The 102,285-nt window shown below is 47.8% G+C and overlaps 5 protein-coding genes across 11 annotated transcripts; 2 read left to right on the forward strand and 3 right to left on the reverse strand.

The window, feature by feature from the left end:
* Positions 1 to 2,834: 2,834 nt before the first annotated feature.
* Positions 2,835 to 5,975, forward strand: LOC118502866 (xaa-Pro aminopeptidase ApepP-like). The gene is made up of 4 exons (XM_036035577.1): positions 2,835 to 3,324; positions 3,855 to 3,990; positions 4,065 to 4,569; positions 4,646 to 5,975. The coding sequence occupies exons 1-4, from the start codon at positions 3,245 to 3,247 to the stop codon at positions 5,872 to 5,874; spliced, it is 1,950 nt and encodes a 649-aa protein (XP_035891470.1). The 5' UTR covers positions 2,835 to 3,244; the 3' UTR covers positions 5,875 to 5,975.
* A 524-nt stretch (positions 5,976 to 6,499) lies between these two features.
* LOC118502875 (BTB/POZ domain-containing protein 2-like) lies at positions 6,500 to 8,445 on the reverse strand. 2 transcript variants are annotated; one of them, XM_036035591.1, is made up of 3 exons: positions 8,245 to 8,445; positions 8,092 to 8,167; positions 6,500 to 8,018 (listed from the first exon to the last, which is right to left on the reverse strand). In XM_036035591.1, exon 3 carries the CDS (start codon positions 7,893 to 7,895, stop codon positions 6,738 to 6,740), a length of 1,158 nt encoding a protein of 385 aa, XP_035891484.1. In that variant the 5' UTR covers positions 7,896 to 8,018; positions 8,092 to 8,167; positions 8,245 to 8,445; the 3' UTR covers positions 6,500 to 6,737. The 2 variants fall into 2 exon arrangements, with proteins under 2 accessions (XP_035891484.1, XP_035891491.1); XM_036035598.1 differs by having other exon boundaries at positions 8,241 to 8,445.
* A 6,132-nt stretch (positions 8,446 to 14,577) lies between these two features.
* Positions 14,578 to 45,418, reverse strand: LOC118502944. 5 transcript variants are annotated; one of them, XM_036035725.1, is made up of 8 exons: positions 44,900 to 44,915; positions 44,598 to 44,685; positions 42,278 to 42,432; positions 33,604 to 33,746; positions 25,626 to 26,126; positions 25,423 to 25,552; positions 24,334 to 24,477; positions 14,578 to 16,723 (listed from the first exon to the last, which is right to left on the reverse strand). In XM_036035725.1, the coding sequence occupies exons 3-8, from the start codon at positions 42,333 to 42,335 to the stop codon at positions 16,362 to 16,364; spliced, it is 1,338 nt and encodes a 445-aa protein (XP_035891618.1). In that variant the 5' UTR covers positions 42,336 to 42,432; positions 44,598 to 44,685; positions 44,900 to 44,915; the 3' UTR covers positions 14,578 to 16,361. The 5 variants fall into 5 exon arrangements, with proteins under 5 accessions (XP_035891618.1, XP_035891610.1, XP_035891591.1 ...); XM_036035717.1 differs by having other exon boundaries at positions 44,598 to 45,418; XM_036035698.1 differs by having other exon boundaries at positions 42,278 to 42,920; positions 44,598 to 45,418.
* A 231-nt stretch (positions 45,419 to 45,649) lies between these two features.
* LOC118502915 (origin recognition complex subunit 2) lies at positions 45,650 to 70,379 on the reverse strand. 2 transcript variants are annotated; one of them, XM_036035653.1, is made up of 4 exons: positions 70,146 to 70,379; positions 47,866 to 47,962; positions 47,224 to 47,799; positions 45,650 to 47,163 (listed from the first exon to the last, which is right to left on the reverse strand). In XM_036035653.1, exons 3-4 carry the CDS (start codon positions 47,768 to 47,770, stop codon positions 45,806 to 45,808), a joined length of 1,905 nt encoding a protein of 634 aa, XP_035891546.1. In that variant the 5' UTR covers positions 47,771 to 47,799; positions 47,866 to 47,962; positions 70,146 to 70,379; the 3' UTR covers positions 45,650 to 45,805. The 2 variants fall into 2 exon arrangements, with proteins under 2 accessions (XP_035891546.1, XP_035891538.1); XM_036035645.1 differs by lacking the exons at positions 47,866 to 47,962; positions 70,146 to 70,379 and having other exon boundaries at positions 45,673 to 47,163; positions 47,224 to 47,820.
* Positions 70,380 to 70,506: 127 nt separating this feature from the next.
* LOC118502935 (proton-coupled amino acid transporter-like protein CG1139) lies at positions 70,507 to 73,965 on the forward strand. The gene is made up of 2 exons (XM_036035687.1): positions 70,507 to 72,619; positions 72,692 to 73,965. The coding sequence occupies exons 1-2, from the start codon at positions 71,583 to 71,585 to the stop codon at positions 73,119 to 73,121; spliced, it is 1,467 nt and encodes a 488-aa protein (XP_035891580.1). The 5' UTR covers positions 70,507 to 71,582; the 3' UTR covers positions 73,122 to 73,965.
* Positions 73,966 to 102,285: the final 28,320 nt, after the last annotated feature.

Genomic DNA, 102,285 nt, shown 5'->3' on the forward strand with positions numbered 1-102,285 from the left:
GTTGGCTACAGAGAAGATAGGATTACAATCGAAATAGACACAACATTTTCAGTTAAGATATCTGAAACAAAAATTAAAAATAAAGTCGAAATAAGGAGAGATAGAGAGAGAGAAAGAGAGTGATAGAGAAATATCCTGAACGATTACAAGAAAGGTCTTGGGCATGCAATCATCAACTTGAAGAATCGTACATCTTCCGCCTGTTATTTAATATCTATTTTTTTGTCGAATGTTTAGGGTAATAAAGACAGACTTTGCTTTTAAAAGCGTTTCTGTCTTTCTTTCTCACCGCACTCAATCACTTCTAATGCACTCGGACACATCTTACCACCACCGACTCACTAACACATGTGAACGATGATAACGACGGCGACGAGCGAAAACGAGCCGAAGCTGTAGGAATGTTAGAAAACGATGGCTAGAGCCCCAGATAGAAGTCACTACATGTGTGAGAGAAAAGGATACAGTCTAAGCTATGTTCTTGGGCGGCTTAGCTGAACAGCCGTCATTGGTATTGCATACATTTAGGCGCTTCAGAAAAATTATTTTCAAAATTGTATTCTAACGATTACGATTTTTTTTTGCATCACCTCTTGCATTAAACGGTAAGTGGAAACCAAATCGATACACAAACACATTCATCATTGACCGAGATAAAAAAAAACACAATTCTTACTAATTCTGCTGGAGTTGACTGTGTATGGGGGCGTTTTGCTCGGATGATGGGTTTGTAAGAGAGGTCCGTACCGCTCCCGACTACCCCATCAACTGACGATCGAACCGACCAGCGATCGTCGTTTAATAGTCGGAGCCAGTCCTGGACCGAGCTAGCTATTTGTGAGAGTGTTTTTTGCCAGTTTATGCGGCTGTGAGAGCTCCGCACAGCTCCCGACAGCCACGTAAACTGACGATCGAACCGAGCATCGATCGCCTTTTTATAGCCAGCTGACGCTTGTCAGCCTAAGAAATACTCACTAGACTTATTGCCGCCAACGGGAGCGGTCAGGGGACGGGGACAGCTCTTGGTACCGGGGAGACGGTCCTGTCTCTGTCTTCAAGCGACGTGGTTATGTGAGTGTGATTTGTATGGCACTTCTGTAAAATTGTGGTAGCTCTTCACAGCTTCAAGCAATCCGAAGAAGTGACGATCGTGCAAGGTGTCGGTCGTCCTACGTTTTTAGGTGCATGAGTTAAACTATAGAACCTTATATTGAATTATTAATTTGTTTTCATTGAAGTGGATAAAAAACATTTGGACAGATATTAAATGAAAAATAATCATGGAAAATTTCGAATTCAATTTTTTTATCTCGAAGTCTATGAAGTCATCGTTGCTTCAGAAAAAACAGAAAATTTGTGATACAAATGTTCTCGGACTCACGTTCATGCTCTGTCGTAAACTTGCTGGAGTCCATCGAAATGTGGAAGCATGGATGCAACTACAGCCTTTTACAGTGCAGCTTGCTACTAGTAGAGCTCGATAGCGTAGGTCATACTCTCTCTCTCATAGTCTGTCATGACCTTCAAACTAGACAGAGACTAGATTATACACGCTGATTGGGTCATAAAATAATGATAATAATGTCAGATGACTAATCCACAGAAGACGGAATTCGATATCCAGTGCTGCCAAGTGAAGACCAGCGTCGCTATTGCCTCGTCCACTGGATCTCGCTGAAATAGAAAAAGCCTTCTGATTCATAACCCCAACCTTTAGGGCTAGAAAGAGCTGGCAGGACAAAAACAAATCCGAACCACAAGAACCCCTTGGAGGTCTGTGCCACATAGAACCGCTCCGAAAAAGTGGACATGGAAGTCCCCACCAACAGTCAAGAATAGCTCACCGTACGACATTTGCGCGTCACCATGGAAGACGTTCGTAACGCATGTTGTGGATTTTCCTTCGTCCGCTCGATTGCGCCGTAGTCGTAGTGGACCTTCAAAATTTGACCTATACCTAATTATGCTACGTGGACGAGAATGTTCGCTTGACATGAGAAGTCAACGTGATATTGATGTTCGCCAAAAAAAGGGAATCGTTTTTCTTTCTCCTCCTCCGTACCTACATTCGGAACAGTACCACCAGAACGATGATGATCGATGTGATTCGTTTGTGGCTGCATTTCGTCAGCTTCCACAGGACCTCGCAATTCTTGCCTGCACCGTACCATCTGAGATAGGAATACTTAAGGCGTATTTCTTGTACACCGCATCTGTCGCATTTTAGCACCTTTTTGTCGGGAAATCGGTACAGTGGAAGCTATTTAACAACCCATTATTCAATTCCGCTACCGACATCCAGTTTCGTATTGGTGCAGAGTATGTACAAATGCTCTAGTTGGCGGTCTACTTACTCCCGGTTAGGCTGGTGTTTCGCTTCATTAGCATACAATCCCAATCACCAACATTGTGTTCCTTGCTGAGAGTGTGACACCCGTCAGGAGGTTTTGTTGGAATTCTTTTCAGGAGGGCTGTCTACATGTTCGTACATGTTTGACCGTTTGCGTGCTTCAAATCATCCACCTACCGAGGTAGTATACTTCCCGCTGGTAGTGTGAGTCCATTCTTGGGTCCTTTTTACCCGACGCTGACCTACTAACATTGGGGGTCTCACTAGATTGGTTGTGTGGTGTGGAACTTTACAGCACATAATCGATGCTAACGATACCAGGCACCAAGGGTGAAAGACCCCACTCTCCAGGTGCTCCAGGTGGTCCAAGCAGCTTCAAGGTTACAAACTCCCTCCACCAACCACCCCCCCACACACACACACACACTCATATCGACAGGATTACGGTGTTCGTGGTACTTTACGAGCGGTAGCGTAGGTTCCCTTCCCATCAATGCTACTTGGTCACTCGCTATCGCTTGGCAAAAAAAAAGAAGAGGGGCACCGAAGCAAAAACATAAAAGAACCTACAAAATGACCTCCATTAGCAGCGCGGACCGTCACTCACAATTACGACGACCGGCCCACCGACCGACGGACGGTGCTCGGCCACACTCGGGGGTTTCGATAAGTAGTTGAGTTTCACACGCGGTCCGGTACAAACACGCGCCCAGCAGAGTGTGATTTGTTGTTTTGGGCACGCCGTTCTTGGAAGTGAAAGTGACACAGTTACCTCTCCCCAATTTTGGCGCTAACACACCCCCCCCGGGAATCACAATCGATCTCAAAATAGCGGACAACGGCGAAACATCTTCAACCCGCACGATCAACCCGCAGGAGCCAAGGTGGCGCACCATGAAGCATTCGAAACGCTACCTGGTCGGCATATCGGCCCTGCTCGTGCTTGTCGTTGGCGGTGGTGTGGCACTCGGCAGGTGAGCTGGGAGGCTTGGGCACTGGAGTTTTGGTGTTGTGAGCAGAATTCCTAAACATTCGACTCCAAAAGCTGGCCAAAGACATCACGAACAGCTCGAAGAATTTATCTCCAGATTCGCCAGTTTGTCCATCGATCAGTGACGCTGGAAGCTGGTCATCGGTAGCTGAGATAAGCATGACTGATACCGCGACTATCGGAAGATTAGCGGAACGGTATTCAAAACGAAGCAGCGTGATGAAGTCTTGCCCTTACCGTCCGAAGCGGCGTATCGGTCGGCTCTTCACTGTCGTTAGATTGCTATTGTTTTGTGCGTACTTATCTGCTTAAATTGCTGTCACTTTATTGCCCTTACTTTGTGCAGCGAAGCAGATGGAAAAAACAGGGACGGAGTACGCGACCGTTGATAATGGTCAGCTCAAGTAGCAGTTCTGGCGTTGCGTTGAAGGCACCCCTATTTGGAGGGCGAGCAAAAAGGGCTGATGATTGTCTGGATTGATGCTAATTTCTTTTAACCCATCACCACCGAAGGGCACTGAACAAAGATGACGATCTCATGGAGGATACGACACCGAAGACGATGGATGTGATACTGACCGAGATACGGAGTCTGATGCAGGACTACTCGATCGAGGCGTACATCATACCGTCGGTCGATGCACACAATGTACGTGGTTTTGATACGCTGGCTGGCCGAAATTCACTCCTCCCTCACGGTTTGTTTCTTCGGTTTCGTTCCAGAGTGAGTACATCTCACTGCACGACCGCCGGTACCAGTACGTGACCAACTTTACCGGATCGGCCGGCACCGCCATCATTATGCTTGGGAAGGCCGCCTTCTGGACCGACTCGCGTTACCATCTGCAGGCGGAGAACGAGATCGATCCGAGCTACTGGACGCTGATGAAGGAAGGCCTCACCGGTGTACCGACGCGTGACGAGTGGCTGCTGAGCAATCTGTCACCGGGGGCTCAGGTCGGCACGGACCCGTTCCTGATTGCGTCGACCGAGTACGAGCGGTTGGGCAGTGTGCTCGCACAGCACGGCTATCGGCTCATAACGCTCGAGCGCAATCTGGTGGACATCGTGTGGAACAATCGGCCACCGCAAACGGCCGAAGATTTGCGACCGCTAGCGCTCACCTACACCGGACAGCGTGCGTCCGAGAAGGTGCAGGCCCTGCGCGTCATCCTGCAGGAGAACAGTGCGAACGCGATCGTTGTCAGTGCGCTGGACGAGATTGCTTGTAATGCCCGGGTGTAATGATTGGATCTCATGTGTCCTACTTACTAATCGCTTCGTTTTCCATCCGTCCACCGTAGGGTTGCTGAATCTGCGTGGATCGGACATTCGCTACAATCCGGTGTTCTTCGCGTACCTGATCGTGTCGCACGGCAATGTGCATCTGTTTACCAATCCGGATCGCATTAACGACACGATACGGGCACACTTCAGTGCGGAAGGAATCGTGGTCGATGTGCGCGATTATCGCGACATACTGGCCGGTGTGGAGGAGTACGTCCGGGGCGGCAATCGGATGATCGTGTCGACGGCCTGCAGCCAAGCACTGTACGCTGCCATCCCGACGGAACAGCGTATCCAACTTTACAGCGTGGTGGCGAAGATGAAGGCGGTTAAGAATGCGGTTGAGGCGGCCGGGATGCGCCGAGCACACATCCGCGACGGTGCCGCCGTTGTACGCTATCTGCATTGGCTGGAGCAAACGGTAGACGGTGGTAATGTGACGGAACTATCCGGTGCAGCCAAGTTACATCAGTTCCGCAGCGAGCAGGACATGTTTGTCGATCTAAGCTTTACGGCTATTAGCGCCTTCGGCCCGAACGGAGCGATCGTCCATTACAGCCCAACCGAGGAGACGGACCTACCGATCACACGGGACGGCATCTATCTGATTGACTCCGGTGGTCAGTATCTGGACGGTACGACGGACGTTACCCGCTCGGTACACCTCGGTGAACCGACCGACTTTCAGCGCGAATGCTTCACGCGCGTGCTCAAGGGTTTCCTCAGTCTCGGGTCAGCCGTCTTCCCGGTCCGCGCGTCCGGCACCGTGTTCGATGTGCTCGCGCGCAAAGCACTGTGGGACGTTGGGCTTGACTATGGTCACGGTACCGGGCACGGCATTGGTTCGTTTCTAGGCGTGCACGAGTATCCACCCTCGTTCGTGTCCAACAGTGCGTCACCGAGCAATCAGGGCGTGGTGGAGAACATGTTCTCGTCGAACGAGCCCGGCTACTATCAGGCCGGCCAGTTCGGTGTGCGCATCGAGGATATTGTGCAGGTGGTGAAAGCGTCCGTACCGTACGACTTTAACGGACGCGGTGCGCTTACCTTCTACACCAACACGCTCGTACCGATCCAGCAGAAGCTGATCGATCTGAAGCTACTGTCCGCGACCGAAATTGCGCAGCTGAACGCGTACCATCGGCGGGTGCTGGATGAGGTGGGCCCATTGCTGCTGCAGCAGGATGACCCGGATGCCTTCCAGTGGCTTACTGATGCCACGAAGGAAATAGTCGTCGTCAGTTGAACGCGATCTTGCTCCGCAACGCGCTCCCCGGAAGCCTTGTGTTCCTATCTATGGTTAGTATGCGTCAATAAAAAAAATGCTAAGCATCTTACTACTTCTTACATGAGCTCGTGGATGTTTTTCGTGTGTGAGCAATATTTTTCAGCGATGAGACCTGCGCGTTTTGCGCGTACCTAACATGCTACAGCTTACTATCTGTGGAACCCTGATCTCTCCGCCGACCGTTAGATCCGACACAGAGTTCATAAAAGACTGTTGAGACTTCAAATAGTGAGAGCATCATTTAGCTCATAGAGCACGTGCTTGAAGCGACTCTCCCAGTTGTCATTCCAATCATAACGGTCCAAAGATCTGGAAAAGAAGGTTTTGGAGACATTCTGTGTTTCAGAGGCGTAGCAACTCCTATGGCTTCAGAACTTGATAGCGTGTGAAGACGCTTAGCCGGGATCCTAGATGAACTCAGTGGGCCGTAATTTTTCCCTCGTTATACTATTAACGAAAGATTGTAACTGATGTCCCTCCATCTTCTCCAAATATGCCGTATGTGGAGCAAACCAAAATTATTCCGAGGCTGTAATGCTCAAAATGCAAGACGAATAACGAATAACTGAAGACTCACAAGCTCTTTTGGTCGAAAAATCCCACCCTTTGCCGGTGGGCCACATGAATCCATTTATATTCTCACGCAATACTTTATACGCCGCCTACACTATCGCCCATATTTGAGACACTGACTGCCGGAAGGAACATATAGGGTGAAGAGGTATAAAACAGAAAACAAAACAAAAACAAATAATCAAACCTACGGAACGTATTTCTGAATTATTCAAACACCCCGTAGCCTCTCTACATGCCGTTACCGCTTACTTCTTCTTCGGCTCCCGGCTACGTTCCTTACAGTACACGTGCGCTATCCCGATCGGTTTACGATCACCCGGCGGGTACAGGATGACGAGTCGGATTTTTTCATGATACGTACGCGGTTCGCGCAGTAACACCTGCTTGCACGGTGGCGACATGTTGATCGAGATTCGATAGTTTTTTCGCGGCGTCATAATCACCTCCTCGAAGAACAGATCCGCCACGTGTACCGTGCTGATGCACGGGTTCGGACACTCGAACACGTCCGAGCTAACCTCGCTATCCTCCTCGTAAATCTTCAACTCAACCGAGATGACGTTCGCCTTGGACGGTAGGTAAACGCCCAGCCCGTACAGTGATAGCGGCATGTCGGACATGACCGCCAGCTTGAGATCGTCGGCCGGTTCCACAAACACATCGTTCATGTTCTGCCCGAACACGATCAGCTTCAGACAGTTGTGGTACCGCTTGTTCAGCTTCACGATCATCCGCAGCTCCTGCGTGTCCTCGTCCCGGTTCGCCTCCTCCCAGATGTCGAGCGCACTGCTCAGCTGATCGTCCGTACAGTTGATCGCCCAGGACGAGAATATCTTAAACAGCGAGTCCCGGTGGATGGTCGCGAAATCGACGTGATTGAAATAGTACAGCGGATTGTTCCGGATCAGCTCCAGGCAGCATTCGTCCACCGCCTGGTACCCATAGTACCGGTTGATGCTAAAGATCGACAGTGCCGTCGTTTCCTCGACCTGATCCTTCAGGAAGCAGCCGAGCTGCTGATGCAAATCGGTCAGCATGTACCGTTGCGCGCAGTCGAAAATGTCCCGCAGATTGTCGAACGTGATGTCCACCTTTAGACAGTAGATGTAGCGCAGTATCACGAGAAACACGTCCGGATCGACGTCCTCCAGCGATACCTCGCTTCGGTTCGCCTCGACAAAGTTGCCGAAGAACATGACGTAAAAGTATTCGGAAGCCATCACCAGTAGCAGCTTGTGTGCGTAGATCCGTTTTTTGTCCGCACCCACGATGAACGTCACGTCCGAGCAAAACTCATTGTTGACCATACTTTCGAGCCGGGAGGAGATTGTGTCGTCCGTGCCATAGCTAAGATTGCGCCGGATGATGGTGGCGACCGTTCCCTCGGATTTCGTTGTCGCCATCGTGGAAGGCTCCGCGTTGTCTGTCCGGGCAGTCGCTAGCGAACCTTTAACCTTTGTCTGGGACGAACTTTTTCTAGCAATTAGCGACCCAGCAGGTCCTTCCAGCAGCTGTTAATTTGTTAACTAAAACAAAAACAACAACAAAACGTTTTGTTGAAGATGGAGCGTTAATCGGACACCCCCAACGCACACCTACCTACTGTTCGGGAAGCGATTTATTCGCTTCTCCTTTACCGGGTGGACACATTCCCATCAGCAGACTAAAACAAATGCTAAAACATGATCCAAACAAAGCCTTTTATTGCTCGTCCTTTTGCACATTTGGCTTCTGTGGGTACGGCTTACCTACCTTTACATTGATTAAACGCCTTAATAATAGAAGTTTGCCTTCTAAAGTACGATTTACAGTGCAACAATCTGCTTCCCGCATACGAATTTATCTAAAATACGACTCCTATTGCGATACTTTCTTCGCTGGCCAAGTTCCGATGTTGATACTTTTTCGTTCCGTGTGCCTTTTGCCCATACTGAAGAAGCACAGTTGTGTCTTGGCTGCGGCCGTACGAAAAAGCAGGACAAAACACAATGCATTTAATGCTGTCTCTTTCTGGCTTACGGTTATTTGGGTTTCTTTATCTAACGGGCAATACAAAACCCACACAGCATGACAGCTATCGCAAACGAACGGAGAGCGTTTACACCTCTATGGTTCAATGCTTCCGTTCAGCTCGGATTATTTTACATGCCCATTGCACACTGTGCAAGCACACAAATGTGAACAATTCATGCAGAAATTTAAAAAAATCAAAATGACAGTTAGAAAATACTTCGTTATTATTCCCAATCGGGTTTAATTTGCTTTTTGGATGATAATATAATTTCCTGAAGCATTTGAAGAATATTTTTAATTTATTCCTCATCTATTTGCTCTGTTTTTGACACATTTTCGCTTACTGAAATATATAAAAGTGCCGTGTTATGGTGTTTGACACCGAACCCTTCCGAAACGGTTGCATCGATTTGAGTGAAATTTACGGAATACGTTCCTTGAGTATGAAAAAAGATCTGTAAAATATCTCTATAAAAAAAATCTACCTTATTGTTCTTCCTTGACTCTGCTGCCTCAAAAAATAACAACAGCCTGCAATTTCTGGTTTCCGTGACTGGATTATACCCGAAGCTGGATGCTGGTCGGATCAGGAGACGGACCGGACAGTCCCAGATAAACCCAGGATCGCTGATCGTTGGAGAAGGCCAGACCCGAAGATACTCGAATACTCGGCAGAGGCCCAACCTAGTAACGAGCTCACGTTTTTACTGAGTATCTACTCATAACGTCAATACATGATAGATTTATCAAGCATACAATTATAGCATTCAGTCAATCTACTAATTCCAATATTAAACAAGAAGTTATCGTCTCGATAAATCAAGAACATGGCAACAGAAGCAACCGCACGATAACTTTCTGGTTGTATTGTTGTACAATGGATCACATTTGTCATCAGTGGATATACAAACAGCAGCCGTACACTGTCGCTTTGTTGCGAATCATTAATGTAAATATTCGAATATTTTATTAGCTCTTTACACTCATTCCATTACTTCACCATCTAGCACCAGGTGGTGTACTTCATCACTCAAAACTTTCTAACCGAACCGAAAAAACAATGTCATTACCGTCGCCTTTAAGGAGCATTGCGTTCTCATTTAACTGGTGTTACTGTACCTCATTGCTTTTGCTTAATCTGCTTTCAACATGTTGTTCAATAGATTTTAAAGAAGTTTATCTGGATTTTGTGGAAAAGCCCCGCCGACCGCAGCGCTCACCCGCCGTGAATGAAAGCGAATGGATGCAGTTGTGCAAAAGTTGTGCGTGGTTGTATAGATTCGAAAAAAACCGACACGATTGTTATACGATTGTGCTGTAGCTATTTTGGAAATATTTTCTAAACCCGGTCCTGGCACACTTAAATAAGTACCTGGGTCAGTAATTGACGGTGTGCGAAAAACGGCGCGAAAATGACGCAATTGAAGCGTGTCTGATTTTCATTAAGCGATCGAGAGAGAGAGAGAGAGCGAGAAAGAGAGTATGAGAGACTGGTACAGAGCATGAGAAAAGGGAGAGAAGGTTAACGAGAAATTATTCAAGAGTGTATCTTCAAGATTAATTAATTACTTAAAGAATTAGAAATATATCATAATCATTATTCAAAAGAAAATTAATTAATATTTTTTAGTAACAATTTTGGAATGATGAGAAGTGCAAAACGTGTTGCAGAGTAGATATAAGTGAACTTCAATGAAAGTCCACTGCTTGGAATGTGTTTCGAGAACACACCCCTGAAAGTATGCAATCTATCTCTATTGAATAATAATCCGTGAAACTGCATAATCGTGTTTCTTTGTCAAAAAACAAGAATCTCCATGCTTAAAAAATGAGCTATTATAAGAGGTAGATTGCTTACATTCTGCATTATGACAAATTCGTTTTTATAATGAACATGTAACCACACGTAGTATTGACGAAAAAAAAACGTTGCATAACTTTAGGGGTTAGCTTTCAGCTAGGTTAAAACAAGACGCAACACAAATGGGTAAAAAGAGAAAACAAAAGACACTCTTAACTAATCTAGTTGTTTGTTCCCATCGCGATAGATATGGTTGTACGGATCTCGTGCTGCTTTCTACCATTTCTTTATCACACACACACGCATTTGGACCTCTTCTAGGAACCGTCTCGCACATGCTTTTGTGGTAGTAATTGGTGCAAAAGTTTACCAACAGCACACGATGTGCTCCCGTAATGGCGGATCGGTAGACTATTAGTGTTGCGACGACATCTTACCTCACGTCGTTCCAGATTATCTCGCCACTTTCCATCAACCGTCGTGCCGCTACTAGAGACTAGATTCGCGCGAAGTTAGAAATGCAGACGTTACTCACTAAAGTTCGGCATTATTTGGTTTTTATTTTTTTGTTTTGTTTAAGGTGTATAAGTAAAGCTTTCAGGATCGGCATCCATTTTGTTTGTTCTTTAGAATAGATTCAAATGGTGAATTGAGTGAGTGGAGTAGAGTTGAGAGTGGGTGTGCACCGCCCATTAAACATTGCTAAAGGGCACACTAGCAAGTATATATGTGTATATATATATGTATAATTATGATACTAATCGATCGAAATATTTGTGTAGATAAAACATGTTGTTCGCAATAGGCGAAAGGTGTTGCATTCGGTTGCAGCGAACCGTCTGCCAAGCAAGACGATCGGTGTATAATCCGCGCCGTCACGCACAGCAAATCGCTTCATTGTGCGTTCGGTTCGTTATGGAGTTTTGGAATTTTCTGGAAGTTTCATTTTTAACTCTTTTGGGCCCACAGTGCTCGAATTAGGTCCTGTTCCAACGCGCCTGCTATCACCGTCACGTGCCTTAGCTCCCAGTGACACTACAGGGGTTGCCACAGCAGCCACACTAGCTAAGCAAGAGAGATGGGGAGGGTTAGAAAATCTCGCTTGTCTCTGACAAACCTGCGTAGAGTGAGGAAAATGAGGAAATTCGGAGCCCCGGAACAAACGTACCGCCAACCAAACCAAAGGTTTAGTTCGGGCAGGGGTTTTCCGGCAGTAACGTGAGTGGTGAGCGAAGAAAAAAACAAAGAACACAGTTAGTAGAACACAATTATTGCCTGTTTTTTTTTTGGGAGGTGGTTAACGAAGTTGGGGAGCAATCGGGAAAACGGGTGGCAAAAATGGGAGGAATAAGAGAAACAGGATGATGAAGCAAAAGTAAACGGGTAACAATGACCAACCGATGTGTTAGCAAAGTACGGAACGCTTGTGGGAAGAAAAGTAGTGCCAAAAAACGGACAAGAAGAAGAAAAAGTTGAAGAAGAAGAAGTAGAAAAATATTACTGGAATAAATCGGAGCCGATGAAAAAATTGGAGCAGAAGAAGAGCAAAAAGGCGAAAGAGAGAGAGAGAGAGAGAGAGAGAGAAAGAGAGAGAGAGAGAGAGATATCATATAAACTGGTATACTCGAGATATAAACAAACTGTGAGCTATATAATTCAAGAAACATGACCAAGGTTTTGGAAAGGTGATTATGGTGTTATTAGAAGGAAAAGAATTAAACCAAAACGCATGAATAGTTGTGAGCTGTAGTAGAATTGATTGAGCACTCAGGCTATCAGAGAGAGAGAGAGAAGATATTGTTAGTTGTAAGCTAAGTAACTGAGATGAAGCAGAACAGAAAACTGAAATCGTTAGAAGTCCTATTCAAGTACGTATGCGGTTCCCCCATTCATTCATTCCGTGGGGTTGTAGTGTGTGCTTGGTTGCGTATGTGGTTAGGTATGTGGATTAATCATGCTGCGAGATGTGACGAGAATATACGAGCACTGGAGCGCCGAGTGACGCCGATAAGCCTGTTGAGAAGGGAGAGCATACATCACCAAACGCCAACGCCTCCGAAGTCATCCTTTCACGGTTTCCGGACTCTGGATGCACTAAGCTCCAGCTAAGTAGACGGAGTTTCCGGCAGATGGCGCTTTAGTGGTACAAGTGAACAAACTTAGCCTACTAAAGTAGTGAACTAACCGAAGATGAGAACGAATGAAGGTAACGCGTACCGTACGGCTCAGCAAAGAGCAAAGAGTGGAAAGATAGGCGTAGTAGTAGTAAGCTACAGGTGGTTTGTTGCGATGCAGATATAAGTATATATTTTTAGGTTTTTGTTTTGCGCTAGTTCTATCAGTAGTATCATGCATTTGCTCTCTCTCAGTCTCGTCCCTTGTTGTTGTGGTTTTTTTTTCTCTTCCTTCTTCCGTTTCTTTGCCTTACAGAAAATCCGGGTTTCGTTCGCTCCCGTATTTTTAACATCCCTCCATTCTTCTCTCTCTTTTTCTGCGTGTATATCTCTCGCTCTCTCGTTTATAAGATCACTTGTTTTCCGTGGAGGAGTATGCGCCTTTTTGTGAAGTTAAGTTATCCAATGAACTAACAATTCCCTCGACAAAGAAAAACTAATGCCACAACAACTAAGCATTCAAACTGTATGTAGCGCCGGCACCAAGAATCGTGTGTCTGGAGAATCATCTGAAACGTAGTATTATACTGTATGTGTGTGTGTGAGTGTTTGTGTGCAATGGTGAGTTGCTCAGGCATTTTAGGATCATAGCACAGTGAGGCGCGCCCTATCTATCTTTCGCGTACAAAATCCAGATAATCGGTCTATTATAGTAGTAGTAGTAGTAGTAGTAATAGTAGTAGTAGTAGTGGTAGCTTTACTTTACAAGAGGACAGACAGTGTGCACCACTGTGTTTTTACCAAGACTGGGGCTAGTATTTGATAGTACCTGATATGGCTGGTATATACTGATGGCTAAGGATGACACAGTATATCTTTGGTTCCTTCTTTGGTTTACTTATTCGGCGTGACCACGCACGACTACATCCTACATCTTATCCTTGATCAATTCTCATCTTCATTCACTCTTGCCGTTTTTGTTTAGTTTTAATCCAGTAAACCTTGCATCACCGGTGACAGTAGGAATTAAAGTGTTTTGATAGTAGCAGCAGTTGTAGCGCAGTATTTCTAATCGATGGTTGAAGAGATGTTTGACAGCTGGTGCCTGTCGCGAACCTGGTTCCTTAAACAGGGCTTAACTGTAGCTGCATTTGCGAGCGTGTTTGTGTGTGGATGTGGATGTGTATTGGCGTTTCTGGCCAACTTGCTTGCAGAAAACTTCTAGCATTGCAAAGTCTTCAAGAGTCTTTTTTTTTCGCAAGAGCTGCAAGGCTGCTAACACTGTACAATTTCGAGCAATTAGCTCAAAAACCAATTGCAGGCGCAGGAAGCCAACTACAACGATGGCATTATACACTAACCAGCAATCAGGGGGACAGCAATGGAAACAGGATAAATCTTGGATAGTGACCATCCAGGATTCTGATGCACTGACACCAGTATCCCCAGCCCCAAGGCTTGCAGTATGGATAGCTCTCCATTGATTTTGACATGCGTGTCTGTCTAACGTCTGTTCGCGAACTGATGCTACGTATGCTTGACTGACTTTATACAACTAATTGCTCAACTCCTGAAATATATAAAAGTGCCGTGTTATGGTGTTTGACACCGAACCCTTCCGAAACGGTTGCATCGATTTGAGTGAAATTTACGGAATACGTTCCTTGAGTATGAAAAAAGATCTGTAAAATATCTCTATAAAAAAAATCTACCTTATTGTTCTTCCTTGACTCTGCTGCCTCAAAAAATAACAACAGCCTGCAATTTCTGGTTTCCGTGACTGGATTATACCCGAAGCTGGATGCTGGTCGGATCAGGAGACGGACCGGACAGTCCCAGATAAACCCAGGATCGCTGATCGTTGGAGAAGGCCAGACCCGAAGATACTCGAATACTCGGCAGAGGCCCAACCTAGTAACGAGCTCACGTTTTTACTGAGTATCTACTCATAACGTCAATACATGATAGATTTATCAAGCATACAATTATAGCATTCAGTCAATCTACTAATTCCAATATTAAACAAGAAGTTATCGTCTCGATAAATCAAGAACATGGCAACAGAAGCAACCGCACGATAACTTTCTGGTTGTATTGTTGTACAATGGATCACATTTGTCATCAGTGGATATACAAACAGCAGCCGTACACTGTCGCTTTGTTGCGAATCATTAATGTAAATATTCGAATATTTTATTAGCTCTTTACACTCATTCCATTACTTCACCATCTAGCACCAGGTGGTGTACTTCATCACTCAAAACTTTCTAACCGAACCGAAAAAACAATGTCATTACCGTCGCCTTTAAGGAGCATTGCGTTCTCATTTAACTGGTGTTACTGTACCTCATTGCTTTTGCTTAATCTGCTTTCAACATGTTGTTCAATAGATTTTAAAGAAGTTTATCTGGATTTTGTGGAAAAGCCCCGCCGACCGCAGCGCTCACCCGCCGTGAATGAAAGCGAATGGATGCAGTTGTGCAAAAGTTGTGCGTGGTTGTATAGATTCGAAAAAAACCGACACGATTGTTATACGATTGTGCTGTAGCTATTTTGGAAATATTTTCTAAACCCGGTCCTGGCACACTTAAATAAGTACCTGGGTCAGTAATTGACGGTGTGCGAAAAACGGCGCGAAAATGACGCAATTGAAGCGTGTCTGATTTTCATTAAGCGATCGAGAGAGAGAGAGAGAGCGAGAAAGAGAGTATGAGAGACTGGTACAGAGCATGAGAAAAGGGAGAGAAGGTTAACGAGAAATTATTCAAGAGTGTATCTTCAAGATTAATTAATTACTTAAAGAATTAGAAATATATCATAATCATTATTCAAAAGAAAATTAATTAATATTTTTTAGTAACAATTTTGGAATGATGAGAAGTGCAAAACGTGTTGCAGAGTAGATATAAGTGAACTTCAATGAAAGTCCACTGCTTGGAATGTGTTTCGAGAACACACCCCTGAAAGTATGCAATCTATCTCTATTGAATAATAATCCGTGAAACTGCATAATCGTGTTTCTTTGTCAAAAAACAAGAATCTCCATGCTTAAAAAATGAGCTATTATAAGAGGTAGATTGCTTACATTCTGCATTATGACAAATTCGTTTTTATAATGAACATGTAACCACACGTAGTATTGACGAAAAAAAAACGTTGCATAACTTTAGGGGTTAGCTTTCAGCTAGGTTAAAACAAGACGCAACACAAATGGGTAAAAAGAGAAAACAAAAGACACTCTTAACTAATCTAGTTGTTTGTTCCCATCGCGATAGATATGGTTGTACGGATCTCGTGCTGCTTTCTACCATTTCTTTATCACACACACACGCATTTGGACCTCTTCTAGGAACCGTCTCGCACATGCTTTTGTGGTAGTAATTGGTGCAAAAGTTTACCAACAGCACACGATGTGCTCCCGTAATGGCGGATCGGTAGACTATTAGTGTTGCGACGACATCTTACCTCACGTCGTTCCAGATTATCTCGCCACTTTCCATCAACCGTCGTGCCGCTACTAGAGACTAGATTCGCGCGAAGTTAGAAATGCAGACGTTACTCACTAAAGTTCGGCATTATTTGGTTTTTATTTTTTTGTTTTGTTTAAGGTGTATAAGTAAAGCTTTCAGGATCGGCATCCATTTTGTTTGTTCTTTAGAATAGATTCAAATGGTGAATTGAGTGAGTGGAGTAGAGTTGAGAGTGGGTGTGCACCGCCCATTAAACATTGCTAAAGGGCACACTAGCAAGTATATATGTGTATATATATATGTATAATTATGATACTAATCGATCGAAATATTTGTGTAGATAAAACATGTTGTTCGCAATAGGCGAAAGGTGTTGCATTCGGTTGCAGCGAACCGTCTGCCAAGCAAGACGATCGGTGTATAATCCGCGCCGTCACGCACAGCAAATCGCTTCATTGTGCGTTCGGTTCGTTATGGAGTTTTGGAATTTTCTGGAAGTTTCATTTTTAACTCTTTTGGGCCCACAGTGCTCGAATTAGGTCCTGTTCCAACGCGCCTGCTATCACCGTCACGTGCCTTAGCTCCCAGTGACACTACAGGGGTTGCCACAGCAGCCACACTAGCTAAGCAAGAGAGATGGGGAGGGTTAGAAAATCTCGCTTGTCTCTGACAAACCTGCGTAGAGTGAGGAAAATGAGGAAATTCGGAGCCCCGGAACAAACGTACCGCCAACCAAACCAAAGGTTTAGTTCGGGCAGGGGTTTTCCGGCAGTAACGTGAGTGGTGAGCGAAGAAAAAAACAAAGAACACAGTTAGTAGAACACAATTATTGCCTGTTTTTTTTTTTGGGAGGTGGTTAACGAAGTTGGGGAGCAATCGGGAAAACGGGTGGCAAAAATGGGAGGAATAAGAGAAACAGGATGATGAAGCAAAAGTAAACGGGTAACAATGACCAACCGATGTGTTAGCAAAGTACGGAACGCTTGTGGGAAGAAAAGTAGTGCCAAAAAACGGACAAGAAGAAGAAAAAGTTGAAGAAGAAGAAGTAGAAAAATATTACTGGAATAAATCGGAGCCGATGAAAAAATTGGAGCAGAAGAAGAGCAAAAAGGCGAAAGAGAGAGAGAGAGAGAGAGAGAGAAAGAGAGAGAGAGAGAGAGATATCATATAAACTGGTATACTCGAGATATAAACAAACTGTGAGCTATATAATTCAAGAAACATGACCAAGGTTTTGGAAAGGTGATTATGGTGTTATTAGAAGGAAAAGAATTAAACCAAAACGCATGAATAGTTGTGAGCTGTAGTAGAATTGATTGAGCACTCAGGCTATCAGAGAGAGAGAGAGAAGATATTGTTAGTTGTAAGCTAAGTAACTGAGATGAAGCAGAACAGAAAACTGAAATCGTTAGAAGTCCTATTCAAGTACGTATGCGGTTCCCCCATTCATTCATTCCGTGGGGTTGTAGTGTGTGCTTGGTTGCGTATGTGGTTAGGTATGTGGATTAATCATGCTGCGAGATGTGACGAGAATATACGAGCACTGGAGCGCCGAGTGACGCCGATAAGCCTGTTGAGAAGGGAGAGCATACATCACCAAACGCCAACGCCTCCGAAGTCATCCTTTCACGGTTTCCGGACTCTGGATGCACTAAGCTCCAGCTAAGTAGACGGAGTTTCCGGCAGATGGCGCTTTAGTGGTACAAGTGAACAAACTTAGCCTACTAAAGTAGTGAACTAACCGAAGATGAGAACGAATGAAGGTAACGCGTACCGTACGGCTCAGCAAAGAGCAAAGAGTGGAAAGATAGGCGTAGTAGTAGTAAGCTACAGGTGGTTTGTTGCGATGCAGATATAAGTATATATTTTTAGGTTTTTGTTTTGCGCTAGTTCTATCAGTAGTATCATGCATTTGCTCTCTCTCAGTCTCGTCCCTTGTTGTTGTGGTTTTTTTTTCTCTTCCTTCTTCCGTTTCTTTGCCTTACAGAAAATCCGGGTTTCGTTCGCTCCCGTATTTTTAACATCCCTCCATTCTTCTCTCTCTTTTTCTGCGTGTATATCTCTCGCTCTCTCGTTTATAAGATCACTTGTTTTCCGTGGAGGAGTATGCGCCTTTTTGTGAAGTTAAGTTATCCAATGAACTAACAATTCCCTCGACAAAGAAAAACTAATGCCACAACAACTAAGCATTCAAACTGTATGTAGCGCCGGCACCAAGAATCGTGTGTCTGGAGAATCATCTGAAACGTAGTATTATACTGTATGTGTGTGTGTGAGTGTTTGTGTGCAATGGTGAGTTGCTCAGGCATTTTAGGATCATAGCACAGTGAGGCGCGCCCTATCTATCTTTCGCGTACAAAATCCAGATAATCGGTCTATTATAGTAGTAGTAGTAGTAGTAGTAATAGTAGTAGTAGTAGTGGTAGCTTTACTTTACAAGAGGACAGACAGTGTGCACCACTGTGTTTTTACCAAGACTGGGGCTAGTATTTGATAGTACCTGATATGGCTGGTATATACTGATGGCTAAGGATGACACAGTATATCTTTGGTTCCTTCTTTGGTTTACTTATTCGGCGTGACCACGCACGACTACATCCTACATCTTATCCTTGATCAATTCTCATCTTCATTCACTCTTGCCGTTTTTGTTTAGTTTTAATCCAGTAAACCTTGCATCACCGGTGACAGTAGGAATTAAAGTGTTTTGATAGTAGCAGCAGTTGTAGCGCAGTATTTCTAATCGATGGTTGAAGAGATGTTTGACAGCTGGTGCCTGTCGCGAACCTGGTTCCTTAAACAGGGCTTAACTGTAGCTGCATTTGCGAGCGTGTTTGTGTGTGGATGTGGATGTGTATTGGCGTTTCTGGCCAACTTGCTTGCAGAAAACTTCTAGCATTGCAAAGTCTTCAAGAGTCTTTTTTTTTCGCAAGAGCTGCAAGGCTGCTAACACTGTACAATTTCGAGCAATTAGCTCAAAAACCAATTGCAGGCGCAGGAAGCCAACTACAACGATGGCATTATACACTAACCAGCAATCAGGGGGACAGCAATGGAAACAGGATAAATCTTGGATAGTGACCATCCAGGATTCTGATGCACTGACACCAGTATCCCCAGCCCCAAGGCTTGCAGTATGGATAGCTCTCCATTGATTTTGACATGCGTGTCTGTCTAACGTCTGTTCGCGAACTGATGCTACGTATGCTTGACTGACTTTATACAACTAATTGCTCAACTCCACTACAGTCTTACTATTTGCGCTCGCGTGCCAGAGTGTTGTCGGCGCTTGACTCTCCGCCGAATACTGTGTCTAATGTAAGTATGTACTCAACAACTAACAACAACCATCGTCATGCCACCGTGACACGGGGCAGGCTACGGATCGCAAACGCTTTTTAATATAAAAAGCGTGCGGCTCTAGGTGTACACAATAGCGTTCGTGAGTTTCCGGTGTTCCTCCGTCACATTTCTGCACACTTTATACAAGAAAAAAAAAATCAGAATCGTACCGTAAACGATCCATCCGATCCTGGCAATACTACAACGTTCACTATCCAGTGCTGGGGTTCGGTTCCATTTTTACACACATGTATTTTGTTTTTTTCTCCATTTGTTTACACTTTGATATTTGACGGCACTTTTCTGCAATTGTTTTGTTTGTTTGTTTCTTCTTCTTCTTTTTACATTGATTTTGTTCGCTCCAAATGGGTGAGTTAGTATAGTTTTCTGTTTTCTGCTCTTTACACTAATGTATTGTTTTCTGTGTTTTCTTATCCTATATACATATATATGTAAATATGCCAGCCTCGAAACATACGCACACACTCAAACAATCAACTTGTCAACTTTGACGTTTACTGCCTTTGGTAAGCTTTTTCTTGACTCGAATCGCTCGAAAACTCCCATCTCACGCACACCGTTTTACTGGGTTGTATGTGTGTGTTTGTGTGTGTGCTGAGTTAAGTTACAAAGTGTGCGTGGTGTTAGCATGTCTCAGCCGCTTTCCGTTCGCACAAAAGCTTGCAAAAGCAAATGGCTGACGCTTGGGCGTCCAGCTTCACTTACAGAGTATAAAGGCGGTTAAGGATGTATGGAGGAGTGTTTTTCTTTTTCGTTTTTTTTTTGTCGCTTTTCAATGTTTTTCAGCTTCGCGTCCTTAGCTCTGCGATTACCCGCAACATCGCGTGGGAGCGCTCGATAGCAATAAATAAGACTAGAAAGCCAATAGGCAGCCCTCTAGCAGGAACGGACGTTGAGCGGTTAAGAAGACGAAGAGATAATCTCGCCGCTGGAGGGCGTCAAACTGTCAAACTGTTAGTAATGGCGTACAGTGGCGCCCCGCAGCGGTTAAATGCAGCGTCGCTACTAAAGGCGTACACAACCGTCAAAATAGATGAATATGCTAGTAGCGATAGACGATAAAGCAAAGCGTGGGGAAGGCTCTGTGCTTCGTACTGAATAGTCTAGTGGTTCAGTAGGTACCTGAAGCGCACCAACGGAACCTTTTCGCCGTGTCTGAATGCTTTCATAGTCTTCTCAGGACGGATGTTAAGTAGTGAAAATAATCAGTCCAGTATAAATTAAAAATTATTTTCCTGACGATCCAGCCTCTAAACGAAACATAACAACTGAATATGTGGAAATGCTGACCAGAAACACTAACATTACTTGAAAAGAAAAAAAAACAAGAATTCCAGAGATTTTAGGCGAAGTCATCCAACTTATGCACAACAGTGTACGGCAGTGTTGTTCCTAAAAACGAATCAGTACGAAGCCAATAGAGCTAAAACACAGTGTCGACGAGTAAAGTAGTCGCACAACTCGTCTAGACTGGAAGAGGAAGTAGTATTCTCACTCATCTTGCAGTTTGATTGGCGTGCGTGCATGTTTGGCGTAAAGTATCCTTAATATCGTTGCGCTTAAACTAAACCTTCTCGCTGGTTCTCTGTACCTTCGCCCTATTTAAACCCTTCGAATGGATTTGCTTTGTTTTGCAATGGTGAAAAGCTAACATGTGCCTGTTGTGTGTGAGTTTTTTTTTAATATTCGCGTCTTAGTCTAGCTGTCAATCACCGTACAGTGACTTAGATGGCTACCTAACGCTAACTCTCCTCTAGCTAGTATATATGTTGGCGAAGGAATGAAAGGTTGATGGCGGTTGAATGGGAGGGAGTTGGGAGTAGACAAGGGATCACTTATGAACATAGCATTATCATTATCATTTCACTCATCAGTTTTGCATGCGTGTTAAGCGTACCAGAGGACCGAGTGAGGTGACTCCGTACGTTTCTGTACGCCGGACGTTCACCGTGCGCCAAGTACACTGGGTTTGACATTGAATAGGTGCCTCCTGCCTACTGCCCCCTGTATGACATTTATTATTGTATTAGCGATCACTGCACAATCCTCCGGAAATTGTTGGAATTGCTGCTTCCCTACATTGCCCTAAACGTCAGCTTAGCGGTTAGCCAAAATGGCGCAAATGGGGGCTTAGAAATTCTGTCGGGCTAGTTGCAGCAGCGCCACCCACCGTACAACGGCACAAAAACTGCGAGGACTTGTGCTTATCACCTTCTTTTCCCGCTCTAATCTTATTACACACTATCCGTTATTCAGTCAATGTTGTCGGTAACAAGCCCATAAAAAATCTCCACCGGGTATGTAATATCGGGCACCCGAAACCTAGCCTCAGGAAAAAAAAGCCTGCTTCAAGATGGCTGCCACCTGTTGGTGAGCGTGAAGCAACGAGCCAAGCGTGCACTTTAACCTGGTCACAATCTTTAGATATCTAATTTTTCCTCCTAAATTTTAGATGGGTAGAGGGAAGAGGTGTGAGGGTGACATTGGAAGGGGGGGATTTAGCGGAGCACAAAACAAGGCACGTCAAAACACAAAATAGAACTGATCTGGCTTTGCGTACCGCGACACACAGTGTCTACCGCGAGCGCCATCTTTAGGAAGCCTTCCCTACCCGTCGTGGATGAGAGAGAGAGAGAGTGATAGACATTGTAGTGGGAGTAGTAGTTTCGCATCGAAGGCATGCGATTGTGGTGCGAGGCTTACTGTCCTTGTGGGAGTATGTGTGTGTGAGAGAGACTGGGAGACAGTATTCCTCTACTTACTTAGTAATTGCTTGCCTGACCTGCATCTATCAACCACGAGGATAGTATCTGTCTCCCCTATTCGACTCTACATTACATTCGATTTGGGGGGCGATGGAAGTGTGGAGGGGTGTATGTGTTTGGGTGTGCGTTCGATTAAGTACACTGAGGCTTTGCACAAGCTCTCCGGGACGGTGGTCCGAGCAGCCAGCCAGATGCTGTACCTAGCGGCAGGCGGTTGAAAACGGAATGGGCAGCATCGCATCAGTAGTACACGGAGTCCTCCGGGAATACTTTCACTCAAATCCGCTTGATCGTGTTGCCGGTGAAGAAGATTGACATCCGGCGGCTAAACGTCATCGGTTCTTCCTCCTCCTCGTCGTCCTCGTCCTCGTCGTCGTCATCGTCACCCGGCCCACTGCCGTGCCCGCTCGTGCGGTACCGATTGTACGGCAGAGTGCGCGGTATTGGCGGTGACAGCGGATTCTGGCCCTGGTCGTCCGAGTCGCAAAAGCCCGGATTCAGGATGATGTTCGGTACCAGCTCGAGACTGTCCAGCTCCTCGTCCTTATCGTTGGCTGCTGACACGAGAAGCGTTGTGACGCCCGTGTTGACACGGTGTTGACAGTGACCGTCACAAACAAACACGGTTTGACGCACGGACACGCGGATTTTTTCGTGGGGTTGGTTTTTGGTTATGCGTAATTGGGATTTTTTCATTACAGGTACACATATACGAGGGTTTTTTTTTGTGGGAGTGAAGGAAATGTGAGAGCCAAAAAAACCATGTTAGAGAAAGAGAGAGAGAGAGAGAGACATAGAGTTTGAGAAGGGCGAGTGGCGGAGTAGTGTACTGGCTGGCCACGGTGGGCAATACATCTAGAGCGGCATGGGATACTGCTGTTGTGTGTTTGTGAGGCTTGTGTGAGTGTGTGTATGTCTTTGTGTGTGTGCTATGGAGTTTGGCTACACGGTAAGAACAGGTACGCTTTACATTACGGTTCTAGCACACAAACAAAACTAGAAGTCTCTAGCATATTGGAAACCAAACAATTATTGGAAACTGGGAACACGTGGGAAAGTTGGGATACTATGTCCGTACGATTTTGGAGACACAAATAACGTACTGCAACAACAACAGAACAACATCAACAAGGCACACAAGGTTTTTCAGAGGCAGAGCTTGCAAGCGCCCTGCAAGTATGCCACCAACCATGCCTGGCGGGACATCTCTCCACTCCGGACGCGAGGGACTCCTAATGCTTGGCCATCTTGTCTGGTATGGACTTCCCCGATCTCCTAGATTTCGATTGCTGGTGTTTTTGTGTGGTTTTCGGATCATTCGGAGCAAAAACGGGATCTTTGTGATTCAGCGTTCGGTGCATCGCAAACAAACTACAGCGTAACAACGCAACAGAAAACAAACCATGGAAAGTTAAAAACAAAGAAACCAATAAAAATAAAACAGGTGGTGAACATGAGTGTGTACAAACGGAACACGGTGAAAACTGAAACATAACGGATCCTGTTGGTGTTGATTTTAGTTCTTCTTTTTTTTCGGGGGTTCTGTTTTCAGTATGGAGTATCGAGAAGCCATATAACAATATCGATGAAGCTAAACAATAATGTGCCGACTACAACTACTGACGCTACACCACGCTGGTGAAACGCACTAACGCTAAACAAAGAAAACACAGTCTACTGTCTACTAGCGCTTCCGAACATGTAGGAACGTAAACACACGCAACATAGCAACGAGTCGGGAAGTATAAACGAGCTACTATCTCCGGACGGTGCGCTATAGATACAGGGACGCTATCCAGCTGTCACAATTGGTCTTGGAGTATTCGAGTTTGGGCGTGTGTGTTGGTGTATGACTTTTGAACGCAGCTCGGATAGTTGCACTGGGACCGAACGTCAAGCTACGCGTGTATAGCTACTGTGTAGGTAGAAGAAAAATAGATTAAAAAAATACAAAAAACCATGCCATTCACTACGTACGAGCGGCCATGTTGGTGGAATACAAATAACAAAAATAAAAAAGGAAATTCAAACACTAGCACTCAACTACTACTCTACTGTAGCAGCTACTATGCCGGTACTGGCCCTTCGTCTAGAAGGTATGATAGCTGCGCTGCTACGCACTAATAGACACAAAATTCGGACAAGAAAAAAAAAACCCACCAAAACCGATAACATGACACGAGCCAGCCGAAACGAAAAAAAAAATTAAAACAAAACGCTACGAGCGCCCAGCTTTGTGGTGTGCCGGGTGAGCGGGTTGGATTTTGGATAGCTACGGGAGGTTTAGCAGCGGTGAGTAAAATCGTTTGTACTACCGGCTGGTTCGCGGCACTCCTTGTACAGCACGATGCAGGTACCGAGCGACAGGATGACCAGCGTACCCATCACGATGCCGACCGCCGCTATCCAGACGCGGGTATCGAAATTCTTCGCATCGATCATAATCCGCCGGACGAGATCTGTAAATGGGTGTGGGTGCGTGTGTGTACACGGTGAATGAACACAAGTACGATAGATCGATCAGATGTTTAGGTGTGCAACTAAGAAGTTGATGGTTTTTTGTATGGAGATTGTTGACTGTATTGGGTCTACTAGTAGCTTTCCAGCGTTTTGCAAGAGATGGCGCCATCAGTTTATTACGCCAGTCATATAGGTCAGATCCCAGCTCTTGGCGAGCATTGGATTTGAAGAATCGAACAGAAGCATTGGATCTCAATACCCAGCAGGAGCAGGAGGAATTCAGCAAGAATAATCTTAAGATAATTGTTGGAGATATTGAAGTATAGTAGTTTCTGAGAAATGCTTCCAAAAGATGAGACTAAGAACCCGTATCATAACGAGCCGATTCTCTTGGAATTGAAGCAATGAGACTGATTCAAATAAGTTGTAGGATGGACAACAAAAGACTTCAGCAGACCTATTCGGATAATCCTTTATGCAAAGAGATATGAATGGAAATTTACAAGTAGACCTCGTACTACTCTTTCCCAAACTTGCTCAGGTTTAGTTCATTGTCTGTCTGTATCTGAAGATTCACTTCAAATATTTTTTGAACAGTGTTGCAGTTATTTGACCTGTGTAGTCGAATCACTCAAATCGATACAGTACAGAAACAAGAATCAAAAACACTGATACATTAGTACAGTCTCAACTTCATACAGCTACCTAGTTACTTAGTTGCGCACCTAATAGTACAGTTGACACACTTGAGGAGACGTTCTTGAAACAGCCTTGACTTTGACCTTTCATGAAAATTTGCGATCAAACCTAGTCTTCAACATTTCTAGCTGAAACTCTATGGAGTTGATTCGTACGACTTTGGAATGATTCTGTCACAGAGTGTGTCAACTGCCAGACAGCAGCATCTAGTCTCTAGGCTGTGAAATCGATGCTAGGCTACCTACCTTTCTCCTCCATGCGAGGTTGCGTGGTCGCCAGTATGGTGACGATCTCACCCGCACCGAGCTGATTATTGCCCCAGATCCGAAACTCGTACGTTGTGTTCGGAATGAGATGATAGATTTCGAGCTGGCGCTGTATGCGGAACATAAGAAATGCATGATCAAACCGGCCCTAACCTCAATGTCTCACCCCTCAACACTCTTACCGCGTTCGGACTAATATGGCGCGGATCAATCGTCTCCCAAGGCAGCTCCGTATCGTTGATGCTTTCGCGCATCTTGCGCATTTCCGCGGTAAAATCGCGTATCGCGTACCCACCGGTCCGGTTCGGCATCACCTCCCACACCAGCACCGCAATAATGGTGGACGCACGGACGTAAAAGTTTGACACCGCTAATGGAGGCGTTCGCACCTTCACGTTCACCTTTAGCAGCTCGACAAAGTGTTCCTCGGCGGTGGCAGACGACGATGACGAGCCGTCCACATCCTCACCATCGTACGGTTCGGTAGTGGCATTTTCATATCCGGCACTAGTATCACTTGGCTCGTACGCCACCGGGTTCGGGTTGGTGTCGTTCGTGGCGGACGTGTCCGCCTCTGGTTCCTCCAGTACGGCAACGGTCGTGAGCGTCGGTATCGCTGCCGAACAGGTGTACCGGCCACCGTCCTTTGCGGTCAGGTTTGTCAATACGAGCGAACCGTCCAGCTGCAAAAAGAGGGGATAAAAGGCACATCAAAGGTACAGCAAACATTAAATCACCCAAGCACGAGAATCTGTTGACCGTTATGGGGAACCGTGCGCAAATGCACCTTGGGTGTGTTGTGAGATGTCCTTCCCAGTTAGCTTCCCCACGGAGTTAGCACGAACGGAACGAAATTGTTCGGAACATTTTTCAAACAGAACCAGCACAAATAGACTCTCTCTCTCTCTCTCGCTTTCGCATACACAAAGTATGCTTTCTGTTTCCCTTATAACACAGTTAAGCTGCAGTGCAAACGTGGTCGTAACACGCGATCCCAACGCGATGCTTTTCCGCGCACTTTATTTATTTGCTCCCGCATCCGCAACCCGTCTGCAGCTCCCAGAAGCATTTAACCGTACTTGTCCGTGCCAAAGAAAATCAATCACACCAAACGACGTATGACGGAGATTTTATGCAAGGATTTTTTTTCCTTTTTCTGCTGCAGGATATTTATAAGCGCACAGGGAATGGGAAAGCAAAAGCTACCTCGTCCTTTTTTTTTTGTTCGCAACCGGTTAAATTGAGTGCCATGTGCGGTACGGTACGATGCGTGTTTTGGGATCGCATCTGTCCCTTTTTGAAGGGGGCGAAAAAAAGCTGATTGATACGTTGAGTTGAGCCGGGTAGTAATAATGTTTTGGATATTTTCTTACCGCTTCCCATATTTATCTTTCGGCAAACTTTCGGTTTCTCGGGCGACGCCTCAGCTTACGGCATTGGAATTGTAAAATGTAATGATGTCGTGCATATGTGAAAGGTATTTACGACTGTGTTTTGCTGATGGAGGCGCCCGGTAGTTTTCGATCGATGTAGGTGCTCAGTAGCTTACGAGTGATGGAGGCGCCCAGTAGCTTACGAGCGATGGAGACGCCTGGTTGTTCAGTACATATTACAGAGATATATATATATATATATATATATATATATATATATAAAGAGTGAGAGAGAGAGAGAGAGAGCACGACAAAAGGGAACCTCTTGCATGCTTCATATCTGTTTAATCAATCGGAAATACTCTCTGCTTTCAGGCTGTTATCATTAATCATTTATTCATAATCATTTAAAGACCATAACGACTTGCTGTTATATGCTTCCGATTTTTTTCTGTGATTCAAACACCCAAAAAATAGTTGTACAGACCTCTAAGGCTGTGAAGCATCAACACTACCAACAACTTTATACAATTACCAGTTTAGGTCAATCGATCCGGACGACTGCTTCACATCTCCTCGTATCGAGAGGTCAGTGGTATCGCCACTGGTAAGGTGTTTCATGTTAAAAGCATTCAACCACAATTAATGTGAGCTGACAGTGTTGCTCATAGCAAAAGAAATTCTTTGCAACAGCCCACTCTTGCGTTTAAAAATAAACCTTAACAACAGATTTAAAGCCAGAAGTGAGGGCAAACTGTTGCTTTTTTTGTATCTCTATTCTCTCCCATCGCTAATTGGATGAGTAGTCCCAGATAAAGCAAATGGGGCCTCAGCTGGAAAGTGGATGGAAAAATGAAATTTCTAAACGCTATTTATGGACCACCAATGAAGAAGAACCGTGCGCTGACAGATAATAATGCCGACAGCGTTTGATCTCAACACGGAAACTACCGGGAAGCGAGCAAAAAAATTGATTCCCTTATGGTAGAAATTCGTTTAAACCTGGGTTTTTAGCGATGGCGCATAGACAATTTGTAAGAAATAAAATTTGCCCCCCAGGCAGCTGAGCAACAAGGCGAGAAACGACCCGCGAGCTCGTCGCCGGGAAAATGGTTTAAAATCAATCAATCGCTAACCGTTGCTAGCGCCCATCACTCGGGTTGGGTGCCAAACCGTGGGAATCGGCTGTGATTTGCATCGCACCGGATCTGTGTGCCGGAAATCGAAAATAACAGGATGGAGCAATCTTTTGTTCAAGCGACAGGTGGCAGCAGGATCTTTCAGACCTGGATGCCATACCAACATTAAATCGGATTTTGCTTTTATTTTTAAAACTTTTGCCATTCTGCTCTACTTTTGGTCGCTTGCAGGCAAGCCTATGTAGCAGTTGGAGGTTAGGGAAAAGCATAAAGCGAATGGTGAATTATAAAACAACAACCAGGAAGCTTTGAGTTTTATTGGGATGATCGGTGAACCGAGAGTGTGTCACCATCTGTCGATTCTGGGGGAAAAAATGATGGTGAGCCGATGTAAACTTTGTTGGAAAATATTATCCCTTCCTTGTATTTTGACATAATTTAACTCTTCACCTCGTTGGAGATGGCACCATCCAGGGACTCCATGCTTTTGAGCATAAATTATTTTTCCCAACACAAGCAAAAGAAGATAATTACAGGACAGGAAGGATTTTTTTTTAAACTATCCCTAATGATAGCGTGCGCTGCTGGCGTGATGAAAGCGCGTGGTATGCCTTTAATTATGTATCGCACGCCGTTTGCAGGTAGCCGCTTGCATTTACTTCCACGCATTTTATGAGTGAGCTACCGGGCGCCTCCATCTGCTGGGTCCTACTGGAGATATCAGACCGTTTCTCCAGTATTCTCGGAACCGGTTTGCCAAACACAAACAAACCATTCTACTCTCATCGTCCCTCTTATCCTTCTCGCTTCGACACCCGGACAGGGCCAAAGCAAAGCAAAGCGCATCTGGTCACCAACAGAAAGGAAAATGGCGCACGGGGCAAAAATAAAAGCATTATCTTTCGTATGCTATCCCGGACTCATGAGGATGGCGTTTTTTTTATTTTCTTTTGGAGAAAGAAAAATAAAGCCCGGGGCACCACCAGTGCTGTGCTCGTCGATCGATGACTGCTGACAGAAGATGGGGGCGATGGTGCCGATTGAGATTGACGTTGATGCGTGCAGGTGTCTGTTTCTCTCATTTGCATTGTTTTTCAGTGATTAATTTTCCTCTGTCTTATGCCTTACAGGGTGTTCAATAAATCCATAAGCATGTTTAAAACCATATATTCATTTCCAAGTAAATTTTTATTAGAGTACTGTTTACCGAGACCCTCGGCAACTTATTAGCTGAGAGCACTTAAAGATATTCGTGGGGAGTTCGCAAAGTCTTGTCTAAACCAACAGGCAAATTTTCCCTACATCAAGCTTGGGCAATATTCGCCATATCAAAACTTCATCTCGAAAGAAGTAGGTCCTTTTCGCGGAGGTCGTGAAGTGCCGGGGTCAAAACCTCACTAAGACATCATATCAAGACGCAATATTCCAATGCATTGAACACCCTGTACATACATCAAGTTTTAGATGTCTTCGAGCAGCAAATAGGAGAAATGTAAGGAAATTGTTTTCTTTTACCGGAAACCTTTTTAAAAAGCATCCTGCCTCACCGGGGATGAGCTAATGACTCACTCAGTCACTCACGGTTACAATAATCACCCTTTTAAGACAAAAAGCTTTCGGTGCAATCAGGTTCAGTGAGAGGATATTCCACGCCGGATGTTTGTGGTGGATGGATGACGTTAGCACGCCAACCCTTGGAAACCTTGGTTCCTTGGCGATTCTAGCGGACATTGAATTCCGGCCAACCAACCCACCAAATTGTCCTTGTTAGCGATCCATATTATGCTTGGCACACAAGTGTTTGTACGCGTGCTTGCATGGACCCTCGTAATGGAACGATTTTCCCACGGCAAGCATCGTAAGTATGTTTGATCCGCTATTGTGTCGTCCTTTATCTGCGTTAAGTCAATGCCAAACTCCCAACTCCGAAGGATTTATCCCGTAGTTATGTCACGATGTCAAGGTTATCCTCATCTTCAATAAGTATTGCATAAGAGAGCGTTCTCTCTCTCTCTCTTTCTCTGGGGTAGATTTTTCTTTGTTTGTGTGGCTTTATTCCAGCACTCCGGAGACGTCCGAATAAATTATTATAATAAAGATGATGCGAATCTCCCAACGGCGGCAAGTGATGCCGAGCAAACAGAAAAAAAAATGCTGATGCTCCAGCGAAGACACAATTGGCTTCACAATATTTTCTCGCTGTGAGGACGTGCAAGAGTTGGCAAACAAACCGATGTGTAGTAGCGGGCGACCGCTCGTAAGTAGCTCGTAATGAGGACAATGATGATTTACGCGACACTGACGAACGTACAAAAGCCGCGCGGAAGAAGAAACGCCACACAAATTGCTGTCCAAAGCCATCGTTCTTCGTCTTCGGCTAAATCAGCTGGCCGGGCAAAAAACAGCACCCACCCTCAAAAGAAACGTTGTCAACGTCGTCACCCCAGCAGGCGCTCGATACGTTCGCGAGCGCGTGAAGTGTTCGGTAGCTTGGAGTCAGCTTCCAAAACTCCAAAAGTGTCCGGGTGGGCTTTTTGTCGATCGATTCACGGCCACGGCACGCACATGAAAGTGAACCCGGGATGGGTGGTTGCCAGTTTGTTTGTGTTGGTGTGCTCTGGAGACACGCTGGATTAGGGCGCGAAGATGATGCTTTTGTGTTGAGCTGTGTGTGGCGTGCTTGTGGTTAATTAAAATTTAGCAACACATGCGCCAATATCTCCACGAGGGAGTGGGGGAGGGCAGGAGGTAGAATAGGAAGGGGGAGGGGGGGGGAGGGAAGTGAGTTGGGGTGAGAATTATTTCCAACCGTACAAGCGTGTGGTGGAGAATGAAATAATGAAATCTCGAGATGCTTTGCTTTCGACAAACGGTACACTAATAAAACACATTTCGTTTCTGTTTGAAGGAACCGCTCCAGGAAGGGATGGAATCAGAGGGCAGGAGTGGTGGTGTGAGAGAGGACGAGACGGCCACCAACGAAGGCAAACGTGCTGGCTTAGCAAAATCTGCGTAAGCTCACGCAAGCTATTACTCACCCGATCGGGCGAGCTAGTCAGTCGGTATCGGCCCCATCGGACCCCCTGAATGGTAGGCAACCCCGCATACAGCACCATTTCGGGGTGTGAGGGCTGAGGCAGAGAAGCAGTAGAGGAGTGCTTTACGAGCACTACTTAAAACATTTATTATTTTCAGACGCGTACAGCAAGTAGCAAAGCGAGTAGTGCTTACGTTTGAGTGTTTGTAATCGTGCACTATGGGCCGAAACCGAAACTAAAAAAAATATCGCTGCAGGTCAAAAATTATTAAAAAAAGCGTCCTACACCTAGCAAAGCTTTAACCAAAATAGGGACATGCTCGGCTTGCCGTTTCTGCCTTTCTTTGACTTGATTATACCAGTAGTTAAAATATCGAGCGTGCGTATAGGGAGGCGGTTTCTGGATTTGATCCCCGGTCCTGCCTGGTGAAGATCGGAGCTGCAATTGCCCATCGGACCACCTCCATCTTCAAGAAATGGGGTACAACTGAACAGAAAGAGTTTTCAAGATTATGGTGTGAGATATTTAGGCTAATGAGTCTCTGCAAAGGTTATCGAACGGATCCTGGACCGTCTCTGCTCGAGACCAATTTTATCCTCTACTTCCGCCTTCCGTGGAGAATTCCTTCCTATTTTTTTCCTTCGAAATATGTTTGACCACCGTTTGCTATAGGCCGATACCACAGTGCAAATGGACGCACCGTCTGAATGGTAGCTGACCCGGCGGGAACATCACATCACATCGCCTAGTGGTTTCATTAGATTGTGCACCGCCATCGGGCCAAACCTCATCGGGTGCCATTATGGAGAAGCGGAATGGAAACGTATAAAAATTAGCAGCGTGCGATAATGCTTCCACAATGAAAGTCATTCCCCATTCAAGCGCCAAAAAGAGGGGCACGGAATGGATAAATGTGGACCCCGTACCAGCACACGACGACAAAGCACTGTGGGGAATTTTAAATGGAATGTTGCACGATTTGGCTGGCTAAAAACTATGCGAAACGTGGAGCAGCACCGTCTGTGTCTTGCTCACCAGCGTCTTCTTCAGCGAACGTACGGTGATACAAATTCATTAGCGCGAAAGCATGGCGTCAGTACACGCACCACCCAAATCCCCCTGAGGATGAGATTCCGGGCAGGCGAAGATGGGGATTTTTTGCGGATGAAAGGGTTCCGCGTATCAAAGCATAGCCAAAACCAACAGCAACAGGCACCAGCACCAACGGGAAGATGCTACTCGGGCAAGACGCCTTTTCTCTGGGCAAAATATTCCTTTGTGTTTTTTTTTTCTTTCTTCGCGTACTGTTGGTTTTGAGATTCTCGCCAGCAAACAATGTTCACAATGCTGGGGGTTTCCCGTGGAAGATGGGATGTCCCGTTGTACCGGTGACACAGCGCAGCGGTCGCACGTTCTCAAACACAAGCGGGCACAAAGAACCTGATGTCTGAGGAACAATGGCGGAACAGTGTTCCCTTTGCACAGCATAACTCTCTGGCCCGCAGGGCGCATAATGGAGCGCCTGGCAAACAGCGAATAACAACGGTGCCATTGTTTGTGTGTCACCATCCGAATCCGGTTCCACCCACATTGCTGGTCCGGTGTGAAATTAAACGCTTCCCGGGACGGAAACCATGTTGGTTGTCGGACGCGTCACCCGATGCGTCGGTTGCAGCATACGGCGAACCAATTAGCCGCTGTTGTCCGGTGCCGTGTCCAGGATTTCTTCCTCACCACACCAGCCATTTTGTTCTGTTTCTTTTTGCAGTCCACACTCAACCGATGGTTTCTGACCAGGCTGACCTGTGACCTCTTGACGTCGGACGTATCGGTAGCGTGTCCCTTGGCAGGTTTCTGGAGAGCGATCTCGGTTGGAAAAGTTTTCCCAGCCTTTAAAACCATTTTGCCCTATCAGCTCGAGCCTTTTGCCGGACCAAGTCCATTACGGTCACCGAAGGTTCGCGGCACCACCAATGTCCGGTATCCACTTTCATGACAAAACTTTCGACGCCGGGTCTTCGACAGGTACGCGCGACTATCACCGTACGCCGTCCCACATCTGCTCCCGTTTAGCTTGTTTTGCTTCCTGTTTGCTAATGCGGTTGCCAACGTTAAAAGCCTTTCCGGGCAGCAGTAGCCGGTGAAAGTTAACCGTTCGTTCGAGGGGGGAAAACAAAAGCGAACACATACCGGATAGCATATCAGTGGGGAGTGGTCGTTAGGACTCCTTCCCGTGTTACTCAGGTCATCCGTACTGGCTGCAGGACCAAGTATCGGGTTTTGGGGTCAGGAAAAGTTTATTCCGACGACGACGACAACGACGACCGGTCGTAACGCCGGATGTGCAGCGTTACACGAAGAATGACATTTCAGGCGGAGCTTCAGAACTCTATTGCTGTCAACCACTTTAGGGGGGCTTCTAACGCTCGTAAACAAAACGATTCGCAGCGAAGCGTCCTAGCATGTCCTTTGTGGCGATAAGCCCTATATATAGGGATCCTGTTGATTGAATTCACTTGACTTGTGTCGATGCGCTCGCGGAGTTTGATACGTGACCGAATGCGGGCATGTGACAGGCAAGTTCTTGCCATTCCTGCACGCGAGACTTACCTGGAACTGGCGCACATCCTCACGGCGACCCTCCCGTACCCATCGTACCGGATGTTTGGAATCGCAGCGCAACGTTAGGTTGCGGCCCTGGTCCACCACATACTCCTCGAAGATGACACCGAATGACCGCGTGACGTAGATCACTAAATGGGAGAAAAAAAAAAGAAACACACCAAGAAAACGCAAATTATTGGAAATGAATTCCTGCTAACGTTGGTCAAGTTTGCAACACAGTCCATGTCAGCCAAATCAAGCGAAGGACCACGTATAGCGCAACCAACCCGTGGACCGAATCGAATCAATAATCAATCGCCAATTTACATTGCCCTCTGTCTCTGTCTGTGTGTATGTGTGCAGTAAAAAGTTGAACCAGAAAGGAGGTCACCATCAGAAGGGGGGGTAAGAAAAAAATCCCCCGGAAATGAAATTCCAACATTCCAGAAGGCAAGTTGAAAAAGTCCTCAGATATCCAGATTCTGAGGAACTTCACGATATCCACCCCTTTTTTTTGCCGATATTGAAGGGCGTTGTTTGCGATTGGGTCCGGTTAAGCCTTCCGGTAACTTCAACTTTGATGGAGTCTCTCGTCTAGGCTGCAAGGTAATCTACTACTCGTTTGTTTGTCTGTGTGTGTGAGGCTCAATTATTAATTCCGACCTCACCCCCAAGCTACCATATTCATATCGAAACCGCATTCCAGTTGATCACCCACGTGAACAGGAATCGATCGACTACTGAGCAGGACAAAATTGAACCTTTTCAATAGTGCCTCGGAGCTGTGGAAGGCTTTGACGAGGTGTAATAAAAATTGTACCCGTTGCCGCACGACTTGATGCCTTCCGGTCGACCCAAGCGCCACTCAGCAAAAGAGTTGAAAAACTATTCTTTTAATATACTGAACCCAACCAGCCCGTGGTAGGCTTGGTCGGCGAGAGGATAAATATTCCCAAAAATGCCAACCCAACCACCAGCTCGACTCTAGTGATGAGGGTGACGAGAAAAAAAAAAACGAACGCCTCATAAAGCAGGCGAGATCGTCGGCCTGGCCGGTCTGGGCCGAGTCTGGGAAAGCGGCTGGAAGGCCGCGGGAAGGGCAGAATCGAATTAAAACTGGACGGCAAAGAACCGAACAATTGGATTAAGTCCCGGTGAGCGGGACTAACACCAACGGGCCCACCCCCATAGTACAGTTTAAAACGCACACCAGTTTCCCCACGAACCTTGTTGCGTTTCCCGTCTCCAAACCATGGGTTGTCCTTAGATTGGGAAAGTTGTTTGGCAAATAAATTAGCAAAACGAACCATAATCCAGTGCGGGCCGGAAACCGGGCCAGCAAAACGGTGAGCGCACACACCAGCACCAGGACGAGGCCTGTTCCGATTATAGTAGGGCGAAATATCGATCTGCCCTACCTGCCGGTCTCCAGCTGCTTGCACCAACACACCAACCAAGCAGCTGGTGGCTCCCTGCTAGCTCGAAATCGAAACGCAACAACCAAAACTAAAACTAAGGCAGGCAAAAACCCCAACTACACACACACACACACAGGAGGTTACAACAGCAACAAACAAAAAAGTGAAGGAAATCAAAATGCCACCAACTCGGGGTTGGGTTTTCCCACCCAGTAGACACCGGCCTGACATTACGTAATGCATTTCGCTCTGCGTTGGAACCACGGTTACCGAGGTTTTCAATTCTAGTTCAACAGTGATGGGAGGGGCGGAGGAGGTGGGTGGGAGGAAGAGGGGTGGGGATTTCCTTTTCAAAATGCAGTGAAAAGGAACGGGCAAAGGTGACCATTCTCACTATTCGGTAGCATGTTTTTTATTGCTTGTTTCGCTTTCCCACCAGTAGTTTTTCTAAGGACATCAGCGTACAGTGGTGCCAAAGGTCCTTGCTGTACACACGGTCGCACGATGTCTACTTTCAATTTGTTCCATGACTGTTGAATGTCGATTTGTAATTATTGATTTTGAGCGATTGACCAAACCAGACCGATTGAGGTAAAGCTGACCATGGTTTTAAAATCGGGCTTAGGATGCTTTGTTTTTGGTAGGTTTAATGGTTCATCAGAATTTATTTTCGGTCCAACTAAAGCTGTTGTCGAGAACATGAGTCAAAGAACGGAAAGGGTTACCTCCAATGAACTTGAGCTCTTGAGATATTCAGGATAACGACTACCGTGACCTGCAATAGTTCTCCGGTAGGGGTTTAAAAGGATTAATAGGGATAATTAAGTGTATGGACAGGGATGTGTGGCCAGAGCGCTCTGGTTAATCCTATCCCAAGATCTTACACAAGGATACAGAAGCAGGGATTATTGAAGTTTCTGCATCATCACTAATGGATTCCGTAGCTGAGGAGTTAAAAACTGTCTATGCGAAATCGAAGGACTCCGGAGCACATACATTCAGCTTGGTCATCAAACCAAGATATATAGTCACTGTTTGCCGGCCTTACAGTTGGTTAAGAGATGATTGAACAACGATTGTTCATAACAGCGAAGTAATTAAGGAAGGTCTAGGAAGCTGGATTCCCTAGACGCACCAAGAGAATGGTCTCAGATGAAGAACAAGTACAGTAGAGAAAGTCCTGATTTTAAACATTTGAGGACGAGGCTCCAAAGTTGTGACACAGAACGGGAACTCTCTCTCACTCACTCTTGGTCCCTGTATCGGCTGTTTGTAATGGACATTAAACGGCAACTTGTTATCGACAATAACTACTACGTCACTGTGAACTATGAAAACTGTGGTGAAGAACATGCGACATTCGATTATCCCCCGCACACAAGAGTTCAACCATTCACTAACTTTAACTTGGTGAATTCTACGTGAAGTCTACAGTCTTCACAGAGCTCCAACACAACTATGGTTCCTAAAGTTGTGAAGTAGTTGGAAACAGAGCTCGCTTTTCCTGGCAAAACTTTCTTCACTTCAGAAACGGCAAGACCCATTTCTGGACGGCAAAAAAGCGGGGGAAATTTGGGACAAGGCCAAGTCTACAGAAGGTCTACGATGTGGCTATGCATTCCTGGAAAGTTACTGTTTGGTGTGCATATTGGTGTGCGGGACCGTCATCGATCCATGCTTCTTCCGGCATCTATACTGGCGAGGTCATAATCGTCAACATGCTACAGGTACAGATGATTACCAACTACTTCTGGTCTAAACTAAACGCGATATTTTGAGTGAGAGAGGCCTATCACTGTCACACTAGAAAAACGAACCACCGCGCTTCTGTGATTTAACCCCATTGAAGAATTTCTTACGAGGTCTCAAACTCATCAATGCCCTCAAAGCTAACATTACACAAATCATCCACGAGATTCAGCCAAAGCTATTCCTCTTAATTGATTAGCAACTACGATCGAGCCACACAAGCAGGGGTTAATAAATGGACAAACTGCACATAATTGAGGTCTAGCCGGTGCAGTAACTCATTAGATACAATCAGGCCAGACACTAAAACTCTCACCATTGCTCTGTCTCGTTGCAATTGCTTCATTCAGCACCAATCGTCATCGTCAATCGGGGACATTTCGTTTTACAACACGCTCCCAATTTGCTTGCCGACAGCTCGTCTACCCTCCACTGGACAAGATCGCATGGGTGCGATTAGGGGAAGATTTAATTGAGAACGCACTAATCTATTTGCTGTGAACATCTTCATCAACTGCATCATCATCATCATCCATTTAGTCAACCGAAGAAAGCCCGAAGTAACGGACGTGTTTGACCGATTGCATACAATCAGGCGTCAAACACACAAGTAGGCGGAATATTGTCCATGTAGCGTAGCCACATACGACACCTTTTTTGTTTCAGCGGGCTTGGCACCTTATTAATCTCTGTCTGCCCTGTCAAGGCTCATTTATCAAGAAACAAAAAGAAAAATCCCCTCCGAATGGAAGGAGCAAAATATGGTCCAAAAATAAATCCAAAAGCTTCACCGCGTATTTCGATAATGGCGACAGCAGGCGAGTGTCAGAAGTCACATCAAATGTGCTATTTTCGTTGCTCATTCATTTCCTTTGTTGACGTGCTTCATTCATTTCGTCACCTTTGGCAGAAACGCCAACAGGAACGGTAAGGGGTTTTTATTGCGGTTGGTGTTCCAATCTCCTGTGTTCTTCCTCATACCTTCCACCGGCATATCGTCCATATGCTGGAGATGATGGGAGGGGCGAAAAAGCTCGATTTTGCTTTCGATTTTCTCACATCGTTAACCTTTATCTGAGGGTCCGCTTTGAGGGTTTTTTGAGGTTCCTCACAATATCCAAGCGGCAGTTAAAAGTCAGGTTAAAGGTTAAACACAGATTGCAAAAGTGTTACCCACTTTGTTTTGTCGAAACAACAATGAACGAATCCATCAACCGTTCCAATCAGCGTCACCAACGTTCGTTCAACAGGCAGAAGGGTAGGAGTCCTTGTTGTTCCTGGTTAGGCCTTATTTTGACACATACGTGGCGCGCACAGGCTCCGACCAGAAAGAGGCCCGGATCGATTTTTCTCCCAGCCCTATCCCACAGTGTTCAGGGTGGTACATTATTGATGTTTCATTTGGTGCGGGTGTCCGGGGGTTTTTTAATTCGTTTTACTCCACATTCCACGAACTTCAATTCACGCCTCCGTATATTCAGATCGCTCGGATCCCTGGAAATACTACACGGTGGGTACGTGTGTGTGTATAGTAAACTACTATTTCCATCTGTTTTGTTTTCAAATGGGGTAAAAACAAAACAAAAATAGGACAGCAACTTTCATCAGCATGCTCACAGCACACAGCTAGGATCGCTTGTTGCTTCTCGTCGATGCACAATGCCACACACACACACACACACGGTGTCAATGAGCTTTTCCTGGCTCACGACCAGCGCACCGCGGGCCGCTCCGGCAGCTGAAGTGCAACCGATAACAAAAGGCTAGCCATCCAGCAGGACATCCAAACCCACCATGGGCATCACAATTATTGAGCGCACCAAGACTCTATTGGCGGCTCGATTGTGCCTGGTTGTGTCGTTGTCATTTTGTCAGCATCAGCGCTTACATAAGCGACGGACCTGTTGCTGGAGAGAGTGTTGGAGGTCACTCGGGGAAAAAAGAGCAGGGATTGAGGGGGGGGGGGGGAGGGGGAGGGGAAACAATAACGAACCCATCTCGGGAATGGCAATATCCTTGCCTCCTATACTTCAACGTTTGGAAGTTGGAAAATCTTGACCCGGGTGGTGAGTCCAGGTCGACTCTGTCAATCATGGCGATGGGTAAGCAATTTCCAAGCATCACATAACCTCCGCAGAAAGGGTTCCACACTTCAACGACCTCGTCCAGGAATAATCATCACCAGGACCAGATTTCATGAAGTTCTCAGTATGACACGATTGCGTGTGTTAATTTGGGCGCTGTCTTCAACCCAATTATCATTATCTTGTTGTCCGCTTGGGTTCGATATGTGTTGCGTGCCCAGGTGTTGGGACAATTGTGGTCCCCTTTTCTTCTATCTGTTCCACCCATCAGGCAACACAAATGCGTAAATTGTTTCGTGGGAAAACTATAACGAGTTACAAATCGATATACACACCCTCCGAAACGATACTGTCGGCTCATTAAGTGGCCCTAGCGCTCCCCTTCGCTCGTAGGGGTATGAGTTACCAAAGTTTCCGAGTATCTCCCTCAAGCGCTCGTTATCCGACACAGGTAGGTTACGGGAAGCGATCGGGATATACCCGGTGCACCAAATTGATACTGACAACGTCCTGTCAAAACTCAACGCCTCAACAACGCGCTACCGTACCGGAGAGCCCAAGGCACACAGCATCCGAGAGCTTAGGCTAAACTAGCTAGATTATCCCTTTTAAAAGCAAATGCGCTCTGCCGACCCGATTACCCTCTTTTCCTAGCCCACGTTCCAAGAAATCCCAGGTATCGAAGCGCAAACCTCCGTCAAACCGTTTGTGACGGTCGCTCCAATGAAAGGATCCACTCGAAACGAACATGGGGTACATCCGGATTCTGGTAGAGGGTAGCGTATGAATGATTAATTGATCGGTGCACGGTAGTTGATATGCGGCATTCGGGCATTGACGGGTAGCAATGAATGTGTGGGACGACCGGGACTAACGTGAGTGAATGAAGTGAGGATGATGAATATATCCACGGGAAGCTGCGGATATAAAGCGTTATTATTCATATGGGTGAAAGCACCGAGCCACTTCACATCGGGCTAATATTTTTGATGAATAATCAATGTGCTCAAAGAGGATTTTACAAAACGAACGTCCGGGGGCACGGTTCGGGGCGGAGCTGTTTTTAAGTAGATTTGGAACAGGTTCTAGTAATTCTTGCACCGACAGCTTAATTCTGTCACATTAAAGTGATCCTTTAATGCAGGGATCAATACACTGCGAAACTGAGAGCCACAGATATTCAAGGCCGATGGGTGAGTTCTGAGCTATCGTTTCCAAAGTTGGATTGGATTAGAAGCATGACTTTTTGAAACTATTTCTTGAGAATTGCTTGAGGACTTGTGTACTACAAACATATACCATAGACTTGTACTGCTACAAGAGTAGTTGGATCGTTGGGTAGTTTATAAAGACTTTGAGTTATTAGACTTCATTCGTCCCTCAAAATTTGGACTGCATTCCTCATAGTCACAGATTCTAGACTCTATCTAGAATATATACAGATCTATTGCCTTCTGTACTTCTCAACAGACTAAGGGCCATAACAAACTCTTTCAGACAAGTATCTCGTGATGGCCAGTAATTGAGTGTTCCTTACAATTTCTCACAACTGGTGGCCTTTCTTCTCTTTCTTTAACCTACAAAAGGTGACTCACTCGTATGCTTCGTTGCAATGAAGTATAACCCAATCCCCTTGATCACCTCAATCATCGTCTCGGCTGTTATTGCAACTCTTGAGGCACTTGCAAGGATTGAGCTCAAGAACAAGAGCTCTCTACAAGAGCAGACACTTGCACTCTATCAGCGAGATGCCCGGAGAGATCTCCGGCGAGATCCAGATTCCTTTCCTACTTTCCTACGTGCTGAAGTAATCTTGGCCCTTTTGAGCAGTATCTTCTGTGTGATGTGATCGACTCTGCCTGTGCTATGAAAACGACCTTGCTCCCACGAGCCGGACGCGCAATCAAACGCGCATCTCCACACGCCCTTCCTCACCTTACTCCACCCCAACACAACAGGCAGATTGAGATGCCCCGTAATGCAGCATAAATCACATCAATTTGCATGCCCAGCCAGCGGCTTGGATCGTGGTGTAGATTCGCGGCGATTATCTTGAACGATGCCGGTTACACCGCGCCAAGGTCAAAACAATGAAGCGCACAGAGGAAGGAACAACACCATCACCACCCATGCTAACCGCTAGTCCCGTTGCATGCCTTCAACCATCGATGGGTTGTGTGCGGGTGGTTGGAATGATTTAATTTGAAAATTAATTAAACAACCATAGGGCAGCGATGAGCTCAAATTCCAACCGACCTGAACGGACGTTTGATCCGCAGATCTTTCAAATCGATCGCAATCGATTAAAATCTGTGTGCGTGAGTTAGTGGTGTGTGTGTGTATATATATAGCTTAACTCGAGGCATAACAAAAAACAACGCAGCACTTTTTTCCCTAGATATTGGAGATTTGTGGAGCAACAAACTTTTGACGATTGAATTTCGAATTGGATTGATGTAAACATCGGCTAGCAGAGCCGTAGCATATGGACTAGGCGGATGGGTAGATACAGATGCAAGCACACAACAAAAAATACATGTGATGCGGTATACCTACAATTATTATGCTAAATGAATCGTACCTCCAGGAAGAAAATAAAAAAAGGAGAGCAATTTTGATTAGAGTTATATGAAGCTGGTTGGGTAGAGTTTGCCCGGGTGGCCTCCGGGGTGATTGATTCGCGTTTCATCTATCCCATTTGCTTGGCGTACCGGCACATTCAGGGAATTAATAATCACTTCCATATTTCACTTCCACCCACCGGGCACCGGATACAGCACAAGCGAAGATAATTAAAACCTGTGTCCTGGTGGGTACGTGTAGTTGCGCTCGATATTGTGGGCCCTGTCCTGGCTACTGGCGTAATAATCAGGGTATCTATTTCCTGCCGTGGGAAGTGGCGGAAGATCCAATCAGGACTGACGGCCAATAGTCCCGAGCCTCATTTTGTGACCGTTGCGTAAGAGTCCGATTGGCCTTTCCGGAAATGGCAACTCAGTCATCCGGCTAGAATTGGAATTCCGTTCCGGATGTTTCTTCGCTTGGTCTAACGTATTTGGCGAAAATAGACACACACACAGACACACAAAAATGGTACAAAGTCGTCCTTAAGCTCCTACTTTGTGGACACTAGATCATCGATCATGTCTTTCGCCCGGAGAAGGCGAGAGGAGTTGCGTTGAGGAGAAGAGACTCCAGACTACCTAGTTACGAATGATTGATTACAGAATAAAAGACTTTGACCACATTCCGGGAGTACCCACGTTACATCCTCCACAACAAGAAGGATAGGAATTCCTCAGCTCTACGGAAAATCCTCACACAAACTATTTCGGTACCTCCAACGTCACGACAAGAGGACACGTTACGACATTTCAGCTACGTACTTCTAAATGCTAGTAGTAAAGGATATGGCAACAGGGTACTTACGGTGCATGAAAATTAAAGTATTATATAAACGGCACAGGATGCTCCGTTCGGCGAACATACTTCCATACTATTGTCGCATTTGGGGCGAGATGGTGGATGACGACGACGACGACGACGGTTGATCGTGGTGAACTCGACCTCCTGTTGATGGCGCACTGGAACCACCGGGCAGAGGTCGTTCCAGGGTCCCGGGATGGGATAGAAAGAGGTTAGGTTAGGAACGTGGTGGTGGCGGACACCTGCACAACACTGGCCCTCAACAATGCACTATGTCTGCTGTCAGTATGTCTCGGATGCACGGTTACGAGTTCGTCTTATTTACACCAGGCATATGCCACCGGCGCTACGTACGCCGGCTCGATACAACACCTGTACTACACTACCAACCACAACGCACGTTCGGTATCCTGACACACACACACACAAAACACATCCACTGCTCGGTGAATCTATCTCCCTGGACCTCCGTAACTTCGTTTGGCGTGTTTTGTTTTGATGCTCCAGTGAGCCGTTTAGCGTCCCATAATGTCCGAGTCGCGAGTGAACGATACCGGGCTGCTGAAGGAACGCAGCTCGAGCGTTACAGGTTCGTTGGCGTTCGAGTGCGTTGTGTGATTTTGCGTTGCTGCCACTGCTGCTGCTCCTGCGAAATTGGTTTGGTTATACAACAGCAAAGCTCGTCCGTGCACACTCTCACGTCGTGTCGGGGGCTGTCGTCGTCGCTGTCGTCGCGACGTTTTCGTCCGGCGAGCGATTTCGACTCGGTGTTCGCAGCCATCCATCCGCCAGCCCGCCTGCCGTGCTTTGCTGGGCTTGGTATTTATGTGTACGGTTGTATAATCTAGCCTATTTCCCCCTTTTGGAGTACTGTCTGTGTCATGACGTGTGCATTTTGCCCTGCACAAAACATGAGAAATTCACGAGCGTGTAAGCTCTCTCGCTCTCTCTCTCTCTCTCTCTCCGTCACGACTATCGTGCCCGACAGTAGCATCGTATATGGTATATGTACGCATATGCGCAGGTCTACGCATTTCAGATTCGAATTTAACGTCTAAACAGACTGCTCCCGAACTACTCCGAGCATCAACCCAAACACGCTCTCTCTCTCCCTCCCTATCTCTCTCTCTCTGATATTATTTTTATGACGCTTTTTCCATCATATTCTTGCCCACATCTGCTTGCCATTTAATCACTTTCACCTGCGAAGGTGGATTTTGGCATTATTTAGATCCCAACATTTCATCACCACGTACACGTCAGCTCCGTTCGTGCTTTGTGGTTGAATTGGATTGGATTGTGGAGATGGTGAACGTCTGTTTAGATCAATCACACTAGAAACGCCACACTATCATCGCGTGTTGCGCACTGAAAGTAAGCGATTTGAAAGTTGCGCCTGAAAGTATGCAATTTGAATGGCGCGCCTGAATGTATGCAATCAGTAGCTTTTACGATATTCTTAACTCAGTGGCTCGAAGCTATGAAACATAATTTTAGGCACAATCTCCATCTTTCTAGGCATGATAAGGATACCAAAGGTGACTTCAAGTATAAGTCTAGTAGAGAGCAAAAAGCATTTTGATTCTTCAGTTGCATACAAATAAATGCAACTATTTACAAAGTGTTTACCTTTTTTCTGCTATATATACTGAAAAGGACTCACGTAATAGGCACGTGCTTCCGGATGCATTTATTAGTGGAGGCTCCAATGCTCTCTCATCATATAAACTCTCATAATTTCTCTCTCTCTCTATTTTTTTCGTTCTCTCTTTCTATTTCCCTCACTCTCTGTCTCTTTCTGTCTCTCTCCCTTGTTTATCCAACATACGCTAGACTTCGTCCCTTTGTTTTGATCTTGAACCACTCGTAGGAACGTCCTGCGACGCCATGTCCACACGCATAATCTTACCCTAGCGAAGCAAAGAAAAGAAATACTTTCACTAACACTAAGTGAATAGCGATAAACCCCTCTTTTGGAAGATATCTCCTTTTTTCTGCTTCTTGCTACTGTTTCACCCCAATCGAAGTCTCTTGGGTACGCATACATATCTCTATCGCCGGTTGCTCGGCGAAGGGTGCTTCTAAGGACGTACGCATGTGTACGTACGCACGGATGTATAGAGCCGAGTCCCCGAAGTTCCCAACCGTGGATGACGGGGGAAGTAAACATTAAAATGTATATTTTTTCTCTCAACTCTACAACGTTGAGATATTGAAGGAAACACCGGATTTTGCACTGCCTGTAACCATCGGACATCTTGAATCCATTGATCCTGAGGACCTGACGAAGATACACTTTTTTTTATCCAGCACGGTTAATCACCTTCACGAACTCTGCCACCAGACACTAGACACTTCACAAAAACCAAGGGTAGACTCGAAAGAAGGTTAACTTAAACACTTCAAGAACACTGTAAAACTGACGAGAATGAGTGTGATTTTGGGAATGGAAATAAAGCTGGAACTTTGAACGGAAAAAGGAAGCTGTCGGGACCGGGATAGGGAAGGCTCTCCGTAGCGCTTCTTCCGTGGTTACACAAAACGGGCCGAGCCGGGTCGAGACAGTGAGGTGAGAAAAAAGCAGGAGAAAGGAGATGTCCCGGGCGCCCACAGCGGGTACCGTACGTTCGTAGCGAGAGCAGCAAGGATGTGTGCCCGGTGCCGCCTGCCAGTGTGTACTGACGCGGTCGGTCGCCGAACCAGCGCATCCTTCAGCGCGCGTACCAGACGCTCGGGCACGGCAACGAGTCTGCGTCTACGATTGCTTCTCCCCTAATGGTGGAGTAGCATGTGTATTTAACGGACTTTTAGTTAGCGGATCAGCATAACTTTCCTTGCCTTACTTTTAAAAATGGTCGATGGTCGATGTTTTCCAAAGTTTTCATTGTTGTGTGATCAAAGTCGGAATTAGCTGACCAATTTCAATATAACAAATACTCTACCTTTTGAAGAAGGGCAGAGTGTGAGCTTTGTCTCCAAGTGTGGCGACAGGAATGGGATGCATCTCCAACACATCGCTCGTGTGTCCTACCAAATCTAAGATGGCTCAGTACAGAAATCCTGCTACCTGTGAATTGAATATTTTCTTGACTTCGATCACAATTTTCTAGGCTGGTCCGGAACAGGCGGTTCGGTGGCAGGACCGGGGATCCAATCCCATCCAGAACGCCTCCCCGTACGTAGGGCTGACTACTTTACTACGGGTAATATAAGTCACAGAAGGTCAGAAATGGCAGGCCGACGTACCTCTCGAGGTTGTAGTGCCAAGGAAGAAGAAGTAGTTGCAGAACTATCTTGATCTCTTTTTCCACGATCCCAGATCCCACGAAAACCAAATAACTAGTCGCTAGAATTTAGGATAAAAAACGGTTTCGGTTTGTTGAGTCTACCGAATGTTATTAAATTTGTAGAAAATGTTTGTTTTATTACACTGATAGAAATAAATTGATGAGCACTGGGTTTGGATAAAAACAAAGAAACACAATGAATGAGCGTGTAGGAAATCTAGATACTAAAAACAGGCAATACCTTCTACAACTTCATCGCCGTTTCATCGACGAACTTCTTCAGCAAACCGTGCTCGATTGGAATCGTTAGGTATTCCGACCCGTCCAACGAGCGCTTGATCCGCAGCAGCTTATGATCGGTAAACTCGGTCAGCTGAGCCCTCAGCGCAATATCGCTGCTAACGTAGAACGCTTCCCGGCAGGACCAGTACAGATCCTTAAACTGCATCCCGGCATAGTTCGGGTTGGTGGGTCCACTGTTGGCTAGCTGATACTTCACGATCACCATAAAGATGCCTCGGGCGTTGGCCGTAAGCGACGCGTACACGCTGCTCATCGACGATAGGGCCAACGCACCACCGCCCTGCACCAGCAGGGAGTTCTCGAACGCCGTCTCGACGCTGTACGGCAGCATGGTGGTGACGTCCCACCAGCAAAAGTTGTACAGCCCGAGCTTCGAGGCGTCCCAGAGCAGCGGAGCATTGATGTGATCGACGGTGGCGATAAGGTGCAGGTTCGGGATGCTAGCCAGCCGGCTTAACGTGGACTGCATGCGCCCGTTCCGCATTGCCGCACCGTCGAGATTGTGCACGAGCAGAAATATGTGCAGGTCCGGTTGTAGCGACAGCTCGAGCTCGATCTCATCGATCGTTTCATGGTGGACGGCCGTTTGCAGCTGCAGATCGAGCAAATCGTTTGCCACCGCGTCCAGCACATCCTTCACGGTCAGTGCCGGGAAGAATCCGTTGATTACTACGGCTGGCCGGTCAGCCAACACCCTATGGTGAAACGATTGCAGCAGCGAACGTTTCGAACCAAGTCCGTACAGTAGCACGCTAAAGCCTTCGTTCAGCAGAAACAGCCAACGCTCAAAGTGCTGTTCGTGATCGGTTAGCATCTCCTGTATGGCGGCGGCATGTTCGCTGGAAGCATTGGTTTCCTGCAGCAACCGGTGCAATACATCCGGCGCTAGTCGAGGCGTACCGAGCCGGTCGAGCGTGTGGTCCGACGTGACGGTTTTGGTGTTGCTGTACGCCGAGAAGTAGTTGTCGCTTTCGACGAAGTACTGCTCGTTGGCAGTGGTTCTGGTCGCTTTGGTTCGCGTGGTGCGTGTTCTGGCTGGCGTTTGGCTTCCGCTGGTGGATGGTTGTGGCTTGACCGGAACCGGAACCTTCGGCGTTAGTGGCACAGCATTACGCCCAGCAGAAGGGAAGCGTCCCTTTGCCGAATGCTCATCACTGGAAGAGTCGGTAGCCGCATCCTCCTCTTCCTCCTCCTCATCCTCGCTCGCTTCCGAATTATCCTCCTCATCGGATGGTTCGAAATCGCTCTCACTGGCGGAGAAATCTTCCCTTAAAGAAGCTTGCAGTGCTTTCGACAAATCTGACAGAGATAATCTCGATTATTCAAGGCACGAAACTAATGAGGAGCAAGCTGCTTTACCTTTCTTGTTCTGCTTGCGCAAATGCATCGGCGTCTTCGGAACCGGATTGAAGCATCCGGGCGAGCGTGGCGTACGGGTAGCGCTGCATGCTTGGGCCAGTGCGCTCATCGATCCTCGTTTCTTGGGCGTCTGGAAACCGTAGAGACCGGTCCCGGGCACATCCTTCTGCGCTTCGAACAACGTTGTTGCCGCAACCTTATTGTTCAGCATCTCCAAACTGTCCTCATGGTCCCCGTTCTCGTCACCCGTCGATGATGGGATTGAATCATCCTCGCTGTCGGTCGAACTAACCGCTCTAACCTCACGCCGCTTCGGTGTCCTTTCGCTCGTCACGTAGTCCTTCGAGTAGCGCACATTCGGAGACGTAATTCGCAACGATCGACGCACACTGGTACTGCCGGAAACTGCTTGCTTGTGTTTTGATTCATTATCCACTCCCGACGAGACCGTTTCATCAACCGAACTGTCCGTATCTTCACTCACCGACACCTGCTCCGGTGCGTGGTTTTTCTTCACGCTTTTCTTCGCCGCATTGGTGCTGCTCATCGTGTGAAATATTAAAAGCTGCTGTTGTGCTGTAAGATCGTACATGCGCTGTGGTAAATAAATAGTTGGATAAAAATTGCGACAACCGTACTTACCGATGTTTTATTTACGTTTTGCCGCCTTTTGGCGCGTTCTACGGCGAAGGATTGTGTCAAAATATGTCTACAGATAATGCCATATGTTTAGGATTAGCTGAAAAAGTACAATAACAACTGTTAAAGATTTAAATGATTTAAGCAGCCCGTAAGTGGGTTTAAGAGAAATTAAAAAGCCATAAAATACTATTATTTTCCTGGAAATAAACATGAGAAAACAATTTTTTTCTTAAAATCATATTTTTATATACCTCAGTGTATTGTAATAACCTTGGTTGTGACAGCTGAGCAAATCAAACCGTAGCGTTGCAACTACCAATTGCCAACAATTAAGGCAGCGCTCTGACAATCTTCCAACAAAGACATCAGACACAAACAACCATCGCTTCATCGGACAACTTCGAGCATGGCTTTGAACTAATAAGTTTGTTTTTGCCTGACTTTTCCTGATACCGTATCAAAATGTATTGAGATAAGGTGCTAATAAAGCACTATTGACAGATTGAAACAGAAAAAAGATTTTTATCCGTATGACCACCAGAGGAAGAAGAAGATCCATATGACGTTACTTGATCGAACTTCAACAGCTGTTTTTTTATTATTTTTTCATTATTTTCACATTATAAAACCACTTTTCAAACATTAGCTGAAGGTTTGTGCATTCGATTATGTCTAAAACCCCGCCTAGTTTCATCGAAAGTTTGCTAAAATAACTTCATGTACGTCGGTAAACCTATCGAACTTGTCTTGTTTGATGCTTATTATGCCGCTGCCAGAGCACAGCCTAAGCATTTTACCTGAGTATTCGGGTTTGAATTATTGGTTTAAAGTAAACTGAATTAATTAAATTATGTTTAGCCAGAATGAAATTGATAGTGAATTTATAATTTCCAAGATTTTCCAACTAAATTTCCATGCCAAACACGGAAGGATTGAAATACGAGTTGCGCTACTGCTCACAAGGTGGCGCTAACGCCTCCGATGACACCAATCCTTTTTCGGTGTAACGCATGTCGTAACGCATCTGTTACAAGTTTAGCTTAGAAGTTTCACTTAATAGCTTTAAAAGATTGCAACCTTCTTTGTAACTTAGATTAAGATGTAGTCATAGCTTGCAATAAGCAATGTTGACTTCTAGATAAATTCCCCACAGTGTCATGGCCTCGTAATTCGAGGTCGAACCAGCACGATCACGAAGTAGCACGGAGAGACCCAAGAAGCTGGATCCCTGAGTCATATCGTGACCAGACCTATAGCTAGAGTTTGACTGGGTTGTCCTACGCTAAGGGCGCCAGCCGACGAAGGCGCTAAAGAAAGAAGTTGGCAACAAAATCGCTTGGTTATTGCAAAGGGTGCACACATCATCGATCATACCTCAGCAGGGCCACGAGTCGACCTCTATCTAGATCGTTTCCCCGTATGCAGTAGTGCACCATACAGCTAATGGTAAACTAAGTCAAGGAAAACTCTTTAGGTTGTAGATCTCAAGAAGAAATTCTATATCAAAAAGCTATCAGTTTTAGTAACCTGAACCAATGTTTTGCCAAGAGAATTGTGAAGACGCTTCAGAAAGCTTCATCCTTCATTTTATTCTAAAAGTTCAGATATTGGAATTGATGTCAGGAACAAAACTGTCCTTGAGCTTCAAGAACCAACTGGCTGACATTTGGCATTCTCAAAGCAATGAAACATTCCAATGTCTCAGTAACGACATGCGTTTAGCGTCACTTCCGCCCTGAGCGTCATCAGCATCATCTACCCAACACCTTAATGCGTAAAAGTCCGAGGTGTGACGGGATCTTGATACGCTTCATTTCAGCGATGGTGTTTGTCATCCCCGCTTTGGCCTTCTTCGCCACGTTCGCCAATCAGCAAACCCGAGCCTTATGATCGATCTGCTTCAAAAGCCTTCCCCGTACGGAGCCCGACTGAATGGAACCAGCAATGGGTGGTCAGCATCACGCAGCCATCACAGAGCCCCGCGGGATAATCTATCATCGTGGTGTGTATATGCACCACGTGCTGCACCATACCGCACCATTGAGTTCGGATCGGCGTTGGTGAGAAGGAAATCACGCAAGCTGTCAAGAACCTGGTACGCAGAACTTTGTGGGCTCAGAGATCAGCAGGGTCACGGGTGAAGAACGTGCGTGCCCGGCACACCATTTTGCTGCTACTACCCCACGCAGTGTTGGACGCCAGCGATGAAGACGAACCTCGCGAAAAAGGCCGCGCGAAATCTAGCCACAGCGAGCGCGCCAAATATGTGCCTGTGGGTGATGACCAGCCACACAACCGGGGCGCGGATCTGACACATCCACTGCCGACATTCCATTCCGGTAGGAATCGGTCGGGCTCGGGAAGGTCCACGGGCCGGTGGTATCAGATATTTCGAGATGTGTTCTGTTCTGTTTCACAAATTTATTTTTCGGACGATCCTGCTTTCTTGGGATCGTTCCCGATACGCAACATCTACGGACAGGGTGGAGCTTTCTTAGGTTCGTTCTTTATATCCCTTCTCTGCCTGCTGCTTTTTTTTGGCATTTCTCGGTAAACAGGGCGAAAAAAAAATACCCCGAATGGAATGGAAGGAATTGAATGTTCGAGAATCGATACCAAACGAGTGAGGATATGTATGTTGAACAAGCGAAGAACAGAGGCCGCCATGTTCGCACTTCAAACATTCAAACATTATTTCAACGAGAAGATGTTTCTTAGCCTCCTAAAATATCAGGATATTGCAACTGACCGCCAAAACATCAGTGGAATTGCGATTATTATTGTGCCAGAGTTAACTCCCAGAGTCCGGTATTCGGACGCCCCATCTCTCTCAATTTCTCTGAAGAATGGACGGACGTGGACAATGATTGGGGTGGCTATGATTTGCCTGTGTGAGACTTACTTAAGGTTCAAAGTCATTCTGGTCGGTTTCCCGTTGCATGGCGGACAGAATCCAATCGGCCACAACACCACAATTACCAACTCATCGATTCGGTCTCCGGATGTACAACGGTTTTTTGTACCTCCGGCTCAGTATTCTCCTGACCATTCCACATGGTATTGACACAACAATGTTCAAGAGCTAGTTTCCGCTTCCAAACAATGACGAAGAAAGTTGAAGATGGAAAGGGAACAAAACGTCTAGCAAACGTGAGTCGGAGCGAGAGGGCATGATCTAACGCCACACTGTCTGGCCGGTGAAGAACTGTTCCCGCAGCATCGCAGACACTGTGGTCCGATGGATGGTCCGATGGTCCGTCGTGCCGATGACAGTGAGTGGCCCGTTTCCAACGAGATTACCGGTACGAGCGCAGCAGCAATTTCGGAGAAACGTAATAAAATCATAACAATTATAAAACGCTTTATTCCCGGAGCCGCTGTCAGCTCCGGACACCACCACGGTAGGGCTCCTCGCACCCGGTGTGCGGGCTCACACACCCGCCGGGATGAGAGGTGTGAAATGTACATTTCATTTCTTCGCCTCTCCCGTTCCCCCCTCCCCCTCTTATCCACAAGAGCGGGAGGAAATATATAATAACCCTGCTGCATGATGTCTCGGGAGTCGGAGTTGCGCCGAAACCGAACCGGGGGTTCCCGACCCGCGTTGCCTGCTGGGTTTCGCACTGGACAGTTCTTGGTCTACCCTTCGGTTACGGTTACGGTTTGGATTAATCATTCATCTTCGGACGCTGTGTGTGTGTGTGTGTGTGCGAGAAAGACCCCCCGTCGGCAAACAATCGTCATCGTCGATCTTTTCTTTACACCGGCGGCATCGGCGCAAACGGCTGAGACGAGAAGCAAGACACCTTCTCGGACGAGCAAAACGACCCGAGCAAGATAGAGGATAGAGAACAGAAATACGAAGACGAACAAAGCTTATCGAACCGGAGACGTCCGCAATCTCGCCACACTAAGATTCCCTAAAGGCAGGGCCAGCCAAGAATTTCCGCACCGTCACCCTTGGTACCCTCGGTACCAACGGGCTGAGCTTGAAGCTGAAGCTGAAGCCTGCGGAGGTACGGATGGACGAATTCCGACGAATTCCGATGAATTCCTTTCTGTGCTCGGACGGGCCTATAATGCATATCGGAGGGAGCGGACTCTGCACATAAATTCGGTACATCCGGCCAAGACACACACACACACGCGCGGAGGTAATGGGAGAGGCACGTCCGCCGAGAACCTTCCAGCACCTCCTGATCGGAATGCGGAGCCGTATGGTCTTATTGTTCGGTCATGTCTGCACCGTGCGAAGAGATGGACCAGTGGATGCCCTTGATTTAAATGATTAAATATTTGTTCGCAGCTTCAGGGTTTCTGGCTGTGGGCTCGTACAAAAGGATGCTCACTGTATTCCGATAGCTTGGGCTATTGCTTCACCAATGTTTGTCATCTGCAAGAACAACTAGAAACTTTCACTTTCTAAAGCTGTTTACCCCTGCAAGTCTTGCATATTCTAGATGGTGCAGAGATCCCGACAGGATTGCTGCAACTTCCATCAGTAAGAACCTTTCATTGCATTCTACCAGAGCGTAACCAGAGCGCGTTACCTGAAGAAGGTGATGCGCTTCACCGTAATGTGTTCTAATGCTCGCAATAACGTGACGGATTATCCATTTAATCTAGTCATGGGTGCAGGGGTATAGAATTAAGACCATTTTGAAATATGGTCCACATGATTCACACCAATCGTTCCCTTTATACAGACCGCAGAACCGAACCCGACCCAACTCTCTCCTTTGCTCTCACTCTATATATGAAAGGCGGTTGCTGCTGTTCGCAGTAGCGCTGGAAGCGATTCTGGCCTTGGTATGTACGGGGACCTTGAGGTATGTGGGAGAGACCTGACAAACGCACAGGAACGGAAACGAAATTCCAAGAACGGAGAGCAGCGAAAAAAAAAACCGACCAGGCAGCACACACTCACAGAAACTCCAAAACCCCCATGGCATAGTTGTGAGAGGCTCTGCGATCCAGTTAAGCCGCGTGCTGAGCTGTGTCGGGTTTTCGGAAAACACCCTCACACACACACACACACAGAGGCGGCGCACAAAACGGTTCCACGCCACGCACCAGCGTCCGAAGGTCGAATCATGGTACACGGGAAGAATGCGGCGCAAAAGGGTCAGATCAGGAGAGATAGTGGCAAGGCGGCCTGTGCACCGTTGGGGTGTGTTGTAGGTCGGGGCCTGTATGGGCTTTCTTTGTGCCGGTGATGCACAAAGACGCGAGTGAGAGAGCCGGAGACGGTAAGAAACAAGAATGAAAGGAACATGCCGAGAAAAAAAAAGGCTTCAAACTCCGAATCGTTAGAACTCACCTGAATTGTAGGCGTCGGAATAGGGCTGCAGGGCTTGACGGGCTTGTGCGCGCCTGATGAATGGAGTGCAGATGGGTCTGCCGGTTCTGCGGGGGATGGCGCTGTCCTGGTGCGGTCGGCAAGCACAGGCTCAGGACATCAACTTAAGCTGCACCGCTCTTCCGAGATCTCCCCCCCCCCAACCCGTGCTGGAACAACCAATAACAATGGTTCTTCTTCTGCATACCACTGCTCGGACACGGACTCGGGGACCAGTGGAAGAGATCTCTCCGAATTCCGAACGTTCGCTTCCTTCGCTGGCCCGCAAGCGATGACGCTGACCGGGCGCGACTGGCCATCAGCAGTAGCACAGCACATAACGCGAAGCGAAGAAATTCTATACCGCCGAAAGGTGTTGGGGCTTTTGGTACGTTGGTGCGCTTTTCGCACTTTTTCGTCGGCGACCGGGCGCTTTCTTAACCGTGGCGTGGCGTTCTTATTTGCTGTGTGCGGTGTGCCGAGAAACAAGAACCGTGGCGAAGATGCCTTGGTGATGTTAAATAGAATATCGCGTATGTGTGTGTGTGTGTTCACAAGCAAACTAACAAGTCACGCAGCAACAAAGAGTAGACCACGCCGACCAACGTAATCATACGAGCTGGGGTTCGGGAGGGCACACGACACAGAGGAGGGGGGAGTTAGAGGCTCATCATCTGTGCCCGGTGCCAGTGGAGGCTGCGTACCGAGCTCGACACCTAGCCGTACCCAATTAAGCTGTTGGACGTAAATGACAGTTCTTCACCGATCATTATGCCCGCGCTTGTTTCGGACTCGTGACTCTGGCCTGCCACAGACTGCCACAGGCGGGTAGTGCAGTTTCGACCCGTGCGGTCTCTGGGAGCCTTACAAAAAAAACCCCTTCTTGGCGTTGCAGAAGTGCGACAGACTCACGACGCCGTACAATGATCGTGCTCGTGTTTGATTGGTGGTAGTTTTAGGGAAGTTGACAAACAAACCGTCCGTTGACGCAAATGCTCGATCGGGATGCAGCGATGAAGTTGTTCCCGGGGGTTTGGACGACTTCGGGCCTTCAAACACACACACACTCCACAGAAGAAAAAACACACCGCCCAGACGTACAAACAGTGCATAATGAGGTGTACGTGTGTGCAGCCGCCTACGCGGGTAATGGGCTTGACCAGTTAATATAAAATGCCGGCCAGCGCACCATTATTGGAAAAGTCAACTACCGCCTGGTTGTCTCGGCGATCTTGTGGGGTCTTGTGGCGGGTGTTTATTCCAGCGGATCCAACCGACCGCCAAATGGATGGCCATCGTTTCTTGTCGTCATCTGCCAGAGGAGGAAGAAGAACAAGCAGAAGATAACACAACAACAGCAATTCCTTTTCGGAGCCCAAGCAGTAAAGCCTCCGCAGGTTCCTCAATCGCTTCCTTACCTTTCCTATAGGTCCCGCAGTAGTAGCAGCCCCGAAAATGGACATCGGTGGTCCGTTTCGGCTTCTTCTCGCGTCCTCTACGCTGTTTGAACCTCTGAACCGCTTCAGAGCTCAGCCCCCAGTTGGTGGATCTCGTCTGCTCCGCAGAGTATAGAGTCTTGTCGGCAATCCTCATTATTGGTGGTTTTAGCCCTCTTTGTTTCAGTAGCTTCTACAGCAGCGTCGTGTGTTGCGGCACACGGTTCCGACACACTTCCGAAGAAGTGTGACTACTTGGCCGAAGCCTGGTTGCACCCCTCATCGCTCCCCCCCCCCCCCCCCCCCAAAAACCCGGAATACAGGTGGGTTGGACCGATCGTTTAATGAAAGGAAGCGAGAATCCCATTACCCCTAATCAGGCTTCGTTCACCGCGTGCGTACGGCAAAGGAGATTAAGCAGGTAAGATTGATGATTTAAATACCTTCCTCCTGTTTTGTTTGCTTCTCCGCGCAGCTCGCTCGTTCGAGGTTCGTGTGTTGGTTTTAAACACTACTGTGTTGGGATGTTGGGTTATGGTTCTAAAATTAGAAGCTGCAGAGTAGTGACAGCGGCGGCAGAGTGCTAGCACGAACGTGTGTGTTACAGATACCCACAAGGTCGGCTGTGGTTGAGGTACGGGGCGAGATTAAGCGATGGTTATCTGTTAATATCTTGCGTACCAAAACAGAGATGCGAAGCAGAACATGGACACACACAAAAAAAAACCTCCAGATACACTCAGGCACATAGGGTCCTGCGTTCCTCAGGAAAATGTATCCACTGCGAGCCCTCGCTGGAAGTCAGCCGAATGTGAGCAAGGGCCATCCGAAATTAAAAGCAAACGTATGTTCTTGAAAGGTAGCTCTAGAATGGTGGGCTAAGCAAGAAAGCTTGAAGCACTGCGGCAACCATGGACGGATGGACCCGAAAGGATTAAGCAGCAATAAAATCAGGAATTTCAACGCAATAAAGGACTCCAACACCTACCGGAGCTGAGAGGTATGTGTGGCAAAAAAAAATACAACAAGAACCGAGGGATAGCATGCAGTCCCACAACCCAAACAGAAACCCTTATTTGAATTGGCATCAAGTGAATACATAAATAAATAAATATATAAATAAATTAATAAATAAACAACGGTGCGCACATGCCCGGGGTTACGATGGGCATTTATGAGACCCCGTCGGTTCCAGCAGCTCGGACGTGTCTCGTTCGTGCCACGATCCTGGTTATCCTGGGGATAATGCAACGATCAATTATTTACAATTAGGCTCCGCCAGTTGCGAGTGGCAGTCCCGAGGGTTAGAAAACCGGAGTGGAGATAATCAAGTCACGAAGCTCCCGATCCCGACAGCTCCCAACAGATAACCCGCGTATGCGCGATCGCGCAACGGCCGTCGTCCGGGACCGATCTTAACGATTGCGTTTCGTTGGATCGTTTCATTCGCCCAGGCCTCCTCTTGTAGGCTTCTTTCGTCCGTTTCGTCGTTTCCTCGCAACCTCAGCGACGGCAATATTTAGGGACCACCCTTGAAGGTGTCAAACCACGCGGTCCGCGTTCGCGAGGGTGTCTGCCGGGCGGGGATCCTTCACCACACGTCCGTGGCGGTTGAAATCTGAAGCTTCAGGGGTTTTGGGGCGCCAACCAGAGGGCGTGCAACTGTCAAACAGGAAAGAAGAAAAAAAAACACTCCGAAACGTGAGAGGTAAATTTTATCGTCCTCACCTGATCGTTATCAGTGCCGGAGAAGGCGTCGGAAATTTATTACACTGTGAAACACCGGTGCGCCGATCGGTTTTGGGCTGTCGGCCGAAACAGGAAGAAACCCGTCCGGTTCCGAGCCTACGTTGTGCGTTCCGACCAGTCGGTGGACGCTAAATAAATAACGCCGCCAGCTTTTGGGAAAAACGTACCCTGCCCAACACTCGCGTCCAACCCACAGCGGCGGTGCGACACACAATGTGGCTCACGATGCGCGGCATCATCACCGTTTCAATCTTTCGGGGTGGCTTTTGAATTCTTCGTTTTCTTGTTCCTGTTGGGGATTTCTTTCCCCCTCTTGATGTCCACGCATCGTCCACAACTTCTTTACGTTCGTTCGTGGTGAATAAATGACACTTCGTTTCCGTAGGGTGAATGATTGTGAGGAGTGAACGTGCCAGCAGCCGACACCTTGAACACCACTGCCCAATCTGATCCAGAAACGGCGATTGCAAATACACGTACGGATGTGAAGCTCCAGTGCGGCGAACGGTCTCTAGGGATGCCCATCCAAAAGCGGGCCAGCACAAATTCTACAGACTCTAAGATTTCCAAGTTGCGCCTTATTAACAACAGCGCATTATCTCAATCAACCATTAACTTCCTCCGAGCGAGCGCGTTCTGGAACCGTTCGGCTCAATTTCGGTTCGGTCCCAACCCAGTTCTTCGGTCGGGGCGGCTTTGACGTTCCGGAAATTGGAGAGATTTCAATGTCGGGTGCGCGCATCAATGCGCACACCTCGAGAGGTGCGCCTTCCAAGCTGAAACTCAATGCTGCGTATCGTATCGGATGTCTGCGCCCGAGGGAACACGCAAACACTAAAGTGCGGCTATTCCTAACCAATCTGTCATCACCCCCTTCACCCACAATCGTCCCGCGCTTGCCGTCCTCAGGGTCCCGAACCTCCGAGGAATCGGAACGGCGGCAAACAGGGCGGAATTAGATACATCCTCACCTCCAGACCTGCTGCTGCACCCGATCTGTGGTACCCTGCTTATCGTGGGAAGTGCGTACAGTGGTCTAATCACCATCAAACCCGGTTGTCGGGGTTTCTGATACGGATGTACCATCCAGTGTACTCGCGCTCGGTTGCAGTGTGAAACACAGTGTGAAGTACCGGTCGGCACCTGTAGATCCGATCCTGTAGAGCTGAAGAGAGAACCCTGCAAGCACCTTTGCCCCGTGTTGTAGGGCTTCCCAAAAAGCAGGACCAATCCACCGGTGCGAGTGAGTTTTCGTTGATGATACCGGTGCGCGGCGTTACTCTGTGATCTAAAGTTCGGACAATCGATTTCCCACTGCGTCTGCGGCTTTGGTGAGGCCATCATAGCGGGTGATAATAAGAGGATGCGTCTCGAAGTTTTCCACCCGTACCGGCCCCGGTACCAGTGGCTGTGGACAAACAAGCACACCGTGAAGTGTGCACCGTGCACAGAAACACGCACGAGTGTAAGCGACGAGCGGACCAGGCAAACCCTTGTCCGTGTGGCTTAAAGTACGGTCCAAAGTGTTGGCAGGGCGTGCTGGCAGGCAACAGTCGATCGATGATAGGCGGTACGGTTCGAGACACGAAACCGCAAACAAACAGCGGTTATCTAATCGTTCGGTAATTGGACAACTAACCAATACCCCTCGCAACCCTCCCCAACCCTCCTGCTCAGGGAAGGTGAGGTTCCACGGAACAAAGGGAAAGAAGTTGTCACATTTGCTAGAATAATCTGTCAAGCCGTAGGTATCGATGCAATCGTCGAGCGATAGTTTGCTTGCTTCGTGTCGTGTTCTGTTTGCCCGGACAAACACACACATACACACACACACACACACACACACACACACACAGACACATAAACTTCCTGTAAGTCATTACCTAAGAGCGCGTGTTGATTTTGCTTCAGCTCGTTACGGCATCCCATCCTGTCCGATATTAGCTGCCTACCCAAGTGCAAAGGGAAACATAAATCTAGCCGCACCGATCCCAGCCATTTTGTCTAGCTGTCTCGAGCGCTAGTGCTAGAATTTTGGGACCTGCAGGTCCGCGCCTTAAAGTCTGCTTGATCTTCTAGTATATGAACACTTCCGGCCGGTTATTAGAGAGATGATCATTAATCTTGTGCACACCCGGAGGTTGTCAGATTTTCGCCGCCCAGCATTCGGAGTCCTTGCGTCCGCACCCACGTCGGCAATATACGTGCAGGCAGGTCAGAAAAGGATATGGTTCGGGTGTGAGCTGCTTCATGTTCCACGCCAGGAACCTAAGATAATGACGTACCCAAGCTAATACGATCGCAGACTCACGTTTCAGGACGTGCCTTCCCAGGACGTGCAATCTGAACCTTGTGAGCTGTGTACACTACCGCACACTCATTGATGGGCGTTTGCCAAACGTGACATGGATCTGCAATCCCTGTTTTGCTTTCCTTTCGGAATGTTTGTCGTTTTGTCAGACGATCGTGTGTATTTTTTAACGATGTTTTCTTTTTTAATTGCAAGTCACACACACACACACATACACAAACCAGCTAGAAGCTGTCGCAGGTTGCGTTCTAGCCTTGAGTAAAGGACCGAAAGTAGCACCGATACGGTCAAATAGAAGGGAAACCTTCGGAGTAATAATAATATTTGTAGAGCTACACATCCTTCAAACAGAAAGTACAGGGTGAGGAAGGTGGGCCTAATCCACTCTCCGTGCCCGTGTCGGATCCCGGGGTCGTCCGGAGCAGGTCAGGTCAATGCAGCAAGACACATTATTACCCGCCGCACTGTTTGCCCAGCCCTAGCGAAAGCAAAGTTGAATTGTTAGGTTGCTTACTTCCTTCCTTCGCTGGAAGCAAAGCGCAGGAAGAAGAATGAATCGGTATGTCTTGAAGTTACAGTGCGACATTGGCCGATGTACGTGCGGAACCCCCTGCAAGGTAGCAACTGTACCAATTTTCGGTTGTTTTCTGGTGAATAATGCTCCCGGTGTGAAGAGTCCCAGCGATTCATTGATGTTGGTGGTCGAACACTACCAGGAATAGCGGGTGCAGATGAGCGAAAGGAAAACGGTGGGCGCTCGAAGCTTCCATTCAAGGATGCACGGTACGGGGCAGGGCTAATCCCGACAACCCATCTGACGAACACTCGACACCTGGGCACAGATGATAGGGACAGTGTTGAAGCACAAACCCCCGGTCAGGAACCAGTCTACCTGAGCTGCCGATCAGTCGAGCCTTCAATCAATTGTTCTACCGCGTTCACACACCATTCAACTTCGAATGCGAAATGTTAATGGAGGGAGATGTCTCGTCTCGGGACGATACTCTCCCACGGGCGCCATCTGACGGACAACTACGGGATTAGGTACGGGTTTGATTGAAACATAACGCTTCGCTGATAATAACCAGATTTGAAAGTGTCCCAAAAAAGGGAGGCGACGAATGTAACATGAAACAACGCCACTACAACTCACGATCGCCCATGCTTAGCTGAGCACCTTCTCTTTGTATGTTCTTGGTCGTATAACTCGACACCAATCCGTCTGTGCTTTACCTACTCAGCGTATGCAGCGTACCGGAGTTGTCGGCACTTCATCTTCACGCCCTAAAACCCTGTCACCTCGCTCGGTGCAGATGTAAGGCCGCCGGACAGAGTTCCACTTGAAATCTTGCCTAATTTATCGCTTCCCTACAGCATTCCAGATTCGTTTCAATTTGCCGTAAGAAATGTGAGCTAGACCACATTTGCCGAGAGAGTTCAGAGGAAAACGCCGAGAGTACTCTGTATGGGTTTTTGTTTTTCTTTCTGAGGAACCAGACATGACCCAAAACTCTACCAAGAATGTCTGTTACACAGCTACACAAAACCAGAACACCCAGCTTCCATTGGTCAGGAAACGTTGGAGTGTCATGTCCGCAGTGCCTGTCATCGTAACGATTCGATTCAAATACCTCACCGAACTCACTTTTCACGGGAACATCGTTTTTTTTTTTTTGGTACTTCGGTTGCGCAAATAAAACGTAAATAGACGTTAAATGACAAACTTTTAGGCGGACATGATTGCAAATGCTCTGTTTTGATTGCCTTGCCTTTTCTTTTTTTGACGTAATCTGATGTTCTCGTGATGTTTTTTGCTTTTTACAGTGCAAGAAGAACCAAAAAGCGCATCATTCCAACCACGTCCGGCACATACAGTAGGGGATCAATGCACCGCGCCGGACAAAGGCGTTTACTGAACGTCCCGGGATCGTTAAAACGTATATATATATAAGAGTGACACTTTTTAATGATATTAGCAAAAACGGTACTTCTGGCGTCGTGAGCGGCCAACATTGGCCATGGTGATAGGTGCATGCAAAGTAATCGCCGTTCACGTCCTCTTCGTGCCATAGTTGAGGGACGATTGTGGGACGAAGTAACGTTTTACAAAATGCATATATAAATGGATGTAACGTTCGCAACTACCAGCTAGCTGGTGGAACTGTTGGACATCGTCCGGTTATTGCATTGCTAGCCATTAATGTGCACAGTACGTGCTATAAAGTTGGCAAAAATATTACCGCCCGATACGAATTGAGACGCCATCTTGTTGGGGGTATACTACTCTAAACGGCGGTAGGATGTTGAGGTTATGTCTTTGATACAGCCATACCCTTCAGCTTCTTAATTCACCCAAGCCATTGTAGCTGTCCTCTCTTAACTCTTTAACAGTTTCCCACTCGCAGGATAAGAGTATGCCTCACTGGCGTAGATCGCCGCAGTCTGACGCGCTGCAGTATATTTGGCAACTTTGGCAGCCGCGTTTAAGCGCCCCGGTTTTACACACGCGGAGATCGTCGTATCGTAAATAAAAATATTTGCCATAATCTTTATGGTATTTATCGTGTGCGGGGCATGAAAAGGAAAACAACCGGGCCCCCGCCCGACATTAGAATTCGCCTTTCGCCGATGCACCCGGGTGCCGCACCCGGGTGCGAACTGTTGCGGTCTTGATGAAGATAGGATACCATTTTATGATCTTCATTACTATTTAATTTATAGCTATTTAACGACCGTACACATGCGTTTGCACTCAATCATCCCGCAATTAGTTTACGAGATAAAGACCGGCTTAGCAGCGTAAGGGGACCAACCGAGCCGAACCCCTACCGAACGCCATCTCGCCTCACCCGCACGCACCCATGCGCTTCCTGCCATCATCAAACGGTGGGCCATTAAATGAAGAAATAAAGCAAAGGAAAATCCAGCGAAACGATCGTGATGCTGTTGCCTGCTGTAAGCTGCTCAGCCTCGGGTTTTAACACATTATACGCATACACGCCGTACGCCGCGAATCGAATCGAATCCGGACGAATAAAAATCACCATTGGATGTCTACTACCGTACCGTTTCGGCTGGTGGGACCACGGTGGCGTAGAGCAAAATCGAAGCGAGTGGAGGGGGGAGGCGTGTGGGAGTAAAAAATTCAATTTATTTCGGGTTGGATGGGTCTGCCTATACTGATTCGGCTGACAGACCCTGAGGAGGAAGCAGGGGTCGGATAGCAAAACATGGAGAAGACATTATGAAGCAACACAAAATCCTGACCGGAGCACGCGCCCGAGCTCACTTGCCTCGCTCTCGGTGTCAGACTTAATAAAGGGGTATTATTGTCATAAATGGGGTTCTTATTATACAGAACAGATCGAACCATAATTATAGCAAATGCTAAACTGCCACTGCCGAATATGTGAAGCGATCGAGGTTGATCGTCTAGAACAGGGATCGGCACACTTTTCGAAATTAGGGATCTGCTAGACAGTAAAACAACAGACTGGAGCTGAGGAGCTTGGATTTTTAATCTTCGCAAATTATAGCCCAGAAGAAGTGGGATTAAAGGCTCAATATGTGCATTTTTGAAGGGGAGATCTCATTTTTTAACTTTGTCCATGACAGATAGGTAAGATTGTATACCTAGTGGACATACCAAGCGACTGGCATTAGTGTCTCAAATTTAAGGCTTGATTCATCAGGGAATTTCAAACTCTGATGCTTGAGGAACGAGATCTTCTGATCTAGTCATAGCCCTACCAATATTTTATTCCGTGCCAGACTTTGGCGATCCCTGGTCCTCGAATGAGAATGTGATCCTGGTAGCGCCCAGAAGGGAAGTGTCGGTATAATTCAAAGCTAAGCGTTACTACACGTGAAATGACACAACAGCAAGATGGACGATAGCCAAAGACAAAAGAAAGATTCGAGACTGAGCAACAAACACCACCTATACGTTCATTGAAGAGCGTTAAATGGTGACTCAGCTACGTTATAAATCAAGCTCATCAGGGGTGCACTGATCTTATCCATTAATTACAGTTGACGATCCAGTTGATCCTTGGTCATTGCCTTCGGCAAGATTTTATGTGCTATAAATGTTTGCACCGGCAACTGGGAGAAGCTTGCTGACTAGTCTAGCTACTCTGCATGCAAACCAATAAAAAAGCTATAAAACCAAACCCCCAGTTCAAGAGGAGTTGTTGAATGGTGGCGGGTGAACTAATCTGCGCGAATAAAAACCAATAAAAGTGCACATCTGATGCATCCAATTATGCAAAACTGTCCAGCGTGTAAAAGCGCAAACAATAAATGTCCCTCCACTTTTTATGGCATCGTTAGGTGGCAGTAAAAGCTGTCACGGTTGATTTGCATCCAGCACTAAACCGAGGTCCAAACCAACCAGACACTAGGTGCCTTGGTAGCAACATTGTTGCAATGTGTTGCACTGTTTTGTGATTTAAATTTTGACAGATGCTACTTACGCTGTCCGTTCGGACGAATGAGCAGCTAGTATCTGACGTATGCCACGAACACTTCGAACCAATATCGACTGGAATTGATCCTTGATTTCTCTTTCCGAGTGAGTTTGCCTTTCCACTTTCTTCCCATCGATTCACTTCCCGCCAGTCGATTGCTCTGCCCCACATTGCCGAAACGTGTCGTGTTTCACATCCGTTTAACATGCACAATTTCGCATACCGCTTCCTTCCCATTCATGGCGATAGTGATCGGTTCCGCGCATCATCAATCCCGCTCCGCTCGACTCGCTTCCTCTTGCGATGTTTTGTTTTGGCTGGCTTTCTTATTTCTGGGACCGTGCGCCCCGGCTGGGAACCCTTCGGACGATCGATCGGCAATTCCAAACAAAACAAAACAAAAACTCTCCCCCCCGCGGCAAATAAATAAATAAGTAAACGAGTCCAACAAACGATCGATTTGAATTTTAAATCCCCATCACCGAATGGGGCGCGAGAGTTTCTATCCAATTCCGGTGATCCATGTACGGCCTCAAGTCTTGATCAATGCTCTGGGAAGGTCTCGGTCTTTTATGCGTCTCTCGACGGTAGAGCACCGCGTCACAAAGGCTCAAAGTTTCACCGCATGTCACCAGCCGGCTAACTCCTCACAGTAACGCCTTCGCACCACCAAACTGTAGAAAGTGGACGACTTATGGACTAGTGGACGACTCCCGTATGGGGTGGGCCGAACTATAGCGCCTTCGCTTCCGGAGCTTATGCAAAAGTATCGCACTATAAATATAGCGAAAGCCGTTGGCCAGCGCCTGGTCGCCGACGACTTTGTAACATTGTGTTTTCGCACGCCGGCTCGACGCCTCGCCAGTAAAGACTGGCTTCTGCACTGGATGCCGCCAACGCGAGGCGGATGCCGGTGTGGCGCCTGGATGATCGTTTAAGGTCGTTTCGATTGCGAAAAGTACCGTATTATTTACGTTTGTTTACGGTCAGCTAATTTTATGATTTTTGAAATAAAAATTTTCATAATGACTTGCTGGTTGCCGATGCTTGGGACGCCGTAAAACCCGCGGCGACGTGTCCATGGTGAGCGGTTTCGATGCAAACAGCGAACGGATACGGGCGTGAACGTGTTTCGATTGATCAGAAACACAAACTCACACAAAATAAAGGGGGAACCCACAAAAACCGTACCGCTATGAATTCGAAAGAGGCGCGAAAGCAAAGCGGGAGGCAAAAACGATTTTTAAATGGCTGCAAATATCGCTTGGAAGAAGGAGGAAGGCGCGTGAGGAATGGATGGAGAGTAAGGGAAGAATGGACAGTGGAGAGAGGAAGAGGTTGGAGGTGAGACACGAGCGACGAGAATCGAAAATTTCAAACGGCTCCGGATTAACGGCGAGCAGAGATCTTGAGCGCCTTCATGAGTCCTAAGCGCGACCTCGACTACGAAACGAAGTCACGGAGGATGTTGTTGATGCTGATGGGAGAATAGCAGGCAACATGGATGAAGACAGAAAACCCGCTCTGGCTAGCAGCGCAGCGTTAGAAGTGAAATGGAAAGCAAAAAGTCGGCGCCATTTTTCGCCAAACAAAACTGTGTCCAGGGTTCCAGTAGCCACTATTTCACCTCAACACTAATCGTACTGATGCAGGCGCGCGTGATGGGTCAGGTTTGGTAAGCTTCTTGTTACCGCTTTTTTTTCTCCCACGTCGATCGCTTTTATTTGCTTTCGGTGTGAAAACCCCCGGCGACAACATCAGCACGGGGCCAAGCGAAGAACACAACACCACAACGCCGGCAACTTAAGTGACACACAATCCGTCCGTCCGGCTTGACAGTGTACGGATGCGGTGTGCGCTATTGCGAATGTTGGCGAGAGATTCTTGTGGCGGCTCTGGGTTGGTTCATTCTGCCCGCTCCGGCCTCGGCTGACTTGCGATGCGACACCGTCGGTAACGGTGTGGGAAAAGTCGGACCAGCCGTTATTTTAAGAACTCCTGCAACTTCATGGAAGTTATGCGAAAAAGGTGTGCGGCTTACATACGAAATCTATAAATTCCCCGCACGCAACCGTCATTAGTCGTCTTTGTTGACGCGCTCTTACAGATGCGATTTCAGTTCGTAGTTGCCGGTTGGACATGGATAGAGGCGCTAGAGTAATGCTTGGCTTGGCTTATGGAGAGTTTTACTGACGAGAATGTTGCATATATCAGTCGGATATTAGACGGAATATCACACGGAAGGGAGCTGCCCCGAACATGAGTTATAGATGGTGACGGTGTGCAGGTATCTACGCACTATCTCCAGGAATTCTAAAACATCTCAGCTTAATATTAATTACTACCGAGTTACGGCCCTGGGATTGCTGAACCTCAAGTCCGACATAGGTGAGAGAGCTCCACCGTAGACGTAGACGAGCGGTCATCCTCCCGTTTGTCGTTATCTTCCACTAGCTAGATAGAGCTGTCAGTCGTGCAAAATCGCCTTTGACAAATGGTACCTCCGCAGTCGTCTAGCATCCCAGTGCGCCACCACACGGCCCCCGCCTGGTGCACGATGAATTGCCCTTTGTCACGCTATCGTGCCGTTCAGGGTGTGACATTCCCGTCCAGTCGTGTCCAGTTTGGCGTTGCTCCATGCCCTGCCTACTGGCACTTTTCACCCCCCGCATCAAAGAATCAGAGATACATCCGAAAGGGACCCGATCTTCCTGTCCCCGTGCGCCAACACTTTATCAGTGGAATACTAATGCGGGGTATAAATTTCGCGGCAAATTAAAGATTAGAACATCGCACGCTCGATTGAATATTCACGAGACACACGACATCCACACGGTTGGGCAGATTCGCGCATGGTTGTGGATGTAGTATCCAGTCGAGGTGCTGCACTATCTTGCGATACTTCACACTTGCGCAGTGCTGTCAAAGGGTGCACAACTATACGGGAGCAAAGATCCTGTCTTCGGTGACATTAGCAGGCGGGAAGGGGCCGATCCAGGTGGAGAGATCGAGATTACTCTTCAGAAATGGGAGACGTGGTGGCTGCTCTATGGACAAGCCTTGGCTGACTGGGTTAGTTCACACGCGAACTACAGGGTTACCGGTGTCCTACAGCCTCTATCAAATCTGCATGTAGAACGACGATTGTTCCTCATTCTGAAAGGTTGGCCCCATAACGTCCTGCGGTACCTGCCGTGGGAGTTGCGGAAGGTGCGGTAGTCTCGGTATGGGAGCATACAGTTCAAGGCAGCCTATCTGCTGCGATCGAGACGAATGTCTCGCACAGATTGGCATGTGCGCACGCCCGTGTCAAAGGGTGCGGAATGCAATGTTAATTGCATTTTTGTTTCCCCTTCGCCATCGCGGTTTATTGGCTTTTCCCTGTCGGCTACGACCTGGGTAAGCACATTCCAGCGCCGGAACAGTGGAAAGGTATCGGTGAACACCCCGGGGTAGAGAGTGAGGACATGCTGTATATATTGGATGCACATACGTGCCTTAATCACCTACTCTCCGCTTTACACTTCCACACACAAACACACCATGAAGGCGCACACGTCGGACAAAGTGATACCGTCGAGCGACAGACAAAGTGTCGGACAAATTACTCCCAGAAATGTGTGCCGATGGTTGCAAGTCTTCTTCTGCGTCTTTTTTTGTTGAGGCAAGACCAGCGTTCTGCTACTGCCAGCGCATATAAACACTGTGCGTGCGTTGAGTGAGCGATCTCAACAAGCCGTCTCTCATTGACACCTACACCTACCCGGGGTGGACTTACTGCTGACATCGCTTCCGCTCCGCTAGAGGGCGCCAGACGCAATTGTACCGAAAATGTAAATCTTCTGCTTCCGATTTGGACAGTTGCCGGTCTATCAACAGATGCCACTTAGTGGTGTTTGTTTATTTGTTGGTACGTACCGGTGTCATCTTCTGCTTTGTTGTATTACCACGCGGGGCCATGTTGCCAGCTGGGCGAGGTGAGATATACAAAAGCTGTGACACTGTGACATCCACAGTCTAGGACTAATGGCAAATGTATGTGAGCGGAACAGCCCGACGCATGTGAATGGCATTTTCGGGATAACGTCAGTAACGATATCCCATCTTCGTTTCCCATTCAGAATCCCCACAGAATGTGCGATCCGATAACGGAGACGCGTTTCCGGGATCTGCGAAGACCTGAGTCCCGATCGCATTTGCCGATAGCAGATTCCATCCACCAGCCGCAGATGGCGAGTGCAAATTGACAGTTCAGGCGCGCGTATAAGGGTCAACCCCCGGGATGCCGGCGGTGTACAGGCAACCGCTCCAAATTCGTCTGCCGCCAGTCCATTTAATCGACGTTCGATGGTCGGCTACCATTCGAGGTGCCGGTCGGACGCAACTAAGTGGAATCGCATGTAGTGCCGTGCACGCACCATAAGTAGCGCCAATTGAGCGCGGCACCGAAATGGCGACCATCTGCTGGGCCTACTACCCTTGCGCCGCCATATTTCGTTCCATTGTGTACCGCCAAGCCACCAAACTCCAACGCGCTCTTGTGCAGACTAGCCAGGCAGGGGCGCAGGATAACGATGGGGCAGAAAAAAAAAACGCTCTCGTACGGTTGCATCTTATTGACGCTTCTTTGGCCAAGCAAAACCGAGCAGTGAGTAAGCATTACCTTGGTAAGAGCGAACGTATGTTCCTGCCAGAAACGGACTGCACTTGAAATTGATTGTTCCGGTATCGGGGCCCAAGTTAAGACATGCTGCTCAGCTGCCGCTAGCCTGGATGCAATCCATTCAGATCGCCAGATACAGCTTCACATCATCCGTGGCTGGCAACGATGATTTTAGCGTCTAATTGCTAATTAGAGCACAGGGCGGTTGTGCTTTGCGTAGGGCAAAGTGAAGCGTGAAGCGCGCGCAAGAAAAGAAATATCACACACCACGCAATTGGCAGCTGACGTAGGTCAGAAATTCTTCACATACCTTAGCTTGGAGTGCTATTTTCGGTACAGCACGTGGAATAGTTTCCCCCGAAAGGGTAACGTCCTATGACGAACTCGTTACAGATTCCAGCAGAGGGCGCCATGTGCTCACCGGAAGCTACCGCACGTCTACATCTTACCGCTTTCGGAAACAATCGTGCCCCAGACGTTCCACCTTTGGAGTGTACACGCCGCCGGTGTTTATATTTATCGAACTCAGACACCCCGATAAAAAACCAGCACAAACTGGCTCGCGGACCGGAGCGGATACGCCAATTTACTGCCAACGGCCGTGACCGGAACGGACCGAAAAACGCCGCCCGGGACCGGGGCAGGATCATTCCCCCGGCTGTACAGCGGGTGCGCGGATTCAAAGTAGTAAATTTTCAGCCAATTACACTGTGGCCCATAAAACGTCATCATCCGATCAACACAGAGACCTCGCTTAAGTTTTGCCAGTTTTACGACCATGCCGCGACATCAGCAACACGCTTTTGCGTGCGTCGGCGAAAGTTGCGCCGAACAGGAAGAAATTGAATGAAATCCAAATCTCTCTACCGGCCGGCAACGGTGTGTCAATGTGCAAACGGTACGCTAATTTTGGGAGTCGTAAAACGGCCAACGAAAGTTCCCATTACGACCAGCGTGAAAATGCATCCCCAGTCAGAGTATTCCACATTTCAAATATCTCCCCAACACAGGCCGATACGTTGCCGTCACACGGGGTTTATGGTCCTGGTGCGAGATCCGCTACGTACAGAATAACAAACTTCGCAAACGGCACGCAGACTTTGAAGACGCCGTTTAATACCCAAATAATAAGGACACATAAAAGATCAGGATTGCATGCACTACCTCTTTGATTGTGTAATGATCAGCCGACGGGACGGGATTGTTTTCGTTTTCGCTGTTGTTGCTGGTGCTGTTGTCGAATGGTAAAACATGATTCGTTTGTTTTTTTTTCGCCTACTCTTTCTTTACTGCTTCACCTCCGACCGCGGTCGCGCATGCTAAAGCGACTGCTTAAGTCATCAACCAAATCTCTATAAATTATCCGAATTGATGTCGGTAGATATACGCAGACTGGTGAGACCTCACAAAGGCGCCAGCATGCACCACGCAAGAATGGCTGGGGTGTTTTTTCTTTCTTTCGTTGCTGTGCGACATATGCCCCTGGGAAACGTGCACGGTTCGAAGTCTTGTTCGGCAATGATGCTTAAAGATCCCGCACTGGAAAGGTATGGAGGACTTTATTGTACGCAGCTGAAGAGAGCCGAATGAAAATTTACTTTCAAGATAAAGTTTATGGGAACACTGTAAGTTGTCCGGGGCATTCCTTGAAGAAATTGTTTGTGCTAATTGTTACCGACGAACCTCTTGCAGTACGCGTGGAAAGAATCATGCACGGCTTAATACTCGGTGACCTACTTATCTTGATTATTATGTAGGGGTCGGAGTGACTCGAGAGGATCATCCAAATAATTGAAGCCTGAATGCTGAATCAAACAGTGAAAATTAAACCAAAGAGACGTAATAGACGATCGACCCATTTTTAAACTGAGTTCACTGAAATCTTGTCTTGGACCAAAGCTCACAGCTTTTCAGAACAGTCAAATCATCCCACTATATGGCTAAATATGCCATATAGCAACTAGACGACTTTGTACAGGAGAATAGTCTTCGGCTATCCTTTTCTGCCAGCGGCGTCGAGATGGAAAAAAATCCCGTGCGGTTGGACTCCCCTTACGCAGGACTGACTCTCCTGCTAGGGGTATAATATATCAAGGCAGCCAGTAATCTTGAGATTGTAGTTGGGTATCCAACTAGTTGCGTTTGAGTTGGGAAGAAAAAGAGGAAGACGTTCCTTTGCATAGTATCCAGGAGATTACATACATCCTGCTGCTCCTGCATCCTGAGTTCAGTTCGACTCATGGTAACTCAGTAACCACAAGCATGGTTGTGTGGTTAGTGTAAAGAACAAGAAGAAGGTTATACTTGTATTTACCTTTTTTTTGCCGTCATCTGCTTAGGACATTGGGAGTCATCCACTAACACCGCACCAAAATTGATTGAGCCACAGTATAGCACAAACTGCACAAACATTGCACGGTCAACATCAAAACACATCCATTCACATTCCAGTCTACACGATTCTTTCGGTAAATTCCAGCTTCCAAAGTGACTCAATAAAGGGGTTTTCCGTGCTGGCGTCACGTAAACATTACACCCACAGAACACACTCTCTCCTTCTCGTTATCACTACTTTTCATTCCATCTCTTTCACTCACACACATGTGATCGAGGTGACAACTGATCTAGATCTTTCCACATGATCGATGCTGACCTGTCAAAGTGCACGTTAGTCGGCTCTGTTGACGTTTGCTCTCCCATCGATTCCCAATCAATGCACACACATACGCACTGACCGCAATCTAACTGGATCGTGATCAAACACAGCAAACCCGATCAACAACAAAACGCGACGTCACACGGCGTCCGTTCCGGTGTGTTTGTTTTGAGAAGCCAGTTTCATCAGCCGTAATTACTTCGCGGGACCCTAATCAGTGGACGCGGCAAACATGAACTGCCTTGACTCGTGGTGGCAGATTTCGGTGCTTTCCGGACGCCGATGATCACTTCGCTGGGTGTTTTCTTGATTGCTCCCACTTTCATCTGTGCATCTCCTTTCGGTGTTTCTTCCCTTCCAGTACCTCGCCGCACCAGCCTAATACCCCGGGTGGGGGGGAGGACAACGTCCCGGTCAAAGGACGCTCGGCCGTGGCTGCTGCGCTATCGGTCCGCGGCGGATGGCGGAAAATTCCCTGCTGCCACCGTTTTTGGGCAGGAAATGACTGTTGACACTGTTAGACCTTCGAGAAGGAAGCGTGATTAGGAGCGCAGCAATCGCACTAGATTGAGACCGGGTGAACGATTTTCGGACGACAGGCCGGCACTGATAAGACGTTGGCGGGCGTGCTAGTGGCCGTCGTAAGCATCTCAAATCTTATATACACCCGGTTTCGGTCAAGCGCGATGCTCAGTTTCCCGACAAACGCCTGCGGGTAGTGTACCATTGTGTCTGCGCTTCCACGCTTCCATAAAACTTTGTGTATGTGAGTGTGTGCGTGTGTGTTTGTGAGTGTGAAAAACATTCTGAAGGACTGACCTCCCAATCAACCTCTGCAATACGTACGGAACCCAACCAAATCGGCTCGAGCCTTTTAGTAAGGACACGTACCCCGGGTGCCGGACCGGTTGTAACGCTTCAATGCATAACGCCTACTTTCTGCTGTTCAATCGATGCGACATTGCGAACAAAACACCTCTCACCTGGCTCGAAATACTGGACAAGGGCTAAACGAACCTGTTCGACTCATTTACCCACACACCGATACTTCCTGTTCCTCTATCTTCTGCCACCTTTGTACGTGCGTGTGTAACGATGGCACCAAAATTTCGCGACGTAGACCAAACGACACCTCTGCTGATGGACTGCAACAATAACAATGGACAATGCGGCAATGACATACGGACGAGGATCGGCAACGGTACCATCGTCCACATTCCCGGTGATATCGACCGGAGCGCTAAACCATCCCCACTGGACGCACAGTACGGTACCACGCTGGTGGATCCGGTCGATGGACGAACGCTAGAACATCCCACTACCAACCTGGACACGTTGATGCACATGCTGAACGGTAATCTCGGCACCGGTATCCTGGCGATGCCGGACGCCTTCAAGAATGCGGGCCTGTACGTAGGATTCTTCGGCACGCTCGCGATGGGCGTCATCTGTACGCACTGTATGCATCTGCTGGTGCGCTGTTCGCACGATCTCTGCCGACGGTACGGCCGACCATCGCTCTCGTACGCCGAAGTCGGCTACTATGCGCTCGATTCCGGCCCGTCCTGGGCACAGCCACTGGCTACCAGCTTCCGGCGGCTCATCAACACCTTCCTGATCGTGATGCAGCTCGGTCTGTGCTGCGTGTACTACCTGTTCGTTGCGGTCAATCTGCGCGAGCTGCTCATATACTTTGGCGTCCAGGTGCCAGTACTGACCGTGCTCGGCTATCTGCTCATACCGCTCACCCTGATGAACATGGTGCGCAGCTTGAAGCTGCTCACACCAACATCGCTAACCGCCTCCATACTAGCGATCGCAGGACTCGCGATCGCTTTCCTGTTTCTGCTGCAGGATCTACCACACAGTGCGAGCGTACGGCCCGTTTCGTCCTGGTCGACCTTACCACTCTACTTCGGCACGGTAATGTACGCGTTCGAAGGCATTGGGGTGGTGTTACCGCTCGAGAACAATATGGCTAATCCGCGCGACTTTATCGCCTGGAATGGGGTGTTGAACACCGGGATGACTGTCGTGGTGTGCCTATATTCGGCGGTCGGGTTCTACGGATATCTCAAGTACGGTGAGCAGGCACAGGGCAGCGTTACACTCAACCTACCGAATGATAATCTGTAAGTAAAGGTTCTTCGCGACCAATTCTTTGTGACGCAAACTCATCCTAAACCTCGCTATTTTTTGTTTAGGCTCGCTCAAATCGTACGCCTGTTGATGGCGGTCGCCGTGCTCGCCTCGTACGCACTGCAGTTCTACGTCCCGATGACGATCCTGGCACCGGCCGTCACGAAACACTTTCGCCATCGGCACTGTGCCGAGTACGGATTGCGGCTTGTCACCGTGCTGCTCACATTCGTGCTGGCTGCCATCATCCCGAACCTGGGCATCTTTATCTCGCTCGTCGGTGCCGTCTCCACCTCCACGCTGGCGCTCGTCTTCCCGCCGCTAATCGATCTGCTTACGCTGTGGCCGCACGGTGATCGACCAGCTCGGCACTGGATCGTGCTGAAGGATTCGCTCATCATAGCGTTCGGTGCATGCGGATTCTTCTTCGGCACTGCCAAAAGCCTCGCGACCATCTTTGGGACATCGGAAGCGGATCTGAGCGGTATCCACTAGCTTGCCGAGCAGGACACCATGGACGAGAGAGGCCAGGAAGGCCAGGCGTGTTTTGTTTTAAAACCATGGAGCGTGACAGCTTCTCCGCTTCGTATTCTATCCAGCAACGCACGCGAACGAGTTTTTGCAGGCAAATGTGAGCGCGCTGTTCGATGTGAGTCAACGCCGATGGTTATTGTACGATGCGGGAAGGGAAGAGGATGGGTGGCGCAAGTGGCGGCCGATCGCTGACAGCTGGTACCAGGACAGCCAGCGACAACCCCACCCGGCGGCCACCAACCCACCATGGAGAGGAAATCGTTATATCTGTAGATGTATTAGGTAGATAGTTTTGCTTTTAGTACTAACAAATGTCCCTCAATGGGTGTATATTTATCATCGCGAAGGGACCTGAATGTTAATCGTATGTAATAATGCTAATGTCGCGCTGGAGAGTAGGAAAGAGGGTACCTTCCCGCCTTCCCTCCCAACCCGCTTCCCCCTCCGCTACCACCGCGCTCGCACGATTGTGACGGATGGGAGATGATCGGTGCGTTACGGTGGAGACAATACCAGGGGGACGGCCGGGTAGGCATGCCGTATCGTTCGGCGGGATGTACGATAATACTTGGTACGGGACAACAAACAACGCAAAACGAATGTCTAGCAGACGGTGCCGTGTCTCTTGGAGGGATGTAGATGCAATCAAGAGCTGCGTGTCGATACGGTGTGCGTAATGTGAAGGAGTGCTTCAAACAACCTAGATCCAACCACGGTATGGTGGGCGATCGTTTGCTTTCTCCCGTGCGCAACCGTGCAAGCGAGAGAGGAAAATAAAGATATTTTTGATACTCCACTAGCGAAATCCGGTGTTGGTTTGTGTTGCCAGTCTGCCAGAAAACACACACAGCACAGCACAGCACAGCGGCTGCAACTAAGTGCGCGGTGCGCGTGGGCCTCAATTCGCGTCCCCTGCTCCCAAACCCTGGAATGGTCCGGCGTCGCTCGCCCTCTGTCTCTGAACAAAACGATGTCAATGAACGGAAAAACATTTGCCTCGTTATTCCCCCCTCATTGGGAGTGTGTGTGCGCGTACAATAATGCAAACAATAAATTGCAGTACTCTGCACACTCGGCACATCCCATCACCGTGCACGGTAAGTTGCAATTTCACTTTACCTCTTCCAACCGTACGCACATTCGGTCGGGCCATTGCTCGTTTGGCGTTAATTATCCTTCTCGTTGCCCAACTCTGTCCAGATATCCGTCCGAGCGGTGGTTGCCCTTTCGATTGATTGCCCGCTTCTGGAAAGGGGGCCGTCAAGAGTGACGATCGGTGACGCATCGGAAAAGCTGCTGCGGAGGCTGATCTGACAGGGTCTAGGTACACGGGTCTGCACGGATTATGCAACGCATGGGAGCCGTTTGGCTGATGATAATCCGTTGCCCGGACCGATAAGGCCCCGGTCCGTTTGGGTCGCGTGTCGTGTACGCGTGCCAAATGTAGTGACCCCCCCTCCCCTCCCCACCCCTCTCCCCCAGCAACCAGGGAGCAGCGCCATCTTCAATCTCGCTACGATTGGGGCTCGATGCGTCCGGCCACTTTAGCCTCTGTGTGTGAGATGTGTGTTTGCGAGCGCGGATTATTTTCCTTTTTTTTGTGTTTCGTTGTAGGTTAGGACGGTAATAATATCAGTGGCAGTATATCAGCGTTTTATTATTATTTACAATTCATGATGACACACACACGCCGAAGCGTAACATTGTCGCCCACCGAGGAGGTTCCTGCGGAGGACGTGTGGCGGACGCGATTGTTTTTCAAACCACTATATTTATAGAACTTGCGAAAGGGGAGCGACGGTGCAGGTGGTAGGTCGGTGATGAAGGGTACGGGAAGGGCGCTATAGTAGGGGGGGGGAGGTGGAGGGAGGAAAATTGTGTAAACAAAAGGCAGAGTCGAACTGATTTGCTGAAAGCGCGGATTACCATCGCTGCAACGTGCGGACACGGTGGAGGCGTATCTATCGCTTAGCTTCTTTCGTTTTGTGATTTTCTTGCCTCTCTCTATGTTTGTGTTTTGATTTTGCCTATCAATGCAGTTTTTTATTTTGTTTTTGCCTTTGTCCTCAAGCTTCTTGCCGTAAAACAGTTTCGTAGTGGATTCTCTTCAATTGGCTGTTTTTTTTTAATGGCGTCTCCATTGAGTATTTTGTTTTGTTTTTGAGCTTGAGAGAAGCGGAAAGATTCACTACTAACCGACATATTAATCATGGCCTTTGTTTAAACAACATGCTTTTGCTGAATTGCTTTCTGCGTGAGTAAGTTTCTTTGTCCAGCTTTTTCGTACATCGATCGCCTCAAAGTATATATTGGTACGGCGATGCTAAATACTAAACAAATTTTGAGAATATTAGTCAGAGATACGTTCTCGAGACATTCTAATAATCATCCGAAAAAAGCCGTGGCATCAGGAACAAGTGGAAGTCCTTCGATGATATAGGTGTTTAGGGCCTCTTCGAGATTGAATTTTCTGTTCAACGTGGATCGTTTCCTGCTAAATCCTGTATCCTGATAAAATATTCAATCGAGACTTTGACTTGAAGGACCTTGACTAGCATGGAGGACATGATCTGTCGATAGACCATGTTCTAGACCGATCCCCTGTAGCAAGGACTAACCTATCCAGCTAAGCCCAAGAGTCGGCCCAATTTTATTAGAAGAGGCCAGTAGGAAATCTTTGGATAGAGAGTAGACCCTATCACCATAGATTTACCAGAAAGCTAAGAAGGAAAAGGATATGAGTGAACATTGTCGATTATTTCGATGTGTAGCGGATTACTTCAAGTTTGATGTAACTTGTATGGAGCTGTATAGAAAAAAAGGGAGCAAGTGTTGGAGTTAGGATCAAAATCCACATAAAATCTAGCGTTACAAATGGGGATTATTTTCTAGCGCTTGCATGCCTGCAATCGCAGCACCAGACTTTACCACGGCATGCATACACATTTTCTCAAGTCGCTTCATCCTTGTCCCCTCAAAAGCTGACGTAATCCTCCAAAATTACTCCGACCGTACATTAGAACCTAGAGCCCCCGGGAACGGCAACACCCCAGCAAAGCAGCTCTTGGTTTCCGACGAAGGCGCCTAGTTTAAATTTCATCAACCAATCTCGTACCGCCGCACACCGTCCTGCCATTTACTCCCGTCGGAGGAATTTCGATGTCTCGGTTCGATTTCGTACGCGCGTACCGTTCCTGTCTAACCTTTACACACCAGCAGCACACACATGGACGCACATTCCACGGTGTGTCGTGTGGCTTTCAGCTGCCGAACCCCTAAGGGCAGACAGGTCGGTGTAGCAGCCGTGCGTTTAGCTTTAAATTATAATTAATAACCGCAAATGCTCGGTAAGGTAGTACGTGTGCCGACTGCAGCAGATATTGCCTTTCTGTGGTGTGAGCACTTATCAGAGTTTTTGATTCGATTGGTATCTTGGAAAGCGCTATGCTCGCTAGCGGATGATGAACACTTGAACGTGTGGTTATGAAAGTAAATCATGGATTCCAGCTACTTGAATCATGGCTCTTTAGAATTCTAGACATTGAAACATACATCAGCTGCGTGTTGTTTTTTTTTTTGTTTTGCTTATTCAAATGGGACGACCCGACAGTATTGCATACATTAGCTGCTTGCCGGAGAATGAAATAGTGTCCGGATGCTTGTACATTTATTTGCTTCATGCTGTCAACATTCAACTATTGATGGTCGATTGTTAAACTAGTGGCTAATAAGGGGTTTTGCATCTATCATCATTAATAGACGACACTCAACTTCGTAAAGTTATCATCTTGAATTCCTGGAGAAAACTTGTAAACGCATTGTGTGACATTCGGCCCAGCTATCTAACTGGCATTATTAGCTCGAGAGGACTTGGATATCTATTTTTGGCATAGTCATAGTTTAGGATAGTCATTCTTGTTAAGAAAGTCCAGAATGTCTAGATCGGATATTCAATCCAGTCAAGATCCCATGACAGTTACTCGAGGTTGTTAAGTCAGAAAAAGAGAAGAAGCATCCATTATATGGTCGGGTATATGATCTAATTCACAGGTCCTCGTCTTCTTATTTTTCCCATGTCTAAATCCAACAGCCAAAAAGAATGTTTTGCTGGGTCTAAGAGCCTCGTAGTGTATCTCCACCATCTTATGATTCGAATCCAGAGTACTTACACAGAGCCTCCTATTACGATATCAAGTAGAGTCAACTAGAGTCACAATTTACAAAAAAAATGGCGATGATTTTAATCAAGAAAAATCTAGTTGCATTCTAGCGCATGACTAAGTGTGCGTTCCAGCAATATCTCCCTCTCGCACAGTATGCCTCCTTTATCCAGCAAGAAAGCGCCATCATCTTCTCCTTCTCACGCCGAGTCGCATACCAAGAAATCCAAGGGATATTACGAGTCAAGCAATAATCTTCATTTGTGTTTACCCACATCCACGCTCTATTTCGTTGATGAGCGAAAACGTTCACACCTTCAAAGTATTTTCGCATAAACGCTCCCATATACACATTTCTATACACATATATATATCCTCTGTGGCTCTTCATGCCCAGTTCCATTGATGTGTTTAATACAGTGCCCTGGGGAAGGAGAGAGAGAGAGGAGAGAGGAGAGAACAGCAACAACCCACAAAAAAAAGCGCGTCAATTAAAACAAACCTCACCGAAACTCGTTTGATGTCGATTACCCCTCGCACAGCACTTTGCTTATTTAAGACGCTTCTGCCACCGTCCATAACACCTCCGGTTCGGTTCTCTTCGTTCCCAACCCCCAGTTGCAAAACTTCCCAACAGGCGTAGTATTTGTTTATTTGACTTTGCTGCTGCTACTACGAATACGGCCAAACATTCGCAGTCCATTCACGACTTCAATCACGTCGTCCAGTGGGTGCGATGCCGAGACACAGGGTAGCGGAGACTCACATACCGGAAGTCGGGCGGGTAGCTCCAATGGCCGGGTAATGGTTTGTTTGGACCACTCCATTACCGTTTTGGACGGAGAATTGCTGGGCAGAAGTCCGGAAGGGGAGGATCCGAGGATGGGAGTTTTGTTTTGCGTCAGCGTCCCCAAACCGGCGATCCGACATCAACGGGGGTTTTCGCTTTGTCGTGCTAGCGGCAGTGCTTAGAATTCTTCAGCTCTGGTGTCTCCAGCTCCATCCTCCTGCAACATTGCAGATAATGCGTTGACCAAACAATGTGCTCCAGCGTGCGGTGACCTAGTGAAGAGACTCCCATTGCTATTGAAAGATGGCGGGCTTAAGTAATCAGATCGAACAGATCGTCCGGAAGCAGCTCTTCAAATATCCGGCTGCAATTGCATCAGTATTTCCAGCGAAAAAACGCAACTTCCTTCACGATCAGAGATTTCTATTAAACCAAAGGGGCAACTGGATGTCTCACCAGCAGTGTGGGGTGGTTTTGTTCTAGGAAAGCGTTCGCGTACGCGTGCACAGATTGCTAATGGTCTGTTCACCAATTTCCACGAAATGGCCACAAAAAAAAGACGGACCGACATTGTACGTGCCAGCTCCTTACGTCATTACCGAGCGAATCGTCTGTCCGTGGTGGAATGGAAATACCTGACAGTGAAGTACCCGTCTGCCGCCTATGATCTCATCTAATCCACGATCCAAACGGTCTCCGATTGGGAATTCTAGTAGCGTGGTGAGCAGTTGGTTTGCTGCTGTGCGACTGTGTCACTGTGTCAGATGTGTCAGGAAGCGGTGGCAATTTGCATAGGGTCATGTATCAATCCCTTCACTGCAAAGCTACCTGTGTCTTTGCCCAAGATATCAGCCCGAGAAGGAAAATAGTTTTATGACCTCCAGCTTCAAGGACATTGCGGACTGGGCGCTTATCACGGGCGCCATACACTCTCCCGGCTCCGACCTCTCTGTACATGTCCTCCCGCCGGGCTTTTTCGAGTGTTGATGGTGGTGTCTCAGTGACAAGATGGCTGCAGTCGAGGCTGCCGTTCACTTCCCACCGGACGTGTTGCGGACCGTGCGACGTGTAAACAAATAGCCCCACTCAAGTGCTCATCATCTCGCGCCTATCGGCCTGTTTGCCCTGCTGGGATCAGGTCACCCCCGACCCATTCCATGCACATTCTAGATGTTTAACTTGCATTCTTGAAGTAGATTTCCGCATATGCACCGCCCTGGTGCAGGGCGCAGCCGGCAAAGACTGCAGTGGCGAACACGAATGGCAACGAGCAGATATCAAATACATTCTCACGTGCATGTGCAGATATCTACATACCGCCGGGGTAGATCGGGTCGCTATTGCACATTTATCATCGCCGAGGTAGAGGCGCGTGCGGCGAACACGGCCACCCTAACTGTCTCATGCTCGGGTGTTGGTGGCACTCTTGTTCGCAAATTTGGATTTGTTGGCCGTTTTTTTTTTTTTGTTTTGCTTCGTCATTCGCTCTTGCATTGCATGCCATGCCACTAAACAACTGACACGCCGAACTGGCTAGCTATCTGTCGTGGCTGGCTGTTGTGCGCAGTTTCGTGTGTTGTTTCGTCTTCTGTCAGGTTGCTCGCGCTCGGTTGCTCGGTATCGGATTACCTACGTACGGCAAGCGGGGTGCGAGATGTTGCATGAACGTGCATGAGGCGCAAGGGCACGAAGACCGCACACTCGTAGCGGCAGCATTCCCGAGCAGTCTATAAATACTATTAATTGTTGCTGACTTGTCAAATATAACGAAAACAATCTTTTGCAACTTATGAGCAATTGGCTACGGCCGCTGTAGGCAAGACAGATCAGACTGGGTGAGTGTGATAGCGAGAGAAAGAGAGAGAGCGAGAGAGAGAGAGAGAGAGAGGACGAGATGAATCATGTACACGGTGGGGCAGAGATTGCAGTGTCTACACACCGGAGGTATCTTGAGGTACTGCGGTTCTGTACAGGCTGAGGATGCGTAGATGCCTAACGCGTCCCTACACACAACTGCAACTCACATCCCATTGCCGTCATCCCGCTACCGTCCATTACGAATCAAGCCACAAAGACACAGGTCTTACAGGATGTGAAAGACCCATTCTTCCCAGTTACAGAGATCTCGCCACTCTGACGGGGCTTCTTGTCAATAGTTAAGATCTCTAGACAGCCACGAGACTATCGCCATTAAGACACCTCTCGCTCGTTCTCTCCCTCTCACGTAGACCAGTACCTTGGCTCAAAGTTAGACGGTCGGTGACGATCTAAAGTCCCATTTTGCTGCGCAGTTGTATTCCTTTTTGAGCTCTGAAGCTCAAACGAGATAGGCAAACCGGGAGAACAATTGCACCACGTTCGGTAATGTTTTCCCGGAGCGGCCGGGTCCGGAGTGGGGAAAACGGAGGCTACCCGAGCCCTAGTAGCCACTGGCAATCGAAACGATTGTGAGACTCAGTGCTCACCCTCACGCGATCATCGTATCAGGTATTTTTCACCGATGCTGTCGTGCGTCTGCAAAACGCAAGTGTCCTCAACGATTTTGCGGGCATGAGTTTGGGAAGGAGGGGTGGGGGGATTGGTTTAGCGAGTGGGAAAACGGCCGGAATAGCATGGGGGAGGGGTGGGGAGAGGCTTTTCAATTTCGAAAATAGAACTACCGTGCAACACACCGATCCGATGCGAGCGGATCGACGATGACCGACTGGCCACACACACACCCCATCCTGACCGCCATGTTTGTGCCTTGCCCGCCCGCAATTATGGCGGACCTGATACATCTCGTTAAGCGCACCACACACACACACACACTCACACACAGCATGATCTAAGTGGTGCGGTGTGGTGCTAAATTTTGTATTATGGCAAACATATTTGGCCTTACGGCCAGCACCGCACCAGTGTTGCCAGACGGTGACGATGTCGCCGTCACGCCGTACGCCGCCACCGCCGTGCGTATGCGTAAGCGATTTGCAATATTTTCCGATGTTATTTTCCTACTCGAGGTGGTTTTGCAAAAAAACCGAAGTAGAAGGAGAGAGAGAGAGGGAGAAGGTGAGATAGAAAACACACACACACATCACCCACATCCGTTCGGTTCCATGAGTGATGAAAGTAAGGAGGGTTTGGATGATAAAAAGAAGAGCAAATCTGCCAGCCAGCCCGGCACACGGTGTACAAACATAATGCGCCGGTAATAAACTGGTCGTGACGGTGGTGGTGGAGCAGGAAGGGGTCGGACCCCCGAGACGGGTGGTCCGCTACCCGAGTTTATTTATTTATTTGCGTTTTTCGTAGTAGTTTTGTTTTTTCTCGTTCGGGGTGAAGTTGTCACCGTCAACTGCGGGCGGTGTGTGACAGTGTGTTTCCGGATCCGGCGTGTGAACTGTTACTGCGGCTCGTTATGCGACTCGTCTCGTTATAATCAATCTGTCAGCATGCATGCGTGCCCGGGGATGGCTGGAAGGTGGGGCGAAGGTGAGGAAACAGGCAAATCCGAGCCCGGTTCTACGTCGTCAGACTGCGGCGTGTTGAAGTGTCATCGATTACCAGGCGCCTCCATGCGTGGAGCACGTGAACAGGGTAAGCGAACGCAAAAGGTTACGGCTAGCTGCAGCAAAGTGTGGTTACGGCTAATTATGCTCTACTGAATTTGTGTCTATCTGTATGTGTTTTGGGTAGTCTAAATTAAACAGTAATCTCTTCCCACTGACACCTATCTTAATGATATGATCTCTAGATTTTAGTAATCGGAACTAGTCCTTCTTTTGGGAATAAAAATCGACTCCTGTGTTGAGCTGACCTGCTTAAAGGTGAGAATTGTGTGCTACCGAGAGCACAGAATCGTTATGATGAAAAGAATGTCAGAGTTATAAAGCCTACAAGTCCAAGTCCTTAATGATAACTACACCAGTAAGATCACCAGATTTAGTATACTCTGAAGGACTGTGAGGCTGCTCTGATCCTTGTCCATTGGAAATCCAGAACGGATTGTACAGAGATGACTTTGACAGTAGCTTTAGACCTGAGAATAGTTTTGAGGTCTTTTCAAGAATAATTTCAAGAATATTACGGTGAGTCTGGTACTGGACGACTCAGGACTAAAAACCTTTTCAGACCATCAACAGGATTGATGACGGGGATTTGTCCGAGGGATATTAGATTGTCAATCAAAAGCTATAAGGTCTAGACCTCTCCAGGTTTTTGTGCTCAAGAAAAAGAAGAAGAGCTATTTTAACTCTTCAGGCTTTTGATTTTAGTATCTGAGCTGTATCCTGATTAAATTCTTTAAATGAATTGGAATCCATAGAGAAAGTCAGTAATGGCAGGGCAACTCCTCTTGAGGTTGTACAGCCAATGGACAGCTCTCACGACCTACTGACGTCACATTCAGGTTGACAATACGTAACTAGTGATGCTCGAGCGCATCACAATCATCAACCAAGACGCACTAAAGTGCCTTTCCCTCTCGTTCTATCTCTCTCTCTTTCTCTTTCATATATATTGGAAAAGGTTAGAAAGGTTCGCTGATATTGATTGTACTCCCTCTATCCTTTGCCTCTGCCTTACCCCAATCAACTCCTCAAGCCTTTCCATTCCTCTTTTACGATTTTACGATTACTGATAGTTTAATGTTTGCAATCCATTTGACTTCACCAAGCCACAACAGCTCGCTTTAATAGCCCCGTTTAGTTTCGGCTCATTTCACCCGGGTGTAGCAGCAATTACACACACACACACACACCATTCCTTGGACCACCCACTCGGGATCAAGCTCAGGGTCAGGGGGAGCTGAGGAAGGGAAAGGTGGAGAGGTGGGAGGGGGAGGATTTTAAACAACCACCCTTCCACCACCGATCATATCAATTAGTTCCACCTTTCACTCGGCGATTGCGATGCGTTTGCCGGGTTTGCAGTTCCTTCGCAGATCGTAACAATCGGGAGCGATCTGGCGCTGACAGCTGTCATAATTCGGTTGATGGGTGGCGCGTGTGTCATCAAAGTCGCGATGTGTTGTAATGATCGCGCTTACCAAACAGAGCAACCTCACACGCTGACGATGAAAACGACTCGTGATGCCTTGCTTTTTCGGTGGACTTTATACTGCTTCCTACTATCGCTGGTGGGAATGGCCAGCAAAATAAATAAATAGAGAGAGGGGAAAAAAAACTCCAACTGCAGGAATATACTTAAATGGAGCAGAGCACCAAATGGGTTGATGTTTAAGCATGGCGCAGAAGAACATGTTGCTATTGCGTCGCTATCTGCTGCTTCAGTTCAGCTGCTGCTGCTACTGATGCTGCCACGGTTTGAACTTTCTTCCCCATCGTGCGAATATTGCAACCATCCCCGCACAACCCACACACACACACACACGCACACAGCCCACTTAATGGGTCACCGGGTTGCGTTTCGTGCCGCCCGGTTCTGCCGTTTCGAGTGTTTTTGGCACAACAAAATGGCTAAAACGCAATAAATAATCAACTTTAATAGATCTTGCCTGCGTCGCCGCGATGTGCTGTTCCTGCGATGACCCGCACTTCCATTCCAGTGGTCGAATGTTTTTCTTCTCCGTTCCTTTTCCTCTCCCGGATCCCGGTAGCTTGCCCCCGAGGGGGGACGGGAAAATTTATACGACATCAACCGTTCACTTATGGCGTGGTGTGGTTTATTTTATTTCATCTCCATTTTGTCACCAGCCGGCATCCTGCGCCATTCTTCTAAGCCACGCGTTCGCAACAAACGAACGAAAATAAAAAAAAATGGGACCCCTTAAAGTCGCTGGACTGTCACGTCGTTTAACCGGTCCGTCCGGCTTTGGAATGTTTCATCAATACGGTGGTTGGAAGACGGCCAGGACCGCAACGCTACGCACGCTTTCTAATGCCCCGACCCGACACGCGCTGATCCTTGAATAATCACCGCGGCGCGGTGGTAAGCTGGTTGTAAAAGTGGATGCGTTGCGAACCATTTTTCATCTTCCGGGCGTATCACCTTCAACAGGGACGCAACAGCGAGCGAGTACTGGGAGGCGGGAGAGGAAAGAACACGACAAGACACGAACATCAGTAATATTAGATGAGCACCGCTGTGAAATCTCAAATCAAAGTAAAAAACTGTGGGGTCTGAGAGCACCCAAGAAAAAGAAAAACAAAACCGCGCGGACAAAGTCTCCTTTTCCCAAAACATAACGATTGGCACGCGACGCCCGCAACTGGCCACACCCGGGGTGAACATCAAGGGAGGAAAAAACGGAAAAACTTGCTACCAGAGCCGAGAGAGAAAGAGAGAGAGAGAGAGAGAGAGAAGGAGAGATAAAACGAATTTTCTGACATCGAACCGGCACAGATGTTCCTACCGGAGACATACATCCCTCGGAGGGTCGTCTTTGATATATAAAGATTGTTTGTTGCCTACTTGGTTAACACCCTGGGAGCAAGGGTGAGAGAAGACCAGGGGCGGGGGGAGGGGTTCGATAAAACGACGCAATTTTTACTCGCTCCCCCAAAACGCGCTTGTTGCAGGTGTCAGGTCGGTGTCGGGTTCGAGGACGGTCGCGATTTTTTCGCTTTTCGGGGCATGATGTAACATGAAGATCCTTCGTTTTATGATGAGCATTGTTTTCTGAGCTGAAGTTATTAAAACGAGTCAGTATTCTGGAGTCCTGTGCATGGAGGTACTTGATTTAAATGTATGTCTATTTTAAAAATTATTTCTTGATGAAGTTATGAAGGGTTTCATGAAGAAGCCGTCCAGAACTCAACCCAACACTCCACTTCAGTTTGCCCGAGTTACGGAAACATCCTTAGATACGTATGTCGGGAAGTTGTGGTCCAAGGACCCGGAGTACACCAAACCTGATAAACTCGATTTGAACCCAGAACACAACTATGCAGATGATCTTCAAATAAGTCATGCAATATCCCTGGACCCTCAGTAACAGTAACCTCCTTAGTAGACGTTGTACTCTACCCTGAAGTATATTCAAGACTCTCAGCGCTCAGGATGCAGAACCATAAAGCCACGAGGTAATGATGCATCTTGAAGGACGTAAAGACCTCAATATCCAAAATAAAGAATATCTTGTCGTATATTTGCCTCAAGAATTCGACCTCTTTTTGCCGGGAAATTGAGAAAACATAGATCCTTGAACTTAATTCCTTGCATAGCGTCAGTTTCTCGTCTAAGATCACTTCAGCACTCGATAACGTAAATGTCATGAATCATTATTCGCTAAAATTAAGTCACCCGCGTTCCTGACACGGGAGTAGAGATAATTTAGTGATGAAAGTTTTTTTTAAAAAGAAAAACTCGATTGATTTGACCTGATTTTGAAACTGGTTGATTCGACCTATCAACCTCTCCAACATAAACTAGGCGTTCTCGCGGTTGATAGCGTGCGTTATCTTTCTTATCTCTAGTGTGAAACGTTTATTACTATCAAATCCGAACACAAATTCACAACTGCCACAACAAAAATGGCCACCGCAGTTCAAGGTTGAAGCAGAGTGTTTCATCTCCACCAAATCCGATACGCAAAATCTCAAAAATCGCACTTCCCCAACGCGGGATGTAAAGCTGGAGTAGAAGTGTCAGCAGCAGGGATGTGGAGTGAAAGTGAGAGACTAATTTCACCACAACATCCGCAGGACACATTTCTTCGTGATTGGTGTAGAGCATGTAGATCGTTATGAGATTCCGGTGTCCGTCGTGTCGTTAATGGCACATCATTAGCCGATGAACTTCGATACGGATACGCGGCTGGACATCAATGTTGCAGGTTTATAAATTTAGTATTAAAATCGTCCGATGCCTCAAACAGCGCCCTAGCCTGCTCAAACGCGCTGGATAACGCTGCGGTGGGTATTTTTCTATTTTAAAGATCCACCCCACCCCTTCCGCGTGCGGCAATTCCTGCGTATCCTTGCCTCTGCGTAGAGCGGCGAGTTACAATCCGGGGATCTAGATCCGGGCGCACCAGATTCACGAAGCACGATCGTATCGACCGTATTTCGGGAGAGCGTCTTGTCCGAAACAACGGCACGAAGCAGAGGGAAGCTATCGGGTGAACATCGAAATCATCCCGCACGCGTATATATGGAAGTCGATCCGTCATAGTTTGACAGACGCTCACGGACCAGCCAGTCCACGGGCACGATCGATCACGCGTGGAATCGAGACTTGATAGATGCGGATAGAAGCGTCACGATGACTGATTAATGGTGGAAGAAGCGGTGCGGTGCTCTAGAACCCTCGTCTCCACAAAACCCCGGGACCCGGGGACTGCTTCTGAGTCACCGGCAACTTGAAGCACTAGCCGTGATTCCTAACATCTATCCGCACGCGCACGCTCACACCCGCTCACAAACAGAGCGAGACGATCTGCGTGTGTGTGTTTGCGGAGTGTCTGAAGCACGTCGCACCGTTGAAGAAAGTATGGTTATTTAAGCCATACGCTTTTCGCAGCACTACCACTTCCTGTGGTGTTCTTCCTCGATGGTTCTTCCTTCCCGTGTACTTATCGTTTTTTTGCGACAATACGGCACGCCCGCCGGTAAACCTTCGCGACATATTTGGAGAACGGCTGGCGCCTGTCACGAGTGCTTGGGCGTGCGCGAGTCGCTGCATGCCTGGTTGCCCCTTCAATCACCCAATTAGTCACAGCTCATCGTCAGGAATGGTGGTGGTTTGTGCAAAGCTCGACACTCGGAGCCTGCTGCCTGGACAACTGTTTGCGAGGTCAACAGTGGAAAGAATAGGTACGGGCCGAACGCAACCCAGGGCTTAACATCACTGACAGCGAAATGAAGATGCTACTGTCAACACAACACTCCACGCGCTCCGCTGAGTACCTCATCGTATGTATGTCTGAGTGTGTGTGTGTGTGTGTCTACCATCACCCACACGTACGTGCGACGGGAGAACCACAGTCTCGGACGGACCTTCCGCCATGTTTGCCTTAAACCCGTACAATATTTAGCTACAGCAGCCAATATTTGAGCACCGGACAGGCAAACACACCAGGAACACGCAAACCTTGCTGTTGGTTAAGTTGTCTTCCTCCTGGTGTTGCCTGGTTTGGGATTTGCTTTCGACTTCCAACCGATTGTCCCGAGTGTGTCTGGAACGCCGACCGCTACCTGGACGCAGATGGACAGATGACCCCGGTGCGCTTATTTGGACAGCACATTGAGGACGCTAGAAAGTGTCCTGCTTTTGATGTGGCTCGTTGAGCGTCTCGTTGTGCCTACCAATATCTCGCTGGAGGTTGGTCGAAGGAACAGAATTCATTAAACGCTGGGCAAACGTTCTCTGCGCGTAGGTGCCACACCGAAGTCACGCACCTATCTTAATTGCCCGCTTTCAAAAACACAAAAACCGCAAGGGTTGGGGAAAGCCTGATACTTGAGGTCGATAAAACAAAAACAGGGAGCTACTAAAAACAGTGTCCCACCATCCGGGTAGCTTCATAATAGGCGCCATCTTTGTCCGTATGTGTATGTGTGTGGTGATATCGGATATCAAGATATGCTGGAGGAGATAAAAACGCATCGAGGTTACGCACCGTACCTCGGGCCTGATAAGCCTACCGCAAAACCCACCAAAAACCATAACCAGGGAAGAACTGTGGACCTGTGGCTGTAGATTGCAGGGTTCCTGGATGGCGGAGAGCGACCAACTAAACTCCACCTTGAAACCAGCTTGGTATACAATGTTGCTAGAGGTTAGACGTACGTGCATATACCTGTTCTCGCTCGCTCGGATGATGGATCGATTGCAATATCGGGCTCCAGCTGGTATCCTTCCCACTAGCTCAGATGGGTTCCGATTGTTGGAGGTTAGCAAACACTGACGCTTGATGGCTTCCGACCGCAAGCTTTTCAGGCTCATCTCGTCTGCAACGTAATGTGATCCACAGCTTCCGCATCGTACCCTTCCCCGCCGTACCGTACACCATTCGCCGAACCGAAAGCTGCGCGTGGAACGGTTTGGCACAGGCGCCAACCATTATCTCCGGTATCACCCTTTAAGCGACTTCCTTTACCTACCGCACAATCACGCCACCGTGCCGTTTACTCGGTTCGCTAAATCCTCCAGCTGTGGATGTGTGTGCGTGTCTATGTATCCCTCCCTTGCAGTCTGTCCGCTCCATAAATCACAAAAGGGCGATAGATAACCTTATCATGCTGGTCGTGAGTTTGTTTATTCATTAACCACTGGAGCTGGCTGGGACAGCACCTTTTGGTCAACGTAACGCACCAGGCAAAAACATGGAAGGGCCAAATCAACCGGTGGGTGGCGAAGTGGTTGAGCTGGAGCAGTAGTGTCACGCCCGTCGGGGTGATTATCCGATAGGCGTAGGTCGTGCACAAATCGTACTGAAACCAGCTACGTAACTAGCGCTAGCAGCGTAGTACAAACCACTGACCATTGTGTGGTGAGGATCCCTCGAAGGTTTGTGGCATGGTAGCTATCAAGAGACTTTAAAACATCAAAAAACTTCGGAACGTTTTGGTCATATTGTCACCGAAAAAGCTCCTCTAAAGCTGATGTCTTCTTAGTGGGTTAAGTATACAAGTAGATACGTCAATCATCAATATTCCAGAATGTACGACTTTCCTCAAAGAGTTTAGGGTGAAGTACGATAGGCAAAACTGAAATGTTTGAAGAGCTGAATTTTCCACTAATCACCCTCCAAATATTAATCTGCGTTGATCACTACGCGTCAGCGACTCTTGATGAAATCTCCTATATCGCATCCTAATCTCTAGAATTATTTGTGCAGATTTGCGAATTCCTTTATTGGCTCAGGCTCTCCCGAAATTACGTGATCTTTACAGCGATGGAAATATACAATAGAACACACAATGCTCTATCTTTGGTCATAGAGGATATCTAAGGTTATCTAGGGTTCTCTGAAGCTTGAGTTCTAAAATATCAATCCTCCTAGTATCCTCCTAGTTCTACGATATCTGAGATACCGCTGATGGGAGCTAGCTTCTCTAGAACAGCATTTTCGTACCAGCTTTTGTTGAAGTCCACCATCGACTATTGTACACTTCCTGAAATCCAGTAAACACACCATTGCTTACGGAAGTCGCCATCAAACTCACCACGCCGATTCGTACCATCCACTAGCCTAGTGTTCCATTTCGTTGGCAGGGCAACGCTTAGTCGCTCAGCGATGCACGTCAACGTATTGTTTGGTCTGCACGAAGAATTTCAAACAATATGGCGACACGTCACTTCCACTGCACCGTTGTTATTGGCGATAGTTCCAAACAAAACACTATCCCCCTGTTTAGCGTCTATCGGTGCTCACTACGCTCTGGCAGCACAGCCGAGTCTGTACAGCGCATACTGTAAACAAAGTGTCACCGATCAAATGTCGTTACAACCAATTTGACAGCTTTATTGTGCTTTGTTTACACGCAAGCCTTCCTCTTGGGCGGGTTTGTTTTGATTCTCGGTCGTTGAAAATGATGCATTGCAATTACAATCTGCAGACAGGCAACACTTACAAAAAGAAAAGAAAGCACGGGGATAAGTCAGCTAAGCCATGGTGGTATGGGATTTGTGCTCACCACGCATCACGAGACTTGGACGGTTGATTGCTTAACTTAAACTTACAACAAAAATAACAGCACACACACACAATCTTCCATAAACCTTAACGAGCTGTGCATTCACGTCCGGGTGTAATAAATGAATAAATTTCTTTTTTATTAACCCCATTGCACCATTCCACCTTCGAATGTCCTGCCGATCCCGGGGAGGACGCAGACTACGAACTCGATTGGAGGTGTTCGTTTTGGCAGATTTACAGCGCTCATTACCGCGGGTAATACGTTCCGCGAAAAAAAAAAAACGCCAATTGCACCATATTGGCGCTGGTGCAAATGCGCTGGTTGACCCTGGCCTCCGGAGGCCTGGACATGCGTTGCGTGATCGTCCAGCGTCCGCCGCCCAGTGGCCGAACCGTTTAGCACTTGAACGAGCGCGCGCGCGATCGTATGCAAACACTCGAAGCGCATCCCGCCTGAAGTAGGGCCTTGCACATCATAATAAAACCTACGCTTTAACGCCGAGCAGCCATAAACCTCCGGCCGGGAAACTGCTTAATAATAAAATAATTTTCCAATCAGCTAACGAGCGTCCGGGTTCGGTGGATGGGAATTTATTTCCCAACGCGTCTAGCTCGGTGCCTAGGCGCAGAAGAACGACGTTGACCACGGATCTACCACGGATCTACGGATCAACGCTGCATGTAATTGAATCCCGCCAGGCCACCCGTTTGTATCGACACCCCACCGAAGCGTACTTTATGTACTTGCTTCATAAACGTTTCGACCATTAAAAGCAGCAGTAATGGATTCATCTCAGTTAATACGCGCCAAAGCCAAAGCTTACGTGGGTCCGCGGATCCACACGCTCCACACAGGACAATGGGACAACCGCTCGCTGCCGCCGAATGCATGAAGGATGAGCTAATTAAAGCAGAACATTTAATTTCTATACCATGACATCATTATCGCACTTAATGCAGGCAACACTGCCTGCCGGTAAGCGAAAAAAAAACAAAGCGACACCAAAACTCGTCAAACAGGAGAGAGCCGTTCCCAGCCATGCATCTAGACGCAATTTTCAGCAGATTTATATAACTATTGCGAGCAGGGGAAGTTCGGCGTCGCTGTCTGCATTTCATCGGCAAAGTCGGCTAAAACGAAACGTAGTTTTGCAATGTGCAAACCTCAACCACCGTCGAACGCGCTCGTGCCGCTCGCGATCACAACCGGACCGAAACAGCAATATTAATTTTCTATTTTATTGCCGAAGCTTTTATCTTTCCTTCCAGCGAGTTTTGTGCTTGTGCGACGTGCCAAAGTTGGCAGGCTTCATCTTGGGCGATAATTAAGCTCAATCAGCCTGGTCGGGTTTATCTACGCAATAGCTGGCGCCCACTGGAATTGGCGGTTGGAAGTCTCTTTCCTTCGAGATAAAGTACAGTAAGTTATAGCAGCTGCATCTAAGTAGATGATGAGAGAGAGATCTTAATCTGACGTTTTTAAAGTGCAAGCCAATATCTTATTTGTAGCTAGAAACTTTGAGTGGCGACTCAACGGAACTGCATGATGCCGGTGATGGGCCCTCTGGGATATTCGTTAGCTTAAGTTATTTGTAGCTGGGGTGAGATTTGATTCCAGTCGCTTAGAGACTTCAAATCTTAAGCCTAGTCCAGTCATCTCAGAAATTATTTTGCTCACCTAATGGTACTCATAAGCAAGCCTTGCAGGTCGTTTTGTTTCAGCACTCATCTTCGTGAGGTGTGGTTGAAGCTGTTCATGTCTAGAAAATGTTGAAAAGATGGCGCTTTTGGGTCCTCTGCAGCGGGTTTGTTTCTCCTCGATACTCTTTCATCCTGGAATAGCTGGTTCTTGCCTTGCAGACGGATGACAAGTAATGAATAGAAGATCATTAGACAAGTCTGTAAAGACTTCAAGATTCATTATATTATTTTCCCTAGATAGTTTAATTAAGGAACCCTATTCTATGAAATTTAGATCTAGAAGAGTCCTCGGATAATCTGGTCTTCCGAAAAGAACTATAATAACAACTATAAGAGGTTTTTTGCAAGATAAAATGTGTAGTTAAACAAATATAACATCTCTTCTAGAGTAAAATACTTCAGAGCACCAAGAGAACGCTCCAGAGCACCCAGAGGCTACGGTTACGAGGAGGAAAAATAAAACACAAACAACCAATGATAGACCAACTTCTTTTCACAACCGTTGACGGTAGATCTAGTTCGTTCGAAACGTGTTTTTCGCAGAACAGCGATGCTTAAGGGGGTGTCCAGGTGCAAAGAAGGGACGAGGGTTTTACTTCAAATTGCTCCAAACGGTCCCGGGAGCTACAGTGAACCAATAGCTCACTTGGGCTGTGGGTGGGTGATGCTGACGAGCCGGCGAGGATACCTACAGCTGCCTTACACGGACAGGGCTTTTGCTCCAAAAATGGCAACTGCACAACCATTCCCGGGGACCGGCGAGAGAACGGGGCATTGAGGTGTTTCCCAGCACACACATTCCTGAAGGCTCCCACAGCCCTTGCGGATAGGAGATTTTAGCGCACGGGTAGAAAAGCCCGCGGCGTGGGCTTACACCCGGCGCCCGGATGTATGCATCTCCCAAGAGCGACGAACTTTACTCCCCTTTTGGATGTTTCCTTCTCGTTTCATCTCGAGAGGGAGCTCGGGACGCAACCATGGATGAAGTAGTGGAGGGAAGGAGCGTGCATATACACAACACGCACAACCGAGCGTGCACAATATAGTACGCCCGCGCAGCAAGCAAAAAAAAAAACCCCTTCGCCGTGGGACGCCCTGGAGGTACCCGTGTGTGAAGGTCCATAAGGTCCAGCTTTGGGAAGCGGACTCTGCGTTTTCGAACCATTTTTGGGCAAAAAGTGTCGCCACGGTTTTGGAGCGGAGCAACTTTTTTCTTTTTGCGTCCTCCGGCTCTCCTGCCACACTCCCATTCCCACCAACACCCTGCGTCGATGGGGTTCGAATACTGGCAATGGTTTTTCTATTTACTTGTTCCTTTCGTTCGTTTCCCGAGGCTGTACCCGACCCGCGTTTAAGCAGCGTACCTTTGTATCGGCAAAAGCCATGTTCAGCAACTGAGGGCTGAGAGTAGCGTTATGCCATCTCTGTCTCTCTCTCTCTCCCTCTCCCCCTCTCTCTCTGGAAGTTCGATTTTAACTGGCCAGTCAACCTCACCGCACCATATCGTACCCACCCTAGCGTATCAGCAGCTGTCAGTTGATCCAACGCACCAAACGTTGAAGCTCAATCATAGCCGCTTTCTATATACCGCACCGGGGGGTGATTTACCGAGCGGATGGCTAGAAGGCCCGGGGTCCAAGAATGGGGCATCCAGCGTTTGGTAGCGTTCTCCGGTACCTTTGCGTGCCACTGCGTCGATCGGAAGCTTCCTGCTCGGAGCGCATCAAGCCATACGGCGACGCCAGGCGCACCAAAAACGGAACCTTGCTTGGGCATCCTGGGCCAGCGCTACCACCCCTGCCCAAAATGGGCTCCGGGTCGGATCGGAATCTCGCTCCCATTTCCAGTGCGCAAGGGCACAGGCAAGGTTAAAGATGCGCCCGTTCAGATGCCATTCGCTGTTTGATCGGCACGGGAACGAAGCAGTTGGAAGATTGTTCCTGGATGCCAATCTACAGGTATTTCGTAGCTGTCTCAAGTTGAATGACTTCTAGTCCGTACGGGGCCCTCTGCATTTGTCTGCGTCTCTCGGTTTGCGAGTATGGTTCTCCTCACTCGCCACTAGAGGACCTGAAGCTTTTACCTTCTAGTCTGTATGGCTTCCACAGTGAGCTCCAGAGCACAGGTTTGCACCATTAATCATCTCGCAGTTAGCGCTGGAAGGGCAAATAGGCTGTCCGAAAATCATGGACAACTGTCGCCAATATACGTGTGTTCTGTAAGGGACCATAAGGTTGGTCTATTGGCGCCAAAACGCGTAGCAACCCGGACCGGAGCACTTTGGAGTTCGGGAGATCAAGAGTGAGTTAAAATTAAGATGGCTCTTTTAGGACGTGATTACTGGATGAAAGCATTTTGCCGACAACTACGGCACGCGAGTCATGCACGTTCGGACAACAGATTCCCTACCTCCTGTGGACATCCAGAGAACCTTTAAGCGTCGTGACATCAGTTGATATGAACAGCACCCCCACTCATAACTTCGTAACATCAAACGATTGATCAGGAATTGGATTTGAAATCACCTCAACTCAACGGTGCACCCCGGACTGCAGATGTCATCTCACATGTCCCAAACACCCACAACTCCTTATAAGAAACAAAAAAAAGAGCAGGACACATACCCGAGTAAGACCCGTCCGAGAAAACCGGATCCATCTGATCGATGACGATGACGGGTTGACCCACGTCCGACCAAAGATGCGATTGTGCGATATCGCACCCGTGGCCGGCGAAGAAGAAACCGCCCCTACGTTACTTCATTAAAGTTTGATTTGTAACCGCCCTCGGCTATTCCTCGTTTGACTAGCCGAAGAGCCGTCATTAGGCGCATCCACCCTCGCAAAGCGGAGTGTCCTGAGATGATCCAGCACTAGGAGAACTCTTGAAGACGAACCAGACCCAAAAAGAGACTCCACTGATTCAAGTGCCGTACACTTCACCGAAGTTGCTCGGGTCCGTTTCCGGAAGCTCCGCCGCCAGGCATCTTTAACTTGAAGTCTTACCGCTCCCTCAATATCGGCGAAATTGGTTAAAGTGGTCTACCGGCTAGAGACAATGGTTCGTGTAAGACCTTGTTCGCAACACGTCACTGGAGGGCAGTCCGGTGTTGGGTGGCTATAGAAAAGAACATACAGCAAGGGGAGGACAACGGCGAAACAAAAAAAAAAGCCAACGACTGCCATGATTAATGGGCGCCACACACTGTTCACACTGCCGATGGTGGTTTGGGTCGCCAGGTTCCAGGTGTTCCAGCTGCCGCCAATAATAGCGCACAATGCTCCATGATGTCGATTTGCTTCGGGTTTTCCTTCTTTCCTGCCCTCTTCTTCCTCTTCTTCCCCTTCGCGGAGTGTGTGTGTGTTAGAAGTTTCATGTTTTCGGCTAATCATATTGGGGCCATTCATTTTATTTGGGCATTATTCCGCCTCCGTCTCCACACCGATCAATCATTAACGGAATCGATCGGACTCCTACACACGCGGTCCCGCCCGCGGATCTCTGTTTCACCGGTGTGCCCGGCCACCTCCCTCGGTACCCGGTCACCAATATTGTCAGACAAAATCACAGTCCGACCGATTACCGATAGGCCGTAATCTGTTTTGCCCGAATGCGCGAATAAATCGAAATAAGCTTATAAGTATGGCCAACCCTCGACCGTGTAAGACGCTACAATACGCGTAAACCCTCTCATCCCACTCAGCATTCGACGGAGGAAGCGTTGTCATTGTTTGGTTTCAAAGAGTCCAGGTGATGAATGGCTGATGAAGGGTGGTGTGGGAGGGGGGAGGGGGGGTTTGGGGAGAGAGGTGGGGTAGGAAAGACATAAAACCGAGATGGCGCCACCGTTTAAACCGCCCAAGCCCCAGAGCACACAGCAACGGACAAAACCTTTAAGGCACAACGCAGATATCGGTCAAGTTTCTTTGAAGGGAGAAAGTTTACCTCATCTCGAACCAACCCTCCGGGTATCTCCCATTCTTCCACGTTGATTACCCTACCACACGTCAAGGCGAAAGGTCATGCCGCTCTGTAACAACAGCAGAAACACACACACACACACTCACACAGACGCCGCAGAGCCTCGAGACTCTCCGGTACAATTACAACACCGAGCATCGGTCACACACGATCTGCTCGAGGAAATGGTTTTTGCAAGCGGGAACCTCATCCGACGGGTCGGTACGATCGGGCAGGGCGACCGTTTCCGAACGGAAGAATCACTTTACTCGATGGCGCCCCCTGTCGGACTGTGTGCGAACTGTCAATTTCTAATCTACGCTCACAGCTGTTCCTGATCGTCCGGGGCGTCCGTAACGCGGTAATGCGAGTTCCGGAGGAGAAGAAGTGAACCCCCAAAACAGAACAACAACAACAACAAAACGCATGCACACACAGACAGATACGCAACGTTCCGATTGCATTTTGGGGGGTAGTGTAGCGCTTGTTGCGTGTGTGACAAAGAAGAGAATTGATGAGGCGTTTTTGGCGCGTCTGCGAACGAGGTTTCGGTGTGAAGCTCCGTTTTTTTTATCTCTCTCTCGTTCGGTTCGGCGCACAAATTATGCAAGTACAGGGGGATGGAGGGATGGAAGGAAAGGAGGCTGAGGTGCTAGGAAGTCGGCATCGGGCCACAGCACGCACAGCACGAAGCATCAAACAAGCTGCTCCCGCCCGAGCCTCCCATTTGCTTAGCCTTATTTGGAAAGATCCCAGGCTACGGCTTGCAAGTTGGGAAGATGCAAGCGCAACCAGATACCAGGCACACACACACACAATGCAAAAGCTGGTGGAAGGTTGGGACAGGTTGGTCAGGCAGGAAGAAGCTGACGAAATCGACCCAAACCATTTGCTCTACAGGCTGGATGTGGTAAAGTGTTACGAGTGTTTAAATTTTCTTACCTTTGGGAAGATTGAGACTTGTACCAGTGACAGACTATTGTTTTAAATTTTACTCCAAGAAGAAGAGATTTGTAATAACTTAAAACCTAAATGCTCAACTCACCGAGCATACCATACATATGTCCACTTAATCTTGAACAGGGTCTTGAAGGTAAGAAAGAGTCCAGAGGTACCTATCAATTGTGCGCTATATCTTGAGCAGAGTCCTTAAAACCAGCTGGAGAAGCCCTTGAAACTGTTCGAGGTCTAGAGTCGTCAACTGACAATTCAATATCGCGATTATTCTGGAGAAGACATCGACCTCATTACTCCATCTCAAATTGGGTCTATTAGGCCTATAAGGACTATACAGGTTGGGTCGTTCAATAGCATTCTCATGACATGACTAGCTCACAGGAGCCATGGGCTCTTATAGGACTTCTAAACCTTCTGAGTATCTCTCCAACGCTAACCTGAGAGGAGTTCGTCAGTTTTGGATGGAGTCCATGTCTGAGAGGCTTATGTGAGTACCAGGACTGAAAGATCTAAGAGGCGAACTTTGAGGATCTTTAGTCTTCAAGAATTTCTACAAGATCCCAAAAGCCACAACAACATCACAAATAAACCCGCTTAGCCCTTGTATCGCTTCATGTTGGCCACACTGTATGTACGGCAGATGTTCTCCGTTCGACGATCGCTGATCGTGATGTGTGAAAAGAGGCGAAAATACGAAACGAAAACAACAAAAAACTGCCGTCGCTTGTCAATGTTGAGCAGCGGCCCGCGAAGAGCGGCCCGGTGAGAAGTGGTTTATCTCGGACGAGATAAAAGATGTTCCGTATCGATTTCATCGCACTTCGACCAAAAACAACAGCGTAGCATAAAAAAGTATCACGCTGAAACACGAAAGATCAAGGAAGGGAACGAGACAGCACGAGCGAAAGTTCGGTACAAATCAGCAAACACGGTCGAGTGGCGGTGGAACTGAGCGAGCTACAGCCTTTACAACGGCTAACAGCAAAAATAATAATGAAACGATCATGTGTGAAACGGTTCGCGGCGTTGAATGGGGCAAGAGACAGAGAGCGAACGCACGGACGAAAAAACGATGCTGGAGAAGGACCCGGACGATGCAGAAGCAGAATGTAAAGTGGTGCGGAAAATCACAACACAACACAAATTCTTCTTCTGCGCTTCGAAGGCAAAACGCTTTGCCGGTCCATCAAAACAGGAGTAAGCGAACAGCATGCTGGGTGATGGGTGTTGTGGAGCATGCGAACACATCACAAACCCTCACACACCGAGGCGCTCGGAAGTTGCACGCAATGCAAGGTAAAGATGCTCCAAAATTGATGCCGAGCGTAGTATCGTTCTCAGGGATAACCCCGCAACGAAGACACACGACAGAAGAGTTAGGTGTACCGATTGGTCATTGCAACGCCATCACTCACCTCAGGTTAGAGGTCGCACCAAGATGCTGTCCAGGATTGATGACACGTTTGAGGTGGATGTGTCCCGTCCACCAGCAATCCCTCAGCTACGACACCGCAGCCTACAGCTTAGTGGTCCAATCCTTCCTCTTCGATTGGCAAAAACGTTTACGACTCGCTAATTGATGCTTCCGCGGACACTGTGTTGCCCTCATTCTTACCCTCCTGCTTGAAGATCTCCAAAGTGTCCGTTTGCCAGTTTTTTTCCCTCGAATATCCCACCAATCAGTTTTTGCACGATGCACACGTCTGCCTGCGCTTACTTGCAGATGATATCGAGTTTTGGAGGGGACACATCGAAACGCGTCAATTTCAATGTCCGCGAAATGGTTGTCCACTCCAGGTCTGTCAAGCGTCGGAGTGAGGTTTCGCTGCCCTTGAGTGCATTTTAACACCACTCTACTAGTGGACATCCCATCCCGGGTGAGTTGGTGGGATGGCTAATGCTCTTGTTTTCCTTTTTGACACCTTCCAACCCCATGCTGGAGGTGCGAGGTTATGCGAAGTTGAAGATGAGATAATAAGAGTGAGAACTCGGCGACCAGTTGCATGCTGAAGACACGTGTAGTACCCCGAAACTGCGAGAACGGTGTGTCGCAACAGCATTTTCTCGGCGTCAACAAATCCCCCAACAATCGCGGACATTGTGTAACGACGCTGCACAATGGCGGTAACTATTGCAGGTTAATTAATGGATGCGCACAATATCCTAAGTCCACCCAATGCGATGGTATCTCGGAGCGGAATTTGGCTTTGTTCTTCCTCTTAATCATCGACCTAATACCCGGTGGACGGGCACAAAGCGTGTTGCGAAACGGGGCAACCGCCCTGTCGGAAAGGGCTTCATTCTCCAACCATGTGCACACCAGTTTCGCGGCAATAAATTTACCTAATTCCTGGCTAATGCGGAAGAACGCTCACTGACGAAGGTTCATAAATCGGGCCCGGTTGGGCAATGGGCGAGAAAGAAATTCAAATCTTTGAAGCGTTGGGATGCTGGGATGTAAATTAGTGTTGTTATTTTCTCGACTTGGCAGGATCATTTGTAATGTCGGCTGACTAATCCTGTAACAGCGTGGACAGGAGGATCTTCTACCAGCTTCGCCATCGGACACGGTCAGAGAACATGTGACCTACATTAGCGGCACCTTCGTCCCACACTAGGCGCACACAGAACGGAACATCCGTCCGTTTCGTTGGTTTCGCCATTGGAGCTGCCAAATGGCCCACTAGCACGTGCGCAAAGCCGCTCCGGCGGTATTCGTAATGGATGGTTAAATCAACTCCAACTCGACTTACAAAACAAACTCTGCATGCAATTGGATGTGTCAAAAAATACCCGCGAGTAGCAGCATACGGTGTTCGTCCTTCGATGGTGGGAAAATCCCGGCCAACAGCGTTCGCTAGAACGTCGTCTAAGGGTAAGGACACAGTGTCTAGGAACCTAGAGGTGCCTGCCGGGGTAATTATATCTCGCAGGTGCTCCTCGAGACCAGCATCAGCTCACAATCGGGATCGGGTCGCTGAGAGTCGCAAAACGGTTCGTTCCAAGTAGCGTACGCGCGGGTAGTCGCAGGTAGCTCAGAATCCGGGTCCCGGGAATTTCCGGTACTAATTCTTGCTACCTACTGAACGTAGAGCCTTTGGATGACTTTCGGTGGTGTTTCACCTTTTTTTTGCTCCCTCCACTCTCACGCACCGCTTCACCCATCCGTACCAATGCTCTTTCATGTGGCTTTCTGTCCACAACCACACACCCCTTCCCTGTACGTCGCTCCATGCAGCCTCCGGTGTGTTGGGGTGTGAATCTATTAGCACTGTGCCGGCCCTCTTCTTCGCTTCTGCAGGTTCGGAGTCTTTGCGTTTTTATTACCAAAACAAACGCCAAATGGCTCCCGCAAAATGCCAAAACCCAACCAGGACGCCAACATCAATACAAAAACCCTCTGCATATCCTTACGAATATGTGCGTAAGGACACACGAACACAAAACGGATGAGTAGTTGCTGTTAATCCGCTTACCAACTGCCCTCACCTTCGCTTGCACGCCTGGCAATGCGTGCCTGTTTGTTTAACTTCTTATGCAAATGGTTTGCTCCTGTACGTACCGAGGTTCAGGCTGCTGCGCAAAAGGATTCCTACCAACGCAAACAACAACCAGTAGAAGATGGGCGAGAGAAAAATGAAAACAAGATGGCCGCCGTGCGAGGTAAACGCCAGAGAGGTGTGTGACAGCTTAGGCGGCTTCGACGTTGAAGATTGTTGGTTTTTTCCAGCGATTTAACATATTGCTAACCCCCGTAGCATTTGCATACCGTTAACCACCACCAGTTTCTGCACCCCTTCCTTTCCCTCTCCGTCACGAACGGTTTTGCCGATTATCCTTCCAACGCCAGCAGGTACGGTGGTAGGTACCCGCAACCGGCGTACATGCGACGGCCTGGTTACGCTTTTCTGTTAAGAAAAATGGAAAAATCACAATGTTGCTTGCTTTGGAAATTAATGGCCCTCTGTTGCAAGGGATTCGGCAAGAGGGCCGTGGTCAGGGCGTGGGTAGGGATGAGTTCTCCGCACCTTTTAACGACCGGAATTACCCATCCCGGTCCGGTTTACGGGAAGTCGTCCTTCGGAACTCGCCGGGATCTTAGCCGGCTAGGTCTGAATAGGCTGCAGCTACTTGCTGCTTGTTTGCAATGCGGCACGCCGATCCGATTGCTTCTCAAGGTCGAGTATTGTTAAATATAATTTAGTGTTTTTTCTTGTGTTTTCATCTCCACCCCGACATTTGCAACCGGGTTGGTTGGTTTGGTAGCACAATCAAACATTGCATAATAGGGTGGATGTGTGTTGAGGTCTAGCAAATTGCGGGAACTCCCCGGTTAGGAGGTAGTCTAGTACACAATTTCTCCACACAGACAGCTGCGTACTGTCGGAGTGAACTACGCGTACTAGGCCGACCTGTAATAAGCCCCAACCAATCTCCCTGCTCACTTTTCGTATGTATCATCGCTAGGGAATGTGGTTCGGTATGCTGCAGTGAAAGATCTCCGCCGATATCTCAACCGGCCAGAGTCGAAAACTTCTCTGACGTTGCGGTCTGGCCGACATGACGCATAGCGTTTGCCGCTGTCCTGACGGCGACACACCTACCGAACGTTTGTCGCCGAGATCTAGACCTCGATCACCCGAAGCCCTTACCTCGATCACCGCGGGTCCACGGTCGTGCAAACCCATATGCTCTGAACTACCCGCTAGTCTCTAGGTGGAGCGGCATTCAATCTGTTTCGTCTGGTCCCATTTTTTCCGCGCGTTGAAGTTATGCTGACGCCCCATCCCACCCCTGCCCGTAATCGAAGTAATTTTTTGTGTCTACTCGCCAGTTTTGCAACGGCAACAAATTGGCGGTAAATTGTTGTTTGGCGTCGTGCCGAAATGGAGAGCGACTTGCAATTACTAGCCCGCCGGGCGGTATAGACGAACACCGTTGCGACAAGAAACGGGAAAACAAAACAAATCGGCGAACCGCATTGGAATAGCACTGACAAAAACCAACGTATCGGGGGAAGGTAGTCGCAATGGTAAAGTGAGCGGTGGGCAAGCGGTTTAGGGGAGTTTGGCTCAATCACATCAATCAGCGCCATCATGCGCCGATAGGCCCATCCCTTTACCGCCGGAATGGAATGTGACGCCGTGCTCGTAAAACGAAAAATGAGAGCAGCCGGCAATATTGTGGATTAGAGCGCAAGTAATTGACGGAGCACAGATGTCAACTCGGTCCTTCATCCCTCCCTGGCTCCCCTCAACCTCACTCCTTCTGCCTTTCTCCCACAGACATCCACGCAGTTCTCACCCACCATCGCCCAAGAACGAAAGCGAAACAAAAACAAAAAAATCCGCATAAATCTTGGCCTTTAATCTCGGACAAACGGCAGAGTGCAAACTCATCGCCGACCTATCGCCGTTGGAATGCCGACCTGTAACCGTGGCCGTTCGGAGATAAGCCAACTGGGGGATGGGGGGAACCCAGAGTCACCAAGATCGTGTGTGCACGTGATTTTACCGAGAATTTACCTGGCCGACTCGGGCTGTTCCGGTAGTGGGAAGGGGGTGGTAGAAGTGGAGTAGGTGAGTTTCTATAAACTCTTTCGGAATTCTGGAACATTTGGTTAAGGTTTATCAGTTCGGAACTGATCTTGGACAACTTCTAAAATTCCCACTAGAGCTTAGATTCTACGCACAGGTAGGAGAGATGCTGCTCGGCGAGGTAAAGGGGGGCGATGTTGGTAGGGAAGTGGAAGCCGTAAGCGTAACGTAAGAAGCGAATCTATATCAGACGATGTTTACGATGGTTGCGTGTATATATATTAAGACACACTGCTTGGGACAGCAGCCTCGCACAGGGTGACGTTAGGCTATGCTAGAAAGAGGGGATCGAAGTAGGAGCAGGTGAGATGGGACCAAAAACCAGCCTGTTTGCTGTACGCGTGCGCAAGTGTGTCGCCGAGTGTGTTTTGCA

This window comes from Anopheles stephensi, chromosome X (genome assembly GCF_013141755.1).
Source record: "Anopheles stephensi strain Indian chromosome X, UCI_ANSTEP_V1.0, whole genome shotgun sequence".
Lineage (NCBI taxonomy): Eukaryota > Metazoa > Arthropoda > Insecta > Diptera > Culicidae > Anopheles > Anopheles stephensi.

Bases quoted from the DNA above. Each gene is read 5' to 3' on its own strand.
- LOC118502944 (XM_036035717.1), bottom strand. From the start codon at position 42,335: ATGTTCGCCGAACGGAGCATCCTGTGCCGTTTATATAATACTTTAATT. The intron at 24,478-25,422 runs GTAGGTAGCCTA...ACCCATTTACAG, and splicing joins ACCTCGCATGGAGGAGAAAG to ATCTCGTCCGGCGGATTATG. The intron at 16,724-24,333 runs GTAGTACAAACG...AAAAAAAAACAG, and splicing joins GGAGTGCCGCGAACCAGCCG to GCAATAATTGTGTTCTACTA.
- LOC118502915 (XM_036035645.1), bottom strand. From the start codon at position 47,815: ATGTACGATCTTACAGCACAACAGCAGCTTTTAATATTTCACACGATG. The intron at 47,164-47,223 runs GTAAAGCAGCTT...TATCTCTGTCAG, and splicing joins GCGCAAGCAGAACAAGAAAG to ATTTGTCGAAAGCACTGCAA.
- LOC118502875 (XM_036035591.1), bottom strand. From the start codon at position 7,895: ATGGCGACAACGAAATCCGAGGGAACGGTCGCCACCATCATCCGGCGC.
- LOC118502935 (XM_036035687.1), top strand. From the start codon at position 71,583: ATGGCACCAAAATTTCGCGACGTAGACCAAACGACACCTCTGCTGATG. The intron at 72,620-72,691 runs GTAAGTAAAGGT...TTTTTTGTTTAG, and splicing joins AACCTACCGAATGATAATCT to GCTCGCTCAAATCGTACGCC.
- LOC118502866 (XM_036035577.1), top strand. From the start codon at position 3,245: ATGAAGCATTCGAAACGCTACCTGGTCGGCATATCGGCCCTGCTCGTG. The intron at 3,991-4,064 runs GTACGTGGTTTT...GTTTCGTTCCAG, and splicing joins CGTCGGTCGATGCACACAAT to AGTGAGTACATCTCACTGCA. The intron at 4,570-4,645 runs GTAATGCCCGGG...CGTCCACCGTAG, and splicing joins TGCGCTGGACGAGATTGCTT to GGTTGCTGAATCTGCGTGGA.